The sequence below is a fragment of the Fringilla coelebs genome, assembly GCF_963513975.1.
Source record: "Fringilla coelebs genome assembly, chromosome: 13".
NCBI classification, from domain to species: domain Eukaryota; kingdom Metazoa; phylum Chordata; class Aves; order Passeriformes; family Fringillidae; genus Fringilla; species Fringilla coelebs.
This window is the reverse complement of record NC_140039.1, coordinates 15,647,501-15,770,106: the sequence shown is the minus strand read 5'-3', so window position 1 is coordinate 15,770,106 and position 122,606 is coordinate 15,647,501. Positions and strand designations below refer to the sequence as shown.

Below are 122,606 nucleotides of genomic sequence, written 5' to 3'. Positions count from 1 at the left end.
GGTTTGGCTATCCATCACTACTCAGGAGCCAAAAGGCATTTCTGTCTCATGGCCCACATCTCACTCACCCCCAGGCTCTGTGGTGGGAGCTCTCCCTGACAGCTCCTCCAGCTCCACACAGCAGGATTTTAGAAAAAGCAAATTATGCTGGTTTTAGGGTTAACGTTTTTGCATTCATATTCCAAGACTTGCTTTCACATCTATAACTCATTTTCCAGCATCTTCAAGCAAATTTCACACTGTTGGAAAAATGTCAAGGGTTTAATCTGATATGTGTGATACTTACTGATGCCACTAGGGAGGGAGATGATCGTATCTTCCACTTCCCATCATGTTTCTTGCAGGAGTGAAAACATGTCAGGAGAATTCACTGGGTTTCACTATACTTGGTACATGCAAATGAACACAAATCAAACTCTCTGAGGAGCACAGACAAATAACTTTGCATATAAAGAGACCCAAGCTTATGTGATTGAAAGCTTATCTGTTTTTTCCAGTTGCATGAGATAGTCTGAGGAAATGTGACTTTGCCAATGAGCCTTGCCATGGCTGTGACCTGCATCAGAGAGCAGAACCTGAAGCCTAGGACCAGCCTCCTGCAAGCCTCATGCTTGGCTTCAACTGGATTAAGAGAGGAATAAATACAGCAAGAAAAAGATGAAAATTCTAATGAATACATCAATACTGGGGTTTTCACTCAGATTAGTGTATTCCCTGCAATATCAGCAGGAAAAGATTCCTTCAAATCTGCCAGAATTCCAGAGATGGCTTCCACAAGCAGCAGAGAAGTGAGCGGCAATCTTGTGCCACAAAACAAAACAAACCAAAGAAAGCAAGCAGGAATTAATGTTCTTTCTCTTCTGGATTGGTTTGAAACCCAGAGTTTAAAACAAAGTGTCTGCAGACTGGAAGTGAATGGTTTGCAGAGCTGTGGTGGGGCTGGGGCTCCCATGGGGTCTCAGAGAGGGGTGGCAGGGCTGATTTGGGCATAGTTGCCCTGTGTTCTGGGCATGGTTACTGGATGAGCAGCCAGCCCACAGAGCCATGCAGGAGAGTTTGTGCCTCGAGGGCTCTGTGCCATGAAAACAGCTGAAGGATCTCAGTGTGCCCTGAGGGAGCAGGGAAATGCCACAGGCTGCAGCCCCGGCTGCTCACACTGCGCTCAGGCAGCCACTTCACATCCCAGCAGAATGAAATGCCTCCAGTTAAGCCCTTTGCTGTGGCAAGTCCTTTTCTCTACTGAGAAAATAAATGTTCTATTTTAAACCTTGGGATTTGGCAAACAGAGGGAAAAAAAAAATTAATATTTGAGTTTTGGTCCTAGCCTGACCACCTGCAAACCCAAGGAAGGGCAGGAACAGGCACCAATACCAAAGGGTGGGGAGGACACCCATCACTGGATGGAGGGGACCAGGCATGTCAAATGTCACCCAGCCTGTCCAGTCCAATCCCCATATTGCTGCCGGCAGCCCTCGTGGGCCTGTGGATTAAATTCAGCTATCACTAATGCATGGCATTACTCTGATACCCAAATATCAATCAATATTATTGACTTCAGTAAATTCTCCTCTGAGCTTATAACTGTAATTTAATTTTGCCCAGACCAAATTAGAAAAAGCAGGCTGCATCAAAGCAATATTCCTACGGCTTCATTTCGGAAAGACATTTGGATCTCAGAAATAGGACTTGAAGTGTTTGTAGCAAGGAATATGCTTAATTAGATTCATGTCTGAGAAGTCCCCAGCTGTTCTGCAGACAAACAGAAATATCTGAAATTTCTTCCAGCTCTATGGAGACACAGAGATTGGCTCCTCTCCCTGTTGCCCCAGTCTGAGAGATTTGCACTTACGATTATTATCTGGTGCTGTTTCAGACAATACAAGATGCCACACAGTCTCTGAGCACAGAGCAAATATTCCAGCATTTTGTTTCATGATTACTTCCACCCTGTTCACTTCAGCATCTGAAATATTCTTTGCTATCTTTTTTTTTTTTTCCATGTGAAAGGCTTTCTGGAAGTTGGACGTAGCATACATTCATTATGAAATGAAAATACCTCATGTGTTCAGGATGGAAAAAAAATCCCTAGCTTTCAAGAAAGCTTTGTGAGCTTATTAAAAACAAGAGTGCTCGCTATGTGTGTTATTCTGCCAAATGAAAAATTCCGTCCTTGCTTCTCAGGCTTGTAAGCTGCTTTGTGTTCTCAAGACATCTCTTTCCAGTGTCCAGCACATTTTCATCATTAGTCCAACTTGGAATAAAATATTAGCTGCCTTGTACCAACAGAAGGGACTGCAGGGCAGCCACACTTTGGCTCCATCTTCTTTGGAAAGGAATTCTGGAAAAGTCACCAGTGACAATGCCCATGCAGCCCTCAGAGTTTGGGGGCAGACCCCCGTGCCACAGGGAACCTTCATACCCAAACCATAAATCTGGGGAGAAGCTGAAACAGGAACTGTGTGCCAAAACCACAGCAGGCCATAAACACCACAGCTCGAGAAGAGGCATGACTGCCTCCAAAATCCACATCCCTGGGGCACTGTGGCAAGTCCAACCACACAGGGAAAGATGCAGTCTGGGAGCTTCAGTTCCAGATGCAATTTTCAGGCCCACCTCACCAGCCTGGCTACCTTCCCCTTCTCTTCCTTGTCTCCCCATTACTCACCCTAGCCCTTTTTTTAGGGGTCCCAACCCCACTCCTGGTGCATGGTGGGGGCTGGTCAATGTACAGGTCGGTCCTCCACTCCTTCTTTCTCTTAATTTCTTCTGCTACCACTTGTACTTCCCCATAGCCAATCCAACAACCTGGGCTGAGCTGGAAGAGGTGTAGATAGACGCTGTCAAATCAGGCAACCAGCCTCTCCCTGCCCATGGAGAGTCCAGCTGGGCATCCTGGCACAACCACTGGGCACAGCCCCGAGCATGGGGCATTTGGGAAATGGAGCTGGGGCTGGATACACAGCGGAGCATGGGGACAGGAGAACATCCAACACCAGTGATGCTCAGGAAAGGGAGGTTAACCCCTTACTGCCAAAGGTACCCACAAGGGGGTGTCTCTGGTGAGGCACATCAGACAAGGAATATTGCCTCAAACCCTGCTGCAGCTGGGCTGCAGGGAGCAATGCACAGTGCAAGGACCAGACTGACAAAGTGCATCTATGCAGATCACCTCCAGCAGCCAGTGGAACAAGTCAAGGAACTTAGCCAGCAATTCACCCCACATGACTGCAAAACCCTGCATTTCATCTAAGGATGAGATGAGTAACAGCAAATTCAAGGATGCACAAACATTTCAAGAGCTTTGAAGAGCTGCTCTCAGTAACCAGCAGCCACATTCATTATCCCATAGCCACCTGAAATGGGAGCTCTCAGTCTCCCTGGCCACACTACAAGCCTAGTCAGTCCATCCCTCAGTGGTGCCATTTGGGTGGGCAGGTTGGTAATTTGGGGCTATTCAGTACTGAATCACTCACAGCTCATGTGCTGTGGAAGATCACACTTTCTCTGCAAGAGCTCTCTTTCCCCTAGTTCTTCATTCCCATTTATCTTACAAACAGTTAAGACTCTTTAAGAAGATTATCAGTTTGGACTTTGAAGCTTTTTTCTCTGATCTGTGTTTTTTTCCTTAAATTATAACTTCAAATATTGTGGCATTCTGGATGTTTTCTGTTTCAGTAACAAGCTGCTAATTGTAATTAATTTTATCATGTGAAAATTCAAAAATCTGCTCTGAATGCATTCCTTTGAATTTAGTTAAAAGGTACTTTTTGAGCTGACAATCACTTTGACTGCAGCTTGTGAGAAAGAATCAAATTTTAAACTTACAGGAAAAGCTCATTTTACTGCAGGGCTGAGAATCCACTGTCCCAGAGCTCACTGGCATTGAGAGGTGCTAGTGAGAGCCAGAGCAAATATTTCTCTGGGCTTCCACTTTCAAGCAGTATGTTTTAGATTACACTTAAGTGGATTCAGGAGAGGAAACTGGGGGTGGTGAGTGGAAAGGATGCAAGTAGGTAAGAATGAAAGGAGGCAGCACATGGAAAACTGGAAGGAAACAGTCAACTAAAGAAAAAATAAGATGCACAGAAAGGGTGAGGAGGTACTGGCAGGATTGAGAGTAGATCATACAGAAAGCTCAGTTACACGTACCAGACTGAATAGATAAGGATAATAAGGAAATGTATAAGGCTAATATATCACAGGATTGCTGCTAGGCACTTCAAAAATTGCTGTGAGTCACTAGAGGTGGGATGGAGAAAACAGGAAAAGAAGCATGAGCAAGAGAAAAACACCAAAATGATAATAACATTAAAAGATATTGAAATATATATTGAACAGTATACAGTTCAAAATATTAAAAGTACATTATTTTCATGTTTGAACAACTGTGCAGGAAGAAAGTGGCATCCTGTGCCCAGGAGGGAGGATGTGGCCAAACAGAGGCTGTGCCCAGTGGGGAGCTGGTGTTGGGGGATAGGGGGGGAGCCAGCCAGGGCTCAGGTTCTGCACAAACTCACTGTGCCCACCCTCCTCTTCCATCCTGCCAGGAACCAAACCTGGCTCCACTGCACTGTGGGGCAGTGGGTTACCTTGCACCAGGTGAAGCTAATCCTCTGTGTGAGTCCTTCTGTGGACATTGTGTCCTCTTCCACCAGCTTTTCCTTTTGAGGATGGGATGTCTCTGCCCTCCAGATCATTACTGTGGCAAATAAGCAGGATGCAATATATACTACAGCAACCTGCAGAACCCAAGTAGTGCTAGTGGGATACAGAGAAGCTATGAAAATAAAAACTTGTATTAAACATGAACTTCTGCACTCAGAGTCTCAAGTGGGCAAGAGCAATGGCTGCTTTCCAAAACAGCAGTGGAGGGCAAGGCTGACTCTAACTCTGGGGATAATTGTCATGGAAACTACAAGTAAAGTAGCACAAAACATAAGTAGGTATGAAAAAGGTAGCTGAAAATAGCTGCTCTGAAATATTTCTTTGCAAAGGTTCTAGACATTAAAAGGCAACTGAATAAACAGCTTAGTAATTTTAGATGTTCTTGGAAAATGGATTTTAAAGGGAAAAATGGGGCAAACCACAGAACTGTGGCTCAGGGAACACTCCAGGAAAAAAAAATATCTCTGAGAGAAAAATGAGTGCAAGTATGACTCCTACAACATTTACAATACACATACATACAGATGTACAGACAGACAGATAAATTAATGCATGTGTGTGTGATTATATAGAGCACAGAGTGAAAATTTTTAAGTGTATCGAGTGTGCATACATATATAGGTGTATACACAAGATATATACACTACGGGAAAAAAAAATACTGAAAAGCAAAGGCAGCACAAATGAAATCCTTCCTGCATCCAGCTGAGGGTGAGAGGGTTCCTCAGAGGCTAACTTGACTGAAGTCCAAGGCCTTGAGCAGGAAAGCAAGTTGTCTGATGAGTTGGACCAGTGTCTAAATGGCATCTGCCCAAGGATGGCAGTGACCAGAAGACACACAGAGAGGGTGAGATCCAGCAGCCGGCAGCAGAATGGGTTTGTGCCAGGAGCCTGCAGCCGACGGGGAGGCAGGCGGCAACTCCCAGCAAGCAGAGATGGCCACAAACCAGACACCTTCGTCTCTGCTCAAAAAAGCAGCAGACTGCATTTCACAAAGTGCCTTTTCCTTGCTCCAAGGAACACCTCCCTGTGCCAGACGGATGGTGGCACATGCAGGGATATTCTTCCAGCCAAAATTGCCGGTACAAGGAGCTGCAAGCACAGGGGAAGGAGCAGGAGTGCCAGCCCAGAAAGTGAAGCAGCAGGTACAGCCTCATGAAATGGTGCTGGGAATGACAGGGCAGGATTCAGCGTGAACACAGAGGAAAGGAAGCGAGATGGGGAGGTACTGTCATGCAGGCCACACTAGAAAAACATTAAAAAGTGGTTTATGCACCTGGAGAGGAATGAATTGTGTTGTAACAGAGAAAAATGTTAGCTGAAAGAAGCTAAGAGAAGCAGCAGAATATATGTTACATCACTCAGCAGTACTGCTGTGGCTGGGACCAGGATAATCCCACCCCAGTTCTTGTGCCACACTGGAATAAACAGTGAATTAACCAGGAATAACCCTGCAATAGCAAATTGTACACATGGCCTAGTAAGTGCCAAGCAGTGTGTTTCAACAGGCAAGACAAAAAGAGTTCAAGGTGAGTACCAGAGGTGTTCTGGGGCTCTGTTTGGGGCTGCCGGTGCTGTTGTTTGTTTGTTTGCCTTGTTATACACTGGCACACCAGTAAAGGACTGTTATTCCTTTTCCTATTTCTTTGCCTGAAAGTCCCTTATTTTCAAAGTTACAGTAATTTGGAGGGAAGAGAACATTGTCCATTTCAAGGGAGGTTTCCACCTTCCTTGGCAAACATCTGTCTTTCAAACCAAGACAGTTTGTCTTATCCACACCATGTAAAATATAATGATCAGTAACTCTTATGACACCCCAAAAGGAGGCAACAGCAGAACCATTTTGTTCAGCAGAGGTGATTGGTACTCCCAGGTGCAAGGAACTGGGGGAAAAAAAAGATCCAGACAGCAAAAGATGAGGACAGGAAGGTCAAGGGAGAGGGGAAAGAAGATTGGAAATGGAGAGAAAAGTAATCCTAGCTAAGAGGCAATTCTAATCAGCTACAGGGAGAGAGAATTCAACACAGTTCCAGCTGCAGAGCAGTGTGCTGTGAGGACAGGAGGAAAACTGCACAGCAGCAGAGGCTGGATGCTGCAGCCAGGCAGGATTTTACAGGGCACAAACCAGCTATTTATGAAATACCATGAGGGACAGGTTTCTTTACTTCTGAGAGGGTGCAACATAGAAAGATACCAAAAGGAATTAATTACATGGGATTTTTTACTCTGTAATGTCAAGTCACAGCTCAGGAAGATTCAATATGCAACCAGAAGTCACCTACATTGACGTAATGCCACTAATAACAGTAGCATTTATAGAGGGCTAAATCACACTTCCCTTGCTTAAGGCCTTTCTCTCTGACCTTTGAAGGTTTGATCTCGAGACATGATGTAAATCATCTGCAGAGTTTTCTTCACCTCTGCCGGGTGAAGGATATTCCTACTCAGTGAAAGCACAGTCAGTCTTGCAAATAAAAGAAAGAAATACACTGGAGGTATTTATCTTTCAGGGCGCCTGAGTTCTCTGCTTCCCAAAGTCACTCTGTGCAATGGCAGTGCTCTTTCCATCAGCTGAGGAGGATCCTCTAGCACTGCACAGAGATAGACTCTCAGTTCCAGATGGTTTGAATTTTCTGCTCACTTATTAAAACCAACATTAAACCCCCTAAAGTAACAATCCAGCTATTTTCACCAAAACTGAAGTTTCTCAGGCTAGCAACTTGCCCATTAGTAAAAGCAAAACATTTAGGGAGATTGGTGCCTGGGCCCGAGGGCACAGCACTGTGTGTACCCTGAAATCCCACTCACTCTGGGACTCAAAGGTGCAGTCAGGAAAAGGAAACAAGAGCACCTTCCACAGTTAAATTGGTGTTCAAGCCAATGCACATTTTGCAGGTACTTTCCAGGTATTCCAACAGTCTGCAGAAACAGCCAGAGCTAAATTCCCACATATTTTAGGGAAATGCCTTGTCCTGTGAACTTACCAGGATGTTCAGACTGTGGTCACTTCAACACTCAGTTTATTTTAGAAGACAACACAATATTAAATCATCACACCATTGTTTGTGTCAAACACCCTTTGCCTTAATTAATAGATGTGTGCTTGGTTTGCTGTGAGATCTCAATAGAAATTGCACAACACTTCTCAGCCAAGTGCTTTTCCTTGCATGATGTGAAAATCACTTGTGTTATAAAGAGTGAAAAAAAAAGCCCAAACAAAAAAACCCAGGCTGTGTGTTTGAAAAGAAGCTGTGGAAAATACATCAATATTTGCAATTACAGCGGCAGCTGCTGCTATGTGAGCAGTCAGGGATGAAGGCTGCTTTTCCATGGATCCCATACCCCTTCTCCTCACTCTGCCCCATCCCCACTACAGTGACACTCCCAGCTCTTCCTTCCTCTGCTCCTCACTCCTATGTATTTCCCATCCCACCACGCACCCTGCAACAGCCACACAGCAATCTTCCCTGCTGGTCACATTCCCTAAACACCAGCTGAGCAAAAGGCACAGGAATCCCCTCACTGCAGGATGAGGGCAGGATGGTGTGGGTTAGCAGAATGGCTAATCCTCCCAGTTTGGATCTGCCCTCCCTGATCTCACGAAACTTCGAGGAATTGGATATTACTAAGAGCTCATGACATTGATCAGATTTGGTTCAAGCTGACCAAGGGGTTCAAAGGCATTAGAGCACAGAAACACAGGCTGATGGCAGAGGGTGTAATCGCATGAGACTATTGCTTGAGAAAAAGAGGCTTAAAAAAATCATCAAAGGACAAAAATCACTCTGGAACTGCAGGGAAGGCTGAGAGGACTGAGCTAAGGAGGAAGAAAATGGAGTAGCTTCCCAAGTGACTGAAAGATTTCAAAATTCCTTGCTCTTAATTTCAAATTATGTCAGTAAACTGATAACTATCACATCAACTCGCAAACAACCTCAAGATTTAAACAAGCTTTTTGCCACCAGCACATATAAACCCCAGTGTATTCCAAACAGATGTATTCTTTAAAGATCACATTATATGCACTACAATCAATATCCAGATTATGCCAGGGCTGCTGAAAGGAAAAAGATATCACTTTAGGCATGTAAAACCCCTCCAGTTTGGACAGAGGCTGGGCAAGAGTAATCAGCTTCTTAAAAATATCATGAAAAAGCTGAAGTGTGTGTAATTACCAGTGAGAGGCATTGTAGCAAAGCAGATAAAGTTAATTATACAGTAGAGGAGCATTTTCAGTTGATGTGGTAGTAATCATAGTCAGCAGAGAAGTGCCCAACAGAAGGATCCATATATAATAGAAGTAACCATGGGGTGAAAGTGTACTGCACAAATTACCTAAAAAACAAAGGCAGACACTGACACATAGCTGGAGCCACCAAATTAATGCAGATTTGTGGATTTCTACACATAATAGGATACCTTAAACAGCAGCACACCTTACCTTGGGCATGGTACCCCCCTAAAACTGTCACATCAGTCTGGAGGAGGTATCAATATTTGTGCTCCCTGCAGGTCCGATCCAGCATCAGCCTGTGATAATATTGACACCATTTATCATAGGAAATACTAGGTGCTGTTGCTTTGTGTATGAAACAAATACATCAGTGGGTTGGTCTAGAGTATCTGCTTTCTGAAACTAAATTGATACTTAGAAGACAAGACCCAACAAACAGACCTCACTTTGAATTCAGGCTCACAAGCTACTATGTCCCTTGAACCCTCCTTTCTGCATTGTAGCAGGCGAACTGGACCACAGGATCTGAAACAAAAGGCTCAAGCATAAAACATTTGTGTGTGTGTATATTTACACATCTCCATAAATGTCATTTCAGTGTCTCTTGGTTTGATGATGGGACAGACACTGAGCAGGATTTCACTTCCCTGTGCCAGCAGCATTCTCTCCCACTCCCCATTACAGCCATTTCACCCAGGAGCTGTCACTTGCTGCATGTCTTCATGGCACCAAATCCACTGGGTTCTCACCTGTTCAGAAAGAGCCTCTCCCCTGAGATTTCCTGAGGCAATGGTGTTAAATATATCCAGCCTCAGGCAGCAGTATGCCATCACCCTTCCCTGCACCCAGGGCTGCCAGAGGTGTGGAGCAAAGGAAGAGGCTCCTCCACTGCCCCTACCTGTCAGTTTGATTTCTCATGGCCATTACACATGAATAGCTTTTCAGATCTCTAAGTAACAATGCAGAAGCCCTCTCTTCCCAGGGTAATAAACTCCCCCACATGTCTGTTTGTTGGAACACCCTGACTCTAATGCTGCAAAAGACTAATTTGGACACTATGTAAAATGTTGTCCTTCAAAACAAGGATTTACTGATTGAAAATGTGCAAGGGAAGAAAAGACACTAATTGCTGTGAAACAAATAGTTGGCTGTTCAGATGCAATTGGTAACACGGAAAGGATAACAAAAGAATATCAGAGAGGTTCAAGAGATGCAGAAATCCCTCTCCAAGGCATTTTTCTAGCTGTTCTTATGCTGGTGCCAGGGCTTGTTAAACACCAGCCAGCCTGTGGAGCTCTAGTAGCAGAGAGCTCGACCCTGTGCTTTTCACTCCCTGCTGACACAGACTGTAGTTTCTGAGAGCCAGACTTCCTGAGACAACAGCCATACCTATGCCAACAATAATTACCTAGGAAAACAGGCAACTTCTAGGAGCTTATTCAGAAGAAATCAATGCCTAACACTTGTATGCTTATACAGTGCCACTGTGAGTATTGCTGTCAACACTTCCACTACTGAAGGGCGAAGAATGAAGCCAGATGTGATTCAAGTGCCATCTTTTCCCAAGTTCAGTTAAACCAGCCCTGCAAATGAAACAAATGCACTGGCCTTGAAGATGCCTGAGGATGACAGCAAGGTATGAAAGCATAATTGGTATTGCTGAGGTGAGCCTGCAGCTCACAGCGTGGTGGCTGTGCACAAAGAGCTTTTTGTTACAGCATGGACAGGTCCAACAGCTCCCAGGGCCCTTCATGTCTTCTGCAATGGGAATTAAAGGCACTCGGCAGCACTTGGGTCCAATCCTGGCTCCTGCTGCAGATCCTGATCTGCTGGCAGAGGATGCTCTCAATGCCAGGGTGGTCCCTGTCTCTGAAGGCTGGGAGAGCCACGTAGGGCTGCAGGACCTCCTTGGAGAGGAAAGGGGAGCACTCTGTGACCTGCTGCTGGAAAGTGCCACACACCCTGAGTGACAGAAAGTACCCCATACCCTGAGTGATGGGAGTTTTCCCTTTATGGGCTGGGAGAGAGGAGCCCCTGCACTCAGCAGGGCTGGACAAGCAGAGAGATCGGTGACAAGGCAATTTCCTGGCTCCTTTGATGACACTGGCAAGCAAAATACTGAGCTCCTGACACTGCCATAATGGGTATGTTATACATCCCTGCCAGCAGCAAAGTGGTGCCTGGCTGGACACAGGGGCCTGCCAACCAGGCAGTGGCTGGGGAGGGGACACAGCAGGTTTTGGGTGGTCTGTGGCCCTGAAGAAGGCTGGCAGTCCCCGAAGATTTCAGTCAACATTAAGCAATAGCAGGGCTTCACTTGGCACCCTGAGGGGGTAAAAGAGCCCAGCAAAGCACTCAGAAGCAGAGACACCGCGCAGTTACTGCTCTGAAACACTGGCACCTTGTGGCAGCTCAGCCCCAGACAGACACGCTGTGTCTGACTGTCCTGCTGGACATCGGGGTGGCCTCGGCACGGCTCCAAGAGCCAGGACACAAGCAGGAGCAACATCACACAGATGCATAAAAAGCCATCTTGCTCTGGGTAGCATTTAGTAACTAACAGCTGGGGAAGGAGGAGATCTGGAAATCTGTGGTTGCGCTTCCAGCCCTCTTTTCCACCCACAGCTGCAAAAATGATAACCAGGAGGGTGGCATTACTTGGGATGCCCATGATCACTGTCTGGGGCACTGACCACACAAGATGTGTCCAACCCAGGAAACTGCAAGGAGTAAACAAAGCTCCTGATGTGAGCATCACCAGGGCAGTGTGGGGTCTGGACCCCACCTGCAGTACATCCACACTGTCACTCTTCAAGAAAGAGGTACCAGGGGCCATCACAGGGCTCCTCACTGCCTGATGCATGTTGTAAGGAAGGAAACAATCATTTGAGATCCCTTTTTGGAAAAAAAAAAAATTATTTGGATCCTTTTGAATGCTGTAAGACCACATTAAATTAGAGTCACCACAAAGCCTTATTTCACCATTTAAATATTTGAGATATAAGTATTCTTCCTTAATTTTTTTTCCATTTAGTAGTGAATGTCACATGTGTGTACCCAGCTTTTTTTCTCTCTGTTACTGCTGAATTACACATAAATATGAAAATATAGGCAAATATTTACAGACAATAAATGCTGAGTGGGGTAATTAACTAGTGTTTCATATGGTTACAAACCAAAACACGACATTTCAGTAATAACTAAACCCAGGAAAATTAAAACTCAGTTCGCTTACTCTTCTCACACCTAGCAGCTTATTTTTTAGCTAATTAAAAAGTGGCAAATCCAGAAATGGGAGAACGAAGAAATTTTTCTCCCACAGTACATAATGAATCTGTGGCTTTTACTGCCACAATGAGCTGAGGATACCAAATCCAGCAAGGCTGACAGGGTGTGGGTGTTTCTGTGGACAGTGAGAATGGCCAGAGCTATAATGGTTACGAATGATGTGAATTTTGGAAGAGGCCAGACCTCCAGCTGTGGCTGCAAACCAATCTTTATTAGGGATTAGGAAAAGAGCTATGGTGACAGCCAGGTTATCTGCTTACAAGGGAGCTGCACATACTTTCCACCTTCCACCCGTTGCTGGAGGGACTGTCTGCAATAACTGTATGTTGGAACTGGTTCAATTTTTTCCGTCTTCAATTTTTGTGAGCTAATCCCAGCTCGCAAGCCACATTCACCCATGTGTGCAATGCCTGAGCACTTGGAACATCAGCCTTACTTAGCAGAAAAAACCCCAACCATCCTTTTCTTCCCAAACAAGGCATGCAAAGAATAAACAGGATTCCTTAGCTCCAGAGCACGCTGCCTAAGGAATAGAGCTGGGGACAAGATGCAGGGAAAAAAAAACCAACCATGCAAGATGTCTAAAAGTGTCTGTCATAAATAAAACTAATTAATAGGCCTCTGAGCAAATGCAAAGGCCAAGAGGCAAATAACATAAACACTGCTGCAAGAGATCAGCGTGCTGTTCCCTGCAAGGCATCACAGCCACCGCTCCTTGCGCAATCGATACAAAAGTGATTGCGGCTCCGAAAGAGAAACAGAAGACAAAGGAAAAACTGACTGCTCCTAAAGAAACAAAGGGACTGCCCAACTTAAAACACAGTTTTTCCTTTGTTTATTCTAAAATACTGTAACTACAAGCCAATAAATGAAGGGGGGGGGGGGGGGGGAAGGCAGAATCAATGTAAGAAATACTTGCACTTATCAAAACACAGCAGGCAGTTGTTTCTTCCAGCCATCTCCTCAATAATTCATGCCCAATATACAGAAGCCAATCTTGGGAATACTCAGTGCCAAAACAGCCAAGGGAAGTGTCTCTCCCATCACCCAGATGCAAAGTACACCTCCAAAATAGAGGCATTGGCCCAAAGCATTGTACCTAAACCCCAACTCCAACAAATAACACCAACATGTGTCTGGAGATGCTCAGCTGCACAGCAAGCGTGGTCCAGGAGGTTGGGTGGGATCCTGCATCCCACAGGATAGCCCTGGGCACCCAAAAATGCCCTTTGCAGGAGACAAGCACCAAGTGCCTGCCCAACCACTCAGCTGTGTTCCACTCCAAAAGCACCACCTATTTTTTTATCTCATCGCCAGCTTCCAAGGGAATACAGCGGGTCATATAGATAGAGTTGTAAGGATAAAAAAAGGGTTTGACTTCAGGGATCAGCTGGGGATGAACCTCAAGGGCTCCACACACAGGGCCATGGAGGCACAGGTGATGCCCCATCTGTATGTAACATGTGGCACAGAAAATTTGTGGGCAGCCCTGGTGAGGAGGGACAGCAGGGCAGGACCAGGGCCAGCGGGGACACGTGGGGACCACCCAGCCCTTCTGCCACCACCTCCACTTGACATTCCCTAGGGAGGGAACATGCTCTGGCACTGGTAGTGTTTGCTGTGTGAGGTCAGGAAAAATAAAATCAAAGATCTTTAATTAACAGATGGAGAAATGTCAAGAAAAGCAAAATGAGAAGTAGATGAACATAGGCCAGAATCAGATATGACTTCCCCAGCATCCTGGATGGAATACAACTGAAACCAGGGATGTTTAGAGCCCCCCTTATTTGCCCCCATTATTTACTTGTTTTGAGCCACAAGCTCTGGTGTAACACATTTGAGCTCCTTTCTGAAACTACAAAGGCTACAAACCCACTTTTTCCCGTGACCCCTTCTTGGACCCCTTGTCCTTCTCCTGTGCTCAAACACCAGACAGACCCTTCTTGGGCTGTTCAGCCTTGAGAAGAGAAACTGAGAGGGCTCCTCATCAATGCCTGTCAGTGTCTGCAGGGAGGGTGCCGAGAAGATGAGCCAGGCTCTGCTCAGCGGTGCCAAGCAACAGGACAAGTGACAAGGGGCACAAAGTGATGCACAGGAGGTTTCACCTGAAAATGAGGAAAAACTTTCCTGCACGGCGACTGCACACAGGAACAGATTGTCCAGAGGGAGTCTCCCTCACTAGAAACATTCCAGAATTCCCTGAACACAGCCCTGCACCGTGTGCTCTGGGAACACAGGGTCACAGAATGCTCCTGTGGTTTTGGTTCGAAGGGCATTTTGAAGATCACCCACTTCCAACCCCTGCCATGGGAAGGAACACTTTCCACTAGACCAGGAGCCCCTTCCAGCCTGGCTTTGGACACTTCCAGGGATGGGGACGCCCTTTCCCCGGGTGAGCTGTGGCTGTGACCGATTTAGCGGCTGTTTGTCTGTTTGTTTGTGTCCCCATGTCCCCGTGCCCGGGCCAGGCCCGTCCCGGCCGCCCTCCGCCAGGGGCCGCCCCGCCCCGCCCCGCCCGCCGCCGGGGACCTCCGCGCCGCCAGGGGGCGCCTCGCGGCGGAAGCGCGCGGCCGCTTCCGCCGGTCGCGGCTGAGTCACTGCGCCGCGCCGCCTCCCGCTGCCAGAGCCGCCCGTCCTGCCGAGCCCCGGCCCCGCGGCCCCCGTCCCGCCGCCGCCATGCCGCTGGAGAACCTGGAGGAGGAGGGGCTGCCCAAGAACCCCGACCTCCGCATCGCCCAGCTCCGCTTCCTGCTCAGCCTGCGGCCCCGCGCGCCCGACCCCGCCGCGCGTGAGGAGCTGATGGCGGCGGTGCGGCTGCACAGTGAGTGGGGCCCGGGGGAGGCTCTGTGTGTGTGTGTGTGGGCCTGTCTGTCTGCCCGCCCGCCCCGGCTCCCACCGCGTGTCTGTGGTGCAGCCGTGTGGCCGTCCGTGCTCATCGATCCCCGGGTAGGGGGTTTTGTACACGTCCCCCCGCAGTTCGGCATCGCTCTGGCCCGGGACTGACTCCCCCAGGGCAGGCCGAGGGCCCTGTCCCCAGCTCCGAGCGCTCTCACATCCTGCGGGGACTGCCAGAGCTGTGAGCTGAGCACCGCGGGCTGCTGTGCTCACAGTGGGGTAAAGAGAATCATAGAACGTCCTGAGCTGGAAGGCACCCACTTGGATCATCCAAAGTCCAACTCTTGGTCCTGCACAGGATGCTCCACTCTGCCTGAGAGCACTGTCCAAGTGCTCCATGAGCTGTGCCCTGGGGAGCCTGTTCAATGCCCAGCCACCCTCAGGGGGAAGAACCTTCTCCTGATATCCAACTGAACCCTCCCCTGACACAGCTCCATGCTGTTTACTCAGGTCCTGCCACTGGTTTCCAGAATGCAGTGGTCAGCACCTGACCCTCCAGTTTGTCTCATGAGGAAGTTTTAGACAGCTTTGAGATCTCCTCTCAGTCTCCCCTTCTCTAGACTGAACACATCACGTGCCCTCAGCTGCTCTTTATACATCCCCTCCAGACCCTTCATCATGTCCCTCCTTTGGATGCCTTTTAACAGTTTAATGTCCTGGTACCCAAAACTGCCCCCAGAATTCAAGGTGAGGCCACCCCAGTGCAAGGTAGAGAATGTGCAAATGGGATCAGTGAAAGGAATCACGAGGGGCAAGGCCTGCAGAAGCAGGGGCTGTGCTGTGTCTGGATTCAGCAGGTACCTGGTCTCAGAAGGGATATCTCTGGCGTTGACAGTCCTGTTGTCCTTTTAGGAACAAACACACTCTCATTGCAGCAATGAACAGCAGAACCCTTCCTGCTTCTTTTTCAGACATGGCTCCATACTATGAAGCTCTGTGCAAGTCTCTTGAGTGGCAGATGGACACGGATCTGCTGAACAAAATGAAGAAAGCCAATGAGGAGGAACTGAAACGTCTTGACAATGAATTAGAAGATGCAGAAAAGATCTTGGGGGAGAGCGAAATCCGGGATGCAATGATGGCCAAGGCTGAGTACCTGTGCAGGATTGGGGACAAGGTTGGTGATAGCAGAGGCTTTATGGACTCGTAGAAAACACTGCATGGGAACCCTGTTAGCTGGGCAGGTCCCACTGAGCACTGGGGTACTTGCAGAGCATTTTCTCTATGGCACAGCTCACACATGGCTGGCAGATAGGGGAGGGTCTTACTGAAATATAAATTGTCTAGAAACAAAACAGTCCTTGAAAGAAATTTTTTTTTTGACAATGAGAAAAGTTTGCAGACACTATTATTTACTTTCCTTACACCTTTAGACTTTTCCAAGCTATTTAGATCATGCAGCTGAATTTCAAGTTACAGAGTAGATGTTCATAGTCTTTAGCTTTAAAAGATACGTGAGGAACAGCTTTTCTAACTTCATTTAAAGTTGGATACATTAAGATTATTCAGAATGCATAATGTCGAAGTCACAGCTACCAGTGAGAGGCAACACATGTTCTTACAACAGGTATTTTGTGAGTGTTCTGGGTGCTTTTAACGTTCTTACAGTAGCAAATTCTGTTTTGCCAGGAGGGAGCTCTGACTGCATTCCGCAAGACTTACGACAAAACTGTGGCCTTGGGGCATCGCCTGGATATCGTGTTCTATCTGCTCAGGATTGGCTTGTTTTATATGGACAATGACCTCATCACAAGGAACATTGAAAAGGCAAAAAGGTACTGCTGGGGTGCTCTGAGTGCACTAAAGCATTTTGGAAACAAGCTGTGAAAAAAGAAATAGAAGAGAAATACTTTTCTGTGCAGAAATGACTGGGACTGGTTGTGAGAGAATCAGAGTGATGGGTGGGTGTTACTGCCTGCTCCTGGATTTTTTATGGGGGAGAAGAGAAAGGTTAAGATTTTGTGGTAGCTGTTTTCTAGCAGCTGGCTCAATTTGTATTTGTAGCCCAGCTCCCACTCCCTCTTGGGGTGTGACTGCTCCCAGTGGCACCCAGCTGGCTGTGTAAAGAGGGAGCTTTTCCTCTAGAAGCAAGAGTGGCATGGTGTGTTTTGGTGCCACTGGTAGTTTCAGTGTCTCTCTGCTCCCAGTGTTTTGAACCTCAGCAGTTCCTATAGAAAGCTGTGGTTCCAGTCTCTCTGCTGCTGCCATGAGACACCAAGGCAGAGGAGGTTCCCACTTCCCTTGTTCTTGGGCAGGGATATTTTGTGTTGCCTTCTCAGCAGTTTTGTCTCATCCCTGCCCTTCTTACAGCCACACCAATTTTGTGCACATCCTTAAAAAGTGGCATCCTGAATCTTTTTTTCTATGCTGCAGCTTTGATTTTAGCAGCAAAGACAGTGGAAATCTGTTGCCACAGTCCAGGCTGACAGTAATATTTACCTCCACATCCACAGAGACTTGTCACAGCTGAAGAGGCTGTAAGCTTTTCCTTTCAGCTGAAACTTGCACTGTGTAAAAGCCTCTGGCTTCTGTCCCAAGGAAGCCACTTTCCTATACCAACAGGTACACTTTCCTATACCAACAGGTACAAAGCCTGGGCTGTTTCAGCAAGCTCTAGCATAAACCAAGTTATTATCTCTCTAATCTCATGGTATCAGTTGATTTGTACCTGTTCCATATAACTTATTACATGACACATTTACGATAAGTAAATATTCTTTGTTCTATTTTAAGTCTAATAGAAGAAGGAGGAGACTGGGACAGAAGAAACCGTCTCAAGGTGTACCAGGGCCTTTACTGTGTAGCCATTCGGGACTTCAAACAAGCAGCAGAGCTGTTCCTTGATACAGTTTCCACATTTACCTCCTATGAACTGATGGATTACAAAACCTTTGTAACGTACACTGTCTATGTCAGCATGATTGCCCTGGACAGGCCTGACCTGAGGGAGAAGGTAAGGAGAGCATGTGGAAGCACTGGTGCAACCTGACAGAGCCTTAACCTGTTCATCTGGAGGCTGAAGGGGATGGTGGTTAAAGATGTGTGTTTGTTTCAGGTGATCAAAGGAGCAGAGATCCTGGAAGCCTTGCACAGTTTGCCAGCTGTACGGCAGTATCTCTTCTCTCTTTACGAATGTCGTTATGCAGCCTTTTTCCAGTCACTAGGTAAGACTGGGTTCTGTCCCTCAGCACTGTTTCAGATCATACACAACTTTTGTGGAGTAGCTACAGTCTAAAACTATGTGCAGAAAAAACAAACTATAGAGACTTTTTTAACAGTGACCTAAAATTTTCTGCTTTGATTTTTCAAACAAAGAAAGGCAAATTTCTCATCCAGTGAGCCTTGTGAAAGGTCACATCTGATTAGGTGAAAAAGCACTTTGAAAATGGCTATGAAACACCATCTTACCTGAAGAGCCAGATCAGGAAAGATTTGAAAGCTTTCTGTGTAAAAGGGTGACACCAAAGAAATGCTCTTCAGAAAACCCTCATTCTTGCCAGTTCTCAGACTGCTTGTTTTTCTTCTGTAAGACAATACAAAAAATGAGATATTTAGAAAAATCAAGGAAGAGCCCTTGATTTTGTGGAAGACTAGGCCTGATGAGACTGAGTTTAAGGGCAGCATCTTCCTATTGCTGGCCTCATCCGAAGACAGGCTGAGAACCGATGCTGTCAGGGAAAAAAAATCACTTCAGTGCCTGGAAATCCTTGTAACTAATTTGAGAGCTAGTAGCAGAAAATTAATGTTATGTTCTTATACAGGTGTGGGTAACAATGTTTCTTGAAGGAGTTACATACCCAGTCTGCTTGTTACTTAGCTCTGTGGGCAGCAGGTCCAGCTCTTGCCTTCAGGAAGGTGGTCCCTCTCCCCCCTGAAAGAAGGATGCTGTGCATTTTTACAGGCTCCCATTAACTCTGTGACAATATTGTTCGCATGTTCTTACACTCCTGGTTGCAGAACTGATACAGATTAGATTAATTTACTTCTGTTAGTGCAGAATGCCTTTCATATCTTGAGGAGTGCAAGAATACAACATAGTTGTGGTCATGCTTAATAACTGGTGCTGTGTGTTTTATTTACATAACTTATATATGACATTTCTTAGAAGTTACTGACTTCTTTTATTTATTTTGCTTCATTCTTTTCCTTTTCAGCTATTGTAGAGCAAGAGATGAAGAAAGACTGGCTGTTTGCACCTCACTACCGATACTACGTGCGGGAGATGCGGATCCACGCCTACAGCCAGCTCCTCGAGTCCTACCGGTCCCTGACGTTAGGGTACATGGCAGAAGCCTTTGGAGTCAGTGTAGAATTCATAGATCAGTAAGTTCTTTGGCTTTTCCAGTTCATAGAGATCTCCCTTTTTACCTTTTAAATATTTACGTTCATCTCATTGCGAGTAAAAATCTTTGTTCACTTGTATTCTAAATATGCCAAGTTATGTTTCTGTGGGAGAGTGTGAGAAGCTGGTATTTTATTAATTATTTTGTTGTACTTTATATTGCTGTATTTATTGACCTCCACATACTATGCAACTTTAGATTTTAGACAGCTTAGTCCACAGCTGTGCAAAAACTGAGCTGTTCCAACTTTGGGGATCTGCACATTGTTTTGTACTCTGCCAGTCTCGCTCTCTCATTTTGCTTGGTTTCTGTTATGTGGACAGGATCTAATGTTTTTCACTTAAATCAAATGACTACTGTCCCAATTTGAAATTGAAAAGAACTAAGAGGTTTTGTGTTCAGGTCACTAAAAAGATTATTTTTGGTTGCAATGTCCAAGCCTTAATAAGATGAGGATGCATAAGATACCTGATGAAGATCCATAGGCTGTTGCTTCAGAAATACAGAGTGTGTAACAGCAGTTTCATTGCTCTTAGGTCTGCAAGTCCCTGGTGAAACAGGATTTAACTAGCTTTTTTTTCTTTTATAAGGGAGCTTTCAAGATTTATTGCAGCTGGGCGATTGCACTGCAAAATAGACAAAGTAAATGAGATTGTAGAAACAAACAGGTATGTAACAATTCCTGGAGGGTTGTTTTTAACAGACCAGTTCAATTCTATATATTCTGATGACGTTTACTGCAGAAATGTTTAATGCTTTAGTATAAATTGTATTCTCAGTTCTAACCCCCTGTTTTTTCCCCCAATGATTCCTAGGCCTGATAGCAAGAATTGGCAGTACCAAGAAACCATCAAGAAAGGAGATTTGCTGCTAAACAGAATTCAGAAACTTTCCCGAGTAATTAATATGTAATTTTTTTAATGCAAGGGAATGCAAAATTTAGATGTTTAAAGCATTTTGGAAGTAACCTATAAATATATTGCATAACTTGGGATACTGTAGGGAAAAAAATGACTAGCAAGAAAGGTAGTGTTTTTACTTTCCACTTCATTATGTACACACTGTTCTATTCTGGAGTATGGAACCCAGTTCATTTATTAAATGTATGATACCGTTGGTGATCTCTTGTAATAGACTTTGTTCCTTTCCTTGCCTGTATATCCAGTGTTCCATGTTGAACAGCAAAGCAGGCTGACGACCTGTGAACACAGAGAGCTCACGGCCACTTCATGCTTATTGTTTTAAGACTTTCATTTTGGAATCAGAGGTGAAAACAATCAGTTGCATAATAGTAAAGTGGTCAAAAGTTTTAGTGAAGAGTGCACACTGTCCAGACAGGAGGGAGTCTTGCAATGAAGGGATTACAGCTTAAGGGAGAAGGAATAAGGAAGCAAGAGTTTGGGCTGAAGCAATGATACAACCACAGAAACTACAGGACTAAAACTTTGGGAACAACTAGAACAAAAGTAGCCTCTCTCTTTAAACTATTTTTTTGCAAACTGTTGAAAAGGATGTCAGCAGGTGAGCAGAGCATTACATTTGGAATTATTGCCTGAGTTAGATCTGCAGATGTCAGTGATGGTGGGAGCTGTGGAAGGGACTACTGCAGCCTGACAGAGCTGATCAGGTACTGCAGGGGTTACAGTTTCTTTCTTCCCAGCTGCTGAGGAATGAATGTCTCACTAGGCTGCTGCCATGCTGATGACACATGATTGCTGGTGTGGCAGAGCCTCCTGCAGCAGCTGCTTACCCTGCTGGCCTGCCTTGAGGGGTTTTTCCCTCCTCCCAGAGAAGGCCTGTGAGTGAGTTCTGTGAGCTTTTGATGCCACTGCATTTGGAACATTTCCTGCCTGTATGCATTACAGCATCAGGGCTGGAAGGAACCCCAGCAGGTAGGCGTACCAAAGAGCAATCCTAGCATTTGGAAGCTACTGTGCCACAGACAGGACAGCTTGGAATTGTTGCTGCCTGCCTGAGGTTGGACCCCTTGGTGCTGAGAGGCCATTTCTATTCTCTGATGAACTTTTCTGAAACCCAAAATACAACCTCATGATTTTGGGGTTTTTCTACTACTTACTGGAAGCTGTTCTGGTTGTTTCCCTCTCCAAGAAGCAGCTCTTAAGCCAGAGGTTAAAGATATACATTTCACAGAGTACTAATTAGAAGAAAGTTCTGATCTTTCTTCAGAGTAATAAACAAGAACTCTAGTTTACCGTGTTCAGCTCTGAGTGTTTGTTTTGTGTGTTCACACAGATACCATTTCCTATTAAGTTTTTATTGATAAAACCCAATATTCAGACTTTTCAGAACTGCAGTAACCTCTCTTGTTTTTCTCCATCTGTTCCATACCAGATAAGTAGAGCTAGCTAGGAAGGCCTTAATCACTCTGACTTTTGGGAATATCTCCACCTTCCATAGGTGCAGGTGTGAAGCCTATCAGAAAACCATACTGTCTTCATGTCTTCACTGACTTGAGGAATTTCTATTTGGTGCATAAATAAATTTTCCTTTCTATATTTATTCATGACGTGGCCTTAATTAACTACATCAAAGTTTCCATTCAGCATATGTATTGCCATCTATTTCTTTAACTGTAAAGAGAATAGAAACCTACTCAAGAAAAATCAGGCTAACAGAGGCTTCATGCATTCCAAAGAAATCTTGCTGCTCTCTTAGTGTAGATAAGAGCAGCAGAAAGAAAAATTGAAATCCCTACTCTGTGTGGAAAATAAAAGTATTGCTAAACAGTTGTAGTGCTCCAAGATACTTGCAGAGCTATCAACCATTCTAACCATGGCCACCATCCTGTGGAAGACAAGCACTTCAGAATCTGGTGTTCTCTGCTCAGGTGGGTGAAAATTAATGTTCCAAACAGAAGTACACAATCCTACTACAGCAAAGACCCCCCCTTTAAAGAAGATCCCAGCTTGTCTTCACATTTCCTGATGCCAGCCTACATCCTGTAAAAGACGATCCAGGGAGAGCCTGGAGATCTTCTGGACAAAGATTTTTGTGCCACGGCCTGGCAGGAGAGAAAAAAAAAAAAAAATAAAGCAATCTGATACACAGGTTTTCCAAAGAGTAGGAATGCTGAGGGGTCCAGGGTGGTCAGACCTTGAGCTGATCAAGGGCATAATTTTGTCTAATCTTGTTTTAAAATGCCTTCTTCCATCTCCATCAAATCATAACCATTAGAATTTCTACTTCCTGAAGTAATTTCAAGTTGATTTTTACTGTCCCGTGATCATGTCAATTTTATATTCTGTTTATCTGATCTCATCATTTCCCTTTATTTAACTCTGATTGTGAGCAGCACTCCAGACACAGGCCTTCATGCCTTGCTTTTGACACCTTTCCACGGATTTATAGTCCACATGCCAAAGTTGTACATTCTCTCTTGTAATTTAAGCTTGGGCAGTTCCTTGAGCTAATGCCATTCTCCAATTTCGCTTTGCAAGGCTGACTTGACCCTCTCTACAAGGTAGCCAGAACCAGACAGAGATTTCAAGCCACATCTTGAGCTTCCCTCTGCAATTCATTCCCTGCATTAATGGTGGGAAAGCAGGTGGGAAGGGCAGGAGATGGGCTGGTTTAGGATTTGTTAGTAAAGCTCTGATACAAAGCAGTTGAAATGTCATTTCTGTGCAGTTTCTGGCTCACCTACCAAAACCTCTGGTGCTTCTCTCGCTGAACACTGGGCTCCAGAACTCAAGGTCCAGCCTTGCAGGCAAGGGACAAGGCACTGGCTTTAGGAAAAGTCACCTGTCATGGACAGGAAAGGACTCAGGTGATGGGACCTCAACTGCAAAATGGAGGACAAAAATCTTCCAGTATTGTCGGAGACCACCAACCCCAAGCAGCCACACAGTGCTGAAGAAAACTTTTTTGTATCAATTTGGGCACAAATATCAACACCAGCTATTTCTCGTAGGCTTGGACAAAGCTTTTTAACTGCATTTCTCAGGCTGTTTTTCCTCCTTGGCAAAAAAGTTTCAATCCAGAATAGTTTGAACAAGTTCCTTAAAGGTTTTTGAAGTTTGTTGGGTCAGAAAAACCCCAAGCATATGCCACTTTTCCATGACAAAGCTCCCATGCTGCTTGTTAGGAACGAATCCAACAGCTAACACAGCTCTGAGCCAATGCACTGAAAAAAGCATCCAGTCAAAATAAAAAGTACCATGGTGGATCCTACAAGCCACATGCGTTTTATTTTTTGTTGCAGGAGAACGTGGTAATAATGCACCAACAGGAATTTGCATTTTAAAAAGCCAGGGCAAGCCCTCTTTTGGGTGGTTTGGTAGTCGGTGTAAACAAGGCGCCCACGGAGCGGCGCTCCGGCCTTCGGAGAGCCCGAGGGCAGCCGGCCAACTCCGCACCCCGTCCCGAGCTGCGCAGCGCAGCCGGGGACGCGCTGCAGCCTTGGAGCCCAACGCTGCTCCGCCAGGGAGAGCCAAACAACTTGGGGCTCCCAGGACACCTCTGCCCAGCTTTGATACTGAATGCAAAGGGCACTGACAAGATGCACAGTACACAAACCCTACACACAGGGAACCTCTGACCCTGGGGTTTCATTGCATGCATTGGCAGTTTCCTACATCACCAAGTAACTGTCCCCAATATAAACTGGAGTATTTTCCTCACTGATGGAGGGAAACTTTAACACCCGGTTCAGGGACATCTGTGCTTACTGGGATCCACTTCAGCACCTGGTCAGAACCATTTTTCATCACTAACTCCTTTAATGAGTGGAGTCACCAGAAGAGAGAACCCAAGGAGCAGCTCTGCTCCGCCCCAGGGTCAGGGCTCCCTGACACTGCACTGCACCAAATGCAGCAAAGGAAGGGGAGAAGGAGAAGGCTCCAATTCCACAGAGCTCTGAGAGCTCAGGGTTACACAGGGTGAATGCACCTTTTTTGGCTTTCTTAACCTTGCCAGTTTTAGAGGACACTGAACCCTGTATTAAATGCAGTAAAATGCAGAGCTATTCCTTCAGTGTTGAAGCAGTCAAGAGTCACGAACCTGCCTGAACACGATGCCAAGCTCAGAGCTCTGCACTCCCACGCGCTCCAGGCTGTGGTCACTCGTACAGCTCTGCAGAATGCAGCGCCAGCAGCTCATGCAGGATGGCACAGGTGGTAAAAATTGATACCGGGAAGGAAAAGGATTTGCAAGAAGGCAAGACAAAAAAAGAAATTAAAATACTCAGTAGCGCAAAAAGTAAATGTAGAACTACTAGAGGTGCTTATTATAAAAAGACAAAGCAGAACTTGCCTGTTGTCTGAACCCCATTAGTACCTTGCAGCATTTATTCTAAATATTAAGAAAAACTTGTTTTAAGAGGGGAAAAAAGCAAAACCAAAATAGAGACAGAATAAAGGAAACTTTGCCACACATGTCACTCTGAAGTCCTCTCTCACTAGCAGGAGCTTTACTGGTTTTACAAACTGCTCTGAAATCACCCACGGTACATGAGTCCCGAGTCACACGCAGAGAAAAGCTCTGCAGGAGTGTTTAACCTGCTGAATCCACACACTGGAACTTCAAACTGTGAAAACACAGATGACACTTTTTAAGAGGAAAAAAAATCCAGGAAAAATGACAGCATCTGGGGCTGTAAAGGCTGCTGCTCATTATTCTGATTAGAAAATAATACAAAGTGTGAACCTTAAGTAACAGAAGGTCCTTAGCACAGAAGGAAAATGCTGCAGAGGTGACACAGGCACTGCTCAAAACCAGCTACCAGCCCCCTGTAGGATGGGAAGCTCTGAACCTACCGGGTGGACTCACGATGCTGAGGGACAGTGACAGAATTTGACCACATCCAATTCTCTGAAATTAGTTCACATAGGCACCAATACAGATAATGTTTTCCTTTAATAGCGAAGGATTTTATAATGAAGCAGAAACATATAATATATTCCATGCAACCAACCTCATTTATTGAAAAGTCCTAATTTTATTGCCTTGTTTAGTAACATGTTTGTTCAACAAACTAATCTTTTTCATGAAGCAAAGCACAACTTTTTCTTATAAATAGTATAAATTATTTTATTTACAGAAACTTGTTACAAAACAAATAGACTATATATTTATTTTTCTTTTAAATATCCAAAGTAATTTTTCTATCCCATGACATTTGTTCATGTACTATACAGCAGCCAACACAGAGTTCAGCTGATCAGATGCTCTTGATTATGTATACAAATTATCAAACTATTCACACATTTTACACAGGAGATTGCTTTTAGAACCAGGCTCAACACCGAGCAAGATGCTTCCAAGGCCTACATTCACATTGACATTATGTAGTGCTCATTTCAAAATTATCTTTAAAACACAAAATATCTCGCACAAAAGGTAAAAATGATTATTTTCTGCTGAACAGTGAAACATTTAAAAATCTTTCTAAGCCCAATTCCCTCCTCCAGGACAGAATGAGTAAAAGACGAGAGATTCCTTGGCAAGAGAACTCTTACAGGAAGACAACTGCCGTAGAAATGTCATTTGGAAATCACATCTTTATTTTTTTCATGGTTTCAAGAGGTACTTACTAGGGGTTTTTGCTTTGTTTTGGAATACCAACAATTTGGAACATTTTCTAAATTATTTGACTAATGAATAGTGCTCCCCCCTTTCCCAAAATGAGACAGTTAAATAAACTGCTGGTTAAAACCATATTTCAAACCCATGGCATTATACTAAATATGAGTTATCAATGGGATTGTTCCAACAGAAGGTATTCAAATTAAAAGATTTTACAAAACCTACCAGCATAATTTGCTTTCTTTTGTCAACCCATCTCATTAATTTCAGATATATAAATATATGCATGTGTGTGTATATATACACACACACATATATATTATATATAGGTGGAAAAAGCAAGCTCCAAAATTTCAACTGAACATTCAAGTCTTTTAAGGAGAAGCTGTCTAAACAGTCCAAGCTTAAAACTAGTTATATCAGGCACTTTCAGTTTTTCCGTTAGTTTTAAACCACATGAGACCCACACGGATGCGCACGCACACACGCACACGAACACTAAAAAAGGAGAAGCAGTGTGTCACTTAACTAATGGATCTGCTGGGAGTCAGGCAACTGAGAAGCAATGCCACACCAACCACGAGGGCTCCGGGCTCGGCCATCCTCGGCGTGGATCCACCCACTCCCAGGACAGGGAAAAGGGACACGGCTTTCACAAAACGGAGGCATCCCTTACATTGCAAAGTAGGCATGTTAACTATTGGCTTGGCAGTGAACCACTTCAAATTATAAAAAGGTATTTGCTTTTTTTTTTTTTAATTAATTAATAAATAAATACTAGATGATCTCAATTGTACCAAAACTGGATATAAGAAAAAAAGACCTGTGCAAAAATACATATTTAAATATGTACAATCAATTAACAAAATATGTCTTCTGAAATAGGGATACTTCAATATTTATAATAGAACAAGAAATTCCAAAATAAAGATACAAAAGTATGTTTTTTTTCTTGTATAATTCTTTGTTCATCATTGCAGCAATTTTTTAGGTTAAGAAAACTGCAGGAGTCATAACGAGAAGTTGGAAAGACTATAAAAACTGTATCTCTTAAATTAATACCAAAATCTGTCTAGAAACAACCCAGCCACTGCAAATTCAATTTTGCAAGGAAAATTAATTTTAAGCTTCCTTAGTTATTTACAGTAAGAACTATGTGACAATAAAAGCTTCAGGAACAATGTTCTGCTTATAACCAAGATCTAAAACATAATATTTAGAGCAGGTCTAGGGCAGGCAGAATTTATGCTCGGACTCTTTGCTCCAGTGGCTCAAGTCCACATGGTGCAGGTGGCTGCACCCACTGGCTCTGGAGGAGCAGCCATCAGGAATTCACTTTGTCCACATCTGCATGCTACTGAAGGAGCACAAAATTGCCATTTTGCTTTCAGATCAACAGAACCTAAAAACCAGAGGACAGTTCAATCACAAACTCGCCAGCACCCAATCTTGCCAAATTTCTGTTTCCTTTACCTTTGTTTCTACCAAGAGTCAAATTGCACTTGTGACTGATGCTATCCTGAAGTGGAAGCTCTGCCCCAGGGACTTTCATCATAGCATAGATGTCTCTCCAAACGTGCAGGATTTAATACACTTGGATTTCCTTTTGTAACATTTCACTTTGGTTCCTTTTACATTAAACCAATTGCAGTTCTAACAATCCTTTCAACAGGGCATCCTATAAAATACGAATCCTTTTGTTCCTGAAAAGTTGTCTACTGGTTGTTTTTTTTTTTTTAAGTTTGCATAATAAGAGTCTCTAGTACATTGCTTTCTCAGTGTGATCTTTTGTATCAATTCAAAGCTAAAGTGTCTGCATAGAGGCTTCTTGTTGTTTGCTGTATAACAATGATTTCATAGGAAGTTCAGGAGAAACTGAAAGCATCGTTAGGTAAACAACTAAGCAACTGCTACTCAGAGTGGCTTTGGATTCCCTGATGTACTTACTACTTGCCACCAGAATGGGGAGAAGGCTGGGCTACGTGAACAGCTGGACAGGCTCAGATTGTCTCTTCTCAGCAATAGCTGATGCCCCTTTAAGGCAGAAAATAAAAATCTTCTTCGTTAGGATTTCATCTTCCTTTGCTTTGCCCCCTTAATAAAAGTTTAGTCAGTTTTGAGCCTTTACCTGATGTTTAAAAACTTAACAAAAACATCCAGATGAGTCAAACCATAATACAATGAGCCCTTTGGCGGAATTAATTTTTGAGGTGTTTTGAAGCAAGACAAAATACTTCATAAAAATTGGCTGGATTATACAAAACTGTAAAGCCCTCCATGCTATTAAAGCCTGGGTGGGCCTGGGATGACTGTGATGCACAAACCAGTGCTTCACAGTGAACTCTGCTGTCAAATTGGCATTTATTCCAGAATTTTGACTAAAAAAAAAAAATATCTTACTGCGTCGTAGAAGACATCACACATCAACAATTTTGTCACACAAACAAGGCAGAAAGAAACTGACTTTTATGGTTGTTAGAAAATATTTAAATATTTAAAAAACTCATTTTTAAAAGGGCTAATTTTATCTGCTGGAAGAGGAAGACAAATCCAGCCTTATTTCATCAATACAGTTCTTCTTTTAAAAAAAACAAAGGCCTGTGGTATACAGTATAGGTCAATAAATACGTTCTTTGGGCACAGAGTTTTAGAGGTTATTTGCCTTTGTCTGTTCAATATTTTTGGAATTTTTAAAGAACAAAATTAACCTTTCTTCCACAATAAAATCTCATTCAAAAGAATAGAAAATAGGTTTTGTATCACACAAATACGGCATTTTTATACTTGTTTTTTGAGCAGTGGCCTCAAACAAGTTTTTCTGGTTTTGTTGGGTTTGTTTTGTTTTAAACTCCTGATAGCTTCTTATCCCAAATTACCTGCAAAAGGCTGGGCAAAACAGACTATTTTTTGAATTGTGCTATTTTTTATATTCCATTAAAGGAACATTGCTATAAAAACACTAAAGCCATATTCCCTTCTTGAGGGCTTCTTTCCATTGTGCCTCACACATTTTTCCCCTTGTCACGGGGTCCTCTCCATTGAGGGTGTCTGTCTGGTTAGCTATCACCTACAAAAGACACCATCAGTATAAAAATAAGTCCACAGTAATGTTTATTTCCCCCCAGAAAACATTCGTTTGCCCAGCCAAACTATGTCAAATAGTGGCAAGATGATGTACTCCTGTAAGGAAAATCTCACAGATTTGTAGCAAACAGTCCAGACCACTGTTAACACTGATAAGAGCAATTATGTGGCTGAACTTCATCCAGTGTCCATTTCTAGTATATTCACTGCTACAGACATGGCTTCAGGGAAATTCCTTGTTTAAGTGACAGTCCAGTAGATTTCCACACCTGAGGACCATGGGAAGTTGGGAAAACTCAAGGCATCTTGGAGTCCAGAAATCCAGATGGAGGTTTTGCTTGTAGTGAAAACTGTCCAGTTTGTTTCTCACCGTGGTGCCTTCAGCTATCAGGGACGGGCCTTCGGCTTGGGGGCAAGAAAAGAGAGAACCGTCAGTGGAGGCACTGAAAACCAATTATTTTGTGGCTAACAAGGGCATATTTGGGGGAAAATCTCAGGCACAAAGCAACCTTGATAACCTGAGGCTGGCCTCCCTAAGACTTGAAAACCCTCAACTAAACCTCTTCGAAGTTGTAATGGTTTCAAGCATGCTTTCCTTCTTAGTTCACTCAAATTATATTTCTCTTTTACTTATATTGCATAGTTGAAACAGTAATTATTAGGTAAGTCCAAAAATAAATTCAGCCATCTGAAGGCTTTTTTTTCTTAAGTAAACACACAAAAAAGTGAAAATCTTCCTCTGTGGCTGAAACTGAAAATTAAAAAACCACTCTCAAAAAGTTCTTAGTGACCTCCTCTCCAGCTACAGAGATTTCAGTTTTTAGCAGCAGAGAAAACAAAGTTTCTTGGATTTTTGATCCTGAATGCACTACTTTTCCAGTGAGATTTGTTTTTTAAAAAATCAAAACTCCAAATTAATTTTTAAAATGGGATCTAATGTACACATGAGATCTGCTTCCTTTATAGCATATCTATTTGCCTTACTAACGAAAAAGGTTTATTATCTGATTTATTACATTTAATCTCATTATTACTAAGAAGTTAGTCAATGACATCTTGGGATAATAGGCTTATTTTATCACAGTATCACAGTTCTGTTATAATCATCATTATGATCCACTTTATAGAATGTTGATTCCTGACACAAAAACAAGGAGTCAGGCTGAGGCACACAGCTCAGTTCCATGGCAGGCTGGCAAGATTATCTTTTAAAATTATGGCTTAAAAATAAAAGGAATTAATTTTACCTGAAAGCAATTCACAGGCGACAGCATCCAAAGAATTTGAAATATCCCATTTAAAGTTTCTTTTTTCAAAATGTAGCTTTTTTATTTAGAACATTTATAAAAGTTTTGAGTAAACGCACCATAAGAATACTCAAAATGTGTACTGGACAAAAAGAACTACCTTTTACTCAAGCAGGATCTGGAACTGGCTATCTATTTAATATTAAAGAGAAGACATGAATTATAAGCTTGTGAGGAGGCATTTCATGCTGGCTTAGTTTGAGACAAGATTTCCTACCTGATGAAACAGAGAATTGTTCATCAGTCCTTGCGTCCCCGGGATTGCACCAGTGTGTTTTGCATGAACATTGTTCACCGATGTCAATTTGGCAACTTTGTTTGATTTGCTGCTGCTGCTGTTGATGCTGCTTGAACCAGGTGAGCACTTTCTTTTCTTTCCTATTAATTTGTCAAGGGAAGTATGTGAATGTGAAAAACTGCTGTGTGAATTTACAGTCAGCTCACTAGACTGATGAACAAACGGCCCTAAGGAGAGCGTGGAGTCGCTGCTGTTCATCATCACACTCATTCTCTTTATGGATTCTGCAGGGCTCCCGGTTGGAGGACCCCTCCCTGATTGGTCATGTTTGAGGCTAACAGAGTTAGCTTTGCTAGTCATACAGTTGAGGCCAACGCTGTGGGACGAAGCTGTCACTGACGGATGATAGGAGGTCCCAGAGTTTCCAGAGTTAACCACACAGTTTTTTCTAAAGGACTCTGTGGAATGAGAAGGTGCGAGCAGTGCGGAACTGTTTTTACGCTTCTTTCCTGAGCCGCCGCTGCTACTGACGCTGCCGGTGCTGTTACAGGTGCCACTGCCAGCAGGAGATTCCTTAGGTTTAAAAGATTTGCTGGATTTCATTTTCTGAGGTTTGCTGGCCATAGGTGAAGGTACAGAGGAAAGCACTGTAGGTGTTGAAGGGGAAGAAGACACTTGTCTTGATTGCATACTGCAGACGGGATCCACTGCACCCAGAGCAGCGGGGTTGGCGGTCAGTGTCGTCCCGTGGGATGGTACCGATTTGCTGCTCAGAGACACGCAGGAAGGAGAGACCAACGCTGGCGATGACATCACCGTGGTGGGCAAGAGGAACCCTGCTGCACTGACACCGTGCTGAGAAGCAGGCATCAGGTTTGTCCGATGTGGGGCACGGACTGATGCTGTGGTACTGGATGCTGGAGGAATTTTCCTGCAGGTGAACAAAAAAAACAAAGATAAAACCCACCTAGTCACCATTTTCCAGACTAAGATCCATATATACTAATAATGGTACCTTAAAATGGCTGTATCTTGGGGTAGATTAATGCCTCTGATTATGTTAAATCGATAGTTAATTGTTGCAAAAAATGTAAAGCATAGACCATCAACCTTCAGTCTGAACACAAGATTACTTTCTTTAACTAGAATCACAAGGTTCCATGTACTTCTACAAACACCAAGAAGAATAAGAACTCTTTCACTTTTACTCACTTCCACATCTGTGAATTAAGATGCTTCTCCAACATGAAGTCAAGTGCACATCGAATATGGTTCCACCGCTTGTCAAAGACGTAATAACCTCTTCCAATTTGCTGACTACCAAATGTGCAAAACTGAAAAGACATGATTTTTATTGGTGTTTTCTACTTTCAGTGACAACTCTCTGAATAACAATTTGTTTATGATAAATATGCTTTTAGATGTTTAAGTAGAGGATAAAAAATAATAGAGTTTTTATGTCTCTGGTCCAACAACTATATTAAATCTTTGGCCTTGGTATATTGAGATGATTTTCTTATCTTCTGATACTCCCCTACTTAATAGAAGCAGTCAAATTTTACTTTAATCAAATCCTTTGATTAAACAGAGGTTAGCAGTATGTCTGTTTATGTATAAACATTATACACATGGGCACATATTTATGTAACATCTGCTTCTGAGACCTACTAGCTATCAGCTAGAAGTCTGTTTCTAAAAAGAATATAATTTGTCATCCAGGGCAATAAATTTGCTTTTAGTTATACTAACTAACTTTTGTCAAAATTTAAATATTAAAATACCTTACTGCTATCTTTAACATGATGTTGGTAACTTGAGTAAAAAATGTATGTGGGTGTGGAGGGGGGAGTCCAATAAGAAAATTGCACCAAAAAGACACTGTTTACTTATTCCAAAACCACAGCCCTTCAGAGCAGTTAGCAATTTCATCTTTAGTATTCTGGCATTTTGTTTTCTTTTAGACTGGGGAAGTGAGCTATGAACACATTTTTTTAGCATGTTTATTTTGCAACTAGTTAAACCTACTAGGCCACAAAATAATTTTCTCAAAATATAGGGAGGGAAAGAAAAAAAAAAGAAAGAAAAAAGAAAAAAAGTATCACACACCCCACAGAAAACCACCCCTAAAACCCCAAAGTAACTTGTTTACACAGTTAGAGCCAGAGACAGACTGAGGTTAACTTTGCAAACGTACAGCGGCTGGTTGAGGATGATGACCTGAATAATGACAATCCAGTTTTTCAACAGGCTCTTCTTTTTCATCACATTCTCCCTCATCACTGGATAACCGAGATGCTGGCTCAGCTGCAGGCAAGGGAGGGTGTGGGGACTCGTGGACAGAAGGAGACTCGCTGGGGGCATTTCCACTGTGCTGGGCTGGACAGCCTGGAGGCCTGGGCAAGGCAAGCAGTAACCAGGTGTTATTGAACCCAGTCCAGTTAAAAATTCCACCCTTTAAGTGCTTATTATTACTGAGAGAAAGAAATCTACATTAACAGATCCCTGGTGTTGTCTACAGTCTTGTAACCAAGGGCAAGGACAGCGTATGGTGGTACCCCTGGAAAAGCAGCATTGCCCAATTGTTACTCAACTGCTTCCACTGATTGCAAACCAGCTTTTACGACTTCCAACAGTAGTTTTACTACTCCCTCCTCACCAGGAGTTACCCTCAGCAGGTAATTGCTAATTGCAGACAGGCACCAGGCCTGCAGCAAACACTCTGCCCCATCCAACAGATCTGTATCACTCCCTCAAAATCCACCTCATCAAGCTCCCAGTGTACATTTCATACCACTGCATCTGCAGATTTTCCTTACCTTGGAAGACTGGGGGGGTGAGGTTTGGGTTTATTAGGTAATAAAGGCTTTGATTCTGTAAGAGTAACTCCATGAGAATTTTGGTGCAGCTCCTGGGAAGTTTTAGTAGGTGAGGGATGTGGTTCCCTGAGAGGGGGCATCTGCTGATGATGATCCGAATGTCGAAGAAGTTCCTTTTCCCTGGTTTTGCTTTTGTGCTCAGCTAATAACACATCAAATCGTTTTCTTCGACCCTGTACAGCCCTCCGCTGGGTTAAGGAATGTGTCTGCAGAACCAGGAATAAATCATTAATCCCAGGCTATGACATTTGTGGAAGTCAAACACTCAAAACATGTGTCAAGAGCTCCAAAACAGAGAAAATCATCACAGTCCTGGTTTAGTAAACAAATGGAAATATGACTTAAAAAACAAACTTTAAAATTGCTTTGTGGATGATTATGTCCTTGTCTGATACAGAATAACAAACCCAGCAATTTGGTAAAAAGGATCTTTCAAACTTCTTTTTAAAAACCAAACTGCCAAATTTTTAATAAGGTTAAGACTAGAACCAAAAACATTTTTTACATCGATATTTCAACTGCCAACTCCTGCAAAACCAAGAAGAGAAAATATTTACTTCCACTTAAAAAAATATTCAACAAAATAATGTTTAAAATCAGACTTCTAATGGGAGACCTGAAAAATATTTAGAAAAGTACTGTGCTGCCTTCTATAAACTAATATATTCCTTGAAAACTAATGTAATCAAATAGATATTGAGGAATTCAAAACATCCAGCAGAATCCAGAGTCAGTGAGGACTCAAAGTTCTTTGAGTGTCCTGAACACTACAGACAGTAAGATGTGTATGGGTATAAACAGCATCAATTCTAAGTAAGGTGAAGTAAATGGAAGCTATTTTTCTAAATAGTTAGTGTCACATACAATACCTTTCTGATATGGCAAAAAGGGTTTGATTTAGTTATTTTCAGTAGGTAAAAATTTTTGTCACATAATTCAGACTCAAACAGCAATTCCAAAAATTATTTTATGAGTATATATTCTAAAGAATTTCTGAGAAATGTTTTTACTCATTCTTTTTCACTCTTGATTTTCCTATTTCTCTTGCAAAATCTTGCAGCTTTTCCCTCCTCTATTAGCAAAACAATTTCCTCCCCTCTGTAATTCCAAAAGGGCAATGTGTTCAAGTTCAGTTCCACTGGGTCATTAGTGCCAGCTTCATGTACCTTTGTTCTGTAGGTGGTTTATTTACCAGACCTTTCCCAAACTGAGGGTAGAGCTGCTTTGCAGGAAAGCACCAAGATATTACACAAGTGCAGGGGATCTGGGTTCTTGGTTCCCTGGGAGCAAGTGACAGCCCTCTGTCCTCCCAGGGTTTTGGAGCCAGAGGATACATTTTGTCAGACTAAAAGTTTTATGATTGTTTAATTTAGAGTTTGACCTCTAGGCAAGCTCCATGGCTCTTCCAGGAGCTGGCTGCAGCAGTACATCCAGCAGCATTAGCATTTACACAAATTCCTACCAAGAACCTGCTGCAGACTGCTGGGGAGAGAGGAAAGAGTGTGAGGAGGGAAGAGCTTGAATTATTTAAATCCTATGTAAGCAATATTTTCAAGGCTTATGAGGAATTTTAAAATTCATTATCTACAACTGGAAGGTTACCCCCAGAAAGAGAAACACGCTGTCCCCTGCTACCTACATGTGGAGTTTGTTCCATGTCAACATCCATGTTTAAAGGGTTTATACAAAAATACAAATCTCCAGGTTACTTTGAGAAATACTTTCTGAATAAATAATTAACTGAACTTCAAAAACACATTCTTCTTGGTTCTGAGCAACATGTTTTGAGAGGTAAAACTTAAAGTGGTAATTACCAACAGCAAAAATTTGCAGTTCTCAATTTTCTACCATGTTCCTCAAGAATCTGAATAAAAACTTCAGATAATCTTATCCTGATTCAGATATCCTACCTTGCATGTTAAAGACCTAGTACAAGGTTTCCTGGTTTCCACATCAATGACACCACAGTATATATCAGGATCAAATTCTCTCTCTGTCAAAGAAACAGTATTGAAAAGTTAGCAAAAGACATTTTGAAATACTAACATTTAGTTTCACCATAAAAATTAATTATATTGGAAACTTTTCAAATATGACACGGGCAAATGTACAAATAAAAATGCACAAATAAAATTGTACAAATGAATTTTTCTACATTCTCAGCAAGCTTATAGTGTGATGAAATACAGATCTCAAGTCCACAAACATCTGTAAATGTCCTCAAAGGAGGATCTGATGCTCCCTGTTAAGAGCAGAGATCACCATTATGGATTGTGACAAACACATGGTGGGTTTTTGCTTGTTGGCTTTGGTGTCAAGAACTTTTCTACCATTCTACTAGCACTTAAAATAATTGTGTTAAAAAGTGTAAAGAGCAGACTAGGTTTGCATTTTTCAGTTTATCAGGGGCTAGTTTTTCCGTTTTCTGTGTACATTTGGACCTTCCATATAGAAAGAAAGAAACTAAAATCTTTAGAGAGAGTAAAAGAGTGTAATTTTAAAACTGTCAGGACTGACAGGTGTTTGAGATCTGTACAGGCTTCTGAAAAGAAAAGTCAATTTCAAGGTGCTTGCATCCTTCAAGTGTCTGTCACATTACAGATTTAAATTATAATATTTAAAAACTCTTACTACAATTTACAGTATTACAGGAGTTTTAATTTACTTATGGAACTTATTTCCATATATATCTATTTCTACTAAAAGAAATACAGCTAATAATAATTTTTAAAAATTACCTGACAATCTTTTATGTAAAAATTTCCTATTATTCGTATTTTCTTCAGGTTTCTTTTCCAAAAATGGAGGCACAGAGAGAAGACCTTTACCATTCAGTATCTGTCCAGGGGAAGGCAAGGGTGGCTTTGGTATTGAGGGACAATTAAGGCCAGTCTTTATTGAGGAACTCACAGTAGTAGAACAAGTTGGACCAACAGCAGCTTTCAGTTGGGCACCATCTATCTTTGGATGAATCTTTTCCACTTTGACAGATGGAGTCATACTGTTATTTATGAAAAACAAAGAGAGAAAAATTGGAAAAAACATAAGCTAAAATATGTTATTATTTAACAACACTCTGATCTATTCCCAATATAAATGCAAACCTTCCTCCTACTACCTTTCTAATTTTCACATTTCTCATGATATCCATAATCTCTCCTGTCCTTTTTTCCCTGACACTTCTGAGTGTCCAGGGACTTCAGAAATCATTATTTGCATTCATGGATAGGGAGCATCACTGCAAACTGTCCAAAGCAACTGCAATGGACCCATCATGTCCAGTGAGAAATCCACCATTCTGTAGCAGTAAATTTTACCAGCACTGCTGTCATCTCACATGTGCAGGTTGAAAACCACGTGCATCAGAGCTAAAACTCGCTTATGATCAAAGTATGCAGATTACATCAAAGAATTAGGAGCTTCTAGTAAAATGACCTTTATTCATGGTGATTTAAGATGCAGCTTTGCAAGAGTTCTTCCTCAACACAGATGTGAGCATTAACTGCAATCTTTGACTAGGCTGTAGGAAAAGATCTGGAGGAGTTTAAAATTATTATCTTCTAAACCAAAAATGCTCTGAAACAAAAGAAAACTTTCTTGACATAGCAGTGTCTATGCAAGAAATGACATTTAACTCTTTTTCAAAAGGCACACTCACATTTTGTCATGGGGAACTTTGCTGTGCTGTACCGAATGCATTAACCTGTTGTTTCCGCTGATCTGCAGCTTGTCTTTGGGTGATTTCAACAACTTGGAATTTGATGATGATGCACTAGTACCTCCACTGGATGAACGACTGCTCCCACTTCCACTGCTACCTTTGTTTTTTGAAGGGAAAGATGAAATGAGGGAAAATACTGAAGAGGAGGGAGGAGTCAAAGGTGGCTTGCTGGAGGAGCTGTGTCTTCTTTCTGAAAGAGTGAAAAGGGGTTTTAAGCTCCCATATAGAAAGAATTTGGAAATACTTGATGTCATTTATGCCATTAGCATTTTTCCTTTATTGTCTTGGGAGGTTCCCTGCCACACACAGAGCATAGAGGATTCAAGCCTCTCTGTAATCCATGAGGTTCCACTCAAGGCTGGTCTCCAGAGGCTTACCAGAATCTCTCTGAGCTTCGGGAGCTGCACATCTCAGCCACTAAAGCTTAGCTCTCCCTCCATCTCAAACAATCAGCTCTGGACCTCAGACACACAAAGCCAAGAGAACTCTGTCCTCAGGCCAGGCAAGCTTAAATATCACATTCCCTTAGAGGACAAGAATTAGCTGAAAGTACACCTCCTAATAGTCAAAATTATATTGAATCCAACATTTTCACTTTTACTTCATGACAAACTTCTGGTATGATATATCAGACCTCCAGTATGGAACACTTGTGAGAACATCAGCTCAAATATTGACCTACACTGGGCATTTTTTTTTTTTTTTGAGCATGGTTGGTTTTTGTTTGGTTGGGTTTTCCCCTCTTGTTTCTATTGAGCAGGAGCACCACCAAAAGCAGGAACAGATACTCTTCTACAAAAGCCTGAATATCTGAATTAAGAGAGGTCAGGTTCCATCACCTGGACGTGTTTTTTAATTAACACCAAACCATGAAAACTTCTATGCTGCTAGCACCATTTCAGGTATAACTGTCTATTGTAAAGGTAGCTCTTTAGAACCATGAACTCTCAGAACACCTGGCAGCTTCCAGCTCTGCCTACACAGACACGGTAATGGACCGTGTGCTCACTGTCACACGGACACCTGTGATTCCTTGAGGATCTGTGTCATCAGCACCTTCCTAAGAGACACTTCTGGCAATCAAGTAAATGAAAACCACAGATCTAAGACACACAAGCAAGAAGTCTGTCAGGGGAGTGCAAAGGCAGTGGTAACACCTCTTTTGAAGCCAAGTATTGTTAGAGGTGCCCAAATCCACCACAGATCAGGATCACCTTACAGATTTTGACTTGAGTGAACTGTGGAAGCAGCAGGCTACTCATGAAGCTACAAATAGAGCCAAGAGTGACAGCCAAGTCCAGTGCAACCTGTGCAGAAGCCTGTAACGCTCTGGGAAATGTAAATTAGTACATCTGTTCTGCTTCTACATGTGTTCTGCTTCTATGACCTATTTGGAAGTAGCACTTGAAACGTGTTCATTAGCTTAGAAAAATAATGAATGAATATAGAGCTTGAACTAAGAAAGAAACTGAACCAACTCCTGTGTTTCTCTCTTTAACTGCAACAATGGGTGCAAACTACCTAACAAATCTGCAAAATTTTGCAAAATATTCATCACTTGTGGATTGGTAATTACTAAGAAGTGGAGAACTCAAGTGTGAAATGCCCGACAAAAATAACAAATTCAGCAACTTATCATCCATCTCAAGGAACAACTGCTTTAAAATCGTAGTATTTAAAACAATTACTTATCAAAATCATCCACTTAGTTTTCTAGAACCAGCTGCCACTGAAGAGTCTGTAAATGAAATATTTTAGCATATTTATGCTCTAGGAAATGCCTATGCTTCTAGTATGACGCAGTGCTTATTGCCAAATGGCTTTTTATAGCAATGGCAAGAATCCCTGAGCAGCTCTGTTCAGTTACTATTTGAGGACCATTAGAGTTCAGTGATGCTACACCCTGTGAGATAATGAGAAACATTACTCAATACTCTTCCACATTCTGTATATTTAGAAAATTCAAAATCCAAGTGCTTATGACAGTTACAAATCACCTCAAATAAGCCAGGGGATGACTAATGCAATCCCTGGGAGTTTGTTATGATGACGTTGTCTTTCTGAAGGAAGTGAGAGTATTACTTTCTTGAAAAAAACCTAGCAGATGAAAAGAAGGGACTAGAATAAAACTGACAACCTCCTTGTATTCCATCAGTTAGGAAGAAACTAGACAAAATAGTAATCCCAGCTATTTATCTGGATAAGAGCAGTATTTCTCTTCTGACAACTGCAAACTGAGATGCTACTGCTATTTGCACAAATGTTTAACAGCAGCAGACTCAACCAAGTGAGTTTAATAGAAAGTGTTTTAAATTGGTGATAACAAAAAAAAAAAACAACAAAACCTAGAGAACTAAGGCTGATCACACACAAATTCACAGTCTACCTGTCAGAGAAGATTGCCATATACAGACACACACCCCCCCCAGGAAAAAAAAATCCATCAAATTAACTTTTTTTAGAATTCTGGGACAATTTCTGAAAGAGATATTGTAACACTACAGGGCTGTGAAATCTTCACTTATCACTTCTCTGCAAAACCACGACTTATGTTGTCTATCAACAAAAGAAGAAGAATTTTCAGCTCATTTTTCATAACCTGCCTAGACCTATTTTTTTTTTTGTTGACATACATACAAACTGAGGTAGGGCTGCTACTACAATATGCTTATATTTAATGTTTCAGTCTTTTTATAATATTCATGGTTTTAAATGAGATCTACTTAAAAACTGTTTTGCAAACCATGTGAAGAGCACTGAAGTCTCATCTTAATAGAAAAAGCTAATATTATTTTTGAAACCAGATGTGTTAAGAATTGCATATTTGATCTCATGAATATAGTTACAGAGAGATTGCCACAGTCTTTACTGGAAAAATGACTACACAAACTGTCACTGAACAATCAAGACCACCATGCTTTTTATGCTAAGCATATTACAATAATAAATTCTACTAATCTTCTGCCAATTTAACATAGTTCCCATTTGTCATTAATTCTGTCTCAGCCCGAAAACATTTAAAAATATAACTATCTCCAGGTGTTCAGTTTTCAAATTTTAAAAGCTGGCAATCACATCCCTTCCCTTCACATAACTCTTAAGAGGAAAAGAATTCTTTATGTCATGATTGCTTATATAGCAGATCAAAGTGATATTCCCATTACTGCACCTGTGTATGATGATTCTAAACTAAAATTTAGGGGAAGGAGGGGTTTTGTTGTTGTTGTTGCTTGGGTTTTTATGTTTTGGTTTTTTAAAATTGGTTTGTTTTGCTTTTTAAATATCACAAAAATGTAAGTTTTGGCTTTGGACAAAGAACCAGGAAGTCTTCCTTGATGCCACAGCACTGGAAAGAATCTGACCTAAAATGACAGCTGTGTTCAACACTAAACTTTAACGGATAAACTCCTTCTTAAGCACCTTTGCATTTATACAACAGGTTTGTGACTATGAAGAAGGGCTGGACAGAGTTACAACACTGTGAAGAGAGATGGCATCCCAGCAAATGATGCCTCTGCTCCACAACCAGGATAACTGTTAACTATCAAGATGGAAAAACACAGCATCTCTTGTGCTATAGCTGAACAAGTATTATATATACATCAGGCCAAAGGACACAGGACTTCCTGATCAAACAGATATTTCTAATATAGATCTCTTTCAAAGCTTAAAAAAAGCTTTACCTGGCCCTTAGTCTGGCTACCAATTTTCTTGGGTTTAAAAATCCTATTTTCCATTGTCTATTTCCTACTAAACATGTAGCCATTTCTGACAAAATGCAAAAAAGTAACCTAGAAGGGGCAGGAAAAAAAAAAGATGGAAAAAAAAAAAGAGAGAAAACTTCTCATTGTGTTTGGCTACTACTGCTTACTCTTCTATCAAGGAGTTGGACTTACTGTGAATCATAACTTATTGCTATACTAAAAGACAATACCCTTTTTAAAAAACAAAATTGATTTTTCATAAAATGTCACTTTCTTTGCTGCGTGCTTACAAAAAAAATTAAGAAAAAAGCAACAATAATCTTAAAAATTTAGGACATTTCTCCCAGGTTTATGCTTATTTCCAAAAAGCTAGCAAGTATTTCGTGCTGTTCATTTTCTCTGGGCATCAATTAATAGCTTTGGGCAGCAAATACAAGATGTACAGATCAAGTTTCATAAACCCATTTTTTTATACTGACTCCTTACATAAGTACTGGGCAAAAAGTCAAAGTGCCCTGTGTCAGTGCTGGTGCAGCTGCAGTACAAAGCACACCCAGCAGCATACACATGAGTTTGGTTCAGCTGGACATGCTGGAGCTTCAGAACATTCAGAAAGAGAGTTAACACTGGTTAAGAGTATTGTGTAGAGTAAGTGTTAGAGTACTCCTCAAACTATAGGATTAGATGTGTATATTGAAACAAAGTGTAAAAAAACTTTTATGCTTAAGCAATTGTTATTTCATGTCTGTATGTCTGTATCACAAAGTATAAGCACAATAATCATGAAACTTAAAAGAAACTTGTCCTTTTCTCTATCATACTGAGCTACTGCGTCTCTTGTCATCTGAGAAATTTAGACAGGCATATTAAAACAAACATTTTCTACCTGAGGATAGAAAACTTATTTCCTGCCAGTAGGAGTATTTAATTCCTAGAATAATGGGGAGCTAATTGACTCGGAGAGCTAATTGCCTTGGTCTTCTCATTTCTCCAGGTAGCTCAGATCCATGACATGACAGCAGAGAACAGACGCTGCTATGGAAGGGCACCTCAACATAGCTCCAGATTTTACTCAGCAAGCAACTAAAATCCCCTTTGCAGCTCTAGTCCACCAGCACTCTGATCTCACCATGACAAAGATAAAAAACAATTTAGGTCCATGAGGATTTTGCAGGAGAAACTGGGAAGTAAAACAATCACAGGCATAGCAGGCAAATTACTCCTCCTTTGCTGCCACCCTGGCAGCGTGCAGCTGCTTGTCTGTGCAGGAGCTGGATCTGCTGCTCACTCACTTATTGCTGCTTCATTATCCTGCTCTAATCACGGGACCTAGATACCAAGGATTCTGCCTTAATCTTCCACTGATGTCCCTTTAATCATGCCATCAATTCTGTGCACACTCTAAGTCAAGATGAGGTCACTCCAACTGTGTGGTGTTTGATCTTACACATTTAGCTGAACAGAGAGCAGCTGAACAAAGCCATCTTCACTTCAGCAAGAAGGTTACAAACCAGAATATTTATGGAGCCCAAGAGATCGGTATGACAGACCAACAAGGCCTGATGGGCACCAGTACTACCTGTCATGTCCTGAGATGCTTTGTCTTGCTGTTTCATAAAAAACATTGGTTTGCATCTGGCAGCTCCTATTATTAGTTTATCAGTGTTTAAAACCACAAGAAGAAACCAACTGACAGGCATGTATGCTTGTGGCACTATGAAAAAGCCATATACAATATCTTTTAAACAGATAATGGCCAAGCAATACTGATGCAACTTTATGTCTTGCACTTCCTCACTTGAGAAATATTCAGCACAGTAAGTTTATCGTTTTCCTAGACATTTATTTTGGAGACCTAAAATCCACTCACAAGTGATCACTGTGCAAAATATGTTCAATAAAGGTGTGTTGAATTATGCATAAGTGGGGTCAGTTTTGTCGCTGCCATTGAAGAAAGGAGAGGGAGAAATGGAAAGTGATCATCGTCACTAGTAAGATTCTGAATGCCAACTTCAGTACTTTGAAATATTTCAAAGAGGAGATAACTATGGAATTACAATTTATGATAAATTATGATTTTGATGGTATAAAGCATACCCAGGATGGGTTTTAATTCTCTAGTAACACACACTACCTGGGCAGGAATGCCATCTCCTCTATGATACCTGCTGCAAAAGGGCCCCAAACCGAGCACACCTCCCCTGACAGCCAAAATGGCCACCACAGGAAGGAGTGAGGAGCAGATTGCAAACACGGGTATTAGGAATATAACAATAAATTAATGTCTTTAAATAAATAACCTTCAAGTATCTCCCCTTCCCAACTGCTGCCCCTCCACAACCAATTTTTAAAATTTTTCCTTATTTGTTACTAATCCTTTCAAAATCCCCTTGTAATTCAGCACACAAGTAGTTCTGTAATCAATTTCCACAGGATTTAAAATTCCTCTGTAAAATACATGGGTTTTCCCCTGAAGCATCAAGCACAGTGCCATCCCAAGCCTGCAGACAGACTGGGGTTTTCTGCGTTATGTAGTGGCAAACTGGAATTAAGGATACTCCCATCAGCTTTGCTTGAGCTATTTAGAGCCCCCTCAGACCAGCAAAACTCTTGAGAACAGTGTGGGAAAACTGATAGAAGCAAGACACTAAATTATTCATGGAGCAGAACCACAAGGAAAAATGGAGCCAGGGAGACCAACTGTTGGAGCAGCTCCCCTCATAACCCAGAGAAGGGTGTTCACCCCATCCTCCTCCTAGTTCAGGTAAACCCAAATCCAAGGATTTTAACAATCAAGCCCAAGCTTCTGGTAGAGTTCTGCAAAGAACTTGCCAAGAGGTGTGGTCAGTAACTGTCCTGTAAATCTGTTAGGCACTGAAATACAAATATGGCAAAATAATTATGGAAGGACAGTAGAGTGTCTTAGATGGTAATGGGGCCATGGAGAGATTACAACATCCACACTATGAACACTAATCTCTGTAGCCTGTTAATGACACAACAATACCTGTCTGATTAAAAGGCAGATATTGAGTAAGCCATTCTTCCACTATTAAAAAAAATAATTCTTATTTGAGATAAACTCCAGAAAAGCCACAGTGATGACAAGCAAGAGCATCAAACAGACAGGGGTAAGCAGTACAGATCAGCAGTACCTCAGGGTGCACTGGGGTCAATTTTGACACTCTGGGTCAACTTTCTCCAAAATACAAGACAACAGTTTTCCAGCTGCTTATGTTTACCCTGAATGACTATAAAGAAAAGCTTCAGTTTTTCAAAAAAGGTATAAAGCAAATTCAAAATAAATACCTCACCCCAACATTATTGCAAAGTTTAATAAAAATTTTAGTAAACAAAAGATTAATAAAGAATGGTGTGTTAAAAGATGCAAAGAAAAAAGGGAAGAACCACCACCTAATTTCTGCTTTTCTCTCTCTCGGCCCACTCTCTACCCAGAAATTAGATTTAGATCTCTAACACCATGTTCTTCCTCTTCAGCATCAACAATGTTCTTGAGAAGAAATTATCACATAATATTGTCATGACTTCAGATCAGCTCACCTACCCAAATGCTTGCCTGGCTTAGCAAACTTTAAATGTTGTGTGTTGACTGTCACACTCAGCTCTGCTACGAAAGAAAAGGTGCTGACAATGAAAATTTGCTTAAAAGCTGTTAGTGAACCAAAACACAAAGGGGGGTACAGCTAACTCAAAATTCTGAAGATGAGTATAAAATAAATGGAAATGGAAAGCTCTCCACACAAAAGAGATCAACAAGAGGGAACTGACTTTATTTTGAGTGTGGAAATGGGAGGAAATATCACAGGGTGTACATGAAAATAGTAATGTCAGCTAAGGAAATCACATTCTTTGATTTTGTCACTAAGAAACTAGAGGATAAAAAGACACTGAGCACAAATATTTTTCTTATGTACTGCATGACTAACTAGTGACAGCCACTGCCATGACACAAGAGCTTTGTAAGATTAAAAATTAAAATATAAAGACGTACATGGCTATTTGAACCAGCCAACTACAAAGCCCCTCTCTGCTGATGCAAGTGAGGACGAAGCTCCCTGGGCTCTCTCTGATGTCACACCCATGTCTCACCTGTGTGACCGACAGATGTGACAACCCACGTGCTTCCCTTTGGCAAAGAGGGCACTCCACACTGAGGGGCACCTCACCTTCACCAGCAGGAAAAAACTCAAGAAATGAGAACAGCACGGGGTTCTGCCTGCACAGCTAGCACCCCTCTTTCTGTTCTGAGGTTCTAAGCACAAAATGTTTAACTCTTTCACAATGGAAAAGGACAATGGTGGTATTGCAATATTTTTCAAATTTCCAAAATTTGAAATGCCTTGAGATGTAAACACACAATTTGCAACATCAGTGGAAAGCAAATAACTTGATTTCTTCTTTTAAGTAAAATCCTTACATTGCTTTACCCCAATTTAATATTTTTAGGCATTAGTAAGTTTTGAAGGATAAAAAAAGACCATTGCTGCTTATTTCATTATCACCGATCAATCACAATTGGCATAAAACAACTGTTTTCATGTTTAAAAACACTGACCACGTTAAACTTTACACTAATTAAAAATTCACTGCAGCAAAATCCTAGGGAAATCACTAATACAGTCAAATGAGGGCACAGACCTACTGTGCCTGCACAATAGTGTCTTTCAAATTAAATATTACCAGCCTTTTCACACTTCCTTTTGAAAGAATGGAGCAATGCTGTAATTAGGATGTGCTAACTAAAATGTTTGTGCAGTTTAACCTTTTAAATGAAAAACATGACTGCACTTGACACATGCAGGCTGTGCCTGCATTTCCCATTTCCTCCGGAGCCCAGACCCTCCTGCCCAGCCAGCCGTCCGCAGAGTGTTACACCAGTGTGTTTGCCCTCTGATTTATAAATTACACGGGTGAGCATGCCCAGAAAAACAAGCTAAAATGAACACACGCTTACTAGTTTCTTTAATTAACAATTTGATTAACAGCTGACAATTTATCTAAGGGGCTGACGGGACTACAATTGGCTGTCTAATGTTTGATTGCTATTTTTTTTCTCTCGCCAGTCTCCCCATCAGAGCTGTGGCTTTTGGGGATTTTCAGGTTTCCGCAGGGAATGAACTCGTTTGGCGCTGTGGGGCACAGCCCTGGCCGGCTGCAGCTCTGAGGATCAGAGCTCCGGGGTTTGTCCCTGTCCGTGGCCAGCTCGCTGCCCGCCCGCGTCTGGAGCCGTGCCAGACGGCTCCGGTGACATTTCAGAAGGGCTCACGGGGCCGCTCGCAGCGTTTAATCCCTCGCTGTGGGATTTTCCACGCCGTGGCCCCGCAGGCAGTGCCGCCGGCCACATCCGGGCGGGCCGCGGGAGCTGCGGGCCGGCCACGGGCCCCCCTCGGGCAGCAGTGCCCCCGGAGCTCTGCCCAGCCCCGGCTTCACCCGCAACCCTGCCGCCAGCCACTGCTCAGACACAGCCAGGCCCCCGGCTCTGTGCATGCTCCTGTGATTCCCCAAGAGAGCTGCCAGGCCTTGCCAGCGGCTCCAGCACAATTCCTCCAACAAACGTGCCTGTCACCAGCCGCCCAGCCTGGGGACACCCAGCACCCCCAGAGCTGCGGCTCCCTGGGGTACCCCTGCTCTGAGGGACACAGTCCCTGCCACCCTGGCACAGACTCCTGCTGTGCTTTTCCAGCAGCAAAAATTCACTCCACTATTTACTGGCCTGAACTTCCGGATCAGTCTCCACATTCTAAGTCTCCGTGCTTTGAGGTCTGACTGTCAAGGTCTGATTTCCACCCAAAGCCAGCACATGGACAGTAAAATCTAATTTTTACCAAATGATTAATTTCTGGACCATTTCCTAAGTAATCACTTATAAAAATTACAGCATATCTGCTGACAAAAGGAATAGGGAAAACCAGTTTGTGGCTTTTGCTCTTATTTTAAGTAACCATAATCAAAGCTGAAATTTTTGGTCTTCCCTCACTTATCAAATTACACACAAATTCATTTTTAAAACCAAGCAAATTACTTTTTCACTAAAATAAGAAGTTTGCCAAGAAGAGAGGCAGCTGGCTTGTACAAACACCTTTGTGTATTAGCATCAGCGTGTTATAATACTACTTTTCTTCATTAAGAAGGTTTAAAGCAGAAGAAGGGAGTACCATTTCAGCAGACTGGGCTTTGTTAGGGTTGGGGGGTTTTTTCTTTATTAAAAGTAACTTGCAGAAACCTGGAGGTTACTGCTCCTATTACCAAGCTTAGAAATTAATACTAAATTCTAAACCACAGGTACTAAATACTTATGTTCCCAAGTCTATGCACTCAGAATACTCGACAACAACCAGCTCCTCTGTGGCTCCAAATTTCAAGAAGTTGACAGCTCATGTCACCTACCAATTAATTGTTAATGACAACTGAGGAATACAAAGACATTTCCTTGGATTATGCTGTTTTTAAAACTACTCCTTCCACCACTAAAATTAGTACCAGAGGCATGTGTGTTTTTAAAGGATTTGTTTCTACTGCACACCCCTCTACTTCACACCCATAATTAAAACTGGGTAAGTCTCCAACAGATTTTAGTGGTTCACAAAATTCTTGACTTCAAAATACTATGTGGGGAACCAACACTGATGCATTTGTTAGAAACTAGAATTCTTAGTCTTTGATTTGGGCCGTTCTTATTTTAGGGACAAGAGGGCAAGTAAGTTTTATTTTGTTGCTTGTTCCACAAATAAACTGACCAAGATCAGGCAATGCAATTCCCGCATGGAACAATGCAGAAAGCTGTCTTCCTTCTGGGTAAGGGTGAGGACAAAGAGCCCAACTGCTAAGAAACCCCAGCAGCTGGGCATCAAGGCAGGAGCTGGAATGGAAGGGAGAGGCATGACGGGACACTCACACAGGGAGGGAGCAGCCTGGGCCCATGGGAAGGCACACAATGGCACAGAGAGTACAATGGGATTTTTTGCCTGCTTATGTTACAGCAGGAGTATATATGCCAACTGCCTCGTTCCAGGCATTTTTACCTATTTTCCAATGTCTAAAGCCTTCTGAGTAACACTAAGCAGTAAATATTCACAAGGTTTCGCCGTGAGATGGATTGTACGTGTGGCACAGTGAAACCATGTGCTGCCAGTGTACTGTGACAAATGCAGAAGTAATTTTACTTAACGTAGTAAAAGCAACCCATTATGTAAGGCAAAGAAATTAGTAAGTTTTTTTCCTGGTAATAAATATTGTAAGAGGTTTTATTTTCTATCAACAATACTTGAAGCCATTGAAAAAAATCCCCAAAACAACAACAACATTAGATTCAATATAAACACTCATACCATCAGTTAATACCTGAGTTCAGAAGGCTGAAATTAGCCCTGCAAGCTGTAATAATGCACTGTGCAGACCCATACACAAAGAACACCCACCTGCACACGCTGCTCGCTCCCAGGGAACGAGGCTGCAGAGAGGAGACTCCTGCTCTGGCATCAGGACAGTGCAGGAGGGAGTGAAGCAGTTTGATATCAATCACTGCAGAGAACCCAATTTCCAGGTCTTTGGAGTTACACAATCACCCAAGAAGGACAACTGTGCCAAAACCATTGCAATGGAAGAAAGTTTGCTTCCTATCACTCCAGATAAAAAACAGCATCAACCCCTTCTTTTTTTTTTATTTTCTCACTGAAGACATGAAACACAAAACGTATTTATATAATTTGTGATGCTATCACTGCACACACACATACAGTAGCTCCCTTTTATGAATGAGTACTGCAGAATGTCAAGGAACTGAAAACAAACAAAGAAAAATAAAACTGGGGGAGTGGAGAGAATCCAGAAGTTGAAGTATCGTGCGCATTTTACATTGCCAGGAAAAGTGATTTATAAAAATTTTCCAGCCAATCTTTTACTTGCATTACATTTATTGTCTGGTTTTGTGAACTGAGATAAATGCAGCTCTATCACATCTCGTTCCACTTGTCTACATTACAGTGTTCTGTATTTCAAAATTAGGCTGATTGTCATAAAACTGAAGAGCTGGATTTGAGATGGTGCCCTCCCACCCCCTGCTGGGAGATGTTCTGAAGATACTGGTGTTTATCATTAACAATAAAAGCAGCATTCACACAGCAAAGGTAGGACTTCTTGGTACTGTTACAGAAGGAAAGCAGGAAGATCTTTGCTGGCTGGACACCATGAGCACATTCCAGCCCAGTCGTGCACATGTCTTATTAAATTGGCCAGCAAAAAAAAAAAAAAAAAAAAAAAAAAGCAAAACACGACATGAAACCTGAAGCTCTGTCTGTGCACAGAGCAGGAGGTGCTGCAATGGGAGAATGATGGCAAAACAGACAGGACAAAGCCACAGACAACCAGGCATCACTGTCCTCACCACATATTAAGACTCACTTATCCTTTCTCAAAATTCAGCAAGCTCAGGCACCGGTTTCACAACCACTTTAAACTGGCTGGTGCGAGCTAATACTGCCACAGGCAAAAAGCATTCCTGCCCTCTCCTCCAATCCTGACCACTCAGTCTGAGCCTCTGCACCATCTGCTCTGTCCACAACAAAGAGCAGAGCCATCCACTCAAAGGCCTGACAGTGTCATAAACCAAATGCCTGCTTGTGCCAAAGCTGGCAGTGAACTGAGCAAGGACTAGCAAGAATTAAACTGTGACTTGATCCCAGGGAGAGGGCTGCAGGCATAAGAACTGGGCACAAAAACCAACTGAGTTGTGAGCTGCAGTAATGATAAGTTTGCCAGTTCCCAGAAGCTTTGAGGGGTACATAGAAAAAAATCAGACTTCCAAGGAATTTCATCTGATTGATATCAACAGTGCATAAGCTGGGCTTGCTTGCACTGCAGCCTGCTTATGTTTACATTTAGTACTGTCTAAGATGATTTTGTTGTAAATATTTTGCTTTAAAGAGATTGTTTGGTTACTGGCTACTATTATTATTCTTCCTGGAAGGAAGAGAATAATGGGCTTTGAGCCAACATCAAACATCTTAAAGTTGATCAATTGAGGACTCCAGTGTGGTTACTTTGAAAATCAACTTTGCTGCTGGGGGGGGTGCATGGAAAGAACCCCTCAATTTGCTACATGACACTGCAAAGCCAGCCTTAGTAAAAGAGCAGCAAAATCACAAAAAAAAAAAAAAAAGTATTGCTACTGCCTTATATTTGGAAATGAGTGCTCTGAAGTACCAGTATGAATTAAATTCCCAGAACCTCCAGAACCACAAGGCAATGGATTTTGAAATGCGTGGATTTTTTTTCACCAGCAGCTGGAGTGTTTTACATGTTGCAGAACAAAACAAATATATTGGGCAAGATAACTGGGGTTTTGATGTTTTCTTTTCCAAGTGAGCGAGCTTAGAAGTTCCTCAGGTTTCAGAAAACTGGAACGAGTCCAAAAAAAAAAATAGATGACTGAGTACAGAGGAACAACTTGACAGGCTTGTTGGTGCACAATCAAGTGACAGCATTTTATGCCTTAGTATCAACTCCACTTACACAACATGCTTGTTTACACTAGAAAAACAAAATATAACTGCTACTCATGCAGCACATGTGCACACATAGAATAAAGGTTTCTGTACAGAATTATGTCATTTCCAGGGACTAAAATTAGGAAAGGACATCGAGTCCATTAGATTTCAAGTGTACAGCCACAGCTATTGTGAATCTCTGCCACCTGGACAACTGGGACAGGGCAGTCCGGGAGCTCTACAGGGCTTTCACCACATCCTAACTATCTGTCAACCTCAGCCTTCCTACATATGTTCTTGTAATCACAGAAAAAGGAGGTAAGTATGGCCCTAAAGGTCAGTGCCCATCCTCAGTCTGAATAGAGACAAATCCTACAGAGATACAAACTTGGCACTGACCAGTTCCTAGCAGTCCTTCTCCATCGGTGACAAGCAAGATGTGAGCATCAAGCTTTGCAATACCACACACATATATAACTTTATATAATTTCTATGGCTATTAAAGCAGTCCCAGGTATTTATCGAAGCTAGCTGGTGGATTGCTTCGTGACCCACATGATGACCTTTGGTCAAATAGTACATGTCCCTGTGATGGGGAGGGGACTGAACTGTGGCAGTTTTAAAACCTTTCCTCTGACCTTAGAGGCCAGGAGAGAGCCAGTGTGGCATCTTTCCAGGCATATACATGGTTACATGTGGCTTGTCAGAGGCTGCAAGCCAAAATGAAACTGAAGAAAATGAGTGCTAGCCGGTACCATGCCAATGATGAGCAGAGCCAGAGCTTTTACAGAGTACTATAAGGCTTCTCATTATAATCTAGAAAAGTGAAAGAAGTAAAAACAATTACTTCATGAAGCCTAATACAGCAGAAAACCAAAATGCTGAAGAACTCAGGTGACAACTTCAGCCATGCAGTAACAAAACACAGCCAATTTTCCTCTTAGCAAGGAGAAGAGCCATGAATTCCATATGAGTGCCATATGTACCATCACACAGTGATGAACAGCTCTTAAAACCCCCAGTGTACATCACATAAAAATGACAGCTCCAACCCAGCTCTACAGATAATCTACAAACATCGGAAAGTTTTAGGCTCAAAGGTGGAAGGGTGCCCTGAAAGAGGCACACCTTCTACCTAATGCACAGAATTCACCACAATGCTCCACAGAAACCAGGGCTTTTCCAAGAGCCAAACATGACAAACAGGTTCTTTGCAACCAGCAGGGTCACACAGGGAGGACACAGCACAAAACCGCTCCTGGCCTGGCAGAGGGAGAAAATCCTGTGCAGTGAAAACATAAGAAGGTGATTTGGCTAAAAGAGAAGGCTTCCTTTCAGAAAGCTACTTCATATAGAATTGTGAATTGAAGGTTTTCTGACAATCTTGCCAAACAACAAGGAAAAACTCAGTTATATAGGAACGACTTCAACCCTGCAGGAGCCTGGTCTAACTGCATCCTGTACAAAGCAGTGCAGAAGGAGAGTGTCATACCAACCTGGGCAACTTGTTATCAGGGGAAGAGAGAACAGAAAATAGGACAAGAATCTCTTGACAGCGGTCCTTCTTTCTCTAATGCAACTTGGTGAAACTAAACAGGATTGCTGCCTTTATGGCCAGCAGCAGCACTCTGACACGGCAGAGCCAGCATAAGGTGCAAATATTTTTCCTATAATTTTTGGTATTGTTGAAAAGATTAACCTGCTTCCCAACTGCACAACAACTGCAGGAATATCTACACAAATTAGAGTAAAAATAATAATTTTCTATACAAACACTACATTACATATTTGTTTCATCAATAGCAGATAATAAGGTTTGGCTGCTACTGCCTGAGGTAGCTAATCATGGCCTATTCGACAATAATATTATCACAAACTTACATAAAATTACATATAATATTTATCTATTCCTGTTTATTTTCTACACTTTAAAAATACATTTTTAATTGATCCATACTGTTATGGAGCTCTCACAGAGTTGGATAATGCAAGAGCTAATCAAAGACTGCTACTGAAAATGTTTGAATATTTGTTACAGGTAGACATAACACCCCACTTAGAAATCTGAATTGCCATCCAGGCCATTTACATTACTTGGATATAATTATTTAGTGTTAAACTGAATTAAGCCTAATGAGAAGCTTAAAAAGGTGGCCTTAACTGTATTATTTTGAAAGTGAATTTGACTCTGCAGTTATTTATTAACTTAAAGCCAAGCGGTTACTGATTGCTCTTCATCAATAAACTTACAGGTCTCATTGTATAGAAAGTGTTATACACTCCCTCTTCTGGTAATATCTTAAAAACACAGTTTCTAGACTTAAAGTGTATCATATGTTAGTTTTTAAGTGTATCGGATTGCTTGGAAGAAAAAAACTAAAGGCAGTATCATGTTTCTTTTTAAAAAGCCAGCAAACTGGTGATCAAAACCAAATAAATAACAGGTGAAAACTACTTGACATAATGCCCAACTAAAGTAAGTAGCAGCTACTTTCTAGCTGTGTCTAAAACCAAAATGTTACAGATTTCTTTTAACTTGGTAAGAAAAATATTGTCCCAAGTCTTTCTGAAAGCTTGACTCATGCCTAATGCCTGGTTACCATTCAGTGCACTATTGCTGTTGGTGAGAATACAGAGTTTAAAATGCTGCCTATTTTTCCAGAGGTGGCAGTTGAAGTTTCTGCAGAACATTGTTTTTATGTTGGTCCAGCAGTGATAACTTTTTTCGACCTAGTACATTACACCTCATCTTCCCTGGGGGACATTCTTCTAATAGCAAAAGCTGCTGAAGGCTATATATACATCCTACTGTCTAAAAAATATTATTCACAGTATGGACAATGAGAATTGTGGAATAACATTAAGAAGTCCAAACAGAAACAGTAAAAGCAATGCAAAAGAAACTAAAAGATGAACTAAGGGCACACACATGTATGTATCCATCACTTCCCTAGACGCTTAGCGCCTGATAAAGCCAGGAGATGTGTCTCAAGCAGGACACATTCTTGCTGGCCTCAAACAAGTATGTGAGCCCCCCACCAAAATGTGCAAAATCCAAGAACATCACAGCATTACAAAAAACCACATTAATAGTATTTCTGCCAAAACATTGAGACAGGAAAAACTTGTGAAAAAGCCTTTGTTTTGCTCTGTTTAGCCTCTCCTCCTTTCTACCACTTTTAGCCCTTACAGAGTAATAAAACCAGCACTGTACCTACTTCATTCTCCCTCCTCCAAGGTAATTTTGTCCTACCTTCCTTATTTAGCTTCCTCCTTATTGTTTTTATCTATTTCTTTTTACATGTATTTTACTCAAGTTCTTTGTTTTACATTTCCCTTTTTAGCTATTCCCCAGTGTCCTCTCTTTCCCCTCCTTGGACATACACACACACAGACCGCAAAACACTTAATTCCAGCTGTGCTGAGGCAGCCCTGCCAAAGCTGGGCACCACTGCCCCAGGCAGGTACTGCAGAGCCAGCTGTACTGGGTGCACTGGTATCTTCACAAGAAGCAATGTAAATGATGGTTACTGATGGGATTGCCTATCTGAACTATGAAGTTGTGCTTGCAGAGAAAAAGAGACCATCCCAAACACAGCAGTTGTTCAAGAGTCAGATGTTGGGATGAGAGGGTACAGTCTGTGCAACTGGAAACTATGTACTTCCATGGGGGAGCGGGGAAGGGGCAAAAAACCAACCAAAAATTATTTTCTTCATGACAGTTCAATACTCAAAACAATTTTATAAGCTTCCCAGAATACTCCTCCCTGGAATCACAAAGCGCTGTGGTATTCACTGAGGTTTGCAGTTCTTGGAATAATCTACACAGTTCATGAGAACACACTTCTCCCCAAAAAACAAATGAGAAAGTCCTTATAAATAATTCATCTGCATGTGGTTAGCTTTTGAAATTAAACTACTACTAACCCCACCCTCCAACACCATGTATCTCCATGGCTCTGACACATTCCCATCTCTCCAGAACAGTGGAAATTAGTCTTTTTTTTTTTTACTTCAACTCTGTCTTCTTCTGCCTCCCCAGCTCTTACACAGGTTGCAGCTTTGCTCTCCTGCACCCAGCTTAGGGCAGTGTGCCAGAGCCTGCGTGCCCATGGCCTGCCCTCAGTGTGTGCCACCTCCCCTGGCTGAGCTCCAGCCTGGAGGAGTGGCTTAGGCGGTAGAAAGAACCCTTTTAGCTGAGAAGGAAACCTTCCAAGGATGTGGATCACGTAAGCTGATGCAGAATGGCCTTTCCTGACCCTACAAAAAGTCAGGAATGATGGCTGGGAGAGCTGTGTCCTGCTCCACATGCCGTTTCCTCTCACAAAATGAGTTCTGAGTGATGAAACTCAACCTTTATTCTAGATTGGTTAAGTCTTCTCATTGCCAGTCATTTTTAATTGTAGACCTGATGCAACTATCCCACCTGGCTACCTTCAAAGGGAAGCTGTAGTCATATACACTCAATAGCAACTTTTTATTGGAATTTCTTGTTATCTTTGGATCTTATTCCAATCTATTGATCAACATGCTCTCTCCCTCTTGCTGAACTACTGTTTCTGTGATAGCAAATATGGCACTGCTTCTTCTTTTCCCACAAAGATAAATATTTGGTTTTCGTTCTTTCTTTCCACTTGTTCTTCCCCAACCATTTGTTTTGAAAGAGAGCAGTCAGTCCTGGTGTCCAAACAAATCACCACCAGCAAGGAGATTACTATAAAGGAGCAGGGTTCTCATGGAACCCTTGCATAATTTTGTATGTTAGACTAGTTTTAAATATTTTAACATTTCCATAAGAATAGAATAGAAAAAATCTACTCTCTCTTCAGCCAATATTAAACCAAAAGGATTTTTGCATCTAGGGCTTCTGCTATGGCAAAACAGCAAAAAATAATTTCACATTACCCAAAGGTAAGAAGAACCTAAAGCACACCTAGCACTTGAAGTTTGTAGTATTTTAGCACACACAGTGCTGTTGAGAGAATAACATGAGTTACATGGAAAGCAGTAAACTGAATAAACAGTATCTCCTAAATCTGAAGCTAAACATCACCTTTTTTCTTAGCCAATACTTAAAAATTGCTTTATGTCTTCAACCAGAGCTTGACAAACTCATGTACCCACAAAAAAGGAGGAAGTTGTACTAGAAAACTGCCATCAACTTCTCCAACAGACTCCCTGTGCTTCCATGTAATAAACAAAGACCACAGCCATTCTGTGTACAAAAATAATCTTCCGCATGTGAACAGTCTGTGATGATACAAGTAACCACAGCACCGAACTCCACCGCTCTGTAAAATCTGCATGGCACATTTGGTATTCAGCTAATGGCTTGGGGGTGCACATTTCAAAGCTCAAAATATGTTTACTGAGTTTCTTTCCACATTATAATAATTTCTTATTTAATGATGCATTATTTAAAAATGACTAAATAGCCAACTGAAACTTTTCCTTCCGAAACAAATCCTGTGCTGACCTCTGAGCACATTCCCTGCTATATGCCAAGATGATTGTTGCAAAAGCTACAGAATTTCACAAATTTCTACTAAGAAATTAAACTAGTTGTTGCTGGATCCACAGATTAAGATCCAGCTGCTGGAACTCGGACTGTGTGAAGTACTGTGAAAGGACTGTGCATTTAAACAGAAGCTCCTGAACAGAAGCTGCCAATGATAATTTGTTAAAACATATACATTAACTGGAGCCATAATATGCCAAATGCCACCTGTGCATGTTTGGCAATATGCTTGGCAGATTGCTCCAGCACATCTGCGACACACCACAGAATATTCAAGTTTTATTTTGGCTGTTAGACTTCTACAGAAGATCACTGATACTTAAGAAAATTCTTATGATTTATAAAAAAACCTTTTCACACTGCTTTAAAAAGACTTTAGTGAACAGTGGACATTAATTACTGAAACAAATTGCTTGATGCCAAAAGTATGAAGACTTATCCTTCCAAAATGAGGATGAGCTCAAGCAATCTCCCACGAGAAAAAAAAAAGAACACATACTAAAAAAAAAATCCCCAACCAACCCAAAAACCAAGCAACAACCCAGTCCTCAGGTCCAATGGCTTTGGAACAAGATTCAGTACATTCCTTTCTTTTCTTATCAGTTTCAAATGCTGCCTTGTACAGACACTTTGACTTTGTAATCCATGAATCCATGCTTAACACACTCTCTTATTCTACTCTAAACAAGCAATACATGCACAACAACTTAAAAACATTAAATACTGACAGATTTTTCAGAACAATTAGCTGCTGCCAAATTTAACTAAAATACAGTAGGACAAATTTATATTCAATTCATAGTGTGAGAAGAATCCAAACATATAACACTGCAGGGACTGTAATACTTAATGTATGATACACATCCAAAATACATCAGCACACCAATAGAGATAGTTAACAGATCATTTTTCTCAATTAAAAATCACAAGTATCACGTGTTCTCTCTGAATCCAGGCACTTAACACCACCACAAAAAAACCCTTTAGGACTCTCAAAGTGGAGACATGCAAATGAAAGGTGGGTGTGGGCCCTGGCTGAGGGAGGAAGGACCGACCCCGGTTACACAGTCAGATGAAGTAGAATCACTAAAGACCTAGAACTGACTCGGAGAATGGACCCAAGTAACCGGCAAACATCTCTTTCTCTACTGCCAGGATCTGCCCTCCAAGTAAAAGGTTGTGGGATGCTCTGTTCCAATTCCACAACTTCCTAGAAACCACAATAGATGATGGGCACATCTGTATAGTAACCCTGCTTCTGATTAATACACTTCAGGTTTAAACCTGCACTGATTGGAAACGAAAATGTTTAAGCAATTCCCCATCAGCTCTCAGGACAGCAGCAGCAGGCAAAGCTCCCGGTGGTTGCTCACCTTTGCCACTGTGCCAAACCCATGGAAGTTAATCAAAACACTTGACATAGCTTTTTAATGACTCAACAGCCCAACACACTATCATCATCTCTTTCCAACATGTACTGTATTCATAGTTTTCACAATCACTACATGAGTCACAGGCACTCTCAGTGTAAGTTTTACAGGTAGCCTTCATTATTATTGCTGAGAGTTTAACCCTACTTTGTATTCATGGAGACCAAGGCACAGAGGGGGAAAAAAAAAACCTCTGGGAAAAAAAATAAATTCAAAGTTAGAAGGAAGAAACCCCACACATCTCTATGCTGATGCTACTTTCACACTGCTCAGCTCTCTCTTAGCCACAGAGCAGCCTAGCCAGGGCAGAGAAGCAGCTCTCATTAGCCAGGAGGCTGATAACCACATGGAGATGAGATAAACCTGTGGAACAGCTGAAATGCCAACAAAAGGTCACACAGCCTAAAACCACGGCACTTCAGGGCTTCCACGAACAACCTGAAATAACTGTCACAATGGCTTCCTCAAAGAACAACCTTTGGGTGCAGCACAAGAACTGTATCTATCGTGTATTGGGGGAGGAAAGAATGGAAATCAAAGAGAGACAGGCACATCCCGCTGTCCTGAGGAGCGTGACAGCTGGCACACCATCATCCAGGGTGTAGAGAAATACTCCTGGAGAAAAACACTTTCTGGGAATAGGTCATCATGATAAGTGATCCCAGGTGCTTCACCCACAAGACTCAGTGCCTGAACATTTTATCTTTTTTTCCATCTTTCACCTCTGAACTGATCTTGACTCATCTAAAGAAGATGCTGATACCATGAAAGTGCAGCCGTTCACAAAGCAACAGCAGGAACAGGAGCAATAAAGGGCTGCAATCACTTGCCTGGCCCCCCAGATGAAAACAGCTGTGATCTGACAGAACAGAGGATTTGTCTTAAAACAACTTTTCCTTGGCTGGCTTGCTGCTGCCCCACCATGTCCCCAGCAGAGCTGCCACCCTAAGCCAAGGGGCTAAAGCCATTGGACTGCCCTGCCAGCCAGCTACTGTACATAGGCTGGAAGGAATGCCACAAGCTGACTTCAGATATCTCATTATATTGGATTGCTCTTAACAACAAGCCTGCATGTGGTGTTACACATACCAGCTTTACAAATGAAGCATAGTACATATATCAACATCACTGAATAAATAATTAAAATGGAAATTCATAGCTCAGACACATGCTTGGATTGCCTAAAAAAGTAGAATTTTATTTTACATTAGTATATCTTCTAGTCAAATGCATGAAATAGAAAGGAATCAGTTACATAAGCAAATCTGTAATTTGTATCAATAAAGTATTTTACTAAAAAGGTTATATATTCTAATTAATAAGGTTACATTTAAATTATTTCTGACTACTTATGGTCCAGAGAAAAAAGCCAGCATATGTCCTGCAAAGCACTTTCAGCCTACCTAGGTAAGTAGTTTATCACAAATATGCTTTGGAAGAAATTAATTAGCTCATTAGGTTTAAGTAATAGTTTGTTCAGCTTTCCTTTGACAAAAGCAACAATTAAACAAAGCATATTCTACTACTTCAGAAAACAAAATTTCACCTGACAACTTTCAAAGAACACCAAGTACAGCAACACACACCACCAGGAACTATAGAATATTGTAAGAGATTAATACTTCTCTGGCAACAATTAAAAATAAAAGATCCAAGAACAGACCAAAAAGATACATTGATGGACTGCAACTTTTCAGAATTTTTCAATTCCTGAAATCATACCATCAATAAAAAATTTAATTCAGGGTGAACTGACTGTGGTGAATCCAAAGAGTGCTTTACTTTTTTTATCATGATAACACACTCTTTGTTTTAAAATAGCCATGGTTTTGAGGACTTCAGCAATTTCCTTCTCCTAAGCTATACTGTTTAAAAAAAATAGATCATTGTCTGGTAATCAATCACCTGCCATATTTTTCAGCTTTCATATTTAATTTTTTAATTAAGGGACAACTGTGCAAGGATTTAAAAAATGGGAAGGCTGATAGAAGGCTTTGAGAACTAGTGCTACACAAAATCACCAAGTCAGCCTTCTTACCTTTCTGAGGCTATTAGATTGGCAAACTAAGGTCCTTTAATGATGTTCACCCCACCCAAGCCTGTTTTTCTCATCAGAATGACCCCGCCTGTTTCCTCTGCACGCCACAGCCCACGCCAAGACTCTTCATTGTTCAGAACAAGCTTAAGAAACACTAAGAATAACCTCATCATTTCTATCCACTCCTTCTACACTTCTCCTAAAGTATGAATCTGCCACTGATGTAACGCTTGTATTAGAGAAATTTTCACATTTAGGGATCACACTTCTACAAAGTGATACAGAATGGAAACATTATGTTAGTATTTATTACAGCTTTTAAAAATACTTTCCATACCTTCATTTTGCAGTTCCCTGTTCACTCTGTGCCTTTTAAATTGCAAACAGTGCTTACAGAAGAGCTGGAATTAACTTCATATAACAAGTCTATCAGCAGTACAAGCAGCATTACAACATGTTATGTTTCCATGTCCATGCTCAAGACACAATGCTGCACCTATTCAGCTCCTGAGCTGCTTCTGCCACCAGTCCATAGAGACAAACACAATGCTGCTTTCTCCCAGGCACCTGTTTGTCAGACAGTGTTTGGAGATCACCTGCTCATTTCATAAAGACAACCTTTAGTGTCTGCAGCTATCCGCAGCTCTCCATCACTACAGTATTACTGACCTCAAGATGGAATATTCAATATGCCATCACTCTGAACTTGGGCTCATCCAGTCCTCCCCCATAAATCTATTTTTAGCTGTCAGAATCAGTTTAATATGATATTTTAGAAGGAGTTATTGGACATCTTAAGTTGATATTCAGTGACACGTGAGGAATCTCACTGGCAAGAGGTACACTTGCTCTTGGCTAGTGGAAAAGCTTACAGCAACCAGAGCAAGAAAAGCAAGAAAAGATGGCCTTTTCTTCTTCTGGCTCCCAACAGAAGACTAATAGCCACAAAACTGTGGGTTTAAAAAAAAATTATTAGTACAGCCATCCACAGAATAACAAGCAAACTATTAGGAATTATGACACAAAACCTATTCAGGTTATTTTCTGAGTCACGCTGTGTGACACAACTGCAGGATCCAGCAGCAAGGGTAGGGCTATATAATCCATAAGGCAATATAACAAAAAGCCAAGTTAGAGGGAGAAAGGATAAGAAGTTCACCCTCTGCACAATCCAGAAAGGCCCTTCTCCAGTCTCAAGGAAGCAGAAATGAGTATATCTTTTCTTGCCAAAGCACTGGATTATTTAAGATACACAAAAGGTTATCCCTTTTTCTCAACACTAGAAGAGACTGTTCCCTGCCCATACCCAGCTTGTATCCTATAAACACCAAGCCAACCAGCAGGGACACGGGCCTAGAGAAAAGAGACAGTGTACAAACACATGATGCACACATGGGGAGTAAGGACTAGTTCAGAAAATGCTTGGTCCATCATGTTTATTAGGAGTTGGTCAGAAAACACCTCATGAATTTCTTAAGAAACAAAAAGCTGAATTCCAAAAAACCTCCTATCCAAATATTGGCATTAAACTGTTTGAGGTTAATTTCTAGTCTTGAGAGGAGCATGGAAAAGCAGAACTGCCAACCACCCCTAGTCAGGCTTGGAGGAAGTAACTTGCCACTTGAACTGGCACAGCACTTCACATTTTCTCAGTCCTCTCTAAACACTGGCCAACCAACACAACAAGAGCTTCCTTATATAGTTTATATACAAATCCACTGGACCAGTAAAACAAATACAAATTGATAATTCTGAAGATAAATAAGCTCACTGGCTATTGGAAGCTTACAACATTTTATAAATTTCACTTCAAGTTTAGCTTTCAGTTCTAGTTCACACTGTAGCAGAACCCATGTAAAAATAATCTTTATAAATACACAAAGAGAAATGACACACAGAGACACAAACACACTACACATATTGGCTGTGAAATACACTAGATATGTCATTTTGAAACTGAACTGTAGCTGTGCAGCATTTCAAGAAAAGAAAAAACTAAAAAAGCAAGATCTTTATGTAACTGCATTACAATGTACATAAAATTATTAAATACAGGTTATGTTCTTTGACATTTTTTGTAATTTAATGATCTATTTACCATTAATTTAAAAAAAAATTGCCAGGCTTAATCCTGATTTAACCTCACCCTTAATTATTAAAAATAGTTAAGCACTTACCATAATGTGATTGAAATGCCTGTGGTTTTACGACCTGATTACAGTGGTTACACATCACCAAATAGAAATCATCATGAGCCGGGCAAAGACCAAATATTGGCATATCTAAAAACAAAAAGACAAAATGGCATCTCTCAGCTGCTGACAATTATAGAAAAACAGTTTAATTACAGAGCCATGACATTAGTGTTGAATCAAAATTTTAGAGACATTTGTATCAAATTTGAAAATGAGGAAAAAAGAGCATATAATGCAATAGATAATTTTGTGCTGGAGTATTACAAAAGCAAAAATCTTGCTACAAAGATAAATGTAAAATGAGTGATTACTTGTAGAAAACATCTATTAGAAAACTGATTTAGGACTGATTATTTTATACCAGATGCAATAATGCAATAAAAAAAGACTGACTTCAATTGAGACAAACACAACATAAGAGGGGATGTTTTATGTATTCTGAAAAGGGCTTTGGATTTTATTCCAATGTCATTAAATGAATTCAAAAGTGAACTTCATTTGCTATTTAATTTTTTTAAACCATGTTAAACACACAGTCATTCACCGGGCAGAATTACATGCCTAATGGTTTTATTTGTTTAACAGTGCATTACAGTCCAGCCATCTGCTGCCAGAGATCCATGGAACAGCTACACAGGAGACAGAACCAGAGATAATAGTATGTCAGAGCATGTGTGGATTGCAGAGATAACACACATACTTGGAGACTTTTACAAATAAAATTAGTTTCTACAATTTTACTTTGAAGAATACGGTTTTTAAGAATATATTTTAAAAGTTATAACTGCATTCAGAGAGTACTGGAGCAATAAATTCAGCATTCGCTACAAAACTTTAAGGTATATTATATTTATATAAGTAAAAATGTTATTCAATCATTAAAAGACTAAAAAAACCCAGAAACTGCAAACATAATATGTGGTTACAGATCTGTAACACTATATAAAGGTTAAAAATTGACATAAGCAAACTTATTTTCTTATAAAAACCCTCAAGTAATAGATTTATTGTAATAAAAACTTAGAAAATAAGTTAAACTTGTTTACTCTTGTGCTAGAACTGACCCCAGAGTTTAGTTTTACAGCTACTAATTTGCCTTTGTATACTTTTAGCAACATCCACTGCTTTGTTCATTAATAGAACAGCAATTATGAAATAAATTGAGTGTTGCACATTAAGTGTGCCATAATTCAAGGCAACTGCTCACAGAAAGACACCATCAACCCTGTCCATTTTGTTTCTCACAGAGAATATATCCACACCAAAACTACTTCCAGAATTAGTATGTATCTTCATAATAAAAAAAGTCAATACTTTTATTTAGAAGTCATAAGGTCTATCCCACATTTTCCACACATCTTACTAGTGCTACATCAAAATTAAGCATGACAACTGCAATAACAGCCCCAACTGGATTTTGCAGTTGGATGCAAATGCAATGACCAAAGACATCTAACTTGGCTGAGATTACAGCTACCCTCACCTAAATCACAGACACCTTTTCACAACTGAGGTTACATCAAATAAACAAATAATCTTGCTCGCACTTTAAGTAGCAACTCTTGCTTATTTATTTATATGATATTTATTGAAAAAAGCATGAAAACCTGTGACACACCCAACTACTGCAAGCCAGGCAAAACGAGTAAATATATGCTGAGGGGGGGAAAAATCAGATAGGAGTAATAAGCTTCTATTTTTCAATAGCTACTTTCTGTGATGTAATATCAAGCTATGTACAAAAAGAAGTATAAGCTTAAATGTCATTGCTAATATTTCATGCAGGAGTATTCCCTTTGGGTATGCCCATGTATCAAAGTTTATACACACAAGCAAATACTCCAGGGTCGCTTTCACCAATAGCTGAGATGAATGGGACAGTAACAGCATGCACTGCCTGATATTTGCATTTTTAACAGCCCACAGAGAGGCTGCTCCTGTGTGATGCCCAGACAACTGTAAATCCACACCCTGGAACCTGTTCCCATAGCTGTGCCTTTCGGACTGTGCTGGATTCTCAGACTTTACACCAGCTTTACTGAATGCAGGGGGAATCATTAACAGGAGAGAAGGACTGCAAGATAAAGCACTCCTTCACACCAGTCAGAGACACCACATCCATGTGCCACCACTCTAAGAAACCTTCCATGAATAGTTGCTGGCAGTACAGAACTACAATTTCAAATGGTAACTGAGACAAATTGACAGAAATGGATGTAAAGAAAAGTGTTTTCCTAGTTCAGTTTGAGGATCCCAAGAAATCTGGATAATTTACAAAGGTCATTTACACAGTTTTAAAATCTTAGCTCCCAGTGACAGAAAGCAATGACAGAATGCCAGGAAATACACAAACTCACAAAGGACCATTCTAAGAGTAAAACCACTTGACACAGAGAAAAGAATTTGCTGCACACACCAAATTACAACCTGATTTCAAAGGAAGTCATGCACAAGACTCCAGCCAGATCACACAAATTAATGCAAAAGATCTTGTACCCCACAGTGGTCTCCTACAGCACCGATATCAGAATAACTCAACCAGTGAGGGAGTAGCAAAGGTCAGAGGCCTAAATGCAATTTAACAATGGCTTTGAAACTGTAAGGAGTGTGACCCAACCAAAATCATTAAAGGCAACTGGAAGAGACCTGAGTCCACACTTCTCAATCCAGAAGCCTCATTTTTAGGCAGGTAAGCTCTCACATCTTTAATGAGCCTCATGCAATTAGCTGAGCAGGGCAAGAGCAGGATTTCAGGAAAATCTTATTTCTCTGTGTTCCAACAGGACAAACACCAATGTGGCACTGTTAGGGAGTGACAAATTAGACCGTGAAAATTTTAGAGAACAACTTACAGAACAGTTTAACAAAACTTACATAGTAAGTACATACCAGGAGTAGGTGATGGATGCACAATTTTTCTGTTCCCTGTCAGCCATTTACGAAAGTTCCCCTATATCGTGCAGTTGGTATTCTAACATCTAATACTTTATACCTGATCCACTTCATAACATGCATATTTTCTATTTAGAAGTCTAATGAAGTTTCTAGTATTTCACCAGTGTCATCTCAATGCACTGTTACTCTGGGTTTGAAGATTACTTTTTGAAATACTTCGCTTTGTAAAGCCTGTGCCTCTCAAGGAAGAGCCTGGCAACTGTGATTCATATGTTCCTCTTTCAAAGCCGGGCTCATTTAACTCTCTCCATCTGGGAATATTTTTCAAGGTCAAACTAAAAATTTAAGTCAAGACCTCAAACTTTCCATGTATTTTTCCATAGATGCAGTATTCATTGTATCAACATACAGATACTATTATAAGAGCTGTCAGTTACACTAATTCTATTAACACTAGAAAGAAAAACAACCTTCTTTACCTCCACAATAGGAAGCCCCTGGACACTGATCTCCAGAATTCACTTCTCCTTTCAAATGTAACTGAATTTTTAGAAAAACAACTTTAAATGATGCATTACTGCACTCTTTACCAGGACCAGAACAAGCCCATGCCATACACAATTCTGAGATAACTGCATCAGCTGCTGAGCATGTAATAAGGAAAATGCTTCTTACTTGGAAAAGGTCAATGTAGCATAATTTTCTAACAAAAAAAGAAAAAGCAATAATGGATAATTTGGCATACTGTACATCAAGTAAAATGGAGCTCAGCATGCCTCATCTAGAAAGTTTTCTTACACTGATCTGCCATGTCTTCCTCTCTGAAACACATTGTGGAAACACACAAATGATTGAATAATTTCTTAGTATTTCCAGCATTCTCTTTCAGGACAGCTACACTGAAGAAACTCATGCTCATTAAAACTAACTGTGCCTGCATACTCTCAATCCCTCATTTCTATTACTTAATATCACACAGAACACATAAAACAGGCTAAAACTATCTCACAGAACAGGCCAGCAGCTTGCATTTAATTACCCACTAGATTTCAGTGACTACCACAGCTCTGTATTTTAATTGGATTTTTCTTTTCTAACTCCCCAAATGTACCAAATTTCCTACAAATCTCGTATCTTTTCAGACTGGTACCATTGCACAGTCCATCTATCCTAGTATGTAATAAGACAACATCCCTTCTAGAAATGAAATTAAATATCAACAAAAAAAAGTGAGGTTAAGATCCTCTCCAGGACAGCAGCTGCTGGAGGAAAAGAGTAAAGGCAGCCTGTGTGCAGAGACCAGAACAGCAGTTTCCTATTTGCCAGAAGTCTGCTTATTGCAATTCAAAGAAGGAGGAGAATGAAAATTGAATCAGAGGAAGAGAAAGCAAAACTACCAAGAGGTGAAAGGGCAAAGAACAAACTATCAAGGTTATGACAAAAGAACAGAAAGCTTGATCAAGAAAAGGAGTGTGCAAAAGTTCTGCAGAAATAGCCAGAACATTGCTAACACTCATTCTCCCCTATCCATTCTCAGCATAAACATCTGCTTATTAAGACTAATTTTTAAAGTCCAAGCCTGATTTACAACAAAGATGTACATACTACTCACCACTAAGTGTAATTTGACTATGGACATTGTAGGCTGATGCCTGATGTGAACAGTAAAATGTTTTGGCTACAAAGATTCCACAGAACAGCATAACATGCCTTCACCACTACACCAACCTGGTTATACTTCCAGAAAAATTTTAATCACTATAGTTAATATTAGATGCATTAAAATCACAATGCTCTACACTATTAAATTTATACTGACAGCCCAGATATAACTCCCTATTATCTTTACAACCTCCCAAACACCAAATTTGTTTTTAGTGGAGTCTGATCCAAATCCACCTTAAGTAAATGTACCAACTTTTACCAATTTACTCAATTTTACATTAAGACATCAGGGAATTGTTTCAAGTACTATATAAGGAAATTGTAAATAGACCCCATTATTTTGAAATGTTGCCAAAATCTGGATTGTTTGAACTATTTACTTCACAGACCAAGTAAGTTTAAATTATGTCCACCAACAGCTATCTTGAATACATTTGCTCTGTACTAGCTGGGTTTTGTCTTCTCATTAGAAGGTAATTAAGTCTTGATCACACTAAGGTAAAAAATATGCCAGTACACCTTGTTTTAACTTAACTACTAGATCTCTTTCTCTACAGGCACACTTGTAATGGAATTTTTATTTAAGACAGCACAACTCTCCACTAACACCTGAGAAATTTTTGAAAAGGGGAAAAAAACCACAGTTGTAGTAACAAAGCAGTTGACAGAGGAAAAGAAATTTTGTGACAACTCCCATAATTTGCTTGCAACAGATGTCTCAGGTACTGTCAGATCCTGATAAAGTAATAAAAATATTTCTGTTGTTTTACCCTTTATGGATGTGGTGAACATGTCATTTAGTATGTGAAAAAAGACAAAATCTCCCAAATTACTATTTTTAAGAGCTTGTGATCTGAGAATGAGGCACGAGGAGGGAGAAGGAAGGCAACTAACCAGCACTGAGGACCACATGAAACAGACTGTACCAAAACCAGGCAAATTTCAGAAAGCTCAGCTCTGGTACCACCCGACTTGGAGTCGGCCCAAAAAACAAAACTTCTGCCAAGAAATCCGCACAGCAGGTAAGCAATAGATTCACTGCTGAATCTATTACTGACATTAAGTGTCAATACCAAAAGGCAGAAGGAGGATCTTGGCTGCAAACTGAGGCAGCTACAAACAGCACTGCAATGTATCTTAACTAACCTAGTTATCTTAAGTAAAGCTCCCATCTATTTAAAGTAATATAGGCTCTTATTTTACCTGATATGAATGTTTTATTAAAAAAAAATTAAGTGATCCAAATTAAGGCCTTGAAAAGTCGAAGACCCTTTTATACACAGATACTTCATTTTCTGCAACTAAACCATTATTTTCTAAACAATATCTTCCAAACTATTTTGGAGAAACACTCGAGTGCTTATCATTCATGAACAGATGTGGTTTTGTATACTTATCAATGCTGACGTAAAATTAAACTACTGCACTTTTTTTACTGTGTACCACGCAAGATGATAACAAAAGAAGAATATTTCTAAACACATATTGTGAACAAAATAACTAAACCCATATAGAAATTAGAGTGCTCTGGTTTACACAAGTGAGGAACCAAAGTAAGAGATTCTAGCAAAACATACTTGAGGGTATTCTGCAAAATTTCAAGTAATGAACACTTAGGTATTAATAGAACGCAAGTATTTTATGAACCATATGTGCAGGCCTAACCAATTTGTGCCTGTAGAGAACATACATATAATCCAACGAACAAAACATAAAATGATCAAATCTACACCCAGAAACACTGTTTTAAAAAAAATCTCTCCCATAAGGTTTATGCTTATGTTGCCTCAGATACAAAACAGCCTTTTAATACAAAATAAACAAACCAAATGCACATTCCCGTATCTGAGCTGTTTCATTTAGGTTCAGAGGGAAGCATTGCTGAAGTATTTTCTTCAAGGTTACCCATCTTTAAAATTCCTTGCCAACTCCACTCTGTACATTAAATAACTTACATTTCCTGCACATACAGCTTTGGAAGTCCAGCTACTTGAGGGGACATTTGAAAGGCAGAGCTCTGCATGAACTTTGTTTCACTGAGTAGTTGCTGATTGATCAGCTGAAGGAAGGAACAGCTGAAGACTTGATTAACTGTTTTGACTGTGTTTTCCACTTCAGCAAATACAGCAATTACCCAGCATTTTATTGAACACTCAAACCTCAAAGTTTTGGCTCAGAGAAATGACTTTCAGCTCAAGACCAAAAACCCCACGATCTGGTTTAACTAGGCACAGGAGCTTCATGAGAAGATTTGATCACTGTCATAAATCTCTACTAGCGTTAGAACACTTGGTTCATCTCTAAAAGGGGCGTCCTCTCTGTTCAGTCTCCTTTCAAAACTCAGGACAGTCTGTCTTTCCAAAGCTACAGCTCTCTAGATTTCACTTTGCTTTTCCCAAATTCAGATTGCCCTGCTGAAGGCCAAAGGATTACCTACCTCTTTTCTATAGGTGCAGCTGTGTTGCATTCCCCAAACCTCATCCCCTTGAGCTTCACCTCCAGCAGAAAGGTTTGCTGCAGGCAGCAACACTCCTCTGTGCACACACAAATCCAAACAGCCATCCTTGTGCAAGGCTACTGGCACAGCAATTCCCCTGGAGCCCTTCCTCCCTCTCTCTGCCAGGATGCAGAATGAAATACTAAATTTTAGTTCTCTAAAATTTAACAGTTCTGGGAAATGTCTGTGTCTTTTACCCAAGGATAAAAACTGAGCAACAGATACCAAAGAGAAGTGTGTCATGCACACGTGCACCTGCAGCCTACTGCACAGCTGGGAGTTCTAATTTTAGGCTCCCAAGATTTCAGTGTTCCTGTAATTATATATAAAGCATATTAAAGTAGACATCTAAGTATTTAGTTAAATTCTTTGTATATGAATTCATCTACACACAATTAATTTCTTTGAAATCTAACTCAAAATGCATGTCAAATTCATCATCCAAGCTATTAAACACGTTTTCTAAGTTGATTGTACAGAATAATAAATAATTTCAGTGAAGAAGCTTACAGAGAATTGTCTGTAGAAAGACTAATGAGTAAATTTCTCAATGAAACACAAGTAGCATATTTTAATCTGAAAAGCTTTATAAGTCTCCCCCTCACATTGTATCCTGTTACATCAATTTTTCATCAGCAACTTGAATGAAGTCAGTCATCTGCAAAAACCATTCCCATTTACTTTTTAATGAGTTTTCAGACCTAAACATATTTTTAATTTCTCCAACCAATTTGTATATTACACAAATGTTGAACACATAATTTGTCATGTAAGATATCTTCATTCAAAGTCATCATTATTTTTAGTTAGCATGATTTCATAGTGCCACTGCTGTATTTTGGGAAAGCCAAAAAACTATTATTTATGTTTTTCTGTTAAAAAACCCCCAAACAATTCTAAAATAGCTTAAGGAACCCTCAAAAATGAATTGAGTTTTGCAATTATGACACAAAAATGAAACTGGATTCAGGGAATAAAACCCTATAATTTGAACAGCAAAATTAAAATCTGGACTAAGTTAATATGAAAGTGTACAGAGAAACACTTCAATTATTATGCAGAAAACCTACCATGAGGGGGGAGAAAAGTTCTGGATAAGCCACTAGTCAAACACAGCCTCAAACTGAAATAAATCACCCATAGAATATTCTAAAGTGTATCTTAAGTCACAGCCTGAAGCACACTGCAATTATGAATTGTTCTAACATCAACAGGTTTGGTATTTTTCTCCTGTTTCACACACAGCACTCCGTGTACTCTGCAGCAGCTGTACTTCTGGAGTAGGAAAAAGGAAGTTTGTTTTATTTAAACCTAAACTCACAGTTTACATAAAGCTGCTCGACACAGCAGAAGTATTTTGATACGACGTGACTGCAAGTGGCGAACATGTTCCAGGGTTCCCAGCCTCTCCCATCTCCTACCTAGGCATGCTTTTAAGGGAAAATAAACCTGGCATAAGTGTGGCATTTTTGCCACTTTCCTGTGTGACTGTCCACGTCCAGCCATGTGACTGGGTGCTGGCTCTAACTCAGTAACTGACAGAGCAGAGCAGCAACAGCCACTTCCATTTACACATTTTCTTACTAGTGGGAGCTGGAGGAACAACGCAATGTGCCCGTGACTGCATCTCTTGTGATAGGAGAACACCCCAAAATTTAGCAATAATAAAGTGCACCTTTTTCCCTGCTACCTGGGACATGCACAGTGCTCATCTTTCCACCTCTTCCCTCTCTTCCCTGCTGGCCACAGCCCCAGTTCCCGTATGACAGCAGCAAGTTGTTAATTCCTTAATTGTGCAAAGACAACACATCTTTGTGCAAAGAACACTCTGGGTTTTCACCTCATGCACCTGATACCTGAGAGAGCAAATCAGGATATTAAAAAAAAAAAAAAAACAAAAACCCAACCAAAAACAAACAAACAAACAAAACCACACAGGACCTGTCAACTGAATTGTATATCAATATTTTCTTTTATTAGGCAAGCCAAGTACCTAAAACCACCCCACCCCTGCCACTCCCATTTTCTCCATGCACTGGAACATCCATCTCAAAAATAAGACTGTTTCAATCATGCCTTATATAGCCATAAGGAAACTGATGCCTGTTGATTTTCACATACCAGCTTACTTACACTTCCTCACTCCTCTCAATTTGGCAGGCACTATTAGTTTTTTCAGTAAAATTTACTTCCTTTGCTTTGCAGATTTACTGGGACTTGATTTGATACAATTAAAAAAATAATAATGTAAGTTGCACAGCAACAGGCATATAAATGTACTATAGCAAAAAAACCCCAACAGCACTGTGATAGTTAATAAGATCAGAAGATAAAGTGTAAAATAAAACAGTGTTTTTCTTGTTATAGTGCACTAAAAGGGCTAACTTACTTGTTATGTACTTGAACACACATGTAGTTACACAAAGTATTTTAAACTTGGCTATTGCATAGCTTTAGACAAAGAAATATGACTATTTCAATTATCTAGCTGAGGAACTGGTAAACCCTGAGTCTTTACTTCTTACAGTTGATATATTCCAGCACATACAGAGCTACTGTCATCAGAGATTTCCTTCCAAGAGGGGACCCACCTGTTCAGAAGGGTTAGGGTTTAAACCTGTGCTAGCTGCCCTCTGACACACAGTTATATGAATTAAACAGGTAAGCAGGGAAGAAAAATCAGGCTACCCATTCACAGAATAAGGTCAGTAATTTCACTGCTGGTTATTTGTGATATAACACAAACACAGTTCAGCCTAAAAAATCTTTGTGGAAGTGCAGTTTTTTTATTGTTATGGAATTTTGAATCGTTCTGAAGAAGAAATTTAGGTTTGGCCTTTGCATGTCACCTCCTCTTTAGATTAAACCCATTGCTATCCTTATTCCAAGATGCATGTCTTCACTGTTAGGAGATATTTGCCTTATTTTCGGAGCCTGTCTTCACAAAATCTTCCAAAATTCTATGTCCAAATATTACACATAAAATACATGATATATGTGTTACAGAGAAAAAAATAAAAATTTTAAAACACTGGGTGAACAAAATCTGCATTATTCTTCCATATCTGGCACTAGCTCTCCACTACTGAAATCACCAATTTCACTCTTCAACAGAAAGGGGTAGGGAAGGACTGCCAACTTTTAATATTTTTAAAGTAAGATGTATTAAAAAATTAAGATCATTTAGATCATATTGTACAAGCAGAAGACCTGAAAGGACTGAACTGCTTTTAAGTAGTTTTTCTGCTCTTTCATGGTCTGGGCCTCTTTAACATAACCAGAACACCAGCCCACTTGTGATGTACACAGAAAGTAACACCTTCAGCAGAACACAATAAAAGGAAAGGAGAAAAGAATTTGCTCAGACTACTTAATGTTTTGATTTGGTTGGTTTGGTCCAACTCACATTTTTGACAGATACTTCTAAGACTACTTTCCTCCTCTGGTCTCTCTGCAGCTAACAGTACTCGTCACACTTGAGAAGGTGGTATTGGATATGTATGAATGGACCTAAACACACAATGGGAGGTGAAAAAAAAAGAACTATTCTCCCTTTCTTAGGCCAGCTAGGGAGCAAAATGCTCTACTCTAAGGAAAAATACTGAAATAGCCATCAGCTTTAATTTTTAGACATCTCATGTCAAAAGGGACATAAAACCAATAAACCTGATTATATAAGCAGCAGCACAAAGTCATCCTTATGCAGATTCAAGATTAGACATATTCAGAGCACAATTGTGCAGTGAGACACAGGCAAGTGGTGTCCCGCTCCCCCAGGAAACCCCCAGACCTCAAGTGGTGGTCCTGATGCATTGTGTTAACAAGATGAAGCCTGTTTGCAAAGGGGAAGTCACAGAATACTGACATGGGGTCAGTATTAAGGAACAGGCACAACAAAGAACACCGAGTTGGTATTTCAAAAACACACAGAAAAGGACACTTCAGAGCACCATTTAACTGCCCCTGGATGACTCAGGATGAAAACAGTAAGATTAAATAGACAACAGAAAACTGAAAGGTAAACAGGATCCTTTGATATTTTAACAAATTTGTAGAGTTTACCACCCTCCAGTACGCTGAAAACAAATAGAACATCCACCTTCCTAAAGCAGATAAAAGATAACTACTGCAAACATACCCAGGATAACAAAACCACGGTTTACAACAGAGGCAGATCCTCTGTCAGGCACAGCAGTTGTGCACATATGACTTTCAGGACCTAGGCTGGGATCTTCAGCTCAAACTCACTGGGAGACTTAGGCAATCTCTACTGGTGCCTATCCAGGGTAGGCAGGAAGCCAAAGCTGCTGCTGCCAAACTTGTTGATCCAGTCCTCCCAGTGCGGCCCACAATGCACTGCTTTGGGTTTGGAAATGGCTCAAAAGCTTTTGCTTCCAGCAACTGTGTGGAACACGTGGGGAAAAATGCCAAAGGAGTTCAAGAAAGAGTATTGCCAGGCCACCATAACAGTAGGGACACCCCAAATGCTCCCATGAGTCAGTGACATCACCCCGGGCACTGCGATGACAAACGACGCCACTCTCCCTGCAAGACCTCGGTCACCAAGTGCAGGAAAAGTCTTGGAGGGATTAAATTATAAATAAAACTGCTGATGCTGCACCTTACCATCATGTCTTCCTATTTCATAATGAAGAGCACCATCTATCCAGGCTGTGATTTTTGCCCATTCCTGGGACAAGGGCCTTTCTTCACATTGTTGTGGTTATCCATGAGAATTTTGGATGGTGTCAGAAGGAGGACAGAGAATTGCACTGTTGCACAGAGAACCTCTTTTGCATCCCAAGCAGTTGTAAACAAGCCTCAGATGAGACATGTTGACAGCACACTGAAGATTTTACTCCTGTGCTCAACTCTAAAGATAAAAATAGTATTCTTATATCCAAGACTATCATGCTAACACTCCAGATCATTAAATTCAGGCCATAAAAACAAGAAAAGAAACTTACAAGGTTTTTTCCAGCAAATGACACAGTGGTCTGTGTCCCTACATTTCAGGGCACAAGGTGGGAGTCAGGCAGAACCAAAAGGAAACTTCCCAAATGAGGACTGATGCATCTAGGACTTCTCCAAACACCCCATGGAAATAGTGGTGCTGAAACAGCCAGGCACAGTCAGCTGGCTGTTCAAGCAGGTTCTACAGAAGAAATATCAGACAAGGAAAGGCCCTGTCCAGCCTAGATAGAAACCATAATCAAACTGTATCAGGTACAGCTCAGACATTGATATTTCCCCTTAAAATTTCACAACACAGTTCGTAGAAAAAGTCTTCCCTCAATCACTTGGCCACAGAAAGCCCCAACCCTGTATTTAGGACAAGAATTATAAGCACATATTACACTGCCTTTGGTAGGTAACACAGATATATTGTATTTGGCTCAAAACTTCTCCTCTATAAATTACAAACTACAATGTGGAACAGAAGCTCCTTAACAAGCAGGATTTCTAGACAGTTGATTTGAGTAACACAACTTCACAAAAATGAAAAATAAAAATTGCTTTTGGGAATTCATCTTTAGGTACTTTTATGAAGTAAATGCTGCCTATCAGGAAATTAATTTGCACCTTTCCTCTCAAATACTTTTATTTAGTACCAGTGAGAGCAGGACAACTGCCATCTCTCTTAGCTGAGCAGAACAGACAGATTCAAACACAGACCCTACGTTTTAAAGAACAAATTATCTGAACATCTGTGTTGGTTTTGCATAGCCTGGTTTTTGGTATTGGGGCAGCCACAGAGGTGGCTTCTGTGAGAAGCTGCTAGAAGCTTCCATCATGCCCAGCAGAGCCAGTCCCTGATGGCTCTGAGGATGGACATGCTGCTGGCCAAAACTGGGCCACTTACAGAGGCTGGGAACGCCTCTGTGATAACAGATTTGAGAAGAAAATCAAAACAAAGTGGGACACAGTTTTTTCCTAGCCAGAGAAGAGGAGGAGGTGAGAACATGTGAGGGAAACAGCATGGAGACACCACGGCCAGTGAAGGAGGGGGAAGAGGTGCTCCAGGAGCCAGAGCAGAGACTCCTCTGCAGGCCATGGGGAGACCATGCTGGAGCAGCTGAGCTGCTGCAGCCCCTGGGGATGCCCAGGGATGCAGAGATCCACCCACAGCCCTGGGGGATCCAGGGGGATGCAGAGATCCACCCACAGCCCCTGGGGATCCAGGGGGATGCAGAGATCCATGGGGAATGCAGAGATCCACCCACAGCCCCTGGGGATGCACAGGGATGCAGAGATCCATGGGGGATGCAGAGATCCACCCACAGCCCCTGGGGATCCACAGGGATGCAGAGATCCACCCACAGCCGGGGGGAGCTGCCCATGCTGGAGCAGGTGGGTGCCAGAGGAGGCTGTGATCCAGCAGGATGCCAGGTGGAGAGAGGGGGCCCTGCTGCCAGGCTGGAGCAGCCTGTCCTTGGAGGGCTGCACCCCGTGGAGGGGTGCCCCACACTGCAGCAGTTTGGGAGGACTGTGTGCCCCTGGGGGAGCTCACATTGCAGCAGGTGCTGTGGGGCTGCTGCTCATCAGAGAGGACCCACACTGGAGAAGCTCACAGAGAACTGTCCCCCAGGGGAGGGACCCCACGGCCTCACAGGGGAAGGACTTCTCTCCTGGGGCAGCAAAAGGAAACCTCAGTGATGAACTGACCCAAGCCCCATGCCCTGTCTCCCTGGGCTGTCATTGGGAAGGAGGGGAGGGTTAGGTGAAGGAAAGGTGCTTTAAGGGCTTATTTTACTTCTCATTATCCTCCTCTGACTTTGTTAGTAATAAATTCACTTTGTACCTCTAAGTTGAGCCTGTTTTGCCCTCAAAGTGTTTTCTCCTGGTCCTTATCTGAACTCATGAAGCCTTCATTAAATTTTTCTCTTCTCTGCCCAACTCCAGCAGGGAAGGGTGAGTGAGAAACTGTCATGGGTGCCTGGTATTTAGCCAGTGTCAAACCACAACAATATCCTAAATCCCAAAATTATATTTGTTATAAACTAAAGCCTAGCAAAGCCTTCTAGTTGTCAGAGGCAAGTTAAACTTGTTCAATATATTTCTAGAGTCATTCTAATTGAACAGAAATGAAATAAATGATTTTAACATTTTCCGGGAAAAGTGGAGAAATTCTTTGGAAAATATATTATCTTGAAAAGTGCTTTCCAAATTATTTTATATGGCTGTCTCAATAATCCAACACCCACATTGTCTGACTATTGGGAACACTTTCTATTCCTTTGACATACCCATCAAAAATGCTGCCAATTAACCCAAATCTTTGCAACATTTGAGGCTTCTGGATATTCCACACAACTATAGATTTCTCCTGAAGGGATAAAAGGAGTATTTGGTATGGAACACATTTATGTATACTGTATAAATGATGCTTCTTTCTCCTTTTGGCATAATTTGTAACAGCCCTCCAGTAAAAGATAAAGATAAATGATGCTGTAAGTCTTGTTCAGCACAGTAACACAAATTCAAATGGCATTTTCTCCAGTTCACAGAGTTACTGGGAATCACCTCAAAAATGTTAGAAAAACTTCCAATTTCTATTACCTGGCCTCCTGACATAACTAATTAAGAAAAAGGAATTTTTTTAAAAGAACACTAACTAATAATAACAACAACTAGTTCTTACTTGTTTAGTTTTCACAATGCACCATTTACAACTGGTCCTGATTTACACTGTGGTTATTCACTGACATGACATCTTTAACACTCAAAGACATCTAAGATAAAAGATCTATTATGCTATACAGTCTTCTAGGCAGACATGCAAAAATCTAATCAGGTTCACTCTGAAAAGATACATAATCAAGAACAGCCCAAGGAATTCTAGATTTCCAGACCAAACACCTGGTGGAAAATTAAGGTCCTCCTTTAAGCAGCCATCACCTTGTTTTGGAAACAACTTTACAGTTAGAATACAACTATTATTTCACAAGTGTTTCACTCAGCAGAGACAGGAGCTACTTAATCCAGCATTACTAGGAGGAAAAAAAAAAGATTGTAGAACCACACCCTAGGTGTAAACTGATACAGATTTTCCTCTGTAGTTTTGCCTGAAACAATAGCCAGAGGGTGTAATTTAGGGTATATACACCTTGACAAAGCCATGGCTGCAATATCTAGGGACTGACAATTAAATGTTTGCATAGTGAAGTACCTTTGGTGTCTGTCTGATCATGAGGTTGCAGTGAACATGGCTGTCTCCTCTCTCACCCACTGAGCCCCACAACCTGGTCCTACATTCTCCTTCTAGTCACAAGAAAAACTCTGCTGACTTCAGTGGCTGACAGCAATACCCCACATCCCCAGGTAACAATAAATCATCAGAACTCACATCTTCCTACTCACAGCATCTACTAAGCCACTTATGCTGTCAATGAACAAAACCATAGACTGAAAGTTAAATTTATGAAGGGTAAAATACAACAGAATTTGATGTCCATGGAAAGCAAACATCCAATTTATTGTGTATTCATCATAGGACTTGATTTTCAAATGTAACTCTTTAAAGCCTCCACACTTCATTTTAAGGCAAGCTGCTGTAGGACTTCCAGGCAACTGTATCAGCAAGAAAGCATCCAACCAATTTGCTTGCAAAGGAAACAATGACAGCTCTAGATTTCAGAACCAAAGCAATATGGACTTAACCTCAATTGCTCCATACAGGATTTTAGTCCTTCAGCTCTTTTGTACATATTTTTTCAGTGCCAGTTGAGAAAGCTGCATTTTCTGTTGCATTACAGTCGATGAAGATTCAAGTCCTGCTTAGCAACAGAAGGAAGAGCAGATCAAGAACACTGCATGTTTTCTGCCTATTATAATCCCCCCAGCAGAAAAACAAGGCATAACCAATTATCCTTTTCCCCTTGTATTATCAATGAAGTTTATCCATGGGCTATGCCAAAGCTATCAGAAGTGGAGATCAGGATTGGGGCGAGCTTGTAACTAAACCATCTTTCTCATTTGGAACATGTTACCACAAACCAGCTTATTCCACAGGGCTGATGGGCACGTGCACACACAGCTAACTGAGCATTTGAGCATTTCTAATCTAGCTGAGCCAATAGCCCAGAGTATTTGCCATTTCCAAACCCAGCAATCATGACTCCAAGCCATGTGGGAGCAGCTGCATGTGCAGTTTACTTTGATGAAGTCACATCCTGTCATACCCTGTAGTACCTGGGCTTACCAGAGTGTCTGACTTGCCACAAGAACCAGTGTGAGAGCCACCAGCACCAGTCCTGGCTCACAGCTGCACACAGCCTGCACAAGCAGGGAAAGCTTTTCACTGAACAAAGCCTTCTAGCAGTGGGAACACAGATTACAATAAATTTATTGCCTTCTGTGACAACTGCTTTTATAATCATGCTACTCTGCTACATTAGACTTTGAATTCCCTTTGTCAGATTTTAACACTTGCTGCTAAAAAACTTGAAATGTAAGTACAAAGCTCTATTCATCTCTGTGCTGTCACCTACATTGTAAGAATGCCTAGGAAATAACATTGAGTATTGTACATATGGGGAACTTCCACAGCAGTGGATTATTTCATTCATTACACAGGAAGAGAAACAATTTTCAAGCATCCTATAGATTATTTAGAATAGTTAATTACAAGTCAAATATTACAATGGTTTGTGAAAGATGAAATCTTTTCTGTATTGTAAGAGACAAGAGATCACACATATCCCCAGAAAACCTTTAGCAGTTCCAGCCACAGGCTGGGCATAGCCAGGAGAGCTGTAAGAACTGGAGACATTCACTTTTATAGATCTGCTGCAATGGAAGAACTACCTTTTAAAATAGTTACCTTAGAGAGAGTAATCTGCATCCTCTTAACCCAATTTATTTAAAAGTATCCTTCACTAAGACTTTTTGTCTTTCCTGCTCTACTTAGACGACAAAGTTACCATCTTGTATGAAAGTCACATTTCTACATATTTATTGCATTGTTCTTCTCTCACTGAGTTTTTGTTGTTAAATATAGCACAGAAACACAACGGAAACCAACCTTTAACTAAGTATTACCAACACATCAGCTCTTCTGCACAGGGATAACCTAGCTAATCATACTCTTAAGAAGGATTAGATAACAGTGAATTCCTGACTGTTATGTATGTGTACAGACAACTATTTCTAAATGTTCTTATAAAAAAAAAATATCCTGCCTCCTCACATTTTATGGACAGATCAAGACAGTCTTGTGGCTGCACTTGCAGGCAAAGTCCCCAAGTCTTTGCAATACCACACTAATGTTATGGTAATACCTAAAACCTGCAAGTATCTTTAAAACATATGAGATGACACAGTTCTAACTTGCAGTCTAACATCACAATATTCTATTTATAACACCTGACTCATTCCATCAGAAATAATTAAATATTGTAAACAGAACTTAGATTTAAAGGAAAAGAAGAACCAGGCAAAAAAATAGGGCCTATCACTGCAGACAATTTCAGAAGAAGCATCCTTTCAAATTGCATGTTTTTCAAGCAATCTCATAAAACCTCCACAATCTTCCTAAACAGTTCAATGCAATTTTAAAGTCTCCCTGTAATTGTTTTACGATAACCAGTCCACAAAACCTTAAAACAATTTGTGTAAATAGTCAATTAAAATGCAATGAAATGAAGAAGAGATTGATCTGATTACAGACTGTGAAGAGCTATGCAGACTGTCAAAAAAGAAGCATGGCACTTTGCACTGCTACCTTAAAATATTTATTTCAAATTATTAAAAATTCTCACAAGTGTTTTTGCAGGTAGGCAACGATTATAGAGCCCTCTAAGCATCTTTCTGATATGATCTGACACAACAAAAAATCAACTCAACTAAGCACCTCCCAAGGCTGAATAAAAACAAATTTAAATTTGAAATAAAATGCTGTCTCTTACTTGTGTTTACAACTTAATATTGGAACAGAAGTTTCAGCAGTGCTTTAATTATTTATGGAGCCTGCTGCTGGGAAAATTCTAGACCTTGGGTGTATGTGATAAAGATGCTTCTAGTGAGCCTCCCAGGCCTGGATTTCACTGCTCAACCCTGCCCAGAAAGAGCTGAAGAACAAGGGTTCATCACATGGCTCTCAGTACTGTCACAGCTCTGTTAAATTCCATTAATAGCAATTAATATAATCAAACCTCAAAGCTTCTGCTGAATGCCTTAGAGGTTCACAGAGCCTTTTTTTTTATCCCCAAGATATATTAACTGTCAAAGACCAGAAGTTCAGCTGTTACCAGGTGACACAATGCTGAAGAGAGTTTGCTCCCACCTGCTCTCCTGACTAATTCCTACTGTCACTAAACCTTCCAGAGTGTCTTCTGAAGGTGCCCACCAAAAACTGACAATCTGCATTCCCACAGAAAACTCACTGCTTCCTTTATTAAGACAGAATATTCTAAAAGCTGTAAAACTAGTACTGTGCCACATCCCCCCACAGCCAACACCAATTCTGACCTGGGACCCAAATTACAGATGTTCTGTCCTCCTCCTCCTCCTCCTCTACTTTGTTACCAGTTGAAATAGACAGCAGCAAGGGATTCACCTCTCAAAGGATGTAACACACACAAAAATACCCAAACAAACTAAAAAAGGGGCTGTATGTGTAACTAAAAGAATGAGGTGCTTAAGCTCTAGTAAAGACACCATAGTTTCAGCATGTACTGAATACACTATTAAAAAAAAACACTCAATTTTAAATTGTTTAGCCAAATCTCTTTTTCTGCTCCCCATGCTTTTATTTTCCCATCTGAGATGCCATAGTTTCGCTTCTTATAATTTTAAGTATTTCAAATGTATTTTATGAGTCAGTATAAGAATATAAGAGACTTTTATCCCAACCACTTCAAAAGGGTTGCACAAATTAATAAGTAATGGTGTATTTAATGATGATGTACATGGGTTGTATCTCCCTGACTCTCAAATACAAATTTGGGAGTGGGGATGGCTTGGTTTTGGGTTTCTTATTTTGGATTTTTTCCCCGACGTATTTGTTTTATTTAAAGGAACATACACAGCAACCTTTAGCAATTGGTTGAGGGGAGAGTCAAGAGTTCCTTGGTGGTGGGAGAGGGTTAGGCCCTCAGCCCCAATAAACAACTTTGGTCCTCACTGTTTCTATCCACAGCTTCTCTACTCTTTCACAGAGCAAAATGAGCCAACCTGTTGTTAAATTTTGCAAGAAGCAACAGTTGCCTCTGTTGAAGCCTGTCAAAGTTACCACGCATGAACTCTACACTCACAGGCACAGTTCTATTTAGAGATCCTCTTTGCAACAATGGGCTAGAAAAATCCTTAAAAGCAAACTAAATTCAGCACAAGTGAGCAAGGATCTCCAGAAAAACTGTTTCAAGCACTGATTATGAGGTTTGATAAGAAGAATAGTTTTTTTCCAAATCAAACAGTGTCAGGTACTACAGACACATCAAACTTCTTTTAAGATCTACTGCACCTCCAAGATGAACTGAGTGACTGAAAACATTTTGGCTGCATCCAATAGCACTCGCTCCCACCATCACACAAGTCTGGAAGATGCACTTCAGCAAAGTTTCATTTTAAAATACAGGGAAAATGCATGAAGAAGATGAGATTTTCTGCCTTGCTGTTTTGGAATCCATCTACATATTACAATGCAACATGCTATCCTTGCTTCATCTCAGCACAAGTGAGTGGCAGGGGACTCACACCTTTAGCTGGTTCACAAAGCAGTAAGTAATTAAGAGACTGCCTGAGCCAAAAGATTCTGTCACATCAATTACATATGAAAATAACTAATGAACACAACTGCTTCTAACATGTTCTTACCTTGATAGGATTGCTCAGCAGAAGAAGGTTTCAGTGTACAAATTCAAAGTAAAGTTTAAGGCTCATTTTAAAGTAAAATCTTCCCATCCCATTGGGTATCCCTCTCTCACTTCCATCTCCTGGGGATTTTCCATACCAAGAGCAAGTCAAGTCCATTGGGCCCATATCTTATTCCTGCAGCTGACTTCTACATCAAAGCTCAGTGTGGACTGTTACTGTCTCAAAAAGCAACATATAGGAAAGTATCCAGCAAGTTTCTCACTTTGATGAAGGTCAGTGAGGATTCCAGCAGGAAAGATTTAATATTATGTATTAGCAGAACAGAAGGCATGTCAGAGCAGTGAAAAAGAAACATAGAAGCATGAGACACAAACACTGGGAGTTTGGGAAGCCCGAACTCAAATTCTAGTTCTCACTTTAATGTGAGCTTGGTTATGACAAGAAGGGTTAGATACAGGAAAAAAAATGTTTCCTGATCCCTGCATGGAACTAGCATCATTAACAGGTATAAAGGACTCATCAGGCTTCACAGCCACTAAAATGCTGAGAAAGGAGCTGACTTATCAGCAAATAGAAACTGCCACTGACAAAGGTGTGTCTGAAATCCTGCCTCTCTCCACTGCTTGCAAATATTGCCCTGGAATTACACAGTTACATCCTCCTGTATTTCTTTAAAATAGCATCTATCATTCTTTGCCTTTAAAGCTTAACAAAAGGAGAAGCTGGCAATGCTAAAGCCCCTTTTCTAATACAGTGTTACAATAAGAGGAACACTCACTCTTCATTCAGGAGACTCAAACTCAACTGCCTGTGAGGCTGAAATCCACCTCTTGCCAGCAGGCATGCTGAGGATGAGGCCATTCCCAGCAGGAGATGCAGAGAAACAGCACGTGGGAAAAGAAACAACTACCACCCATAGCCCAGTGGGGACACAGGCCAGTGGGAGCCTGACAATTGTTAAATAAAGAAAATGGTTCTTGGTTTTGAACCCAATTCTAATATGTGGGATGTAAAGTCATGTTCCTTCTTCTGCTCCCTCTCCAGGCCATGAATATTTAATTATTTTATGCAAACTGGAAGAGTTGCAATGCAAGGTTAAATTAGCCTAAATAACCTTGAAATCCTTTTATGAAGTTGGGCCTCAGAGTCAACTCCCAATCTGTAGAGAAATAACTTTCTTACACAAGGAGTTCTGTTGTTACTTGCATTTAAAATACTGTGGGGTACCACGACAAAAGTCTTGAGGTTAAAGTGGATTTAACAAAATTTATACTTTTGGTTCACCTTTCTCTGTTAAGAACCAAGGTTTAGAAAATCCAACTACTTTATAAATGTTTGTTCCTCAAGTTTGAATGCAAAATTCTTCCTAGGAAAATGAATAATTTAGAGCATTTTCAAAGTTTTATTTGATAACACATACATATGCTGGTATGTTTGCTGCTCCCTAGTTCCTTAAGTTAAGTTAATCTAAACTTAATTAATACTATTTTAGCTGTATTTTGCAGCAGGCCAAGCTCCCTTCAGGCCAGCTACAGGTACATGCCAAGTCAGTGTCTCATTCATATGTCATAAAGCAACCAAAATAAATAGACTTCTGGAAGCCTGACAGGGCTACTAAGTTTCACTTTTAATTCTCAAACTATTTTATGAAATTCCTTCAACTCACAACCCTACAAATCACTCACATGGTTGGAGTCAGTGCAGAAAAGCTGTGTGTCTCAGTGATCAGCCTGCACAAAAACAGTTTCATGATCTCTCTCCAGTGGTAAAAAAAATAAGATCGATTATTCTTTACCCTGCCAGCTAATCTTCAGAATCTAGAAACCTTAGAAGCTTGCATTTTAATAGGTAGAAATAAGAGTAAATGTTTGAAAATCCTTATTGGTAATATCTTCACTAGGATAATGTGTGTATTTATTGTTGTAAATGCTTTTTTAGCATTTGAATGATTTGCCTATTCAGAAAAATGAATTACATATCCAGCACAATGATTAGATTGGGACTTGGCAATGAAGTAATGAAGTGATTTTTCAAGTGCCTAAGAACTCACAGATACACTTAAGAAGATGGCAAAACAACACAAGTGAATCTGCAGGCTGCAGCACAGCTGCCTATTGCATCTTCCATGCCACTGCCTCTGATCCTAGAAACTGTATTTTCCAAATTTTAGCAACATTGGGAACACAAAAAATAGCCATTTTGATTCAGACTCAACATGATCACTGTCTCCCAAACCTGCCAGCCTGTGCCACCTTGCTTTAGGTTTCATTTGCTGCTTGCTGCTCACAAGTCAGTAAGTGCTGAATCAGATCATCTCCTAAAGTCGCTGGCAAGTTCTGCTTCCCATGATTGTAAACCACATCTACAAACTCAGTCTTCCATTTCTACAACATCAAATAAATGACTTGGGTCTAACTGCTCTAGTATTTAAAACAGCTGGGCCTGCTCTCTGGCACACTTCTCAGGCACTCGGAAGGAACCAAGAACCAACCGTACTGAGAAAGGTTCTAAAACTTTCTGTGTTCTAAAACAATCACTAAACTAGAAAAACAAATAAACAAAAATTAACATGATAAATCACACTCATCACTTCCTTTTTTTCTCTGCCTGTTAGAAAGTAAATAATAATCTATAGCTTTCATTCATCATCTGCTTACAACTCCAAGTAGCATTGTTACTCTTGCAAGAAACTAGGCCGTAATGGGCTTTTGCTAATCACAGGTGAAAGGTCACTCTCATTTAGCAGAGTACCAAGCAATAAACATAACACAATGACATGACAGGGGAAGGGATTGGTATTGAAGTACTGACATGGATTATACCAAGAATAAAAAATATTATAAGTCAAGAGAAGATTTTATCAGTGCTGGGCACAGACCTCCCTTAGGACTATTTATAGTCTAAAGAAAAAAAACCAAACAAACAACATATAGAAACACAGTAAGGACAGTCTATGCCCTAACTTGTAGTTCTCAAAATATGTATTAATTTAATAATAATGCTAATAACACCAGTCTGACAGGCCATCAGTCCTAAATCCAAACCGATAGGAAACTTTGACCCTTTCTCTTAACCGTGCCTGCCCCTCTGTTAAGTAGTTAGGAAGAAGAAAACTTCTTGCACTTTTCTTCAAGAATGAATTGCACTCACCTTCTCGGCAAAGTCGCATTGCTTCTCGGTTTCTCCCGTATTCCTTGAAACTTTCTTCTAATGCTGTTCCTAAAACCAAAAAGCCACAAGATTTCAATCCATGGAAAAGCCAGAGGGTAGGACTGAGCCCTGCTCGTGACCTGCAGCCCGTTCCCCCGTGGGCACACGCAGGGACGCGACCGTAAACACAGGACAGAGGCACCGAGGGCTCCTGGGCCCCGGAGCGGGGGAGCCGCTGTCAGCGGCGGGGATGCCTCACCTGCGGCGGGAGCTCCCCGCCCCACGCCGAGGCTCAATCGAGGGCAGGAGGTGCCGGGCTCCGGGGACCGGCTCCGACCTCCTCGCACCGTGTCCCGGATTACAGGAACTGGGGCAGGCGCTGCTCGCTCCGCGCCGCTCCCGAGCCCGGCCGGGGGGCGCGCACCGCACAACGAACTCGGCCGCGAACGCCGGGGGTGGGAACGGACCCAACCTCCCCGCCGGGCCCGGCACCCCGCCGTGCCGTCCCGGGGCAGCCGCGGGGTGCGCCGGGGACGAGCGGGGGGAGGGGGGTGGGGGTGGCGGTGCTCGGCAGCCACTCACCGTCGTTCCCGTGAAGTTTAGCAGCATCGACCCAGTGGCTCCAGGGCTGCCCCAACATCGCCTCGGGGCTGGGCAGGGACCTGCGCTCCCCGACGGCCGCCATTGCCGCTGCGGTGGCGGCGGGGCCGGCGCCGCTCCCGCCTCCTCCGCCTCCTCCCTCGCCGTGGCGGGGCCGCCGCTGCCGCTGCCTGGCGGCCGCGCCGCGCTGCTCCCTCCTGACGTCACCCGCGGCCCGCGCCGACATTCTTTCCGCTGCTACAATGTAACGAGAAAAGTCAGCGGCCGCTTAAGGTGGCGCCCCGCTCTTAAGGCAGCGCCGCGGCGCTGTCAGCCCGCCCGCTCGCTCGGCTTCCTCCCCGCGGGGAACCTGCGGCCCTGCGGCGGCGCCGACTCACCTCTGCGGCGGCCCGGGGGGCAGCGCCCGGGTGCCCATTATTGTGCGGGGAGTGCTGCCTTCCTCTTCACCTTGTAGGTGAGGCGCGCTTGTGTTCGCGCTAACAAAGCGGCGGAAGGGAGCGGGGGCGAGCAGGGCTACGCCGCCTGCCAGGCGTACCCCAGCTCCATGGGCCGCCTGGCTACCTCCGCACCGCGGCCCCGCGACCCTACAAAAACAACGGCCGCATCACAACCCCGCCTGGCACCCGCTGCCCCGGCCAGGGGGGCGGACCGGAGGGCGACGCGGCGGGCGGAGCCGGACGGGCGCGCCCCGCCCTCACCGCCGGTCCACCTTAAAGCCGGCGCCTCCTTAAAGGCAGCGGCGAGCAGGAAACGCGCTCCGGGCGGGCGCGTCCCCGTCCCCCCCGGCTCCCATCCCCTCCCTCCGCTCCTCGCCCGCGGCACAGGGGGGACGCAGAGCGAGTTTCCTGCGCGCTGCTGCCCTCGTTATACCCGTAACCTGTCTCCCAGGGGGACGGCCTTCTCATTGTTATTTCACATTTTTAAAAAGGCTTTTTTTTTTTTTTTCCTGCCCCTTGCCTAAACTTGGCGACGACGTCGTGCCGTGTCAAAAGTGAAGATTAAAGGATGCTGTGGTACCGGCTAACTCCAAGTAATAAAGTCTAAGCTTTGCAAAATCAATCGCTTTGATTAAAAACCCTGGGTTTAGAATTAATTTATTACAAAGTTTTCTCCACTAGAGTGTTCAAGTACCAATGTCAAACTGTCAGGCCATGATATCCAACGATTTCTGGCCATGCTTGATGTCAGTAACAGTTGTTGTCATCCTCGAAGAACAGCTAAAAATACATAAATCTGATGTGCTACCTCCTCTACAGGTACTCTAGAGCACGGGACTGGCACTGTCAGTGGAACTGCTGACAGATCCCATACATGTATTTAAAAACCACACAGCAGAAATCAGAACTGTAAATAAATTTGTTTAACCTGCAGAGGTGCATATACATGCAGGCTTAGCTAATTTTCATTTTCTATTTCAAGTGTGGGACTACACAAGCTGGAGATGTTTCTTTCCAAATTTATGCACACAAAAGATCTATAAATTCAAGCTCATCACATGGAATAACATAGGCTGTAATTATAAGAATAGTTTCAGTGTTCCACCCAACTGATAATTTATCTCATAAAATTGCAGATCTAATACGGAGTAGCTAGCATGATTTTTCTCTCCTCCTGATCAACTTGAAGTCTAACTTAGCTCGTTCATAAAAGGCCAACACCATAAAATTTAGATAAAGAGAGCTACACTGACTGCTACTGCAGACACTGGCAGCAGGATTAACTATTGAAGGCCATCAGCCTCTTGAGCTGATGTTTCAGTTACACTGCCCTGCCTGTAGCTTCCCAAAACTCTTCATCTTAGCCTGAGAATGAATAAAGTTGTTCATAGAACCAGAGTCTAAAGATGAGTGAAATGCATTATTGTTTGATTAATTATCAAATAGCACACTTTATAATACAGAACACTATAATTAAAGCTAAAAACATCACTGGAAGAAAAATGTCTGTCAGGTGCTGAACACCTTCTGAACAGAACCTCACCTTTTTTTTTTGTGGTGTAGAAGCCAGATAGGAAAGAAGCCTATGCCTGATTTCTTTCAAGCTGAGTTCTTCAACAGTGCTTCACAAATGGAGTCTAAGATAGTATCCAAAGCTGAATGCAGACTCCAGGCATATGATAAAGCAAGTTCTAGACAGATCTATATTCTCTGTGTCAAATATTCTCATTTATATTACAAACTTCATTCATGCAGCTTTCCTTTGTCATGGAGTAAGCTGTTAGAAAGCTGTCTCAGCTGTAGTTTGAAAAAGAAACCTTGATATGTCCAAGTGCCCATCAAATTCATAAAGGGTTTTTCTATTATTTACTTTACATAAATCATAAAGCAAATATAGTGATGAGTGACCAAAAAGAGTCATAGAACACCCTCACCTAGCCTTTAACAGCGACAGAGTTGACCATTGCAGATCAATTTCATGTTCCCACATCACATGATTCTTTTCTTTAAACATTACCAATGTATTTATATCAAGTTATTCAAAAATTGGCAAAATTACATCAATTAACTAACTACATTAACAAGGCAATAGATTATCAACTTTTTAGTTTCTAAAGCTGACACTCATTAAGTTACTCAGACGTGCCTCTTGCTTCAGAAGTGCCAGCCACACAGGTAAAAGCACACGCCACTGTTATTTCATACAGCTCTGATTATCCCCTTTATGGCTCTTCTCTGCTCTTTCAATCTGGCTGTTGCATTTTTAGCCTCCCTCTTTCACAGCTTTTTTTCTTTGCCTATATATTCCCACTCAAGATCTAATTCTGCAGTCTGGGCCTCAGGCTGTCCTTTAGTAAACCTTCCGCTGCTGCAATATTTCCTGACTGTGCCGTGAGTACATCAGTATTCCAGCAGAGGGAGGGAAGTGGCAGCAGAAGGATCAGTTCATCAGTTCAAGTGCACAAGACCGATTAGTCAGACAGCAGGAATAGGGGCAGATGAAAAACTCATTTTACAGGGTCTGGAAGTGGCGAGAACTTTCTTTCCCCACAAAGTCATAAGGCTGAATATGTTGTTTGGGCTCTTTAAACCACACTAGTTCAATTTTCTTACATTGTTTCCATAATGCTGTAGATGCATGCATTGATTATTTTAAGTAAAAATAGGGAAACCCCTGAAAATCCATCATGTTAGAAGGAGATCAGAACTGAAAACACATATACAAGCAGCAGACTTTAACAGAGAGGTGGCTGTTACAAATCTGAGACATCTGGTTAGAAGAGCTGTCATCCAAAGCTCCCTTGGTGGTCAGCAGAGAGGAAGTGATACTTCTGGGCTCAGTTTGGTCCCTCCTGGTGCAAACCACTATTTGAAGAAGCCCTTCTCTTCCCACTGACCACAGAAGTAGCCATGGATGACCACACACATAAATTAGGCACCTGCATTAGACATCCAGAGTTCAGTGGGGTGAACCTGGCCAGGACTGGGGAGAACATTCAAGTGTGTAAAACTGCCTAGAAGCCAATACTTCTCTTTAACACAACAAAAAGGAGCTTGGAAATGCCCTTGGTTGGTTCTAAGGACTTATCTGAGGAAGCAAAATAGCCCAAGCAGTAGCATTGGGACTGAACAATGTGTGAAAAACCATGAACTACTCACACCTGTGAAGGAGAACAAGTATTTGGAGAAAAGAAAGAAAGCACAATGAGGAGTTAAGCTCAAAGAGAAAGTAGAGAAGGAAAAATAAGAGGCAGGAAAACAGCAGAAAACAGTGGATGATATGATGTAGAGAAAACAGTCAAATAATGATGTGAAGAAAGCATAAACAAACAAAACATATAACACAGCCTGCAAAAGCAAAGAAAGGAGACAAAAATAGGAAGCAAAACATACAGAAAACTCACAGTTTTAAAGCTCACTAGGTAGATTTAACAATAGATTAAACATGGCTGGCAATACTATGAGTCAATGTATGCCTACAAACAGCATGCAACTGCTGAAAACTGCAGCGGATGGTTACTTCATGGCATGACACTGCAGGCATTTTTTCACCTGTACCAGCAGGTTTCATTCTTTTGCCAGGTGGTCCAGGAAAGCCGATCAAACAGGGAACACCTACTTCAGCTGTTCAGTTAGAATCTGTATGACAGCCTCTGTATAGGACCTGAGATATGACAACTCTTAACTGGAATGAAAAAGGAAGGATGAATCTGCAGCCAAACTCTTTTAAGAGCAGAAGTACAATGATACCATTCACCGATGATTTTCCACAATGGGAGTGAAAGGATGTGAGAGCTGAAGTGCAAAGGGAGAGACAGGGAGAATCCACGGGGATGTCACTTTATCAGTACTCAGAAGAAAGGAAAATAGTGAATTCACAAAAAGTCTGTCAAGGAGAAGCTCTGAGGGGCATTATGGCACTAAATGAAATCAAGTAAGTTAATTCTAGCCAAAGGTATGAAATGACCAAGAAGGGCATAAAAACTAAGAGGAAATGTCATTATTTGTTGGTAGGTGGGATTCAGAATGAAGTGACAGCTCAAGAAGCTGACATCCTGAAGTCCTGACCCTTCCATCACCTCCTGCTGAAAACACTGGAATGGGGAGCACATTCTATACATTTTAAAATCCATCTCCAGTATAAGAAATGTAACACTATAATTGGGCAAGTGTGGAAGCAAGAGATAAAAGGTTTACATAAATAAAAACATCCAGATGAAGACAGAAGTACCTAGCCATAACAAACAGACCATTTAATTTAGGCCCCATTATGGCAAAATATTAATACACTAACAAACACACATTATGGTTATCTGTAGTTCACTCTGACACCCAGGATATCAGCAACCTCTCCCTTTACAGCTACACATAGCATTGTGATCCTGCAAAAATAATACTAATCATAAGCAGCACACAATAAAAAAATTATATAAGAAATCATGCTAGTTTATTATCCTTTTCCCCATGGATCCTGGAGGTTGATGTGTATAATTTTATTTATGAGTAATACTTCAAAGGTGAAACTGGAGATGCTCAGAAGCATTGGAATACAGCTACTTTAAATGCTGGAATATAAATTATTGTGCATATCTATTACAAATCACCAGGGGAAAGAAAAATATTATTAAGATTAGAAGACTAACTTAAGGTATCCTTTTCTGAGAAGGAAGAATTGGGGAATGGAGGCTATTAAGTACATCTGCAAAGAATTCTGCATTAGGGTGAGAATGCAAGAGGTGCCCTTATATGCTTATCCAAACATCACAATAACACTTTTACACCCAAATTATCAAACAATGTTATTACCATGCATTAAGAAACTAGCAAAAGACTATAACCACTTCCTTCTCTAGTTAACTTTCAAATATGTCTGCAAGAATTCACAACACAGTGATCTAAAGCAGAATAATGAATAGAGGAACACAGATCTTTGCCCTGCTTAATGACACCACATGTTGTCAATTCTTGAAGGGAAATTTACAGAGAAAACACTCTGTAGTGATACAAAGTTTCCAAGTGTTAAAGGTAAATAGGCAAAACTACACAAAATACACGCAGTTAATGATCTGGAAATCAAACTAATGTTTACTAATTTTACATAAGGTATTGAAATTACCTTTTGAATTTGGAAATGTTAAAACTATTTCAGCAACCTAACTGTGCAGATGAATCATTTTAATCAGAGGAATCAAGCAGGTATGACCTTTCAGATTCTCATTTATACACAGAGAATATGATATTAAAACTCAGAATTACTCAAGCACACAGCTGTTCAGGCCAATTCTAACAAAACATTAGTGCTGGATTTTCATTTATTGAAACCAAAGCTACTTGATGGGGACAATTTGGTACTACTGATCTGCTGGAACCTAACTGCCATGCAAAGTTTCATAACCCTGCCTGGTGTCTTGCCAGTTTTAAGATTCTGGGTCCAAGCACAGCTCACAAGACTTGAGTTTCTTGAAGGGAAGCTGCTGAAGCCCTATAACTTCTGATGTGCTTCAAACATCAAACCAAGGATCCTAAGAACCCTGGCTCAAGGAAATTTAAATTTAAACTTTCTTCTCATGTTTGACTGCTGCCTTCTGATGCTTTGCTGATGCTACCTGCTCTGACCACATGCTTAGCAAGTTAACAACAAAATATTACATAAATTGGACATGGGCAGGTCCGTGGGACTTGACAGGATGCACATGAGGGTGCTAAGAGAATTAGTCTGAAAGGTCACAGATGGGGACCATGAGACTGCCAGCAAACTGGCTAAACTGCTGTGCTCAAAGGGTGGAATGGCTCAAAATCAAATGGCAATCAGTCACAAACAGAGCTCCTTGGAGATCAATATCGGGCTCATTCATATCCAATATCTTTTAGAATTATCTGGATGGTTGGAATAAATATATTGTCAAGTTTGCAGGTGACACAAAAACTTGGAAAACAGATAGATCCACCCAAAGTGTCCCTATGCACAGAGATTGTGACAGGCAGGAAGACTGAGTCACTTCAAGAGACACATTAAAAAACTGGACAGGGTCCAGCAGAGAGCCAACAAAGTGATAAGAAGGTTGGAAAACTTTGTGAAAAAACTGAAAGGAATTGAGTTCATTCAGCCTAAAGAAGAGAAGATTCAGGTGAGATGTAATCACAGTCTTCCAAGAAGTAAAAGATAATTATAGAGAAGATGGAGGTAACTCTCTTCACAAGGAACAAAGTGATGGGGCAAGAGGCAACAGGCACAAGTTGGTTCTGAAGTTCTGTCTAGATGAAACAACAAATTATTTCCTGTGAGGACAATTACATATTGGAACAGGCTGCCCAGAGAAATTGTGAACTTTCTCTTGCCAAAAATATTTAATCCTTAGCTTGACCAGGCCTCAGATAACCTGCCTTAAACAGAAGGTTGGACCAGGTGATGTCCAGAGGATTGTTCCAATCTAGACTTCCCTAGGATTATATGAAAGCCTGATAGATGTTGTGACCCTATTCAGTGATGAGGAGCAAGGAAGTAGAAAGAACAAAGCCAGTTTTTGCACCGAGACACTCTGGGTTCACTAAGACAGCCACCTCTCAGGTTGCTTGAAAATCCAGGGAAGCATTTTGCTATAAAAACTTCAGGTATTACAGCTTCAAATGTTACATATTGCAAGGTCCAGACAGTAACAAACGTTCCTTACAATTCTTGAGCCCAGGCTAACTCTGCCACTTAAATAAGTTCTGCAGGCCAGATCCATGTTAACCATAATGGCCCTTTCTGCTGCTGCAATCTATTTTAAAGTATATTAAAAGATGATTTGCCCAGAAAATACTGGCCAGGCTGTAATAGTCTGGATTCTTCATATCTGTGCATAAGAGTGAAGGCTTTTTTTCCATGGAGTTAAGCAAAAATATACAAAATGGTGAAATGCACGTGATGATAAAGAGTAAAGATAAATGTAAGGGAAACAGAGAAAGAAACAGATAATCTTTCAATGAATTAGCAGTACCTGATACAATAATCTGCACTAGCAGCCCTTCAGACAAAATTTCAATTTATTATCATAATTTTCTCTTTTTTCTAACATTCTGCAATGAACACTAGTCATTCAGAATAAACCCACTGTGTTAGGCAACTGTACAGTCTTATCTCAGATTACAATTCCACTTTCTGAACTTGTAAAATAATAGGACTGATGCAGGTGGTAGGCTATGGCATATGCCAGAGCCTAACAGCCTTCAAATGCTTTAACATATCATGGAAACATGTAAATAGAAAAAATAATTATTCAGAAAATGAAGATTGTTTCTTCTAAAATATAAAAAATTAAACAAATTTAAAATTATATTCCCCATCTGGCACAATGGGGAATATAATTTTACTTTTCCAATATAACTTTACTTTTCCAAATCAACTAATTGATTGAAAGTTAGAATCCAGCTTAGTTTTATCTTTTAAGTTTGGCAGTTGCATGCCAAGTTGAACTCCTTCTAGGTTGACTGTAATGTCACTTTATTTCCCACTGAAACATACATTAAACATCTGCGTTTAAAAAAGTCTTCCCACTGCATCTGGTAACACTTCAGACTTGCTTTGCAACCCTGCTAATATTCTGTTCTCTACGTCTCTCACATCTAGAGGCTGAGAATCTTATGCTTAATGAAAATATTTGGTTAAGCATGTCACAGTACCTTGAAAGTACGGTGAATCGCTGGGTTGATGTATCAATTGATCTTCATCTGTTCAGATTTTGGAAGTTTTTCCTAACTTGTACCTGATTAATTCTGAAAGAAAAGAAAAAGAGTACAGCACTAAAACATTTGAAACTTTAACTTCATTTCCTAACGATGAACATGTCTATTTAAAAACGAATACGAACCACTTTATCAATTTTACAAACACAGTTGTGCAATGGATTTCAAACTGAAAGGTAAGCAGGGAGCTGTTATGGTGTGTTCTGTCCAGAGCAGCTCTCTAAATGGCAGCCTGACATTACCACAAAGGCATGCATTGGATGAAACCTCAATCTTCAGCCCAGTTACTGCACTCGCACCGACTCTCGCTGCCCAGGTTCCCGAGCGCGTGGCTGTGTCTGTATCACACACTGGAAATACAGCAGTGCTGGGCTTTCTGCACGGGGTTTTTCTAAAATACAGCATGACTCCAACAACAGGGGCCCTCAGCATGCAGCCACTGACAGCTTCACCACCATGCCACAGAACACGGAGAGGTAAAAATGATCCTTCGCGTAATCAACATCAGGGACTCACTGCACCACCGATGAAGAATTTAGAGAGATGTACAGAATGAGCCTTCCCACAAACAAGACCTCTATCATCTCAAGCTCAGGTTTTTCAGATCCTTTCATTCAATTCAATGCTTATAAACTTCTTTATATAAACTAGACTTAATCCCAGTTTTCTTTGGCTTAGCATAAATCAATGCCAAACCAGTTAAAGCTAAACCAAAGCCCTGTTAAAACTTAGAAAAAAGCTCAACTATTTTTGTGCACAGGTTATATTTAAGATCAATTAATTGATTTTTACAAGTGCTTTGAAATTAAACTGATTTTTTTTCATCACTAAAAAGCCATGAAGATACAGATAAATTAGCCAACCTAGCATTGAGACTGATGACACTTCAGAGAAAACCATTTTTTTCCCCTTAAAGGACTTAAGTCCAGACAAGAGGAATGCAGTACAAGAGGGCACCTGAGCTGTCCCCCAGCCTATAGGAATCTGCTCCAGTGGAAGATGCCAAATGAATCTTTTCTTGGCTTCTGGCTGCTCCTCTGGGAAGATGTCTGCCAACCAAATTTATATCTTTAACTCTTTGTATGCACTGAGGATAAACTCTTTTTTCATCTTTTCCTTTAAACTGCATCAAAGCAGCTAACATTACCTTGACTGAGGTATCTAGAGATATATTTACTATTTCTAAGACTAACTCTGCTCAGTGACATAGCTGATCCTAAGAAGAACATCCTCACTTAACTATAGTCTAGTTACTGCATAAAATCCAAATTTCTCTTGTTTTCAATGGACAAGACTTGAGAGCAAGTCAAATATTATTTTTTTTCTCCCCTCTGCAGGCACTGTTTTGCTTTATGCATAATAGAAGTGATCCTTGGTAAATTTCTACCCTAGTAGAAGTCCCAGAAAATGCTTGTTACACATACAAATCTCACTGCATACCACAGTATAAAACTTTCTCTTCAACTCCTGCTGCTGCTAAGAAAATGCAATGCAGTGTTTACCAAAAATCCTTTTTGTCCTTTAGTAGTTTAGGACAGGAGACTCTGAATTGATATGGATCATCCCTTCCCAGCAGATCATTCAATGTTTAGTCTCAAAGTCCCAAGCCCTTTGAGCATATGACCTACCTGCTGTGGAAGTAATTCATTCCTCCATTCTGGCCCAGTTTCTTTAGGGGATATGAGAGCTTTGGATGCTAAACATTCTTTCTTTTATCCTGATATAAGTGTTACTTTTTTATAAAAGGCAAGTTCTGTTGCTTCATGCAAAAATGAAAACAAAAACTATAAAGCAGAAGACATCTCCAAAGACTTACAAATCTAGAAATAGGGTAGTAAAGAAATGGACAAGACAAGCAAAAATTTTATTCCTGTGTATGAAAGATCAGAGCATACTATGCCACCACCTGTGAATTTTGCTGTAGGGATTACACCTGCAGTTGAGTTTGAAAGAAGTTAAAAGAGTAAGTCTCAAAAGAATAAAGTGACAGCTTAATGACCCTTTAAAGAGAACTCTTTCTCTGGATAATGGGTGACAGAGAACAGGAATGATTCTTGTTGAGAATTTACAGCAGGTCAATTACAACCACAACTGTCAGCAGAGAGTAACACAAGGAAGTCATGGGATGATTGAGAACAAGCCAGGTGGAGCTCTCTCCTTGGTACCCTGGAAAAGGGAGAGCTGGGTGAAAGGTAGAAAATGACACAAAAAGCCAAAGCAGCAATCCAGAAAAATGGAAAAAGGCCTGCATTTCCAAACCAGTGAAGAATTATGTCACTCTCGTTGCCTGACTATCAAAGAAACTTGGACAAAATTGCTGTTTGATACTTTGAGGAGTTACTGATATGCAAGGCAAGGAACCACAGCCTGACAGAGCAAAAGCTATATATCCCAGCCAAAACTTTATCCACACAGATTACATATAATATAAGCAGAGTTACAATTACAAATGCATATTATCCATTTAAGGAGAAACACATTTACATGAAAATTGTAATTGCAAATCAACTCATTAAAATACAGAAAATGGAAATGTATGTGATAGAGCATCCCTAACTTTTGAAAGCATCAAAACTAATGCCTCAGCTATCCAAGGTCCTTTAACTCTGCTTCTTTTCAGGTGCCAGAAACATGCACGAAAGAATGTGCCAAAATTTTCCCCTATGTTACCTACTAAACCTTCAAATTTAAGATGAAATACAAAGGCTATATTTATACAAACAAAGATGCAGATATGCGAGATATAATCACACCCAGCTGTAAGTCTGGGGATAACCTCACAAAGTCTGACTCTGGCCCTTGGAGAGACAGGAGCAGGAGGGGTGTGCAGGGAGCAGGAGCAGGGCAGCAGCAGCCCAGGGGCTGTTACAGCCAGCTGGCAACTCAAGGGCAAACTCCAGCAGCTCCCAGGCTAATCCTGGCTGTGCTGGAGACTGACTCTGAACCCACCGACTGCAGAATCTCAGGGGCTCAGAGATGGTATCACAACCACCAGCTGCATACCAGGCCCTGCTAGTCTCTCTGGGAGACACAGTTCTTCACATCTTCACAGACTGAGAAATAACTACCAGCTCCATTCAGAGATTAAATACCAAATTTCCATAAACACCGATTGCAAAATTGTAGCTTCTCAAGATTTCATGTATTTCCTATGTATACCAATAGCAAGTGTTTCTCAGAATTACCTAAATATTTACTATTATTTGTGCAAACACAAATGCAACAGACTATTTGATGTAAAATATAATAATGATACAAGTTCTTCTGAAACTATTTCAAACATAGGTCTCTTAATTAATAATGAGAAGGATCAACCTTTAATAACTACATAACTAATACCTTAATCAATGGAGTAGCAATAACACCTTTTGGATAACTGGCAAAAATTGCAAAATGATTATGCACAGCAAAGTGTACTTGATGGATTTTAACTCTGACTACTGTAATTTTCCTTTGTCTAATGAAAACAGGCAAAGACCAGCAATCATTTTCTTCCTCAACAAATCATGTCATCACTGATTTTATCTTCCAACAATTTCTCTTTTAACTTAGAAGTCTTCTTCAGCAGCAAGATTAACAAAGTCATAGGAACCCTTTGCATATTCCACTTCAACAGTTTAAGTAAAACAACACAAAGCATTGAACAGAAAGGTAAAAAACATACCTCATTTCAGAAATAAGGCAAGATTATTTCTTGCATTATTTGCAAGAATTGAGAGTTGCTCAATACTATGAGCAAGTATTTTGTCCTATATTTCAAAGCACCCACATCTTACAGTATTATTTATGCCACAATTTATGTCAAAGTTCAATCCCTAAAACATATTAGCTTATTGCAGCAAACAAAGATAAATATGGACAGTTGAAATTATATTTATACATTTCTTTAAAAATGGTATTTATGCCTGTAGAGAAGAAAAAGATATGTTCTACATTTTCAGCCACAGGAATATTTCATACCAATTACAACTTATATTACATCAGAAACACAAACAATGAAAGCCTGGTAGCTAGCAGTAAGACACTGGACATCAGGATTTTCCATTTTTTAAATTAAAAAAAAAAACCCTGATTGGATCATTTAAAAGGGTGCATGAAGTAAAACAATAATGAAGTAAAAAAACTAAGCAAAATAGACAAACATATAATATAAACATACTTTTCAAGACAGGAAGGCACAGCTAATCAAGGCAATTGAGAGCACATGAATAATAGGATTTGCAAAATTTATTACTGAGCTTCTCTGTTAAAGGTAACATTATTCAAATGACACCGTCACAGTTATTGCAGATTAAGGATTTCAAATTAGCTCCTTGTGTATATCATTATTTTGAGTAGCTGCATTTTATCTGTCTAATTTTAAATTACTGCAGGCAGATGAAAGTCATCCTAAAATCTGACTCATAATTCAGGTACCATACCACTAACCTTAACAGAGATGCTGGTTCCTACACAGGTACAACACTATTCCCAATGTAAACAAAGGACACTGGCATGCACCCCAGGCTAAGGATGTCAGCATTTTTCAGACACCTTTCTGACTGTTCCATTTTATGGTGATGCAATATGACCTACATTTTCAACGGCCAAAGAGAGACAGAGAGATAGAAAGGGAGGAGATAGAGAAAATAAAGACAGACCTTTGCTGTCCTTACCCTCTACCAACTACAGCTTTAACTGTCCCTCATGGGGGTAGTAATGGGCAAGAATAAAAGCAGAATAACCTTATCACAAATTCTGAATGAGAAGCTGAAAGATAGGCAAGTGTAAGAAACAGCAAGATTTTTTCCTACAATCCTGTGAACAAGTACATAGTGACACCCTCAATTGGAAAGAACAGTAGAATCAATAATTTTATAATCAATTGCCAGAACAAAGCTGTCTGCAATACAGATGCATATTTTACCACCTTGTATTTCCTCTCATGTTCCTACCACTTCATTTCCATGTATTCCCTTAAGATCTTGAAACAAAACACAAAATAATCCACATCATTATCATCATTTTTACAGAGAGAGGAATTGAGGAAGGAGTGATTTGCCTACAGTTACATACCAGGCCTAAGGCAGGCTTGGGAACACAAAGCATCACTCTTCATTATCTCTGTCCTCTGCAATCTATTAGGGACTGTGATACCTGTCATCCTAATATATAATCTTGACATAATACCAGAATTATCTCAATCTTGTATTTCCTGCACATGAACTTCACACAGAAATCTGTACTAAATTATTATTAATAATCCTAACTCTCAGAAAGCTTTCCCTCACAAATGATGGTCCATATTTCTCAAACTGGCTCTGGAAATGCACTTAACTGAGCTGTAAAACTCAGCTCTGGAAATGTTAATGGTATTTTTCATTATAAACATGTGAAAATATAGAACTAATTAAATCTTTGGGTGGTTTTTTTGGTGGTTTGGTTTTTTTATTATTCTGCAGCTAAAGCACCGTTCTTTTCAAAAATCTGTAGTTTTCCACAGTTAAAACTAGTATTTTATAAATTAAAAGCTTGTTGCTAGGTTTGTACTAAGCAAAAATCAAGATATTTTGGTTTTCAGTTATTCTTTCTTAGGGCAAAAATATCCTGCAGAATTTCTGCAAAGCACTTAGAGCTGGTAGTTAATACAATATGCAAAATAATAGTAAGTAATTTCTTTATCTTTAAAACTGAAAGCCAAAACATGATCTTAAGTATATCTGTACATCCAGAACTACTTCAGAACTTTCCAAGGAGATTCTTGGGATTTGAACATAGATAAACAAGACTATAATTTGGCATGGTATTTGAAACCAGTGATCAATAAAATATATAGACAAATCCTAGGTTTGAACTGTGATTTTATGATAACAGCAGCTTTCTTATCAAGCAGCATTCATCTCATGAAGTGCAATCAGCCCTACACAGCAAGGAGTGAGAAACTGTTGCTCATTTTCTTGAGTGATTCTGCCTTTTCCAACAGCAACTTCCTATCAAAATGTTTAGCAGTGAAGAGTTAGGGAGGCAAACAGCACCTACACCAAGAGTGAGAAAGAAAACCCTTAAAGCCTATCCTACTTTTTAGAGAAGATACACAGTGGAGAATCAAGCGACAGACAGCTACCAAATATGCAGGAAGGGAAATACCTGTATAATGATGGGGAAACGCTAGGAAATTGAGAAAGGACGGACACTGCAAAGGGAGGATGGGATGCAGGGCTGGAAGACACAAGGTCTTAAGCACAACAGAGAATTATTTCTCCTTCAACACTGGCCCATAAGACTGTGGAGAAGTCCTCATGCAATTAAATGAAATTACAATCACACATTTCTCCACTCCTATTATCCCTGACTGAACTTTGGTCAATCTATTTTAGTCTTTGAAACTGAATTTAGTGAAAAAATGGTATTTCTTCCATTATAAACAAACTTATTTATGTCATTTTACAACATATTTGCGCTGATATAAAAGAAATCCCTTCCATATTGTCAGCATTTGAATATTTCACTTCAATATTCTCTATAATTTTTTTCCTTTTTTTTTTCTTTCTTCATAGTACCTTTGTCACAGTTCAGAAGGGAAAGAAGTAGAAGTAGCACTTTTATTGCAGTCCAACACCATAAAAATTTCAGCTGGAGAAGCCAATCAGCGCAGGCACCAAGCCCAGCATCCATCCCAGAACGACTCTTCCCTTTGCCTACCAGTGACTGCCACCTAGAGCCAGAGTGCACCAAGCAGGACAGAAATGTTACAGCAACAACAGAAACGTCAGCCCCAAGCCAAAAGAAAAAAAAAACAAACCAAGAACTCACACTCTAGAAAGGTACATCCAACTGAAAAAATTAAATTAAGTTTCTCTTCTTAACATGCCTTCTGAATAATAAGCATTTGGCCCATGTCTCCCCGTTTTTCTCTGAAAATTGCTATTTTGTTATACATATTTAAGTCACATATATATAAAATAGCACTATACTGCTTTTCAAGTAAATCCTCTGTTTCAGTTTGTTTGCTAAGAAATGTGCTGGGCCACGCTAAGAAACTGACGACAGAATCTCATCATTAGCTGAAGATGCACATTTCAAGGACTATCTGTGTTAAATGCTGACAAGGCTTTAACATTCATGACAATAGTGATATTAATAAGGCAAGAAATGTCTTTTTAGTGGCATGGAAGTTAATTTAAAAACCCTAATATTTTCATTTTAAGAAATACACTCATCCAAATATACCAGTGGCTTAAATGTCTACAAAAGCCCACCCAAGCAAACAGCACTGCTGACACACTACAAGCTTAACACATATTTATAAACTGTATTAATTCATAGCTGCTTATTATACTGTTTAAATCATATCTTTTTCTAACTACTACTTATGTAACTATTAATAAGGTGCCTAATTCTCAAGCATTAGTCAAACAACCACTAGATACTCTTTAACAGAATAAAAGGAAGGATTTTTTGTTATCATTTACCTGGAGAATATAATAATTTGCATTTTAAAATATTCCCAGTAGCAGTTCCCTTCTCTGCGAATTATACACTACTGCAAAAGCAAAGCTGTGTCAGTGTTAGCACATTCTTTAGCTATTAAAATAATTTATTAGCTATGACTAATAATGCCTTGTAAAGTAATCAGTTCTCCAGTTTCCTCACTCTACTGCTCATGGACAGGCAGATTGGTAACAGAGCATTAGATAAACAGAAGATTTCTTCTCACATTTATCATTCCATTAGATACACAACCTCCAGGTTCCACAGTATCCCTCCTTTTACTGCTAGTCCCACTAAGAAATTAATTTTTCCCAGGGGGATACATGTTCACAGATAAAATGAAATTAAATGGAATTACAAACCTCACTGTTGAACACAGCTACCTACATATGAACTAAATGTCAAGCTGTAGTTACTGAAATCAAGAGTTTGAATGCAGCCAGCTGGAAAAATTGCTCATTCTGATCCACACTCAGGACATATTTTCCCCCACAAGGCACTCCACGAATCCCCATCATTTTTCCAAGCAGAATAACAATTCTGCAACTGGCCTAGATGCAACACTGCAGCAGAGAAGAATATTTAAACAGAAAGATGACAGAGACTCACTGTAGAATTGTCCTGGAGGATGACATGAAAGAAGAACTGCCAAAAAACCCAAACCCGTTGAAAAACACAACCTTCCCCTGACAACTACCACAGCTTTTCTTAGAGATACAACAAATTCCACTTGAAATAAAACTGATGAACAGCTCACAGAGCTGGAGAATACCTTTCAGCATGATCCTGTTAAAATGTCTCCAGTTAGAGATCTGTTAACCAAAGGGGAGATAGAAGGAACCTCCAAAGGTCAGCCAGTCCATCCCTCAGCCCCAGGGCATGATAACTAAGCTACCTGGTGGGAACAATACAAGTAATCAAACCTGTTCTTGAAGACCTGGGGCAATGGATAAGCCATTGTCCCATGGGTGATTATTCCAGCCTTTCAATACTTCCACTAGAGAACTGAGTTTGTCCATGATCAATCTTCATTGCTTGAATGTGACCTATTAATTTCTCCACCTGCCACAAGCCCCCTGCTTTGCAATGCCCTTCAACAGATCTGTGTTCTCACCCTCTGAGTCCCCTCTTTTTTACTGTAAGGAATTGCATTCTTGTGGCAGACACACATTGTTTATGCATCGTGGCTTTTTAAATCTTCAAGCAACTTTACTGGCATCTCCACACCTCCTCTTGCCCAATTTCATTCAATACAGACCTGATGTCCTCCATGTGTGCAGTTAATAAATACTTTATTTCAAAACTAAAGCAGATCAAGCAGACTTATTTTCACAAACTCAGGATCCTTAATATTATATAGATTTACTTTGGGTTTTTTGTCTAAGTTTAAAAAACTCAGCTAGAACACAGCATGCACCTCTATACAATAATTTCACATATAAGCAAAACAAATAAAAGTATAGATGATATTCCTATCACTTTTAAAATTCAAGTGCTGTTCATGAGTTAATAAAATGTCACAATTTCGGTGTGAGCACAAATATAAAAAAGAGGTTGGCCCAATCACCCTGCAACAAAACTATGCAGTTCCCCATTGGTATCAGAGATGGTGCTCAAAGAACAGCTGTGAAAAACCAGAAACACAGAAAAGTACATACTCATCAAATGGCAAGAAAAAGTCATAAATTGATCAGAAAGCTTCAAAGTAAATCTTCACAAAATACAACCACATGAAAGTGAGGTTTTTCTTTTATATATCCTCCAGTACTATATTTATGTGTGTAAAGTCTCAATAGTTATGTTTTCTCTTTTTGAAGTATTTCTTTCTCTAAGGCAAATATCACCCTTAAGCTTTAAATTCTCTGATGACAACAGACAACTGTATCTCATATCAACATTGCTCTCAATGACACTTGCCTGGGAAGATCTTTGACTCCAGAGATCATGGAATTTCCAATTACTCCTTTCTCAACCAAAGGATAATGGAGCATAGCCACGTCTGGGCCCTGCTGACAACTGGATTAGCACAAACCATTCCTTTAACTGCACTCACACATAGTTAAGGCAATATTTTCCTATTTCTTTGTAAAAAATAAATTACATTTTGTTGTGAATTGCTGTACATTTCTTAACCACAACACACGGTGCTGTATCCTACCCATACCTCCCAGAAGGTGCCCTGTGCTAGGGCTGCCTGTTACTTATTTTCCCCAAGCCATGACAGTTATTGCAGCTGCTTAAAAGACACCACCTGCACAGAAGCCAGCAGAGAACAACTGCTTATTCAAAGACAATTTAACTTTTAGAGGCCTTTGTAAAGAAGCAACACATTCTCATAGCATCCACCTCAAAAGAAGATGCAGAGCAGCAATTTCACTAACTGCTATTAGCAGAAAGAGAAGAAGAAAATGTAGATTGCAAAATGGCTGTCTTAGAGTTGAAACTCTGTGCCAAATTTAGCAGGCTAGTCCTAGAAAGACTGGGAGGCAATTACAAATTAAGATTTGATAAGAACAACCCAGTCATTGGGAAATTTGTTACCTGTGTTATAATCATAAGTCTACGCTAACATTTGAGATGATGAGTAAGGTTGAAAATTCCTTCAAGGGTTTGCAAAACTAGGTGAGACTTCTTTAAACTTTTGAAAACAACAGCTCTTGAGCATTTGTTTGATGACATGAACTACAGTCACAGTCAGTCACTCCTTGTGCAAGCCCTTCACCTAACAACAGGATAGAAAAGCTCCACCAGAAAATCTGACAATAAATATTCTCCTATTCCAACCCAGACAAAGTGGCTGCAGCTCAAGTGCAATTTGGGTACTTCTAAAATTAAATTTCAAACTAATGACATTTAAAAAAAAACCTCATATGTTTCATTTTAATATATCTGTGCCAAATTTTATTTCAGGATATATTATTGTTCAACACTATCCTAACTTTATATATATACACACACACAGAGTAAAAACCACAAGCAGTTCTCAAAAATGAAAAAAAAAAACCAAACCACCAACTCATAACTACCAAAGTGACACTGGAATGAAACTGAAGTGAAAATATTTACCGTGAGCCACAAAATCACAGGTGCATGCTTATTAATAGCATGGCTTTGTTTTACTCTGATCTCCTACAAGCCAATCTTTATTAATCTAAGTTATAAAATCCAATTTATCTGCTTCACCTGTTTTATTAGTTCAATTCTCTCTATGAATAATCAAAATTTAATTTTTTATTAAAATAAAAGCTAAAAGCAGAGGATCAAAAAGAATTCGTGGTTTTGAAGCATTCTGCACTAATGTTTTGCAAATAAAAAACATGCAACAAGTGAATCTGAATAATTATTGAACAAGTATAATAAGAAAAAGTTACCTTGTAACCTGCTTGAAATAAAACATTGCAGGAATAGATACATTGTTACTCAGCTTCATTACTACTACTAAGAGAAATAACACTTTGGGCTTAATGTTGTGGGTACACATATAGCCACTTCCATATCTCAACTGAAAATATACATGTATGTATACACACATACTTTATAGATAATGTATTTTGTGTCCAATTCCTCTATTTCCTGATGTTTGACATTAGCTTGTCTATTTACCTTTTGTAACTCACCAAAACATTTTATAAAGCAGATTATTTTATTCCAGAACTTGTTGGGTTTTTTTCCCTGTTCCTTATACTTTTCAAGCTCAAATTCTATCCCTGATGGAAATAAAGTACAGAAATCACCAGGGAGGCACTTGTACACCTTTGAATAGAATCTGACCTGCAATGCAAAAATTATCTTGATTGTTCTTTTCTTGCACTTCTGAAATTACTGGTTTGCTCTTATGAATGACTCCCTAAAACACTTTAGTCCTCTTAGTCCTCAGTCACTGAATATCTTTTGTGTTGGGTTTCACTGCTGTGCTCAGTCTATCATTCTGACAGCAACACCACCTCGTACTAGTCAACAGTCTGGTGATTACAAAATTCACTCTGATGGAAAGAATTATGGGCATTAATCCCCTCAGGAAGGAGGATAGCTGGGTTGAAGTCTCCCACACATGTGGTGAACAGTCCAGCAGATAACAGCTCTGCTAATGATGAAAAGGGAACCAGAACCACCACCACCTCCTGGGTTTTGAAAGCAAAGATTGACCTTTGCTCCCTTTTTGAAAGAAAGGGCTTATGATCCTAATTTCAAGAGAGCGTGAATCCAAAATGCTCCCTGGAGAAAGGTGCTTAGCCCTGGCAAGAGGCAGGATTTAAGCACATTTGTACTTCAGCTACTGCATAGAAAATATGCAGATTCATCATCTCCTTCAAGCCTTTCTGGCTGGTATAATTTAAGCAAAACACCAACAAACACTAAAGAATTTGGCTCCCCACCATCATGGAAACATGACCCAACCGGCCTCAGGCAGACCAGCCTTCCCTTTTTGACCAGCTTGAGCCACAACCTGGATTTGCCCCTTCTGGGTCTGACAGTCTCTGCTGAAAATGCCCAGTTATCATCTCATCACATTTCTCTTGAAATATTTGTATAAACCATCTGTTTAGACAGCATTTGATGCAAGTTTAGAAGCTGCATTTGGCACACCAGAAAAAGAAAGTGAACGGAATATGCCATTTTCTTAAGGCCACAAATTTAGGTTTTAACACTGTTTCCGGTCCTTATTGGTAGCCTAGCAGTGGTCAGAAACAAAGTTCAGTGTTTTCACAGGATCATGGAATCATAGAACCACTGAATATAATGAGTTGGAAGAAACCCATAAGGATCATTGAACCCCAGCTCCTGGCCCTCCTTAGGACACCCCAACAATCCCCCCTGTGCCTGAGAGCATTGTCCAAACACTCATTGAGCTCTGCCAGGTATGGGGCCATGACCATTCCCTGGGAAGCCTGTTCCAGTGCCCAACCAGTGCCACCCATATTTCATTCAACATTTTACAAATGAAAACCTCAGCAGGCATCATCCAAGCACGTAATCATGCCTCCAATTATTTCTATTTCTCTGCTCAGAAACTGGGAGTGAGAACGAGTGTCAGTGTATCATGTTCAATGGGAACAGCAAATTTTAGTTGCACTTGAACATTACCTGCTGGCAGAGTTTCTCTATTACAAGAAAATAAACCATTAAATAATCCAAAGCAAAATATAAACCAAATTTAAAACGAGAAGCAGATGTTTATCAATAGACCTGATACTCTTTCTCCATCTCCTGAGACAGAAGCCTTTCTTTCAACATCTCCCCATGATGTAGCCAAGCTCAAAACCTTGTAAAATTTCTATGTCTTCTTTTACAAAAAAATAAAGAAAACAAACTTAACTGACCAATTTTTTTAAACTTCAAAAAGCTGACTCAGAAGCTGTGCAATAGCTCTGATTCAGCTTTCTTAGCTGAGTCAAAGCATGTGCCACGTGACTCAGAAAACACCGCTCTGAAGTCGGGCAGGAGCTCTTTCCAAAGGAGGAAATGCCTGGTTTCCCTTGCAAGCGTTGTGCAAAGTTTCCTTGGTAGCACTAACAGTTATTTATTTAAACCTGATACAAGTAAATATGATATTCACAGCTCTCTTATTGTTCATCCAATGTTTCAAACCACAGTTAAATAAAAATATTTACCATTTGGCCCAATGCCAGCAAAGACAAATTCTTCTAAGTCAGTGGTAAAACCTCATTAAACATCCATCCAGCTCTTCCTCTGAAAACCCTGGCACAGGAGAGATCACTACCACAGCCATGAACTGAAGGACTGAGGAAGGAAAAAACAAAAATATGCTTTCTTTCCTTAGTAAAATAAAATAAAGTGAAAACATCCTACCAATAAATTAAAAGAATGCTAGATAATTGACTAATCCTCTGAAAAAAACTCCAAAATAATAAAGTCTGTGTTTTTTACAAAACACATGAAACAGAATCACAGAACAGCATGAAATGCAGCCCCAAAACTACCTGAGTCACTTTAAATCACAGAATGCAGACATCATGTGGGATCTGAGCCGTTGCACAGGCAGTCTACAGCGGTAATGATTTTTAAATTACAAGAAAATTCTAACCAGCTAATCTGTCCTGCAGTGGCATCATGACACAGAGATTCTCAAGACACCTGTTAAAACACCTTGACTTTCTTGCTAAGTGGGTATCTATCAAGTCCCTGGGAATGGGTATCATGACCCAGGGTGCCACTCCTGGTAATCCCACTCCTCAAACAGAGCCCCTTTTGGCACACAGGGCACACTTTCCTTTGCATTCCTGACCTGAAAGCTCTGGCTCCTACACTCAATACCTACACTTCCAGTATCATGAAATTTCAAGCTGAGTTTGACAAGCTTTAATAAATTAGTCACAGATCATCCTAAAATGTACAATAATTGATCCTCAAGCTTCATAAATATTCAGTAGGATCTGGATATGAAATTTGGAAAGCTGTTACATAATTCCTGTGAAGGTAGCTAAAAGAGGACAGTATCAGAATGCCACCAGTGTAATTGAGATTAACTAAGACACGCAGCCCTTACTTAGGAAAAAATATATCAAAGGACCATGCAGCAATATTTTTTTTTATTACTAAAATAAGCTTTTCTCCCTTTGGGAGAAAAATAGTAGTGATAAAATGTCTTTCTAATGAACAAAATATTTCTAGGACTAATAGTTTTTAAGGTGCTTCCATCAAAACTTCTGGAATTTCACATGCTTCTTTCAGTTACAAAATAAAAAATAACAAATAAAACCCATACTGTAGACCACAACTTGTGGTCTGATAGGAGCCTAGTTTTTAAAGTATGGGATTAACAGTACATTTAATCAATCTTGGTAACACAGCAAAATTGATTACTGTTCAGATAATAAAATGTTGGATTTCAAAATTACTGGTACTATCACTACAGTCACAACAAGTATTTTCACCCTCCCTTCTCCCATTCTGCTGTAATTCCGTGAAAACGGGCTGGCTCTGCAGAAACACAAGGGTCCATGTCAGGAAAGCTTTCTACGAGGCTAAGAACCACTCACTTTTTATACCTCAATCACTGGGTTGAAAGATTTCAGGTTTATCTGCCAAGAGTGTTGATTTTAATATCTGCAGAATTAGACAGCCAGTGTCGTAGAATTTTTACAGAACAAGATTACAGGCTCTTGGAACGCTGATGCTAATTTTCAGTAAATGCTGAGGCTGCAGAAGACTGCAAAGAAAATAAAACTCTAACATAATTTAAAATGAGAAAAACAGTCTGATAGGTTCGTTTGGCATCAGTCTTGGACAGAATTCTGGTTTATAATCAACAGAAAGATAAAGGATGGTGGTAAAAAGTAATGCTAAACATAGACTTACAGAAAATAGGTCTCGCAAAATAAATTTGGTATGGCTTTCTGACAGGAATATAGGTTGGACTGGATAAAAATACCCTGCAGTTTCTGACCTACTATACTTAGATCTCTGTAAGATTTAGTGCTACACAAAAGTCTGATTTAGAAGTTAGTCAACATGAAGAAAACCTGGAATCTAAAACCACCTCATAAATTATTAGGGAGGCTGAAGAAAAATATTTTAAATCCACCTTGTCAATAGCTAAAAGCTGTTTTCTTAGCTCTTAAAAATCATAGCTCATTATAGCCTGCAATACTATAAAAAGCTACTTCCCCTTTAACTTTTTGTGTGGTTGGGAAAAAATCATATACACACACAGTTAAAGAAAAAGGTAGGAGGTATACAGTCTCTTTAAACTTTTGCTCTCATAGATTGTTTCTCAGGAAAGAAAGCTTCAGCATTAACAGATTTCCTTAATAAAAAAAAAAATCAGTGCACTTAAAAGCCATATTTTCAGGAACAAAAAAAAGCGTACATATGAAAAATCAAAGCCAGTTCCACACACGTGTAACATCTTGCAGTACTAAACTTACCTGGGTTATACTTCTTGCATCCAGAGTCACCTGGAAACATTACAGAGGATTATTTAACACTTTTGACAAGGACAGATGTGAAACAAATTATTATGTATAAGCTGCTCCAGGGTCTTACCATATGGCACACATAAAAGAATTCAAGGAAAGAGGGAAAACTGTGTGACATTTTAGCTTGGTTGAAAGCACACACAGGTACCTATTCCAAAAGAGCTGGCACAGAGTCAGACGCTATCCCCTGTGCAAGAACTTTTCCTATTGCATGAATCTCCACAACTGATGCTTTAAGAAAGGTCCAGAGCTACTCAGTGTTCCTGCTGGTCAGTTGAAAGATTATATAAAAGGCTGAAGCTGATAGAATCTGCACAGAGTACCCAAAGTGGTGAAGGAAAAATAAATAAGAGTAAGTCAATCCTGTTCCAGAGATCCACACCATCCATCACAGGGAATTAATGGCAAAGCCATGGCTTTGGGTATACAGCCCAGTGCAACACCCTCCACACATGAGAAACGAGGGTTGTTTCCCACTTACAAGACGAGGAATTCTACTTGGAAATGGAGCAAAGCAAAACAAAAACTCTGAAGACACAGTGAATTCTCAAATGCATACAGAAACCCAGCAAGCTGGAACTGGCTTCCCAAGCAAAAACATCCCATGGGTATTTAATATGTCAAAGTAGAGCAGGAGAGAGAACAGGCTGTTGCATCAACACCTAGCCTTAGTGAGACTCTTAATCATGTATTCACCAAGTTCTACTTGCATTCTAAAGGAGAAAAGTTAATGAACATTGATGATGCCTGAAAGCCCTGTCTTAAAAAGAAAAACAATGGCTTTGTTCTCAAAGTTGTTCTTATGAGCTTAAGACCCAGAACAATAAATTTCATAGAAGCTCGTAATTAGTAACACATATGAAGAATGGAACAAAAGTCATTAAATATAATAAACTAGTCATATGTACTGCTGTATTCTAAATTAATTATCAAGGACTATCTATTTGTCATTCTGGAGACCTTAATAAGACTATCTGACCAAGAGTGGAATGATGAACAAAAAGTGAGAAAAGATTGTATTGGATTAAATGACAGAAAATTACACAGACGTTCTGAGATGACTAATAAATAATTGTGGATTTTCACCTACAATAGTCTTCAGTTCTGACCGACTTCTCTCTGTGATAAAAACCAAAAGGGCTCAGAAAATGAAAAGAGCTCAGAGAGGTATAAGAAAAATATTAAGTCTTGACTAAATGGGATGTTTCAAAATGCTTAAGACTTCCAAAAGGAAATAAGTGGTTAAAGAGAGAAAGGCAGTAACTGTACAAAATTTGCATAGAGAAATTCAGCTAGGTCTTCTCCTCACCCTTTGGCAGAATACTAGGCTGTACCATAGTGACCAAAGCCTTAAGAAAAACAAAGTTTTTAGTCAAACCAATTAAATGGCAACATATCAGAGCTCACAGAAGTGAGCACCTTTAGTACAACTTACATAGTTCATGAATGCATGGCCCATTCTTTGGCCCAAACCTGGGTAACTGGATAGATCGTTAGATTTTCATATAAAATTATATTACCCACCAATCACCTAAGAGTACATAAAAACTTCAAGAACAGAAGCCCACTTGTGCAAGTTTCCCATGTTGGAAACGCTTTATTCCTAAAAGTTCTGGTGGAGTTTTAATGACCACTCCCAGTAATGCTTCCCTACCAGCACCTTCCAAAGGGCCTGATCAGTTGCCTATTGAAGACAAAGTAATGACTTGAAACAATCTACAAATCCGTAAAGAGCTGTTAAATGCCTCTATCCAGAACAAAAAAAAAAGGCCGCCTTTTAATCCTCACAGCTCTAAAACCAGGAACTAACAGATTACAGCACATATTAACTTCTTTCTTTTCTCACCCTGATTTTCCTCACCACCCTAAAACTGTCAACGAATAGTGCTAAGCAGAACAAGGCAATAAGCCACTTAACTGTCCAAACCAAAACGAAGAGGGAATAGAAAGGTGTCAGGCTCTGGCAACGCCTCAGCTACTGTTATATTCACTACAGTAACATTACCAGCGCTGCCCAAGCATCCAAGCTTATGGACCAAAAGCCTAAAACTCAACACATGGGAACACCTTAATATCTCTTTTCTCCAGATGCCTCTGGCCACTTTTTCCAGCACCAGCTTAGTTTGCCAGGACAGGAAGAAATAACTATTGTTCCTATGTACTGGTCGTAGTCAGACTCACCAGGAAACATCAGAATAATTTTTGGCACACCCCAGGCCCTGCTGCTTATCCTCCCAGCATCGAGTGGGGATGAGCCCCAGGGCAGCCAGGGGAGGCCAGCCCAGCTCCCTGACACCTGCGCCATAGGCACGTCCTCCACACCCTCACCAGGGAAAGGCACCGAGGAGCCAGCGCTCCCGCTCCATCACCCACAGGGGCTGGACAGCCACCACAGGGGACCCACCACCCTCACAGTGCCATGTCAATGACACCGGGCACCGTGACGGGACCATCCGCCCGCCCGCTGGGTCATCGCCAGCCCGGCGGGACCGTCCGCCCGCTCCCTTGCGCCATCAGCACCATCGCCGCCGGTGGGACGGCACCGCCGCGGCCGTGCGGGACCCTGTGCGGGGAGCTCGGGACCACCGAGGGCGATGGTGACGGCACCCCGGGGAGGACACCCCGAGCCAGGGCCGTGGCGGGAGGGCAGGCGAGGCGCCCCCGACCCCGGCGGCCTCGATGGCGCGGGACCATGTGCCGGGGGCATGGCGGGGCGGCCGGGCGAGGGGCGGCGGGGCCGGTGCGGGTGGCGGGGGCGGGGAGGTGGAGCCTGGCTGCGGGACCGCCGCTTCCCTCCCCCGTCGGGCGCTCACCTGGCGGGGCCGCCCCTCGCCAGGGGGCCGGTTCCACGCGGGGCGCGGGGCTCGCCCGCCCGCCCTCCCCGGGCCGCGCGTCCGCCGCCCGCTGGCTCAGGCCCCAGCAGCCGCCGCCTCCCCCTCCATGGCCGCCGCTCTCGCCGGCTGCATTGTGGGAAGCTGACCTCACTCGCTGCTGCCGCCGCCCCGCCGGCTCCGGCACTCGCCGCCATGGGGGCCGTGACCGACGGTGAGACCTCCCTCCCTCCCTTTCTCCATCCTCCTCTCCTTCCTCCCGCCCCGCGCCGCGACCCCCGCCGGGGCTTCCCGCAGCGCCGCGCCCCCCGCCCGCCCTCCGGGGAGAGGCTGCCGCGGCCCCCGGGGCCGCTCACCCCGCAGACGGGCCTCCATCGCGGCCCCGGCCCGCGGCCCTCCGTGCGGCCCCGCGGCTCAGCGGATCCGCCCGCTCTGGCTCCGGGAATCGTTCCCTGCAGGGCCCGGAGAGCCCCGCGCGCGGCGCCGGGAGGCGGCTGCCATGGCGTGAGGGCTTAACGGGAGTTTTTCCCCAGATGAAGTTATCCGCAAGCGGCTGCTGATCGATGGCGATGGAGCTGGCGACGACAGGCGGATCAATTTGTTGGTGAAGAGTTTCATTAAGTGGTGTAATTCCGGATCTCAGGAGGAAGGGTATCTGTTGTTTTGCTTTGGTTTTTTAAGTCTTGGAACTGCTTAGCTTGCGTCTCGGTGGAAAGCGGGGCTCGATCCATTTGGAAGAGATTCGCGTTAAAATGTGCACAGCTGCTTTCCTTTGGCTCTGTGGTGTTTCCAGGACAAACGCCGAGGACTGTGCTGGGAGAGGAGGGCTACAGACGGGTCAGAAATCACTGAAGGCTGCGGGCTGTGTCGTGAAATCTGCCAGCACCGCTCGAATGCCCTCAGGATTGCTGTGCCTGCTGCGTGATCCAGCCGGGAGTCCCGCTCTTGTAACGGGATCATAACTTGGATATTTTAGTTGGCAGTTCTGCGTTTGTTCTGTTAGGGAAGGCAAATACTGCTGGTATTTCTGCTGCTGCCGTTCTCTCTTTTTTTTATTTTGTTTTTTTAAGTCTAAATTAGTAAGGTACGAGTGACAGCCTTCTGTGGGGTCTCTGTTAGTAATGGATATAAATTCCCAGAGATCACAATATTACCAGTGTGTAGACAGAGATGCACTGCAGTATTAAAATACTAATTTGGTGGTCACAGAACCAACCAGAGCTGGAAAATTTATAAGCTCTGGGTCAAACTGCTCACTGCTTTAACTTTATGCTGATAAGGACATGATGCTGGAATTGATGTGTACAGTGTTTCTAACTGCACTTCCAAAAAATTATACACTGAATCTTTGAAGTGTTTACTTTATTGAATGGTTGTAATTTAGCTATCCCTTATGCTACATGAAGTTTTGTTTTCTTGCTCTGTGAAGATAGGAACTATTTTTATGCTGCTTGAGAGTAAATGTCTTGTGTGTTTTCAGATACAGCCAGTACCAACGAATGCTGAGTACTTTATCACAGTGTGAGTTTTCAATGGGAAAGACTCTTCTGGTGTATGACATGAACCTGAGAGAGATGGAAAATTATGAAAAAATCTATAAGGATATAGGTAAACACGAGAAAATGTTACTGATTTCTGTTTGACAGTTTCTCTTATGAACAAGCTTAAGCCTGGTGAACATAATATATACATCTGATGAGTGGTTTGAATGGTTTTTTTTCTTACTAGATAACATTATATATGTGCTATAAGTATCTTGTAATTACATAGAATACATACAAACAAGAGCTTTTTTAACCTCTTGATGTGTATATAGTTTTTAAGCTGATGGATCTAACAAGCTACCATGTCACAAACAGCTCTTTTATAGTTTAGCAGAATAGCTTATTTACATGTATTGTTTAAATTCAATATATCTCTATAACTTTCTTGGTTTGGTTTGTTTTTTGGTTTTTTTTTTCCTAAAGAAAATAGCATAGCTGCAGCCCATGAGAAGATCTCTGAATGCAAAAAACAAATCCTGCAAGCAAAAAGGATTCGAAAAAATCGCCAGGGTAAGGTGCCATAGCTGTATTTATAGTCGTGGGCTTCACTGGTTTGTTATCCTTTAGAATACATTGTGTTGGACAATAGATTCTACATTTTTGAACATTTAAGGTATCACGATTACTATATTCAGCCTGGTGAGTTCAACTGACTACTGAATGTTTTGGGCAGATGACACAGGCAAGATTGAACCAGAGCTCAATAACATGAAGCATCAGGAAAACCTAAAACAGTGTCCTTTCTGAACACCTGTTTTCAGAGGTGTATTTTTTCCCTACTTTTAAAATAATATACTCATAAATCACTGAAACCTACAACACTCTTAAAATATGAGCAGTTGATTAGAAGCAACAAATTGTTTTTTCATGATAAAGGAAATGCTAAACATTTCAGAAATATAACATAAAAGCTTTTAAACACAACCGTTTGATCAATGCTGTGGATAATTTTGAACTCAACTGGAAATTAAAATAACCTTAACCAGTAGGAATGTGGAGTTCTTACATCTTCACAAACATAGGTCTGAAGTGTTTGCTTTTTAATGTTCTGTCCAGTCTGCAGCACAAATTTTTCCAGGTCAATGAGGTAACTGTCATATGTATGGCCTTACTATCAGGAAATGGCTGTGTTAGTTGCCTGTATAACCATAATATTGTTCTTAATGTGTAATAGTGTTTTAGAAAATCCTAAAAATGAAAAAAAGTCTCTGCATCATTTTATACTTTTTTAAAAAAATCCTTAATGTTCATGTGTAACATCAGCACCATTTTCTGTACATACACATTTGATTGTATCTAAACCCAACATTTATGAATCAGACACAAAAGACGAAGTGTGCAGCAATGCAGAGCTATCTTAAGGTGTTTTGAAAAACATTAAAACAGTTTTTCAAGGAAAAAACCTGCCATTCTGTGATACATGAGTTTGTGTTCTCAAATCCATATTTTCAGAAGTATTTAGGCTAACTATTTAAATGTCTTTCAGAATATGATGCATTGGCCAAAGTCATACAGCATCACCCAGACAGACATGAAACACTGAAGTAAGTATAAAACTACATTAAACTATAATAGAGCAGTAAACTAGAAGTCACCAGACTTGACATTTCCTTGATTTCAGTTTGACTTTTCTTTGACACAATAAAAACTTATGTTTCTGTGTCCTTATGAGCTCTCAATGTCCCATCTATATGGGTCAGAAGCATTGCTAATTGTTCTGTAGTTGAAATTTTTCCACTGTTAAAGTGAATAAGTGAACTGAGATGTAAATGCACATCTCAGAAAAGGGAGATGGTGGGAAGTCCTTTAACTTGCACCAGCCAGATTCAGTAGTCACTCAAAATGCATAACTCACAAGCAGGTATGGTGGAATGAGGGACAACAGGAGAAAGCTCCCAGGGTTCTTTTTTTATGTTTTCCTTCTGGTTGTTGTTCCTGCATGCCCAGTTATAAATGGCTGTGTGATGTGCCACACATAACCTGCCCTGGCATGCAGGGCAGACCTACCTGTTGTCCAACTCGTCCTGTGTGTAACTCACAGTGCTGCTTGTCACATTCTGGGATTGCATCACTGTCTGTGCTTTTGGGGCAGTTGTGGGGAGGTTAACTTTATTGACCCATACAAACATTCCAGGATTTATTGCATCTATGAGTTTGTTGTTCTTAAACAGATTAAAGATGTGGTGTGGGATTACTTTTCCCATATAAGTGCAGCTGTGCACTTATCCTCTTCCCATTTTCAGTGAAATTGCCAGGGGAGGCTGTCTTTTCATATTCCATAGCCTTTCATAGCAAATGGAAGTGATTTGGTTATACTATTACCCTAATAATAGCATTTTTATAGCTATAAGCCACTGACATTCTTTCACACATTTCTTTCTTGTATGTTGTTTTTCTGTGCCTTGATTTTGTTACCCTAACTTTGATTATTACAGGCAATTCTCATGAGGCTTGACTACTTCTTACTTCATTAGTCAGCATGTGACATTTATCAAGTGAGGCTTTAATAAAGAGCTACAAAAAATGCAGTTTTCCAGATAAGTAAATTAAGAATAGAAACAACTAAATGAGAGAAGTTGTGACTGCCCCATCCATCCCTGGAAGTGTTCAAGGCCAGTTTGGATGGGGCTCTGAGCAATCTGGTCCAGTTAAAGATGTCCCCTCCCCATGGCAGACGACTGGAACTAGCTGATCTTTATGGTCCTTTCCAACCCTAACTATTCTATAATTCTGTGATAAATGATACATTTCTATCTTAGAGGATGCTGGATTGTTTAGGTTTGGAGGCATTATTCTATGCTTAACACATCCAAGCGTGAGTTTCTTAAGCAAAGCTAGAAAGGGTGGTGAGTTATAGCTGGTAAGGATGCAGTCTGTAGGAAAGTACACAGAAAATGATACAATGAACCAAAGGCCACCCTTAATTCAGAATAGAGGAAGCCTCACTAACAATGTCACACTTTTCGTGGAACTCTTAATCACTAAAAACACTTGAGAAAACTTCTTGTGAGAAGAAACAGAAGGGTTTCTTGCAAGAGTTACATTTATAGCTTTTGCAGGTTATCAGGCACAATAGGACAAAGTTTAGAAAAATACTTTCTTTGTGCTTTTAAGAGTCTGTTTCTTGGAACAGCGAGTCATACAGCACAAAAGAAGCTGTTAACAGCTTAGTAACAAGTACTGCACAGGAGCCAATTCAGGAAGTGATAGGAGCAGAAGTACTGAACAACAGTGCCCACAGTGTAATTAGACGCTGTATCAGAAGAGCTGTTCAGAGAACCAAGAAATGACACAGTCTTAGAAAAAGAGATATGAAGGTAAGAAGGTTAAGCAAAGATTCTCTGGAATGTAAGTAAAAGGAGTAAAATTCCAGATGTAGCTTGGATGTTACAAAAAAAAAAAAAAAAGCCTGTCCTTTCATAGTCTGCTTACACCTGATAGCACAGTGTAAACAGCAAGATTTGGCCAAATGAAGGTTTTTCAGAAACTAGAAACCAAATGCTTCCAGAGTCAGTGTATGAGCCTATAAGCTGAAGAAAGGGGTAATGTCACACACAACTCTCTCTGGTATTCCCATTGAGGTACCAAGCATGCTGGCTCAAAAAAAGACAACACCCTCAGGTAGCACTAAAATAGACCTTTTCCCATCCACAGTGAGGTACTTAGGACTGGAGGGCTTTTTGTGGTTCCCTACCCAGACTAGTTGCAGCACCTGTGCATGTCTTCAGGAAAAAAAGGTTGATTTCCTTGCTGACCCCTCTATGACTCTGCCTGCTAATTAATCAGGGATGATCAGCCTCAATCCACTTCACCTTTAACGAAGCAGTTTGCTCTCACTGCATGGTACATAATTATGATAGGCATTAGAAGGACCAAACTGGAGGTTTGGCTGTAAGAGTTGGTGCTCCATTCTCATTTGAAAGGTATACTATGGTACCTGCTGTTCTTGGCCTCAAAAAGGGTTGTGGTGGTCCATGGTGAGCTCAAGTGAGACCAGAAGGTTCTTCCCCCAGAGGGTGATTGGGCACTGAACAGACTCCCAGGGAAGTGGTGACAGCACCAATCCTGACAGAGTTCAAGGAGCATTTGGACAATGCTCTCAGGCACAGGGCATGACTCTTGGGGTATCCTGTGCAGGGCCAGGAATTGGAGTTGATGCTCCATGTGGGTCTGTTCTGGCTCAGGATATTCTAAGATTCCATGAATCTGCTTGTTTGACTTGTATTGTAGGTCAAATAAATAACATGTTGTGTCAGGACTGAATTGTTACAAATGCCCAGGGTACAACCGTGTCCCAGCTTGGAGGCCTAATTTTTTGTAAATGTCGTGAAATTACAAGTTGAGAACATAATAGTTTAAAATTACATGAAGTGACCTTACCTCTAAATCATTTCACTAGTTTTGTTTACATAAACAGTGGATTTTATAGTTCTTTCTCCTCTACTTAGAGCAAATCTGTTTTGCAAGAATTTTACAGAATTTTTTAAGAATACTGTGACAATCTCTTTTTAGGCAGCTAGAAGCTTTGGGAAAAGAACTGCAAAATCTTTCTCACATTAAAGAAAATGTCGAAGATAAGGTAAGTTTTTCATAGAGGTGGTTATATAATAATTTATTAGGAATACAATTAATGAGTAGAATAGAATCTGCTATGGGTTGTTTGGCTTTGTGTGCTCTCTGTTTCCTACAATGTGTATTTTATCATTCCAGTTGGAGCTGAGAAGGAAGCAGTTCCATGTTCTCCTGAGCACCATCCATGAACTTCAGCAAACCCTGGAGAGTAAGTGCTGTTCTTTGGCAATAGGTACAACTGGGTTGTGTTTTAGTAGATCAAAAGGAATCACAACTTCCAGCAGGGGGATGGCTCTGTGCAATTGAGGCTGGTGACCTCTTGCATTGGCAGAATTTTTTCCCAGGAGTAGTGCAGAGCCTGAGACCACTCTGAGTTTTTTTTTCTTCTACAAGCTACCCACTGTGCCATTCCCTGACTAGCTTCAGGTTAATTTGTAGGCAACAGAATTCTTTAAAATGTGGGGATGGGGAATAGCCATTTGAGGGTTTTTTTGTTGTTTTTTTTTTTTTTTTTTTTTTAAACAGAAAGTATTTCTTACAGAGAGTTATTCTTGTGCTTATTTCCAAATTTCATTTTATAATTCCTATTTCAGTAGTTTTGAACATGTCACTGCTACCATGGTATCATTTGAGGCTTCACTAAAAAGAAATTTAAATACAAGGAAGGTAAATGACAACCTATTCAGACTGTGAATCTGTGATAGAGCAGGGACTAAAACTGTCAGACATGAGAGCTCAATTCAGGAATTAGTTGTACTCATCTTTTCTCATACAAATACTTAATATTTTCAAATCAGCTCTAACTTTTTGTGCTCTAATATGGGTAATATTGTTTTAAATATTTGCTATATATTTGCCCTGTCTTTCAAAGACAGAACAATTGGTACAGTCTCTGAGCATGACCTGATTAAATGCAGAGATGGCTCTAAGAGCAGACTTTCATTCTCTAAGGCCATCTAGATCTTCTTAAGCAGAATGAACTGTTAATCCTAGGTGCACTTTAGCAGAAGGTTACTGTTATTATGTGTTATTAACACTTGCTTAAGTATTAGTCTTGAAAATGCATTTTCATGTGAATATATAGATTACTTTTCAGGATTTTGTGAAGGAAGTAGCAGTTTAGTGAAAAGCACAGCTTCAGTATAAAATAAATAAACCATTAGCAGGCAAAGAGAAGGAAGGGGCTGGAAGCAATTTGGTACCATTTGCTTCAATTGACACTATAGAATTTACCCATATTTCCAGTAACAGCTGTTAGAGAAAACATCCTTAAAAACTGAAGGATTATTTTGTTTGTTTGAACATAGCATTCTTTAGAATGAGTTACTCAACTACACATTTAAGGCAATCAAAAAATAATTAAGTGGAACAAAGTTCTGCAATTGAGTCTGTATATATGGCCAAGCATGTTTGACTAACAGTAATATTGAATTTTAGATGATGAAAAACTTTCAGAAGCTGAGGAATCACAAGAAACTCAGATGGAAGCAGAGGCCAAGCAGTAGATGTCACCTGAAGACTGACAATTACTACTTAAGAAAGTCCAACTATCTTCACTTTCTGTTGAAATCAACAGTAAGAGAGATGGAGCTGGAAATAGTTTTCAACTGCTTCTGTGAATTTTTATACAAAAATATGTGTTTTTCATATGTTTCAGGGGAAAAGAGTTGCAGATGTTTGCAGGCAGGCACTCAGTGTTAACCCACAAACTTTGTAATTTGTGACAAATATACTTTGTTTCACAAATGCTGAAGCTTTTACACCGTACTTGTGAACTAAGGTGTTTGTAAAACTTTGCCAATAAAAGGTGTTTTCACAGATTTTCCTATTTTTAGTAGGTATTGAGCCTTATAATAAGGGCTTCTTTTCTTACATGACATCAGACTGAGGGCAGTGCATCTTTTCATGAGTCCCAGCTTCCAAACCCTGTTCTAGATGGGACCTAAATCTGAACTAAGTAGGCTCTTAGTTTTTTAAAGTAGCTGCCATTTAGAACTTGCTGTGACTGGATTAGAATTTGATCATTTAATATAAAATAAATTACTTCTATAGAATTAATGCTTGTTAGGTGTTATAAAAAACCAAAAATGATACTGTACTAGCTTTAATTTTTTCCTCAAAGTCATGCAAAGAACTGCAACAAATCCAGGCCTTGTTCTGCTGTATTTGTTGTACCACATCAATCATCACATTTTAAAATGGCACATTTAAAATTTCAATTTAAAAGCTTTGTTCTTGAAGAACCAGGAATCTAATCCCAATACCATTTATAATCTGCTTTTGGATTTTATCTGTCAATTGACTATTATCAAAATACATCATAATTTTTGAAACAGGTGGTGGAACCCTTCTTTTCTCATGATGAAAAACTGAAGCAGTAGAACAATAATCATGTTTAAGAATCAGAGATACTTTTGTTATTTGTAGGCAAAGTGGAATCTATCCATCCACCTGGCTCATCCTGCTGTCTGAGCAATCCGTTGGGAAGTAACAAAAGTTCCAACCTTCTCCAAAAGAGAAGAGAATGCAATATGCTCTATGCTTTTGTAAGGCAGGGAGGAAGGAACAAGGGGCAGTAGTAGGTCATGTTCTGAAAACACTCACTAAATGGAGCCTTCCAGTGGTTTGGGCAAAGGAAAACACTTTGGATCTCACTCAGACTGTGCCATAAGCATACCTGGTTCAGGTATTTCTATGCAATAACAAAGTTACATGGAACAGAGCTGCTGTCTCACTGGGTGACAGCTGAGAGGGATTTCCACAACTGAGATTTCAGATATTTATAACCTAGATGCTGTGTAATTCCCACTCTCAGTGGATCTGGGTGGATTGGGCTGAACAGACATATCTGAGCTTGCTTTGCTCACATTCAAAGTTTGTTATTCCCAGGTGCATAAGAAGTCACACAGCTTCAGTAGCACAGTGCAGCCCTGAACTAATAAGCTGTCAAAAGTCTTCTAGTTCACAGCTGGTCACCTCAGAACACAGGGAAGCTCAGGTTTGCCTGATGGAGCCTGTACAGACATGCACTGCTTCTCATGCAGTATGAATTTGGCAGCTTGAGTGGTGGCTAAGCAAACAACAGGCATTTAGTAGAAGTACACCATCAAAAAGTACTTAGTGTACAGGGGTTTTCCCCCTCATAACAACAGAGAATGCTAAAATATTTTGTAAAGCAGCAACACTAAATTATTGCCAAATCAGGGAGGCATAATTATCATGAATTTATGAATTATGAAGATCATAAGTGACAAGGACTCAAGGACAATTTTGAAGCACATTAAATTTTTTTGTGCTTGAAATGGCCTCCATGAGGTATCTGGACTGTATTTTGATGCAGTATTTACCAGTTAAAAACAGTTTCTGTAACAGTGAAAATCTCAAGGTTTTCCATTCATTGTTTTACATAATCCTTTGGAAATTACTTGGATCATTAAGTTTCTTATCTCAAAACTTGCACTGCTCTGTATAGAACCTGACCAGGAATATGCCATCATCTAAGTCTGTCCCTCTGATAAAGAATATTTACAGAGAAATAAGAGTTATACTCAGGAGAAGCAATACAAATGCATGGCAGAGGTACAGTGATGCAATCTTGAAAAAAAATTACTGCCCTGGAAAATCAAGTTGCCCTACTGCAATGTGGCAGCAAGAAAGTGATGTCACCAGGCCAGTCAAAGAAAAAAGTAACATCCATTCATTGCAAACACAGCCTCAGTTGAACACCCAAAATATTTGCTCCTATTTTTTCAGTATTTATACCTCTAACCTCTTGAACATTAGATTTGTACCAAAAAGAAAACCAAATGGAATTAATATACTAGCCAGTATTTAACCTGCTGCATTACTAAGTCTCAGGTTCCAGCTTTGAATCTGCCCTGCATATGCTGGAAATGTATAATTCTGCATGTCCTTTAATCTTCTGTTCCAGAAGTTTTTTGTGTGTCATTTTTGCAGGGCACACATGATGATCACTGTTCCATCCCTGCCTAGAAAGCTCTCCTCTGTCATGCTGCTTACCTGCATTGACTCTAAATGTGCATGTATAAAAACCTAGGTACATAAATTCAGAATCTCAACAACCACGCTATTTTAAAAAGCTGTTTCCTGGATTTATGATTTTCCTTGACTCTATCTAAGCTGAAAAATTATTATATGCCTAAGTGGTCCATCTCAGTGCCCTTGTCATGTGGATGAAAAATACAAACAGAAAGAGAGTTGCTGAAGTGATAAACTGACATTTTTCAGTGCCAGGACTTGTTTTTCTGGCCTGTCCAAAGGAGAGCAGCAGAGGGAGAGTGGAACATTGGACAGAATTGGCAGCTTGGGCAGGATTTGTTAAGACAGATTTAGCAAGCTTCATGAAGGGATGGAAGAAGGAGGAGAAAGAACGTCACCATGACACACTCTCAAATGATGGGATTAAAAAAAAAAAACCCAAAGATTTATGAGCTAGAAATTATGAGTTATTTGAGATACTTGTAAGTATCTCAAATATATTTGTATTTCAGATGTCACATCTGGCTTGGACCATGCTTTCCCTCCTTTACTCAATGCTTAGGTGGGTTTCCTTTTCACATGAGTTTAAAAAACTAAGAAAAAAAATTCAGAAATGCAGGCAGGTACCTGTGTGGCTTTTTCTTTCTAGACTAGCTGCATTAGGGACACATCCAGTGTATGAACCCCTTTATAGATCCATATGCAACAGACCCCTGGGGAAAGCAAGTTAGCAACAGAGAGGTGCTCCACCTTTTGTTCTTTACCCCAATTGTCAAATGTATTCTTGGGTTACCTCAGCCTTCATTTCCCAAGTCTGTTTTAATAAAGGTTGTTAGCACTGTTGCAGAATTCCCTCCACTCATAGCCCAGGGCTACACAA

The 122,606-nt window shown here is 40.8% G+C and overlaps 3 protein-coding genes across 6 annotated transcripts; 2 read left to right on the top strand and 1 right to left on the bottom strand.

Moving 5' to 3' along the window:
• Positions 1-14,769: 14,769 nt before the first annotated feature.
• Positions 14,770-20,544, top strand: PSMD6 (proteasome 26S subunit, non-ATPase 6). Its single transcript, XM_084214504.1, has 8 exons — positions 14,770-15,008; positions 15,994-16,199; positions 16,712-16,857; positions 17,816-18,035; positions 18,138-18,246; positions 19,237-19,405; positions 20,016-20,093; positions 20,241-20,544. The coding sequence occupies exons 1-8, from the start codon at positions 14,864-14,866 to the stop codon at positions 20,335-20,337; spliced, it is 1,170 nt and encodes a 389-aa protein (XP_084070630.1). The 5' UTR covers positions 14,770-14,863; the 3' UTR covers positions 20,338-20,544.
• A 4,826-nt stretch (positions 20,545-25,370) lies between these two features.
• On the bottom strand, positions 25,371-111,725 carry ATXN7 (ataxin 7). 4 transcript variants are annotated; one of them, XM_084214154.1, is made up of 13 exons: positions 111,594-111,725; positions 93,308-93,400; positions 85,191-85,445; positions 84,609-84,677; positions 61,568-61,672; positions 37,132-37,384; positions 36,212-36,474; positions 35,384-35,466; positions 33,414-33,679; positions 32,792-32,990; positions 31,810-31,931; positions 30,577-31,528; positions 25,371-29,457 (listed from the first exon to the last, which is right to left on the bottom strand). In XM_084214154.1, the coding sequence occupies exons 3-13, from the start codon at positions 85,432-85,434 to the stop codon at positions 29,440-29,442; spliced, it is 2,574 nt and encodes an 857-aa protein (XP_084070280.1). In that variant the 5' UTR covers positions 85,435-85,445; positions 93,308-93,400; positions 111,594-111,725; the 3' UTR covers positions 25,371-29,439. The 4 variants fall into 4 exon arrangements, with proteins under 4 accessions (XP_084070280.1, XP_084070279.1, XP_084070281.1 ...); XM_084214153.1 differs by lacking the exons at positions 93,308-93,400; positions 111,594-111,725 and adding an exon at positions 85,586-85,819; XM_084214155.1 differs by lacking the exons at positions 93,308-93,400; positions 111,594-111,725 and adding an exon at positions 85,586-85,819 and having other exon boundaries at positions 85,191-85,442.
• Positions 111,693-121,890, top strand: THOC7 (THO complex subunit 7). The gene is made up of 8 exons (XM_084214157.1): positions 111,693-111,825; positions 112,145-112,262; positions 113,092-113,219; positions 113,579-113,665; positions 114,642-114,699; positions 117,668-117,734; positions 117,866-117,935; positions 119,165-121,890. The coding sequence occupies exons 1-8, from the start codon at positions 111,807-111,809 to the stop codon at positions 119,230-119,232; spliced, it is 615 nt and encodes a 204-aa protein (XP_084070283.1). The 5' UTR covers positions 111,693-111,806; the 3' UTR covers positions 119,233-121,890.
• The last annotated feature ends 716 nt before the right edge of the window (positions 121,891-122,606 follow it).

Excerpts from the sequence above, each read along its gene's own strand:
- PSMD6 (XM_084214504.1), top strand. The coding sequence starts at position 14,864 with ATGCCGCTGGAGAACCTGGAGGAGGAGGGGCTGCCCAAGAACCCCGAC. Across the intron at positions 18,036-18,137 it reads GGCCTGACCTGAGGGAGAAG|GTGATCAAAGGAGCAGAGAT; the intron begins GTAAGGAGAGCA and ends TGTTTGTTTCAG. Across the intron at positions 19,406-20,015 it reads AGTGTAGAATTCATAGATCA|GGAGCTTTCAAGATTTATTG; the intron begins GTAAGTTCTTTG and ends TTCTTTTATAAG.
- THOC7 (XM_084214157.1), top strand. Across the intron at positions 112,263-113,091 it reads TCCGGATCTCAGGAGGAAGG|ATACAGCCAGTACCAACGAA; the intron begins GTATCTGTTGTT and ends GTGTGTTTTCAG. Across the intron at positions 117,936-119,164 it reads ACTTCAGCAAACCCTGGAGA|ATGATGAAAAACTTTCAGAA; the intron begins GTAAGTGCTGTT and ends ATTGAATTTTAG.
- ATXN7 (XM_084214154.1), bottom strand. The coding sequence starts at position 85,434 with ATGTCGGCGCGGGCCGCGGGTGACGTCAGGAGGGAGCAGCGCGGCGCG. Across the intron at positions 36,475-37,131 it reads AAAGTTCCCCATGACAAAAT|TATGACTCCATCTGTCAAAG; the intron begins GTGAGTGTGCCT and ends CATAAATAACAG. Across the intron at positions 31,529-31,809 it reads CTTAATTCACAGATGTGGAA|GAAAATTCCTCCAGCATCCA; the intron begins GTGAGTAAAAGT and ends GTTCACCTGCAG.